The following is a 144,179-nucleotide window of genomic DNA, read 5'->3' as shown; positions in this document are numbered from 1 at the left end:
GCTGCTAAATCTTGTGTAATCCTGACTGTAGTTTCATGATACTTGAATTTCTTCTTTCTTAATTTTTGAAATATTTTCTCTTTGATCTGGGAACTCTGGAATGTGGTCATAACATTTCTGGGAGTTTTGATTTGGGGATTTCTTTCCAGCAGATAATTGATTGATTCTTTCATGTTATTTTAGCCTCTATAAGAAAAATATCAGGTCAAATTTCCTTGATAATTTCTTGTCAAATTCTTTGTTGTTTATTTATTTTCTCAGCCTTTTTAATTCACTTTGACATTTATGTTAAAGTAGGTCTCTGTTCACCTGAGGTCAGATAGTGAAGCATTGTTTCAAGTTACAGGCTTTTTTGTGTTACTGTTTTTTTGTAACTACTTCTCGGAGTCTGCACTTTTTTGGTGCTTCCAAGGTGGTGTGATGTGGGCAAAGATGTGGTTACTCTTTCCTGATCTGTGCTCAATTTTTTTACTCAGGGAGTGTCCTTGGTCTACTGTACCTGCAAGTGTGGAAATTTCTTTTCCTTGAGACTGTTACTAGGACTTCTGGTACCTTGTAACAGATCACCAATGCTCTTCTCCACCCTGGCACTGCAACCCAGAACTGCATATAAGTAAAAAAGTTGCTAATCAATGATGGTGGTATCCAGTGACAGCAAATGATAACCTGTAGTTCCTTTCTAAACTATTGTTGATCCCCTTCCTGAATCTGGACAGAGTTCCCAAAGTTGCTGTTGTTTCTGCTGCTGCTGCAGCTGCTGTCCCAGCTATTGCCACTACATGTGGGGGTTCTGGACAGGATTCCATTGTGTTGCCACAGACTTCTGCCAACCCTCTAAGTTGTCTTAGGTTGCAAATATGTCTTACTCCAATCTTCTGTTGAATCTGAAAACCAAGATTTGATTTGAGGTATTATTGTAAAATTGTTTGAAGTAGAATTTTGGGACAATTCATCTAGGTGGTTCACACTAGTCCACTATTTGGTTCCCTCCTAATTTTCTTCTTCAGATTAATTTCAACAACTCCTTCAATAACTTCAATAATTCTTAAAAATGTTCAACTGTGATGATCTTCAAGGCACTTGTCATCATGATTTCCATCCTCTGGAATTTTACCCAGATTATTGCTCTTATCTATAATGTCAGGCTCAGGATTTAATATGATGCTCTAGATGTCTTCTGTCCAGGGTAAAGTGGCAAATTGGGATGATCTGTTCCCTCTTTCTGATCATTATACCATTCTTGATGAAGCCTTAACTTGTATTAGGTTCAGAAAAAGTGATTTTTAATGTTGATTATAGTTTTTTTATTCTATATTTAAGTCTATCTCTTCTTTCTGAGGAGGACCTCAGGAATATTGGAATATTGGTTATAAAATTTTTGTTTTCTCCTTGTCTTTTTCAAGAGAAGGGAAAAGAGAGAAAAGAAAAAAAAATGATTAAGTACATATTATGTACCAGACCCTGTGCTAAGCACTTTGCAAATATCACATTTGATCCTCACAAACTTGAAAAGGGGTGCCAGTCTTATATCCTAAAGAGATCTTAAAGAAGGGAAAGGGACCCACATGTGCAAAAATGTTTATGGCAGCCCTTTTTGTAGTGGCAAGAAACTGGAAACTGAGTCAATGCCCATCAGTTGGAGAATGGCTGAATAAGTTGTGGTATATGAATGTTATGGAATATTATTGTTCTGTAAGAAATGATAAGAAAGATGGTTTCAGAGAGGCCTGGAGAGAGTTGCATGAACTGATGCTGAGTGAAATGAGCAGAACCAGGAAAGCATTGTATGTGGTAACAGTCATAATATATGATGATCAATTCTGATGAAAGATCAGGCACAATTGACTGATTGAATAATATATATGAGCAAGCTATGGACAAGATAAATAGGAAATAATCTAAAAATGGAAGGCATTAGACTTAAGAAGGGTTGGGAAAAACTTCCTGTGCATGATGAAATTTTAGTTGACATTTGAAGAAAACCAGGAAATCTAGGGAGCTAAAATGAGAAGGGATTATGGGAACCGCCAGAGAAAATTCCTGGAATTGAGAGATCGATTGTCTTGTTCATGCAACACTAAGGTATGAAGCTAAGTTTCTATGTTTTCTGATTCAGCACCACAAAAGTAACAAAGAACAGTCTAAAATATTTTTGCCAATAAAAAATTTGTCAAAATTTTTTTTGTCAAAAAAAGGTTCCCCAAACCTTTTTAATCCATCATAAAATCTCAAAATTGGAAAAGGTGACAGAATTCTAGTTCTGGAACAGAAAGAGGATCCTAAAATCATATAGTTCAACCTCCTCATTTTACAAAAGAAGAAACTGAAGTTCCATGTAGTTCATGGTATTATAGGCTCAAAGATTTTTAATTAAAAGGGACCTCAAGGGAATCTCTAATCCAACTCCTTCATTTTACATGTGTGGAATATGAGGACCACATGTTAATTAGCCAAGATCACTCAGGTAAGTATAAATGGGTAGAGTCAGGATTCACTCTCAAGTTTGCTACATTTGAATCTGATGCTCTTCCCATTGCAGTAGGCTGCTTTATGCTTTTGACCATGGCACAGTGGATAGTAATGGCAAAAAGACATCTTTCTGAATTAAATCTGGCCTCAGAAACTCACTAGCCATGTGAACCTAGGCAATTCATTTAACTTTCTTTCCTCCTCATCTGTAACATTAACTGGAGAATGAAATGACTAACCATTCTAATATCTTTGCCCCCCCCTCCAAAAAAAAAAAGAAACACTAGGATCACAAAAAGTGACAATGACTGAACAATAGCAACAACAAAGTCTGACCTCTATTTAGATAGGGATCCCTCTACAACATGACTGACAAGTGACCATCAGGTTCTGTTGCATGTCTTAAGTAATAGAAAGCTAGCTAGAAGGACTTTTCAGGATAAGCACAATGTAGGCAGAGGGAAAAGACCAATAGGGTTGGAGAGAAGGAGGGTTAAGGGATTTTTTGAGAGTAGCTATGAGACATTGTAGCCATATTATCTGCCCTGAAACTAGAGGAAATATGGTTGAGCTCCTATCTTGCTTATAATCTTTGTAATCATCATTGAATCTCACTTTCTTCATCTATAAAAGCAAGGTTCCCAAATTTGTATTGATAGTTTTCACTCTACAATTCTTTATATTAAAGGAAATTAAAGGTACCATGTCCCTCCTCTTCCCAATTTTTCTCTCTCTCTACCCCCTCTTTCTCTGTGTCTCTGCCTCTCTCTCTGTTTTTCTTCTCCTCCCTCTTTCTTTTTTTCTCTCCCTCCCTCCCTCCTTTCCTTCCTCCCTCAACCTTCTGTCTCTCTCTCTCTGTGTATTTTTCTTTCTCTCTTCACTTTCTCCCTCCTTCCCTCTCCCTATCTCTTCTTTTCCCTTTTTATGCCTCCTTGTTCCTCCCTTCCTCTCTCTTTCTATGTATGTATATATATCAATATGCAAATGAAATAATATATATATACATTCACATGCACACACACATATATTATATATACACATACACACATACATACATATTAAAACTGTCTCAGAAAACCATTGAGCCATGAAGGTTGGAAACCTATTTTTGCCTTGAAAAACTTTATTATTCATCTAGTTCTATATGCGTGTATGTGTTGCTACATACTTATATGCACACCAAGACATGGCCATATATGTGTAAATACACATGCACACATATGTATATGCATTCATTTATACATATGCTTATGCACACACAAAAAGGTGCTTACATATATCACCTCATGTGTATGTTGCATTTAACCAGACCTTTGATTACACCAATACAAGGAGGGCTCAGTGAAAGTTACTGCTTGATATAAATGTCAGCTATTTCAATGATTATTCCCCATTCCAGTTTCGGATAGCCCTAAATATGAGGAAGTTTTCCCTCACACCAAGCCTAAAATGAAGGGAGAATTTTCTATTCACTTTTCAGGATACTCACTGTGTAAGGCAGTGCCTGTGAGCATCATTTTGCTTGTTGGGAACTGTCTCCCGAGAATGTTGCATTGTTAAAGAGCCCCCAGATGTATTTGATAGCTTTCTTTTTCAATGCTGGCCCTTCATGGTTACTGAGCCTCTTCCTCTGAGACACATTTTATTTACCTGCTCCCAAGCACAAGCAGAGCCCAAGACAAATTCAGAGCAGGACTCCTCACACATCTCTCGAAAACACGATCAGAGAGGAAGGAAAGGAAATCAATGGGTGTGATTGCTCGTCTCCATCCACTGTAAAAGTGTTGGTGAGGGACATTATTCATCTCTGCTGGTGAAAATTGGATTATAAGTGTTGTTGAAGCAGAAAGGGAATTTTGAAAGCAAAATAGGCTTCCTACCTTCATGGCTGAGTGGTCTTCTGAGAGAGTTTTAATTGTGTGTGCCAGAGCTTCAGGAGAAGCCAAGCAATTGCTGGTTGGGAGTGGATGCTTTCTTTCCTTTCTTTTTCATATTTCTTTTCTTTCTGCAATGGAACATACATGTCGTTGAAAGGAGCCTTAGAGTTCATCTCTATAACAGGCGGGGAAACTGAGGACCTGAAAATTTAAATCTCTTGGGTTCATAAAATGCATAGCTATAGAGCTAGAAGCAACTCTGGAAGTAATTTGAACTATTCTTTAAAGGAAGTCAGAAATTTAAAGAGACAGAGGTGTGATGGGAAGGCATTTAAGATATTACTAACCATCTTTGCAAAAGAGAAAGAGACAGAGAGAAACAGAGAGACAAAATCTACATAAAAGTAGGCATGGATAAATAGATAGATGGAGGAATAGAGAGAGAGTTTTCCAGTTGGCAGACAGCTTGAATAGAGTAGAAAATACATAAAGTAGAGTAAGGTAGAATTAGAACAGGAAGACAGCTACCATATTGTATGAGACATTGTGGATTTTGAGTTGAAAAGATATATATAAAGCATAATATCTTGCCTTATATAAAGCAGATGGTATCTTGCAAAGATTCAGAATAGACTATTGCCACTCTCCTGCTCAGTTTCCAAATAATATACCTCTAGGAGCCTGTGTCGATACTTATAATTTGGCCTAGCTTCAGAAACTATCTAAGGGCTTCACATAGCTTAATTAATCTGGACAGCCTTGTGAGCAGAGGCAACATAGTCTGGGGTTAATTGAGACAGACAACAGGGTTTAAGGAGATGACACAGGGTGATTTAGTGCCAGTTAGTCCTAGAGTCTTCTAGTTTATGTCTACATTAGTAGATGAGTAAAATCAACCCTTTAGCTCCTGATTCATATAAATTCAGTCTGATTTCACCAGCAATTTTTGAATATTTCCTATGGAAATCAGCAGCCTCAAACTCCTTGCACATAAAAATGGTACCAAGTATTTCATCAAAGAAATTAACAATGGGAAAGGGAAAATTGATGACTTGGTGAATTGTGAAAGAAAGAATAAGTGATGGATTACCTTTGTAATCCATTACTATCCATACAATTATCATTTCAATCCAATTCAATACAAGACGCACATGTTGAGTGACTATTGGATATCTTGCATTGTACTGAAGATAAAAAGATCAAAAAAGAAAAGAAAAGAAAAGAAAAAGAAACGGTTCCAGCAATCAGGTAACTTATATTTTACTGGGGAAAATATGTACCTATGTCAACATAAATTCAATATATATAAAAACATTTAAAATAATTTCTGAGGAGGGGAGAAAGCAATCATCACTGGGAAATATCAGAAAATGCTTCATATAGGAGATAGTAGCTGAGATATATTTTGAAGGAAATTAGGACCACAATGAGGTAAATGTAACAAGGGAGGACATTCCAGGTATTGCCTGCCCAAAGTCATGGAGAAAATCCAATATAGTGTGTGGGGGAAAAGAAGTAAAGCTGTTTGGCTGCAATGTAACTTGTGTAAGGTAAGGATAATATGTGATCCAATTAGAATTTCATTATCAAGAAACATATTGCATCTCATATTGTGACCCATCTTTGTCAAATTTGTAGGAAAACACAGATAAGAATCACATAGGATAGGCCTGCATGTATATATGTGATAACTGGAGGGAATACCCACACCAATAAAATTACAGATCTAGCAAATTATGAAAGTATGGGAAATCTACTTAAGCCATTCTTTGATGTGTGGTTATTGCTTCATGGTAACCCTAAGTTACAAAGGCTATAACAACCAAGCACAAATTCTAGCATGCCCCACCAATCTGAAATCATTTCAATTAAGATACAAGAGTTTGGGTGCTAGTAGTGAGGTATATGTCTGTTGTGTAAGAACCAGCCTAAGACTGAAGTGTGTTACAGTAGAAAGATTGAAAGATTTGGTGTCTGAAGATCGCTATTTAATGACTTTAGGACTTAACTTTTCCTCATCTATAAAACAAAGGGTTTGGATTAGATAGCCTTTGATGAATCTTCCAGATGTAGCTGTATGATCTCATGACCTAAATTTTAATTTTGGTACTGTCAATAGTGCTTTTTTGTCTTTAGACAAACTTCTCTGGGATTCAGTTTTCTCATATTTAAAATGAGAGGGTTTGACTAGATGGCTTCTGTGATTCCATTTCTGGAACTATGACTTACGATGGTCTCTAAGATTCCTTCTAGTTTTAAATCTATGACACTGACTTGGACTCCAATCTTGGTTCAGGTACTTATTAGTTCTGTGGCTTTAAAAAGTCAACTCCGATGGGCCTTCGTTTCCTCATCTGAAAAGGAAGGGGTTAGATTTGATGTCCTAAAGGTTCCTTTCAGTTTTGACTTTATGATCCTGTGATTCTAAGCATAAAGGAATAACAATATGCCTATCTGGGGGCTCAGAGCAATTGTGATTAAATTCATAACTTTTCATCTAAAATAAATACCCTAATACCAAATAAGCAGGAACCATGTAGACTTTTTGGTATATTATATTTTTCCTAGGCTTAAGGTGACCTAATTATGATAGCAAGGTGTCACACTGGGGAGATGAATACAGAGTACTATGAAATAATTTTCCCAGGAGAGAGCATTAGGATAGGATAATTAGGTCAGTTCTCCACTACAAGCTTTCTCCCCTTGGGGAAGAGTGAAAAACATGGATTTAGAAAGCATAGTATCTAGGAACTTCCAATCTCATCTGATTATTCTTAATAACTACTAACTAAATTGCAAGTTCAATAGTTTCTGCCTACTAAAGAAATACAAGTATTATAATCACTACATTTTTGTGCCTTAGGGACCAAACCTCAGATGCTCTACCTCAGTTACTTATAACTTCAACAAAGTAGATAATACTCATATTATACTATATATATATTACTATACTAGATTCCATCTTCCATCACTAACCCTTTGCATAGACTGTTCACCACACTTGTTATACCCATCTTCTTAACCTCTATCTTTTAGAATTCCTTGTTGCTTTTAAAGATTAACTTGAGTATCATTTTCCTCCTGTGATAATTTGATTTCATTTTTAATTTATGTAATAAAACAAGAATTTTCATAATAGTACAATAAATAAAGGTGATTCTGTGTGGTACTACAAATCTACTATATACAACTTGCTATTCCTTTCAAACAAACATACAAATTTCTTTTTTTCCTTTCTTCTCTTCCCTACTCACTCTCCCTCCATAGAGATAGCTATCGTTAGACATAATTAGCTATCCATCTGTAAAATTTTTCTATACATTCCTCTATTAATTAATTCTTTCTTTGGATGCACATAATACCTTCCTTAATATGTTCTTTTTTTTTTTTTTATTTAATAGCCTTTTATTTACAGGATATATACATGGGTAACTTTACAGCATTAACAATTGCCAAACCTCTTGTTCCAATTTTTTCCCTTTAACCTCCTCCCTAAATGGCAGGATGACCAGTAGATTTAAATATATTAAAATATAACTTAGATACACAATAGTATACATAAAAATTTTTTTTACAAAAGAATCAGACTCTAATTATTTTTAATTAGCTTTGAAGGAAATCAAAGATGCGGTTTTCTAAATAGGTTGAATTCAATTAATGGTTTTAGTCATCTCCCAGGTTCTTTTTCTAGGTAAGCTAGTTCAGTTCATTCTGCTCCATTGAAATGATTTGGTTGATCTCGTTGCTGAGGTCCTGATCCATCAGAACTGGTCATCATCTAGTATTTTGTTGAAGTATAATGATCTCCTGGTCCTGCTCATTTCACTTCATCAGTTCATTTAAAGTCTCTCAGGCCTTTCGAAATCATCCTGTTGGTCATTTCTTACGAACGTAATATTCCATAATTTTCATAACCACAATTTATTCAGCCATTCTCCAACTGGTGGACATCCATTCATTTCCAGTTTCAACCATACAAAAGGGCTGCCACAAACATTCTTACATACAGGTCCTTTCCCTTCTTTATAATCTCTTTGGGATATAATCCCAGTAGTAACACTCTGGATCGGGTATGGTTTGATAACTTTTGAGCATGTTAAACTCTCTCCCAAAATGGTTGGATTCTTCACAACTCCACCAAGAATCAATGTCCCGTTTTCCCATCCCCTCAACAATCATCATTATTTTTCCTGTCATCTTGCCAATCCGGGGTGTGTGTAATATCTTAGGTTTTTAATTTGCATTTCTCTGATTAATAAGGTTGGGCATCTTTTCATATGACTAGAAATAGTTTCAATTTCTTCATCTGATTCTGTTCATATCCTTTACCATTTTCAATTGGAGAATGGCGATTTTTTTATAAATTAGAGTTAATTCTCTATTATTTTTAAATGAGGCCTTTATCAGAACCTTTGACTTAAAAATATTTTCCAATTTATTGCTTCCTTTAATCTTGTCTGCATTAGTTTTGTTTGTCAAAACTTTTCAGTTTGGTATAATCAAAATTTTCTATTTGTGATCAGTAATGATCTCTAGTTCTCTTTGGTCATAAAAACCTTCCCCCTTCCACGGTCTGAGGGTAAACTTCCTTGTTCCTCTAATTTATTTTAATTTCATTCTTTATCCTAGGTCTGAACCCATTTTGTTATCTTGGTTCGCGTTAAGTATGGATCAATCCTATTTTCTCCAATTTAGTTTCAATTTTCCCAGCAATTTTTATCAAACAGTAAGTTCTTATGCCAAAAGCTGGTTTTGGGTTTGTCAAAGACTAGGTTTATATTTGTTGACTGTTTTATCCTTGAACCTAATTATTCCATGATAATAATCTATTCCCAGCCAATCCAAATATTTTGGTAACTTTCTATAATAGGTTTTGATCTGGTACAGCTAACCACCATCATTTGATTTTTTTCATTAATTCCTTGAAATTCTTGACCTTTTGTTTTCCATATGAATTTTTATTTATTTTTCTAGGTCATTAAAATAGTTTTTGGGTCTGATTGGTATGGCCTAAATAAATAGATTAGTTTATAATTTCATCTTTATTATATTTTCCCCTATAAAGGCATTTAATATTTTCAATTGGTTAGATCAGACAATTTTGTGAAAAGTGGTCTGTAATTTTCTCATAAGTTTCTGATTTTCCCTTGGCAGATGGATTCCTAAATATTTTATATTATCAGTATTACTTTAAATGGAATTTCTCTTTGTAACCCTGACTGTTGGATTTTTTAGTGATATATAAGAATCTGATGACTTATTGGGGTTTATTTATAACCAGCAACTTTGCTAAAGTTGTGGATTATTTCTAATAACTTTTTTACAAATCTCTGGGGTTCTCTAAGTATACCATCTTCATCGGCAAAAGGTATAATTTGGCTTCCTCATTGCCTATTCTTATTCCCAATTCTTTCTCAGCTCTTATTCTATAGCTAGCGTTTCTAATACAAATATTAAATAGTAACGGGGATAGTGGGCATTCTTTCCTCAGATCTTATTAGGAATTTTCGTTTGTCTCCCATTACATATGATGTTACTGATGGTTTTAAATGAATTCTGTTATTTTAAGGAAAATCATTTATTCCATACTCCAATTTTTTAATAGGAATGGATTTGGATTTTAATTCTTTTCTGCATCTATTGAGATGATCATATGGTTTTTTAATTTGGTTATTAACATAATTATATTGATAGTTTTCCTAAATTGAAACCCTCATTCCTGGTATAAATCCTCTTGATCATGGATTATCTTGGAGATGATTTTCTGTATCTTTTTGCTAATATCTTTTTTTAAGTTTTGCATCAATTCATTAAGGGTTGGTCTATAATTTTCTTTCTCTTTTTCAGCCCTATGGTTTAAATTATCAGTCCACGTTCATGAAGGAATTTGGTGGATCCTTCATTCCCTTTTTATCAAATAATTTATATAGCATTGGAAAAATTGTTCTTTAAATGTTTGGTATAATTCACATTAAATCCATCTGGTCCTGGGGTTTTTTTCTTGGGGAGTTGTTTAATTGCCTTTCTATTTCTTTTCCTGAAATGGGACTATTAAACAATTTCTTCCTCCTCTATTAGTCTGGAAGTCTGTATTTTTGGAAGTCATCCATTTCTGGTTATCAAATTTATTGGTTAAAGTTGGGAAAATAACTCCTATTTTTCTCTTTTCCTCTTCATTGGTGGAAAGTTCTCCTTTTCATTTTAAGACTATAATTTTTTTCCTCCCTCCTTTTTCTAATCAATTTACCAAAGGCTTTCTATTTTATTGGCTTTTCTAGAACCAACTCTTAGTTTTATTAATTTTCAATGTTTTTTACTTTCAATATTTTAATTTCTCCTTTTAATTTTAAATTTAATTTAGTATTTGATTGGGGGTTTTTAAATTTGGTCTTTTAGTTTTTATTGCAGTTCATTAATCTTTTCTTTCTCTTTTTTTAATAACCTCTAAGGATATAAAATTCCCTCTTATTACCACTTTGGCTGCATCCCACAAATTTTGGTATGATGTCTCATCATTGTCATTATCTTAATTGAAATTATTAATTTTTCTATTTTTCTTCACCCCAATCATTCTTTAAGATGTTTTTAGTTTCAATTACTTTTTGGTCTTTTCCCCTAACTTTTTGTTGAATGTAGTTTTTTATTGCATCATGATCTGAAAGAAAGCATTTTTTTCCTTTCAATTTGAGGTCTTTTGTCCTAAATATGGTCAATTTTTGAATGGTTCCATGAACTCTGAGAAGAAAATTATTCCTTCTATCTTTAATTTTCTCCAAAGATCCAACATACCTAATTTTTAATATTCATTTTCTTTTTTCTTTCTTATTTGTTTTGTGGTTTGATTTTTAATTCTGAGGTGCAAGGTTGGATCTCCTACTATTACAGTTTTTTTTTTCTTTTGTCTAACCTCCTTTGGAGTTGGTGCCATACCATGGTGCATTTTTTTGTTTGCTTCGTTGTTTATCTCCCTTTAGCGGATGTATTTTTCCTTATCTCTTTTAATTGATCAATTTTTTAAGTAAGGATGGCTACCCTTTTTTGCTTCACCTGGTTTAATGATTTTGCTCAGCCTTTTCTTTTTTTATGCATCCCCCTGCAAATGTTTTTTTAAACAACTATTTAGGGTTCGACTTTGATCCATTCTACTGTCCCTCCTTTTGGGTTCATCCCATTTACATTTGGTTAAATTACTAAATCTTTTCCTGCCATCCTAAAACCCCAATTTATTTCTTTTCCTCCCCCAATCTTTTTCCTTTTACCCTCTTTTCTTTTCCCTTTTTCCCTCCCTCCCCCCTTTGGGGCCTTTTTTTTCTCTTTTTTCTTTTTTTTCCTTCCCTTTTAATGGGGGAGGAAGATTTTTCAAAAACTTATTTTTCTTTCCCCCTCTGGTGAATTTAAGATTAAAAGTTTCCCCTCTCTTTTGAATGTAAGTTTCCTTCCTCTTTTTTTTTCCCTTTCCCACCCCCTTTTCCCCTTTCCTTCCCTTTTTATTTTTTTTATTTTAAAGTACAATCAAATTATACATTATTCTTTTTATATCCCAACAAAATACAATTCTCAAAGTTTTTTATTTTGCATCTCTTGAGTTTATTCTTGGAATCCATTTTTGTTTGTTCTGGTTTTTCTTAGAAACAAATGGGGTTCATTTGTTTCATTAAATTCCATCTTCTTCCCTGGAAGAAAATGCTCAGCTTATGGGTAGTTTATTCTTGGCGCATCTCGTTCTTTGCCTTTCAATATTATTTGGCCCCTTCTTTCCTTTAATAAAAGGGGATCTTGGGTGAAATTTTGTGGCACCTCGGTATTTAAATGGTTTTGGCTGTTTAAAATTTTTTTCCTTAATCTTATAGTTCTGAAATTTTGCCACAATATTCCTTAGGGTTTTTATTTTAGGGTTTCTTTCAGAAGGTGTTCGATGAATTCTTTCAATGCTTTTTTTACCTTCTGATTCTATTACATCTGGGCGTTCTCTTTGATGATTTCTTGTAAAATAGTATCTAGGCTCTTTTTTTATCAATTTCAAAAGTCTAATAATCCTCAGATTATCTCTCCTGATCTATTTTCCAATCTTTGTTTTTCAAGTAGATAATTCGTGGTTTTTTCAGTTTTCATTTTTTGTTTTTGTTATATTCTTGCTGTCTCAATGAATCATTAGTTTCAATTTGTTCAGTTCTAATTTTTAAAGTTTTTTCTTCAATAGCTTTTTTACTTCTTTCTGTATATGTCCAATTAGGTTTTGAATGTATTTTTTGGTCTGTGGAATTTTTTCCATTTACTAATTTTTTTTTATAATTTTTTTCTTTTTCAATTCCGATTCTTTCTTGCAGGTTCTTTTTTTTTAATTCACCAATTTTGTTTCCCTACTTCCAAATTTTCTTTTTCAATTCATTTCAGGAAGTTATTTGCTCTCTTTAAAATTCTCTTTCCTTTCCCCATTTATCTTCTAACTCTCTTTTTGGGACTTTTAATGGTCTCTTCTAGAAGCATTATGTAAGGAGGACATCTGATGCATTTTTGCTGTTTGAGGTCTCTTCAGGTTTGCTGACCTGCTCTTTTCTGCATGAAGCTTCGATTTTCTTTTTCATCTTTTTTATTCATGTTTTAAATTTGGGTGGATCTCCTAGGCAAGGGGTTACCGCTTCCTCTCAGAATAGGGAGGATGTAAACCATTTCCCGGTCCGAGGTAGGGAGTGCTCTTTGGGAGTTTTCCTTCCCCAACAGGAGGGTGGATTGACTGGCCGGCTATCAAATTGCTTAGTGGGCTGGTGGTTATCGTTCCCCTTGGCTGAGACTAAGGGTGAAAGTGTCACCGGGCCGGGACCTCTTGTGGGACTGTGAGTTTGGATGACCACAGACAACAAACTCTGCCCAGTGTCTCTGCCTGATCTCGCCCTGGAAAACTCTATGGCCCCGAGGCTCCCCACTGGCAGATTGGGGCTCCCGGCCGTCCTCCTGCCTCAGGATTTAAACTGCCCAAAGGAAAAGCCCTGTTCTGCGTGTTGGGGCTGCGCGCTTTGCTGGATCTGCCTTCACCCTCGGTTTTGAGACTCTCCTGGGAACCTAGTTTTCTCTCCCGTCTCTGATCCCCCCGGCCCCGGAACCAACCTTTTTGGCGGACTGCAGATTTTCTTCCCCTGATTGTTCATTCTTATCTTTACAATTGTGATCAAGACTTTTTGGGCTCGATATAATATTGATAAAGAGGGTAAGAGAAGAGCTTAGAAAGTCGCGTGTGTCTTCTCCGCCATCTTGGCTCCGCCCCCCTTAATATGTTCTTTATAGTTAATTTGGATATTTGTAATAGACAAAATAACTTATTTGCTCGACATCACACTTAAAAATATTATCATTATGTAATGTTCTCTTGATTCTGCTCATTTTGCTCTTCATTATTTCATGTGAGGCTTTCCATATTTTCCTAAAATCATTGAGCACATCATTTATTATGGCACATTAGTTTCCATCACAATCATATACCACAATTTGTTCAGTTATTCCCCCAGTGATAGCCATCCCTGCAATTCCCAGTTCTTTGCCACCACAAAGAGCTTCTATATACATTTTACAATATATAGGTTCTTTTACTTTCCCCCTAATTATCTTTGGAATTAGAACAAGTAGCGGTACATCTGGGTCAAAAAGTATAGGTAGTTCAACAACTCTTTAGACATAATTACCAGTTGCTCTAATGGTTGGATCTTCTTACATTTCCAACCCTGTGAAGTAGGTATCCATGGTCACATAGTTAGAAAGTTTCTAAAACAGAAACTGAATAGCTCATTACCTTAATAACCTGAGCCCCAGGGCCCCTAAGCCATAATACTTGTCACCTGTCCTATAGCAGGCACTCAATAAAAGCTTACTGATTCATTGATACTGATAAGGAATTTCAGGGTTGGAGATTTGAAATGATTTTCCTATCATCACATGGTAATAATAATAACAATATTAATAGCTCACATTTATACAATGATCTAAATGCTTTAAAATTATTATTTATTTGATTGGCACAAAACCCCTGAGAAGTAGGTACTGTTGTTATCCTTATTTTACAGATAAAGAAATGTTAGGTGGACTAATCTAGGGTTACACAGCTAGGAATTGTCTGAAGCCAAATTTGAACTTTGAATCAAGACAAGAATCTGACTAAAAGTTTAGATTTATTTCCTTCTCACAATACTCCTAGTTACATGATCAATATGGGTAAATATCTGTATCTACCGAGAAAATAATAATGATAATAATAATGACAATAATAAGAAAATGTATATATTGCTAAATAATTTTAAAATGCTTTCAATATATTATCTCAGCTTTTCTTCTTTCAGTAACATTGTGAGGCAGGTATTATCATCTTATAAATGAAGAAACCCAAGGCTCAGAAAGATTACATAATTTGCTCAGAATTATACAACCATTTATTGTTTGAGTCAGAATTTGAATTCAGGGCTTCTCTGACTCCAGGTATGGAATTCTTCCCATGCTGACTTAAGTACTAAATAAACCCATTTCTTCATTCCCCTCCCCTTTAAGTATTAAAAATTCATTCCAAGATCCTCTTTTTCATCCTATAATTCTATTTAGAGTCTTTCAAAATGTTTATTAGAGCAGAGGTTCATTCTATCCTGTTTTCCCATCCCCATTGCCAAAGAGATGGCCTCATTCAATAACACAACATTGGAAAATCAGGAACACAGAAGCCCGAGTCCTCACGGCCAGTACTAGAGCCTCCAGCTGCAATTGTTTATTTTATTTTTTTTAAAGCATAATGACAGACTACTAATAAAAAAGAGAAAATTTCAAGAGGTTTTAATTATCATTAGGGAACAAATTTGGTGTTAACAAACATTCCCCTCTGAAGGAGGCTTTTATGCCTGCTGAAGCATAGCTTGCCATCCTTGCTTTATCATAATGCAACATGTACTGTGAGCTTAATCAGCTTCATCAGCACCCAGATTATTAATTAGTATAATAATAACTCTGCGTTTGGCTGAAAGGATTACTGAGGAGTGGCAGCAGCAGTAGCTGGCTAGGTTTTGACCTCTGGCAGCTCAGAATCAAGTCCATGGTCAGTTCATATGCCTCAGACAGGAGGATATTAACTTGAAAAGAGAAGTGAATTATCAGAGTTCTTGTGTCTTCCACTTTCTACATATGTGACTTTGAGGCAGCTACTGAATTTCCCTTTTCTCAGTTTCCTCATCTGTAAAATGAAAGATTGAAATAAATGACCATTTTGGTTTGTTCCTAAAAAAAAAAAGTAATGCATTTGGGACCACCTGAAATGGGTTTAAACGCTAATTTTCCTGTGTGTCCCTATTCTGGATTTCAGCATCCTTAGCTGGAAGATGATCAGATAGCATTTGAAGCCTTTGGAACTCACTCTTTTGTTGCAAATGCATTGGCATGGCCTAATCAGTGCCCTGATCAATAATCTCTAGTTTCTGTTACCACTGGTATCAAATGATATATTTTATCTAATTTCCATGTTTGACATTTTAAACCCTTTAAAATTAAGCTCCGACTTACATTATTTTTTAAACTTACACTTAAATATGAGTAAATGGACATTCTTGTTCCTTACTTAGGACCTTAAATCCCTCTACATAGATTTCCTGGGATTCTTTCCCTTCTTATGTGTCTCTTAGACATCTATTTTGACTTTCATATAAGACCTTTCTTGTTTCCATAACTAGTACTAACACTTAAAGTGGTATGTGAATTGTTGAGGAAAATTAAAATATTTGAATTTTTGACATGCAATAAACTGGATAATAATTTACATTAAAATTACATGTAATTTGTCTTCCTTTGGCTTGCAAGAGTTTTTTTTTTCTTTTTTTTTACATGATTTGTTATTGAATTCACAAGATTTTGAAACAAATTCATGAAACCACACATCACTTTGAATATTAAGAACTTATTTGACAAATAGTCTATTATCTCCAAGTCTAGACTTGATTATAGTCCATAAGTTTTCAAATGGGTTCAAATGGGTAAATACATTAGGTGGGTTTCCAGTCATGGAAGTAGATAGATAGATAGATAGATTGATGGATGGATAGATAGATGCTGAAAAATTTTCTCAGCCTTTTATCATGTGTGCTGTGGTTCAAAGTCATATTTCAGTATTCTATTTTCCAATTTAGATAGGTATTGCAATAGATAGATCTATATAGATATAGAAATAGATCTGTAAATACATCTATCTATATCTATCAATCATCTATCTATATATTTATATCTTGAATAATTTTCTCAACTTCTATCACGTGGGGTGTGGAGCAAAGTTATCTTGTAGTATTCCATTTTCAGTTGAGAATTGCTATAATTCTGGAAGAAGTCATCTTTCCAGAGTGATATTGTTATACTAATTATTCCTAATTAGGGCTGTAAGGTCCACATGGTTCTTACTTATATGGTTTTAGGTATTTCTTTTAGATAAAAAGTTATTAACTTAATCACAATTGCTCTGAGCCCCTAGTTAGGAAAATTTCATATATTTTAGCAAAGATTAGACCTTCTGCTTAACTTATATTTATATAACTTTTTAGTTAACTCCAGATCCTTTTATGGTTGAGAAAAATATCAGGTAATTAAAAATGTTTGAATAATAAAGTTGCTGTAATTATATAATAATGTCTGTTGATAGAAATGAGCAAGGAGAAGAATGTAAAGAAATTGTTCATCTTTCTCAGTCTTTTAGTAGATAGTTGTACTCCTGGTGTCAGCTAGGGTATTTTGTTCCCAGATAGCTATTGAACCAATGTTCCCTCTCAATATCTATCTTTTCTGCCACAGTTCAGATTGATCTCTTTTTTTTTTCCTTTTAATCATTGTTCAAGGACTATTAGTACTTGAATCATCTCTGTATGACTCTACTTCTTAGTTTCCACTTTCAACCTTTAGAAGCTTTCTTAGCTTTTCATATAGGTTCTACTCTTGATATAAAATTTTCAGGGCATTTCTGTAAATCTTATAAGATGAGTTTTATGAATTTAAGGAGGTTACATAATATTTTTCAGATTAATTGATTCAATCAAAAAAGTGCTGCTTAACAAAAATAATTATTTTTAGTGGATAAGAAAATCAAGAAAGTCCTTATAGCAATATATCAAAATATTCATCAGAATGAATGTTTTATTTAATGGAGATAAGATTTCTGGGCCCACTGCAAATTTTAACAAATCCCAACCATTTGAGGAGGGTTTGGATGTTTTATAGTCTAATGAAGATGTGCAGATGTTAAAGGTTCACCTAGATTCCCTGTGAATCTAAAAAAAAAAAATTAAAAGAATTTTGAATGTGAAAAGTCAAGTTCATTAATAAAAATTACCTTTTTTCAATCTTTATTATTGCAAAGTTTATACTGTCTTGCCCCAATATTTTTTTAAACAATAATTAGTATCCTATTTTACTGGTCTTTTCACTGTTCTAACTTTTAATATTTGTGATATATTGTAAAGAATCAGCCACAACCCATTTAGGTTCCAGGTTTCTCCAAATTATCTGTTTATAGAGTGAGTTAATTACACTGTTTTAAGCATTGCTTGTCAATTCTTTTATTTTAATCACTTTTTGTGCTTTTGATCAAGTTATTCATCCTATTTCATGGAGGGAATGTATCATCTTTGAAGCACTTGTTTTACCTAGATCAATAACAACTACAACATTTCTTATAGCCATTGAAGTGTGGTTTCTAAAAGGTACACTTTTTTGCATGTTTCCTTGGAGAAATATTCATTGTTAATACTCTAGAATTAAAAATCTGTCAAAACTCACCAATTAATCATGTGGGTATGGCACAAACTTCAGCACTCGATAGTCTGAGAAATAACTAAAAGTGAAGAAAGCTTGTCAATACATTATATCTGGTCAGAGTCAGATATTCAAAGTCAGTCTAGTCTCAGTAAAAGCACATGACCATGACCATCATATTAAAAAAAATGTTATTTCTTGTCTCAATTATCAGCCAAATATAAAGATTGTTATTGATCTTAAAGTTTTCTTTAAATTCCAGCTAAAACTTCATCTTTTATTAAAACCTCCCCAACCTTCTAATTCTATTGCCTCCCCTCTATTAATTATGCAATATTTATTGTGTCTATAACTTCCTTTTTTATTTATTATTTGCATCTTGTCTCCCTTAATAGATTGTATGCTTCTTGAGATCAGGAACTGTCCTTTGCTTTTTTTTTTTTTTTTTTTTTTTTTTTTTTTTTTTTTTTTTTTTTTTTTTTTTTTGTATTTCCAGTACTTAGCACAGTGTCTAGCATATAAGTATAGCACATAATAAATGTATGTTTGTAGATGGATATAGATACAGATTGTGCATGTTGTCATCCCTGTTATAATGTAATCTTCAAAATAAAAAAAAGAACGATTTGATTTTTTTGTTCCCAGTCCTCAATACAGTGCTTGGCAGAGAGTTGGTAATTTTGAATTTACTCATAGCTCATATTCCTATAGAACTTTAGAGGTTTATAAAACTTCTGACCCTAGCTGTGTAAATCCTTAGCAAGTAATTGGAATTCTTTTGTCCTTACTACTCTCATCTGTAAAGTAATTTGAATTAGTTGACCTCTAATATCCCTATCAGCTCTACATCTGTTTGGTTATTTTATCTTTAACCATAATTCTAAGATATTCCTATTTTCCAGATTATAAAACTAAGACTGAGCAATGAAGTAAATTACAAAATGGGATGTATCAAAGGCAGAATTTGAATCTAGATCCTCTTGACTTCAACTAATTTTCTTTCCTCTGTGTAATACTGTCTCTATGAACAATCCAGGGATATAACATTATTTGCTTGTAAGATTTATGGAAAGCAGCTGCCTCATCTTACAGTGAGCAACCCTACTTTAAAAAAAAAAAAACAAAAAAAAAAAAAACAGACAAAAAGACTAGCCAGTTACACTACCTTTTCTCAGCTCCTGATATCATGTGATCTATTGGCCATTCACCAGGTGAGAGCTAAAGGCTGTTGTTATCACAACTCATATTCATTCAGATTGCCTTCTGAGCTGGTTGAGGATGGCTCCAGGAAGGCACTAGAGAAACAGCAGTGCCAGGAAAAGGCAAGCCAAATTCTGTCAAATCATTGCTAGCAAGGAAAAGAAGATAGATTAAAAAAAAAAATGTTGGTTCCCCGGAGTTTATGGCATTCATCCAGGAATCTCTCCCGCTGATCTCCAAGGACTTACTTGTACCAGGACAGATGGCACTGAGAATCTCATTCCTCAAGTGTTAAGGATGGAAGGATGGATGTTTCCTTAGGGGAGTAAAGAAGGGAAATGAGAATATTCTACTTGCTTCACTACTGTGTGACCTAGTTAGCTGAGCTTCTGCCATTCATCAGCACACATCTATATCCCAATCATCCCCCTAGTTATAAAGGAGAAGAGTGAGATACAGATGACTAGCTATTGTTTTTAAAAATTTGAGCTTTCCTACCACAGGGATTTCACAATCTCTCAGATAGCACTTTGAGGCTAGTGGGCAAATGTTGAAGGAAGTTTGACATACACTTTCCAGCCTAAGATGCAGAGGACCATGTGACTTAGAGCCTATTCAGACCTTAGATCCCATCCAAACCAAGCCCTCACTTGACATGGGAAAAGAGAAAGAATTCTTGACTTGCTCAATACTATCCGTTTATTCAACTAGTATTTATGCCAGGGATTTTGCTGGGTTATAGAGTAAAAAGACAAACAAAAGGAGGCAATCTTTGCCCTCAAGCACCATACAAAGTATTGGGGGAAAGGAGACCAGGAAACAACATGTACAGAGATAATGATCTCTGTCAATCATTGTGCTAAGTGCTTTTTAGAAATATTATGTTATTTGATCTTTCCAACAACCCTGTGAAGTAGATGAAATTATCATTCCCATTTTTTTCAATAAGAAAACTGAGGTTAAGTGATGGGGCAATGGTTCCATAGCCAGAAAGTATCTAAGGTTAGATTTGAACTCAGGCCTCAATTTCCCCCAATTTGTTTTGTCTACAGTTTATTTGTTCATGATTGCTATTAGCTTTTCTCTCTTAATAAACTATTATGTAGCAGAGCATTTGAACCCAGAACTGCTTACTCCAAATCCAGCACTGTTTCCAACAGACAATGATTCCATTCTTACAACCTCAGAGGTTGGACTGTTTTGTTTATTTTTGTTTTACTTCATTTTGGTCTCCAGTTTCTGTATGCAGTAAGTTTTGAAGAGAGTCTTTGAAGCAGTTTACCTCCAAGAAATTGATAAGTGATTCTGTGAAAGAATCTTCCTCCCTTGTGTTAATGAGCCACCTTGGGCTTATGACTGTGTTTATCAAATGCTATATAGTAGGACTTAAAGTAGCATATGGACAAATTTTGTAGTTAGGACCTTATTCATGATGTTGAAATGGTATTTCCAAAGATTTTTATACTTTTTAAAATTAGGAATGGATCACCCTGTATAGGAATAGAGTTCAATAGTCAATAAACATTAATTAAGCATATAATTCATGCAGGTCCTGTACACTGCGGGGTGAATGTTCTCAAAGAGTTTGCAATCCAATGGAGGGAACAACACCCAAAAAGAAAATGAAAAGAGGAAGGAGGGCATGTTGGTGGAGTTGAAACCAAAGGGAGTAGCTGGTGGGAAATGAAGAATTGATTAGAAATTCTGAGGAAGGATTTGAGAGCTGTTGTAGTTGTAATTGTAGCTGAAAGTTGTTGTTGTTGTTGTTCTTTTATATTGTTTTTGTTTTTGTTCTGCCCTCTAGATGTTCAATCAGAGGGGAGAAGCCAGTGAGGTACTGAACCTGTATTAAGTACCAAAGCTGAAGCAGTTTTCATGATGAGAGTTCTTGCATGATTTCCATCTCAAAACCCATGGGTATGGGACTTTCTCCTTTATGATGGAGACAGGGGCTCTGCACAGTATGATGGATGAAGTGGAGTTGCTGAGAGGTAAGAGAGCTCTTGCCTTAGCCAAATGTTTTTGACTTCCAGCATCAAAATCCTTTGGGACTCTTCGAGGATCTAGTCACTTTCTATGCTTCTGACTGGTAGCCTTGAGAGAAGAAGGAAAAGGTTAATCCCAATTTAGGTCAATGAAGGAAAAACAAAAACAAAACAAAAAATTGATAAGATATGAAAGGAGCTGGATGTCTACCTCATATTCCTATATAGCTTAGTGGTCAAGAGATTTGGGAGACATTCTCTTTAAGTAATATTCAGGGTACTTAGTTAATCTGAATTAGTCTACGTTCAATAAGAAACTTTCTTCATTCTGTGGTTTGGTATATATCCTCCCTATATGTTCTTCCTCTGAATTTTATCTTGTTATAACGTAGATGAATGTGTTTCTTTGATATTCACTATGCGTATTCATTGTGGAATTGGTATTTTCTGGAAAAGGAATCAAAATTTGGATATAGAACTTGAAGTCATCCTTGCCCCAGAAATGACAAACTGAGTAGAAGTTAGTTTGAACATGATCATATCCTCTAGATGAACAATATTTAAAGGAGCAGATTGATATACTACTAGATTGGGGCTCCTTCTCTCTAAGGAGAATAGATGGTGGCTTCTACCCCCAACTTCCTGCCTCCCTTCTTAATAGGAAAGAAAGTTACCTTTGGAGAAGGGTGGGGTGAGAAGAGCTAGAGATGTCTGTTCTGCCTCTGTTTAAGTCATGTAATGTGAAAACTCTCATCACAGGTGGGATTCTTTACATTTTGTGTATTCCCTACAATGGTACTGCACACTAATTAGATTAATCTTTTGCCTGGGGAATGGACAGTGAAGATCTCTGGAGTTAAGAGACCTACCTAGGTTAAAATTCCACTTTGCAGTAGAGGAAAACCTGGTGAGTCACTACATGGACCTTGATTTCTCCATCTATAAAATGAGGAAATCAGACTATCTGACCTTAAAGGTTGCTTTCAACTCTAAAGCCATGGTCCTGTGCATAAGGCAGAGATGGCTGGAATAGAATCTATGTATTCTAGCAAGAATCTAGGACTTCAAAGTGATGCTTTCAATTTTGCTTATTCTAAATGAACCCTGTTGGAGTATATGCTTACTCTAGTATTTGTATAGGAGTATCTATCTTATTCTACTATTATTTATACATCAATATAAAATTAAATAGCTAAGCACTATGCAGAAATAGTTTTTTTGCCTGAGTAGAACTTGCCTAAGTTACAGTTACTTGTGTGGCTTTATTTTTCCTTGAATGGAGCAAAATAAGGCCAAGAATGGTAATAGAATCAGGTGTATTTGTCCTGTACTATTATTCTAAGAGAAAGCATGCCACTAAAGCATATTTTAGAGAAGCCATGCTAAAATCCCATCTCTGTTATTTTTGATAACTCATTGATTATTTATTAAATATCTAATATGTTCAGTGATGGAAAGAAAAAAATCTATACATTTATGCACCAATCATATAATAGCAGCAGAATGATTGGTGCATAAATGTATTTATATATATATATATATATATATATATATATAATAGCAGCAGAATGATTGGTGCATAAATGTATTTATATATATATATAATGTTATATAGATAGATAGATAGATAAAGGCAGGGATGTGAACCAGATTTTCAGAAACCGCAATCTTTTTCACTTCATATCAATGAAGCAAAAGAGTGTTATTGAAGAAGAGAATGGCTGAGACTGTGAACCCCAATTCCTACTCTTTCAGTTCTCGCAGATCTTTCTAAAGATTTTTGTAGTCAGTATGAACAGAATAAGGACATAATAAATGATTCAGACCAGGAATGGATGTTTGGAAGGATTTTCTGTTCTGTAACACTTTTACATAATCACTCAGGTCTCCTGATGCTTTTAGACTCATTATTATCTACTTGGTATTTTCCCCCTTTTCCTTTGCCTCATGTTTGAATGTTCATTTCAGAGTAGAATGAGAGTCACAGAATCTCAAAGGTTGAAACATCCTTAGAGGACTTTGAATCTTATCCATAACTCAACAGGAATTCCTTTTTTAGCCAAGTTAACAAAAGGTCATCCAGCCTATTCTGGAAAAGAACTTTTCTCCCAAGAAAAATCTATTCCCCTTTTGGCCAACTCCTAATTATTAGAAAGTTTTTATTATTTGTTTTTCTTCTCTAGTTACTCACAATCAAGCTTATCTCTTTTCAACTTCCCTCTTTTATTCTTAGTTCTTTTGTCCTTTTGGGACAAGCAAAAAAGGCTATTCTCTCTTCCATTGACCAGATCTTCAAATGCAAGCTGGGAAGGTCAATATTTCCCTTCACTAAAGATTTTCAAGTGGAAAGTGAAGAACTTCTCACTGTGGATGCTTTGGAGGACATTCTTTTGAAGTATGAGTTACATTAGAAGATGTCTGAGATCCTTTTTAAGAATGATGGATTTCTGTCCACTTCTGTGCAAAGAAAAATCAATCATTAAATATTTATTAAATCCTACTAAATACCAGGCTCAAAAAAATACAAAGACAAAAATGAATCATATCCCTGTTCTCAAGAAGCTTCCACTTTGTAGGAGAGATAAGTCAATTCAAGTATTAATGGAATAATAAATGCTTGATTTGAGAATATCCTAATCCCAATATCACTTATTTCACAAGGTTATCATGAATATCAAATGTGATAATAGATTTGAGACAGTGGCAAAAAATGGTTCTAATGTAACGAAATTATAGCAAAGAATGTCTCCAGTCCTTTGGAGTTAATCATTTAAAATTAAATTAGAAGTATAGGGAAGTTCACGTAGCTTCTAAGAGTTCTGATAATAGAAACTAACATTTAAAAGGCTATAAGTTTTCAAAGAACTCCATATGAATTATTTCATTGGATTTTCATGACAACCCTAATAGTTGCTACTACAGTATGTTTAACAGATAAAAAAAAAAAAAAACTGAGGTGCTGAGAAGTCAAATGACTTGTTGATAGCTAATTTCAAGTTCTTCTTAACTCTAAATGCAGTATGACAGCCATCATACCCAGGTAATCTGTATTAGTTCTTCATCATACTAAATTTTCTTTATTTTAAAAATCAAAGGTACTTTATAATCAACTTGTCTTATAAAATTATCTTTGAGGCATTTTTCTCGTAATTTATTCTCTGGATTTTGCTCTCATGTCTCAATTATCATCTTTCTCTACCTCTGCAAATTTTTTTTCCCAAGTAGTGAATTCTTTCAAGACTGACCATTTTAACGAAAGATCCACAACAGCCACCATTCATTCTCCAAACTTCACACCTTATTTCCATGTAGACCTTATTCTCTGTCCCTTGCCAATATTATGAAAGTCAATCTAGAGTTCTTCTAGATATTGTCTCAGCAATGTCACCTGAAAACCAATCCTGCTGGAAGTGTAAATCAAACATATTCTGGAGTCTATGTGGATAATTCAGGCATGTGGTGATAAATGTTTAATGAACTGCTCTTCAGAATGGGAGGATATATGCATGAGACACAAAGTTTAATATGCAATATTAACATTTTCTCTACCATTTTCTTAAGTCTAGAAAATCAATACAATACTAAATTCAACACTGATTTTTAGTGTTTCATTGTTGCCAATTTTTAAAAGTGTTAATACTCACACTGAAATTTCAACAATTGGCTCTCAAGAACTGGGATGCAGCACAACTCTGCATAAACATTCAAGAGATGACTCAAATTTGTAGCCTCTCCAGCTCCTGGGTTTGAACTGATCCTATGTTTGAGTAGCTTTTGAGGTCTAAAAGAATAGCAGGCTTAAAATCCCCTGGTAGATGTCTCATTATTATACATTATTCCCTTGTTGTTATGTGCTGTTTACTTAAAGTGTGTATGCTGAGTAAAAATAGCTGTTTGTAGTACTCAAGTATACATGACTGCTTCTGATTAGAATCAACTTCATTATGCAGGGGTTATGTGATTCTGACTCCCTGAAAGAAAAAAAGGAAATTATCTACAAGGCCATCAGACACTCTTAATATTAGAAGCTCTTAATATTAGAAGTCCTTGGTGGGCATTTACTCCAATGTCTTACAGAATTACTATGAAGTTTCAAAATCCATATTATTCAACTGAACTTGAACTGTCCTCAACAGAGAAATGCACCAAAAGAAGAGAATTTAAGTGGACAATAGGTAAACTAGCTGAGCAGGGGAGAATAAGATTTTTGTTCATTAGCATAAATTCAAGGTAAGATGCTGCAAAGCAGCAATTAAAATTGGGGGAAGTTCAGGTGTAATGGTATTCAGCAAAGGAAGACTGCTTATATCTGTATTTTATAAAGATATGAAATTAGCACAAACACAGGTGCACTTAAGAAAGGGATTCAACTCATAAGGGAATTCCTAAAAATAAAGACTTTTTGAATTCAAAATAAAATTGTAGAGAAATCTATAGAATTTTAGGAGGGATTGTAAATCTTTCCTTAAGCTTGAAAATGAAACACACACACACACAAACACAAATCTAGTCCAGATGAAGTCATCATAGTTTACCACTTTAGGTACCACTGAGAGCCACTTACTGGTGAATTTTATATTAATTCTGGTCTCTCACATATTTCTGACTAAAAAAAAATACTAAATAATATAGCAAGAGTTCTTAACCATTTTTGTGTCCTGGATCTCTTTGAACATCAGGTGAACATTTTAAACTCTTTCTCAAAATCATGCTTTAAAACAACAAAAGCAAAATACACAGGATTAGAGGGGAAGCCAAGTACATTAAAGACAGTTACTTATATATCCCTATACATCTATCTTTGTTTTTAAAGTCATTTTTCAGTTATGTTCAACTCTTCATGATCCCATTTGAGGTTTTCGTAACAAAAGTTTGTCATTTTCTTCACCAGCTCATTTCACAGATGAACAAACTGAGAGAAATAAGTGACTTACCCAGAGTCACACACCTAGTATATGTCTAGATCCAGATTTGAACTCAGGTCTTCATGATTCAAATTTCCTTCCTGTTGTTTTATCCACTGGACCACCTAGTTGTCCTATATATCTCTGTAGATCTGTTTATCTATCTTTTATCTCTACATGTATTTCTATCCCTACTTATTTATAAAAGGATGTGGATCTGTCTATATATCTTAATGTGTCTATTTATGTATCTATCTCTCTAGCTATTTATCAGTGATGAACTCCTGAGGTTGTAGCTGTATATTGTGATGTCTTCATCATTCTTTCTTTTTGAGGTATAGCAAATTAATATTAGCAAGTGAGCTCATTGTATTCCAGTATACCCTAGTCATATGTCCTTGACATAATGCAATCATCTCTACATGGAAACAGACCAGTGTGCTTGAATACTGCATACAGCCTTAAAAATACATAGCACATGATATGTAACTGAACAATATGTAATGTCGAGAGCGCAATACTTAACAATAAAACTTCTTCTGGGACCTTTGAGCCTGATATCTCCTAAAACCCTGAAGCCATGCTAATGCTCTGGAAATGCTACAATATGAGCTCTACCTTGAGTTGACAAAGGAGTAAGTATATTCATGGTTTGCACAGAAAGTTCAACTCTGACATCTATTGCTTGGGTCATTGGGGAACAAGAATAAAAATTTGGAAAGAATATGGATCAATCAATTATTATGCTTTGTTCCTTCAACTTCAATAATAAAACTCCCATTTCCTTCCACCCTTTCCCCTAATTCTAGCTCTCATCTCCTCTCACCTGGACAATTGCAATAGTAAGCTAATTGGTTTCCTGCCTCCCATCCATTCCCTCTCCAATTCATCCTCTCCACAGCAAAAAAATAGCTTATTCTAAAATCATAAGTCGGCCTGGGTCACTCCGCTACACAAGAAGTTTTAATAATTCCATTTTGCTTCTAGGAGAAAATGGAAACTCTTCCATTTGGCTTTTAAAGAACTTCACATCCTGGCTGCTCCCTACATTTCTAGGCTTACTGCACATTAATCACCTTCCCAATAATATATATTGAAGCCAAAATGAACTGTTGAATATTAAGTGAGAGTGACATCCCATCTCTATATCTGTACCTTTGCTCATACTCTCCCCAAAACTTGGAATGCACTCCCTCCTCACCATTGCCTTATAGAATTCCTTTGATATTTAGCTTGATAACATCAGCAACAGAAATCCTGTTCTGCTTTCCTAATTTGCTACTTCTCTTTCTCCCCCAAATATTAAATCTTCTCTATCTATTTCTATATATTTATATCTATCCAGCTAACTAGTATATATTTTGTAGGTACTTATTTACTTATCTGTGTATACCTTAAGATGAATATGCCCTTTGGAGGCAGAAATAGCTTTATCCCCATGACTAGCACAAGTACAAATTTGGCACAAGTAATTTTCTACAAGTAGTGGCTTAATTAATGCTTGCTGAATTGAACTGAATTGAATTCAGCATTCAGTAGTGAAATCTCTATAACAAAGGGTATGAAAAATTTGGTATTTTTAAAATGCATTCTAAATTATTTCTCAAAATGGTTGGACCAATTCAAAGCTACAACATTTTATCAATGTGCTTGTCTTCCCATAGTTCCTCCAGCATTAACTGTGTCTTTTTTAAAATCATCAATTTCATCATTGAAACAACTGCTCTAAATTTCCACTAGGCAGGTGACACTATTCTGCTTGTAAATCAGGCTCAGTACCACTACAGCTTATCTCTTGTAGCAAATCTAGCTCTTGTCACATCGAGGCAAACTACTGTGAATAGTAAGAAAGGCAATCTAATTAGAGGATTTGCTGAATTTGGTGGAAGCAAATGAAAATGAAAGTTAAAGTGAATACCTTCTATTTCCACCACCACCCCATCCCCAATCTGTGGGTAATGTCAGGGTTTAGACTTAAAGGATTGTCAGGCCTCAAGCATTCTCAGAAAAGCTTGTAGGTGCATTGATTTCCTGAGTTTTGATTTTGCTTTCGGTCTTTAAAATAATAAATGTTCTGTCTGGTTGATTGTATATAAGAGTTCTAATCAACATATCAATCCTACCCTACGCACTTGCTACCCTTATTACTTACTGTTTTCAAACTATTGAGCTTCTTTCATTATATAGAAGTAAACAAAAGGCTTGATTTCTTCAATTTTAACAAAAAGCCCTCAAGATATGAAAACTACAGCAGATTATAACCCACAATCTAGTACATAAACCTTAGAGACCTGCATCTGAGGTTGTGTTGTGGTCAGCTTCAACTGATTGAAGAGAACGCTTAAAATTTTTAATATGAATATTTATACTTTAGAAATCAGCAAATAATGCAGATCAGGGATTGGTTTATTGTTTTATTATCTATGTATAAGAAAGTGATAAAGAATATTATAATAATGAAGCTTAAACTTTAAAGCATATTGTACACTTTTTTGCTGGGGGAGAAATGAGCAAGTAATCAAATATTTGCCAGCACATTGATGATTACATCTATGTTCTGTCTTCAGCTTGCAGTCTTAGAGGATGGCCCGAGCCCAGAGAATTAACTAAGCTTGCCCATGGTCACATAGACACTGAGTGTCAGAAGCAGAATCTGAATCCTGGTCTTCCTGATTCCAAATTTGTAACTCAGTGCAGTAGATCTTATTGAGTTTCATCTAAATAAGCTCTTAAAAACCTTTTCACTTCATTCTCTGCTCTGAAAGCATTGAAACTTCCAAATGAACTTTCTTGACCACAGTGAAATATCCTTATTGAAAAATCCCATGAATAGAATAATTGAATAGACATAATTACAAGATACTATGAAATGGAAAATTGTAAACAGAACTGACAACATAATTTGCAGTCATTTGTGATATAGTAGCTCATTATGGGCCCAATTTCCATCCATTTTCTTCTCTCGTAGACTTTCCCTTAGAGTTTATTGTAGAGTGTTGCATAGAGAAACACTCAAAAACAGGGGTCTGTGATGGGAATTGGGCATATTATGGGTATGATGACATTCAGTACACGATTTTCATTTTGGAATTTGCTTATTACACTAGGAAATTAAGATAGAGGAATCTTGCAGTGTAAGTAGTAAGTTTGTTCATGTTGTAAATATTATTTCATAAATAATTAAACTAATCCCCAAACCCTAAACCACCCACATAGCAATATCCAAGTTCAATTAATACTTTAGGGAAAATGGCATGTTTGATTAACTAGCAGTTCTATCTTGACTCTATCAAGTGATTTTAGGCAAGATTTGGAATAAGAAAGGTATTTAGATATCATTTAGTCCAATTCATATACTCAATATCTAAACATGAATTTCTCCTGCATCATACCCAACAAATGGTTATCCAGTTTCTGTTAAAACACCTCTATTCAGAGGGAAATTACTATCTCCTAGGATAGCCATTTCTACTTTGGGAAACCTAATTGTTGGGAATTGCTTTCTTTACATAAAGACTAAACCACTTTTACAACTCTGACCCATATCACCTACTTTTGCCTTCTGAAGTAAAGCTAATAAAACCCTTTAATGCTGCTCTTTCATACATAAAATCAAGGTGGGAAATGACACTTCTGTCAACATGATAGATGAGGAGCAAGTCTGCTAATGCATTTGATAAAAAGATGAGCCTTTTATATAGAGAGAAAGCTAACTAAGGTAGCTAGCCAGGAAAGACAGAGGAGGCTGGGAGAGAAATTGAAGGGAGGGGGAAAAAGAGAGACAGAGAGACAGAGGCAGAGACAGAAAGAGAGAGAGATAGGAGGAGAAAGAAAGAGAGAGAGAGAGACAGAGAGAGAGAGAAAGAGAGAGAGGGAGAGAGACAGACAGACAGACAGACAGACAATTTGGTAGTTTCTAGAATGGAATTTTTGTTTTCTAGCTTATCAATTTACAATTATTTCTTAGTTATTCCTTTGGTGCACTTAATGTTTTGGAACTCAGAAAATCTGACTAAAAATTAAAGATGAATATGGAAAGTAAATGTCTCTCTTCTTCCCACTTCTCTGTTCCTCCCATGACTAAATAGCTTTGGCTTTGTTATCTGTTCTTTCCATCAATTAGGCTGATTGGGATTTGTAATGCCAAGCATAGATATTGCCTGTTTTAATTAGCAAAAAAGAACAGTATTAACATTTTGTTTTTGTTTCTGTGTCCAAAGCCTTCTAGCAATATAGCCATGGATTAGTATTTGACAAAAATCTCAAATTTAAAATATTAGCAGATACTTAAGTTGTGCCTTTCCATCTAAGATTACCTTCTCTTTACCCCACATTTATTTTGTATGTCTTTAGATAAAAAAAAAATTCATATATACATATATAAATGAAGCTTAGGTATTATTATTTTGATTAATATGTATCATACATATTATCTATATATTGCATTGTATACATATATGTACATGCATTATATATATACATGCACACATAGACGTATAACTCCCAAATTTGAATGTAAGCTCATTGAGGGTGGGAGAATTGTTTGTATTTTTTTCTTTCTATTCTGTGAAACCATCACAGTGTTTGACACATAGTAAATGAGTCAAAATTTGACACTAATTGCTTTATTGATTGATTAATAATTTGTGGATTTTGGCAGGGTCTGTGATTTCCTTCATAAAGGGGAATTTGGGATGCAACAACTCCCTCTACACATTTGCTGCAATGTGTAATCTTAGAGAATTTCCTAAAGATCTGGGAAATTAAATAACTTGCCCTGAGTCACAACCAGGATACAACAGAGGTGAAATTTGAACCCATATCTTTCAGCCTTGAGGTCAGCTGTACATCCATTATACCATAATACAATACAATATTTTCTGAAAGCCTAAATATTATGTGTATGTTCTGCCACCTTTATCTCCACTCTGCCATTATTACTCCTACAGAAGAATTGAGTCAAACAGCACCAAGGGCCATTTTGTTTCATTTTGTTTTCATGCATCACCACACAGGAGAAGATTCATCTTTTAGTAATCTGACTCCTTATTAAGAACTTGACTTAGTTTGACCTTTTCTTGGTAAACAGTTGTAGTCTAATACCAGTAGCATAATGAAACTCTTTGCAGAATAGTAGCATTTGCTACCACATATGCTTCATTGGCATGTTTTTAAGAATCCAAGCTCACTTCTGCACCATGTGGAAATAACAGGACTTGATGGAGGACAGGCAACAAATAAAATATTTTCTTGGAATATGGTTATAAAGGCTGTCATTAGAGAAACATGATCACAGGACAAAAGATTTAGTAAGAGTAGGGAATAGTGGATGGATAACCTGAATGTTCTACTGGGAGCTGGACAATGTCAAGGTCTAATGCCAACCCCAGACCATTGTAGAGAATGGATGAATATCCTTGGCAACACAAGACACAATTGATTAACAAGCATTTATTAAATGACTACTAAGTGCTAGATATAGGGCTATAGATATAAAAAATGAAACAATTCCTCCTTAAATTGGAAACTAATATGGCAGAAACTAGGCATTGATCCACACTTAACACTGTATACCAAGATAAGGTCAAAATGGGTTCATGACTTAGGCATAAAGAATGAAATTATTAATAAATTAGAGGAACACAGGATAGTTTACCTCTCAGACCTGTGGAAAGGGAAGGACTTTATGACCAAAGAAGAACTAGAGATCATTACTGATCACAAAATAGAAATTTTCGATTATACCAAACTGAAAAGTTTTTGTACAAACAAAACTAATGCAGACAAGATTAGAAGGGAAGCAATAAACTGGGAAAATATTTTTACAGTCAAAGGTTCTGATAAAGGCCTCATTTCCAAAATATATAGAGAATTAACTCTAATTTATACAAAATCAAGCCATTCTCCAATTGAAAAATGGTCAAAGGATATGAACAAACAATTCTCAGATGAAGAAATTGAAACTATTTCTAGTCATATGAAAAGATGCTCCAAGTCATTATTAATCAGAGAAATGCAAATAAGACAACTCTAAGATATCACTACACACCTGTCAGAGTGGCTAAGATGACAGGAAAAAATAATGATGATTGTTGGAGGGGATGCAGGAAAACTGGGACATTGATGCATTGTTGGTGGAGTTGTGAACGAATCCAACCATTCTGGAGAGTAGTTTGGAACTATGCTCAAAAAGTTATCAAACTGTGCATACCCTTTGATCCAGCAGTATTACTATCTACACAATGTCATTGGTTGTTTTTATAATTCTATTTGCATTTAAACAAATCTTTCTGGACCCCTGCTTTTCTTTTAATCACTTATTTATTTATTTATTTTGGCCTGAAGAGCCTCAGTGAATCTACCTTGTCTTCCCTTTTCCTATGGAAACACATCCATACTCTGACCCTTTAAGCCTTGCTCTTGGAAGAAATGTTAGGCAATAGAAAAAAAAATATTATAAGACTTTGAGGATAATGGGTGGAAACTATTACCAAAATCTCTCTGTTACTAACACAGAGAATCATAGAATATTAGAAATGGAAGGGACCATGACAACCTTCTGACAGGACCTGTGTGTAAACATCCTTTTATACTACAATATCATTGACATTGTAATTATCAAACTTTTGCTTATAGACTTGCAGTATAATGAAGAATTTACTAGTTCCAAAGTCAGCTTATTATCTTATGAGAAAATCCTAATTTGTAGAATGCCTTTCATGAAACCAAATTTATCTCTTTAATTTGTAATGATATTTCTCATTCTGCCACCTAAGTTCAGAAAATAAAAGCCTAATTCCTTTTTCATGTGTTGGTCTTTCAAAAGGGTTGTCATCACCATATTTCTCCTTTAAGACTTCTCATCAGGAGGAGGAGCCAATATGGCAAAGGGAAAGACTTACCAAGCTCTGTCACAAACTCCTCCAAATACCTTTAAATGATGGCCTGAATAAATTTTAGAGTGACAGAACCCACAAAAAGGCAAAAGGGAACATTTTTTCAGCCCAACTGAAATATAATTTATACAACTTATAAATGCAATATAAATACAAATATACAACCTATAAGGTGAACAGGAAAGGTTTGTTGAACCTGTATGAAAGTGGAGCATCATCTAGCACAGACTGTGCTAGTACAGACCTAGCTTCAACAAACCAGGAGTGAGCATTGGAAGTCATTGAATCAGCAACAGCAGCAAAGACTTCTGGAACATGAGCACATTGAGAGTAAGGGGACATGAACAACTGGTCAGAAGATTATAGAGCTCTTTTGCTAACACTGAGGCAGGACTCTGTTGCTTTACCAATGCTTGAATCCAGGTTTCATTGTGGGGTAGCAGTCCCAGAGAAGAAGCATTAGCATACCAAAGTTTGTAGTCACAGTGGAATGGGGGACCCTCCTCACAGTTCCAGGGCAAAAAAGAGTGCCTATGACAAGTGATAAACACCTCTCCTTAGACCCTATCCCTTGGAAGAAGTGAAAGCTAGAAATATCTCTGAAAACAGTTGCAAAAAGCCCCTGAAGCTTGGGACAATGCAGCCTACATCTCGGAAACAGAGCCCTACTTTAATAAAAGATTAAAAGCCAAGTCATAATCTGAGGAAGTGAGCAAAAAACATTAAAAAAAAATTCTGACCATAAAAAGTTACTATAGTGACAAGGAAACTCAAAACACACTGAAGAAGATAACAAAATCAAAGCTGTTACATCCAAAATCTTCAAAAAATATGAATTGCTCTCAGACCCTAAAAGAGCTCAAAAAGATTTTTTAAATCTACTAAGAAAGGTAGAGAAAAATTGAGATTAGAAATGAGAGTGATACAAGAAAATAATGAAAACAAGTCAACAACTCAGTAAAAGAGACACACAAAAATATACTGAAGAAAATAAGACCTTAAAAACAAACTAGACCAGATGTGAAGGAAATACAAAAAGCCAAATAAGGAGAATAATACCTTAAAAGCAGAATTGAAAAATAGAAAAAGAGGCACAAAAATTCACTAAAGAAGAAATAATTTCCTTAAAAAGCAGAATTGTTCAAATGGAAATGGAAGTATAAAAGCTCACTGAAGAAAATAATTCATTAAAAATTATAATTGAGCATATGGAAGCTAATGACTTTATGAGAAATCAAGATGACTAAAGTAAAGCCACCAACAAAAGAAAAAAATGAAATCTTTCATTGGAAAAGCAACTATCTGAAAATAGATGCAGGAGAGATAATTTAAAAATTATTGGACTACCTGAAAGCATAATTAAAAAGACCCTAGAAAATTCGAGAAATTATCAAGAAAATCTACTCTGATCTTCTAGAACCAGAGGATAAAATAGAAATTGGAAAAATCAACTGACAACTTATTGAAAGAGATCTGAAAATAAAAAAGTCCAAAAATATTATAGCCAACTGTCAGAACTCACAGGTGAAGGAGTAAATATTGCAAGCAACCCAAAACAATCCAAATATAATGGAGCCACAGTCACGATAACTCAAGATTTAGCAGATTCTACATTAAAGAAGCAAAGGACTTGGAATATGATATTCCAGAGGGCAAAGGACCTAGAATTACAATCAATAATCATTTACCTAGCAAAACTGAGTATAATCTTTCTCAGCAGGAAAATGAATATTCAATGAAATCGAAGACTTTCAAGCATTCTTGATGAAGAGGCTATAGCTGAATAAAACTTGGAGTTTCAAATATAAGACTCAAAAGAATCATAAAAAGGTTTTGATCAGCTATCAATGACGGCTATTTTCAGCAATAAAATGATGGAAGACATGACATGATGAAAATGCTATCCATCTCTAGAGGAAAAAATAAAAGTGATGATGTCTGAATGCAAATTGAAGCTTACTTTTTTTTAAAACTTCATTTTTCTTGAGGTTATTTTATCTATATTTTATTTTACAATATGACTTATATGGAAATGTTTTGCATGACTACACATATAAATCCTGTATTGAATTGCTTGCCTTTTCAATGAATGATTATGGGAGGGAGGAAGGGAGATAATTTGGAACTCAAAGTTTTAAAAATGAATTTTAAGATTGTCATATGGAACTTGGGAAAATAAATTAAAGACAAATATTTCTCATCATCAGCTTAAACATTTTCATTTCTTTAAACTGATTTCTGTATAGTATATACTCTAGTCTCCTCCCTTCTCTGGTCACTATTTTGGTAATTGTATTTTCTAAAGATATAATTGTCATCTATTATTCAAAAAGTTTTAAATGTTTTCGATTGTCATCTAGAGGGGAAAAAATGATGGTCCTTGTATTTGACATTTAACTTTTTTACATAATGTTCCAGATTGATTTCATGTTACTTTCCCTCACCCCTTTATTCTAGACAGACTGTTCAACCTGTTGTGTCTCACATATAACATTCTATTTGAACAGTTTGTTCCCCAAGTCTAGAATTTGCTCTTTCTTATCTCCATATTTTTGAATGCCAAAATTTATCTAATATAAATGTTACCTCCTTCAAGACATCTTTTCTGATTCTGCCAGTTTTTTGCTTCCTCTTCCAATCAATACGTATTTTGTGTATATATCTTATATTTTTATGTCCACATATTGATATTTTTACTAATAAAATATAAGTAATAAAAATAAGTAAAAAAATAAAAAATAAAATATTTTATTAGTATAAGCTTCTTAAAAGTGGAAATTCTCAATTTTGTATTTGCATCCTAAACATCTTCCATAGTGCCTGCTACATAATGAATGTCTAATAAATGTTGATTAACAGATTAACTTTTTTTTTTCCTATTTTTTCTGTGTGTATTTTTTCCCCTCTTCTCTTACTCCAATCAACTATACAAGTTCTATTGAATGTGAAGATTATTTCTTTCACTGTATTTATAAATCTAAGATCTAGAACAATGGCTCAAACACACTCAATGCTTGATAAACATTTATTAATAAATTAGTTACTTTCTATTTTGTGTGTAAGTATATTTGTACAGATATGTTATATCAAATTCTAGAAACATATATGCTATATGTGTATAAATACATATGTATATACATGTATGCATATATGTATAAATTCATATATATACACATATATGTCTGTATATTTTCTCCCAAAATGCCCTCCTTTCCCTTCTTTCATTATTATATATAAGTTCTTTGAGTGCATGATCATTTTTATTTATTGTGTTTGTATTCCCTAAATCTAGCATAGTGCTTGGGAACTTAATAGGTGCTTAATTAATTCTTGTTGAAATAAAATGTGGAATCTAGAAATGAAGAAAATATTTTACATATGATCTGGTATACATGGAATATATATGACCAAAATAGAACAGAATTATTAACTCCTTCTTTTGGACACAGCACTTCATGAAACCTAAGAGATCAGGATTTTTGTTTGCTTCCTTACTTGTGTCTTGTTTTGGTTATAAAGTCAGCTCACAATGAGCTGGCAAGTGTTCCAGTTTAGGACTGAAATGTCTTCACAAGATAATTGCTGGACTAAAAATGTAGGTTTTGGATAAAGCTTTGTGTGATATAGCATAATGAGCCTTGACTTTGATTTGGAGGAGCTGGGTTCAAATCCTATCTCTGTTATTTGCTCTCTGTGTAATTATAATATCCAAGCCACTTAATCCTGTGGATTTCAGTTCTTTTACCTACAAAATGAGGGAACTGGACTAGGTGGTCTCTGGGGTCCATTTCAGCTTTTGATGTGTGATGTAATTTTTAAGGATAATATAGAACGATGGTTGTTTAGTTCAACCTTATTTGAACTAATTCAAACAGTAAGTACCTACTATGCACAGACACTACACTAAATGCTGGGGATACAAAGAAAAGCTAAAGATGAACTTTGTTCTCAAGGAACTTATGCTCTAATAGGGAAGATAAAAAACAAATAGTTCTGGATAGAGAATACATGCATAGGAGTGTTGAAACAGAAGTTAATGTCTGAAATTTTCTTCATCGTGATTTTTGCCTCCTGCTTCTCTGGATTGCTTTAGGTCTCAGATAAATCTCACTTTCTGTAAGATTCCTTTTCTGGGCCCCTTTAAAGCTAATTCCTTCCTTCTAAGCTTATTCCCAGTTTATGCCGTCTACAGCTTGTTTCCATATAACTGTGATCATATTATCTCTTTCATTAGATGAAGATCTCCCTGAGAACAGGGACTGTTTTTTGCCTTTTTATTCTCAGCATGTTAATATAGTTCCTGGTACATAGCAGGCAAGAAAAGAAAATGTTTCTTGACTGACTCACTCATTCATTCATACAGATGGGAATTAAGGAGAATGAGTTTAAGTCACTTTTGGCTTTTTATAAATATGTCATTTCTAGAGGCCTCAATTTCTTTCTCTCTTTACATATTTTTAAAATAAAAATGCTTTTAGAAATAAATCAGAGTTCTTTGAAAGGCAGAACACAAATAGTTTTGGTTGTATAGGATGAGGTTAAAATCCTATCCTGTCACTTAATACTCATGTGACTTTGGCCAAGTTAGTGAACATTTCTGAAAGTCAGTTTCCTTATTTGTAAAATGATGGGTACCAGTAGACATCGAAGATGTTTTCCATATCTAAATCTTCTGATATTTTAAATTCAATAAAATTCATTAAAGATTTCTTAAGAGCCAGATTAATTATCATAGTATTGGGCAGTGAGATAAAAATAAAATAAAATAAAGACAACTCCTATCCTTACATTCTAATGTATTGATAAAACATGTATAAAGTTCTATAAATACAAGATAATTTGGAAAAGGAAATATAACTAAAAACTAGTCATCATTTCTACAATTCCAGAAAATAAAAGGTATGAATGTCATCGTGGTCTCCTCTTTCAATAGACTACCATTATGTTGGAAAACTAGCTATTAAACAATTTTCAATAATTGTGTTCCCAACCTAATTACTTAATTACCTCATAGACTAATTAAGGGCTTATAGAATATTGGAATAATATTTGTAGAACCTGGAAAATTGCTAAAGTGTTCTTTCCTTTTTAAAATTTCCCTAGAGCAAATTGCATGGCTGCATTGGTTTTCTCATACCTAACCTTGTATTATTTGTCCCTGGATATTTCATATGCATCCTATTAAAATTAAAGGGGAAGACTATTTATTTTTTTGTCATATATCCCAGGCCAAACACAACCTTGAATGTAGTAGACATTCAATCAACATTTTTTGAATTGTTTATTGATGAATAGACTTTGTCTCTGCTAATTTTTTAATTGATTTTTTTTGTTTGTTTGTTTTGTTTTCTTTGTACCTTCAGACCTTAATTTAGTTTATGTCACCTAGTAAGTTCTTCATGCCTGCTGGGTGATAAATGGATGAGTTTATCTTGTCTCAGACATTTACTAGCAGTGTGACTCTTTGTCTCATTTTCCTCATTTGTAAAATGAATTGAATAAGGAAGTGTCTCACTCCAATAACTTTGCCAAGAAAACCCCAAAAGCGATCATGAAGATTTGGGCACCCTTGAAAATTATTCAACAACAAAGATTCTTCATAAATACTGATTGAGGACAATTTCAATATCTAGAAAATTTTAATAAACTAGCATAAAATAAATTATACAGAATGATAAAGAAAATCTACTAGATTGAAATAGTACAAATTAACATTCATTCAGGAAATTTTGTTCAGGATTTATGAAGTGAAGTGTCTTTTACTCTTTGTTAAACCAATAGGTCCATCTTTTTCCCAGAGCTAGAATAAACTCTAACCCATATGGCTATTATTTATCTTTCTGAAGGAACTCAGGAAGAAAACATGTCCATTAGTCACCATAGGCATATAGAGCACATTTATGTTTTTGTGGCATTGTTTATTTGTTTATTTGTGTTGGAATCTTTGTGACACCATGGACCATATCACCAACACTATCTGTGTGGTTTTCTTGGCAAAGATACTGGAGTGATTTGACATTTCATTCTCCAGCTCATTTTGCAGATGAGAAAATTGAGGTAAGCAGGATTAAGTGACTTATTCAGGGTGACACATCTAGAAACTTTCAGAGGCTAGAATTGAATTCAGATTCTCTTGACTACAGCCTGGGCACTCTTTTAATGCTTTGAAAGACTCATTAATTTATTAATAACCTGTTGTTTGCTTGGGGTGGGGAAAATGTTATTGATGAATTTATGAGTCTTTAAAGCATTATAAATGAAATTTAAGAAAGGAATGACAAAGCATTGCCCACCTATCCAGAAAGAGTATGGAGCAGGATTCTTAACTTCTTTGTATATTATGGCATCCTTTGGTAGCTTGGAGAAGCCTATGGGCTCTTTGGATAGAAGGAAGGAAGAGAATGAGGGAAGAAGAGAAAAAGGAAGTGGGGACGGAGAGAGGGAAAGTGATAAGGGAGAATGCAAGGAAAGAAAGAAGGAAGGGAGGGAGGGAAGGAAGGAGCGAGGAAGACAAGAATGAATAAAAGAATGGAGAGAAGGAGGAGGAAAAGTGTAAAGGAAGAGAGGCAAGGAGAGAAGATGAGAGAAAGGAAGGAAGGAAGGAAACATGAATTTTAAAGTGTCAGGCATCATACTAAGAATTTTACAAATATTATTTGATATTATCCCCACTTTGCAATTGAGGAAACTAAGACAAACAGAGTTCAAGTGATTTACCTAGGGCCATATAAGCTAATGGATTTTATGAGTCTGGATTTGATCTCAAGTATTTCTGACTCTAGGCAGTTCTCCACCTATCTGCCATATGACTACCTATTATCTACATTGATAAAAAAAGGAAATTCTAAATTACAATTAGGTTTAAATAAAGATTCTTTTCCATCCATGTTCACAGATCCTTCAAATCTCAGACTCCAGGTTAAGAAATCCTATTGTAGATGGATTAAAGTAAGATTGTAGTAGGATGGGGGTGGTAATTAACTCTTATTCAAAATCTAAACCATATTATATTAGCCACTGTCACTGAGGAAGACTGCCAAGCAGGACAGCAGAAGAGATGCCAACTGCTCAGCCAAATGGGCAGCAGGCAGGCCCACCTGGTGCACAGAGAGCAGAAGTAGGGTTGATTCATCAAAGTCAGGACACATAAGTACATGAGGCATGAATGCCGAATGCCAATCCAGGAGAGTGAATGCTCAGGTAAGAAGAAAGACAGGAAAAACCAGCAGACTTTTCAGGCATGCCCCTAAATAGCTTATGAAATGTCTTTGACAGAAGTTTATTTAGGAAATAAGCTCAACTCCAGCTAATATGCAATGATGATGAGTAAATTTAGAGATTGTGGATCTATTTACAGTTGTGTTCCCAGATTAACAATTAACTGATTTCAGTGTGGGCTAGTAGTCTTCGTATGTCAACCTAAGTTCTAAAGTCCTACCTTCTAAAAGAAACTTTTCCTAACCATCCAGCTATCAATGAATTCCCCTTTTACCTGTAATAATTTTGTATATCAATCTATTTATCTGCTTGTCTATCATCTATCATCCATCTATTTATATACTCTTCTCTGTCTCTCTCTGTCTTTGTCTCTCTCTTTCTCTCTGTTCTCTCTCTCTCTGTGTCTGTGTCTATCTTTGTGTTTTCTCTTTCTCTCTCTCTTTTTCTGTTCTCTCTCTCTCTCTGTGTCTATCTTTGTGTTCTCTCTCTCTCTGCCTCTCTGTGTTCTCTCTCTCTCTCTCTCTCTCTCTCTCTCTCTCTCTCTCTCTCTCTCTCTGTCTCCCCTCATAGAATGCAAGATCCTTAAGGCAGGGACTTCTATTTTGAGGAGGATGAGGGCAGAGACTTTTTGTCTAGCACAATGTATATAGCAGATAATGTATATAGCAGACAGAAGGCACTTAATACTGATTGATTACTTAGGAGAGTTAGATTGATATAACCTTAAGGGCAAAAACTATTTAAATTTTTGTTTTTTATTCCAATGCCTAGAAAAGTTTCTGGCATGTGGTAGACATGTTACATAAAACAAGAAGGAAGGAATAAATGAATGGAGGGAAAGAGGGAGAAAGCAAAGCTAAAGGAAGACAGACAAGGAAAGAGGATGGGAGAAAGGAAGCAAGTAAATAAAAGAGGAAAGAAGAGAGGAAACAGGAATTTTTTAAAAGTCAGGCATTATGCTAAGCACTTTACAAATATTATTTCATATTATCACCATTTTGTGGTCAAGGAAACTAAGACAAACCGAGTTCAAGTAATTCATCTAAGGTCATATACCTAGTGGGTTGTATGAGACTGGACATGATCTCAAGTATTTCTTACTAGGCTCCACTTTCTACCTATATAGCATTTGGCTACCTCTCATTTACATTAATGGTGAAAGAAAAATCTAAATTTCCATCAAGGAAAAAAAAATACATCCACGGAACAAAAAAAAAAAAATGATAAGAACTCTTGCTTGAGAGTGGCTCAGGAGATTTTGAAGCTAAAATAGAAATTGAGGCCATGAACAAACTTTGGCACCATGATTCTTTGTACAACTTTATGACCACCTACAAGAGGGACAGTTTTTCACAGTACAGCCAAAATCATGAAGGATAGGTTAAAATTATAAAAAAAGACTTCCAATCAATCATGGAATGAGTTACCCTCTCTCCCTGTTAACCATTATGTTGATCCATTAACCATAATGCTCAAAGTTTCCAAGACACTAAAGTGTGTCAGCCAAGAAGTACTAATTAAATTTATGCCATATCTTAAGTGATGGTGATACAAAGAAAGAGAGGAAGACAAAAGTCTTTCGCTAAAAGAACTCATATTGTAATGGAGGATAAAATAAATAATATGTAGATAGATACATAGATGTATGATGGATGGATGGATAGATGGATAGATGAGAAAGCACCATATTTAAGGAGGAACAAATATGAAAAGAAAAAAATGAAGGAAGGAAGGAAGAACTGTTAAGACATTAAGTGATTATTATATGTATCACTCAGTATCTCAACACTGGGAATACAAATAAAAGAAGTAAACCAGTCCTACCCCTAAGAAATTTACAAAAGAGGCAGAGTCAAGATCGCAGAGTAAAGGCAGGAACTTGCCTAATCCCTCCACCAAACTGCTACAAATTCCTTTAAATAATGATTCTAGAAAAATTTTAGAACATTAGAACACTCAAAAAGATAGAGTAGAACATTTTCCAACTGAAGGCAATTTAGAGGCTCAACAGAAAAGGTCTGTGTTGTCAAAGTGGGAGCCCAGTGCCCAATCCCAGTTCAGGACTGGCCCCAGTTCTGGCCTGGACCCCAGCATCAGCACGGCAAAACCTCCAAATCAGCAATGTTGCTGGAGGCTTTTGGACCTCTCAGCTCAGGGATACTAGGCAGGACTCCCAAAGTCAGTGAAGAGGCAACAGAATGGGGATCTGGTGTGTAATCCCAGGGCAGCCCTGATCAGCTAATCCCCATTGCCAGCCAGCACACTAGATCTAACAGCTACAGTGGGGTGGAGATACAACTAACAACTCCAGCACAGAAAAGAGGGCCTATAGTCAAATTCCTAGAAAGATCTCTGAAAACAGTTGCACAAAACCATTGAAGCTTGGGACTGTGCATCTTCCACCCAGGAAACAAAGCCCTACTTTAACAAACCATTAAAAGTTGAATAATAGATTAAAAAAATGATCATAAAACAAATAAAAAAATTCTGACAACATTTTTTCTGAAAAAAGAATTGAAAATTATTATGATGACAAAAAGGATCAAAACACACACACAGAAAGAGAGAGAGCAAGAGAGAGAAAGGAGGGGGTCTTTGAAAATCAAGTAAGAAAGATAGAGGAAAAATTAGGGAAAGAATTGAGAGATGTACGAAAGGAAATAAAAAAAAAAACTAATGAGGAAAAGAATGCCTTAAAAAGCAATACTGGCCAATTGAGAAAGTAGGTGCAAAAGCTCACTGAGGAAAATAATTCCTTAAAAAATAGAATTGAGGAAATAGAAACTAATGACTTCATAAGAAATCAAGATACAATAAAACACCACCAAAAAATGAAAAAATATAAAAAAAAAAAAAGTGAAATCTCTCATTGGATAAACAACTGACCTAGAAAATATATCTAAGAGAGAGAATTTAAAAATTATTGGTCTACCTGAAAGTCATGATCAAAAAAAGAGCCTGGACATTATCTTTCAAGAAATTATCACAGAAAACTATTCTGATATTCCAGAATCAAAGGGTAAAATAGATATTGCAAGATTCCATCTATCACCTCCTGAAAGAAATTACAAAACAAAAACTTCCAGGAATATTATAGCCAAATTCCAGAAGTCCCAGGTTTAGGAGAAAGTATTGCAAGCATCCAGGAAAAAAAACAAAACAAAACAAACAAACAAAAAAAAAACCAAGTATAATGGAATCACAGTTGGGATAACAAAAGATTTTTCAGCTTCTACATTAAAGAACTACAGGGCTTGGAATATAATATTCTGGAGAGTCATGGAGCTAGGATTACAACCAAGAATCACTTATCCAGCAAAACTGAATATAATCTTCAGAGGAAAATGTGGTCGTTCAATGAAACAGGGTTTTCAAGCATTCATGATGAGAACACCAGAGCTGAATGGAAAATTTGATTTTCAAATACAGGACTCTGAAAAACATGAGGTAATCAGGAAAGTGAAAGATACTTAATAAGGTTTATCTGTTTAGATTTCTACATGAGAGGATGATATTGTAACTCATTAGAACATTCCCATTATTATGGCAGTTATAAGAAGTATATAAAGACAGAGGGCATGAGTGTGAATTGAATATAAAGGTATAATATCTTTTTTTAAAAAATGAAATTAAGGGGTTAGAGAGGAATGTACTGGGAGAAAGGGAAAGGGACAAGTGGAAAGATGTAAGTTATCTGCCATAAAAAAGGAGGCAAATAAAAGCTTTTACAGTGAAGAGAAAGTGGGGGAGAAGAGCATGAGTGAATGAACCTTACTCTCATCAGAACTGGCTCAGATAGGAAATATCATATATATTCACTGGGGGTATAGAAATCTATCTTACCCTGCAATAAAATAGGAGGAGAATGGGATGTGGAAGAGGGGAAGGTGATAAAAGAGGGCATATTGGAGGAGGGAATGGTCAGTAGCAAAATACTGTTGAGGAGGGACAGGCTAAAAGTAGTGAGAGAATAAATGGGGGTAAATATAATTAGCAATAGTAATTGTAAAAAAATGATGCAAGTTTCTCTGATGGAATATTATTTTTCTCTGGAAAATGATGAAGAGAATGCTCTCAGGAAAAAAAAAAAATCTGAAGGAAAGTCCTTCATGAACAAAATGAAATACTATATACAAAGTAACAGTAGTGTTCCACGATGACCAGCTGTAAATATTGTTATTCCCAGTAATATAATCATCCAAACCTGCTCTGAAGGACTTATGATGAAAAACCCTGTCCATACCCAGAGAAGGAACTGATTGAGTCTGAATATAGATAAAAATATACTCTATTACTCTATCTCTCTTTCTTTAATTTTAACTTAATTTTTCTTGAGAGTTTTATTTTCATTAGAGTGGGAGATCTATGTTTTCTTTCACAATTTGATTTTCATGGAAATGTTTTTTATAACTTCACATGTGGTTTCTTAATTGTGAGGGGGGGATAAAGGAGGGAACATAGAATTCAAAAATGTTAAAAACAAATGTAAAAAGTGTGGAAAATATTAAATAAATAAATTTTAAAAATTAAAAAAAATACATAAAAAGCAGTTGGAGGATGAAGACAGCAGAGGCATATTTTGGAAATTGTTTGGACATCTAGTTTTGAGTAAGATAAGGGCTGACCTATTAGAGTACAGGGATTCAGAAGTAGATAATATCTTGTTTGCTCCCTAATCACACTCATTAGATTCATGGGAAGTACAGAAACATCCTTAAATTTCATCTACAAAATCAACAATCAGTAATAAGTGTTCACTATGTGTCAGGCATTATGCTAAATCCTGGGGAAATAAATACAATCAAAACAAAAGATAATACCTGTCATTAAAAACAACAATAATGAAAACAAAACTTACATTCTAATGAGAATAAAAATACATAAAAAAGAATCTGGGAGTAGGAGAAGATAGGAGGGAACATGGAGGCATGATGAAGTGTCAGGAATAGAGTTTAGTGAGGAATGAAAGAGTTAACTTAGCCATTGCTATTTTCCTTAAAATGATACTTCTAGAACATACTAATCAGAGACTGAGACCATAAGGGTACCTTCTTCCCAGAGAGAAATCTTTACCACATTCATGGAATGATCTTCTAGGGTGAGAAATCTGTTGGAACATGATGGGAAAAAAGTCCAGAGACTCAGGAGCAGAGTCTGGAAAGGAATGAAGGAGTGAACCTTAGAGATGGTATTTTCTTGAAAGGCTTTCATTAATGAATTGTTAAATACTCTCCTCCCTCCTACTTCACCCACAACCTCCAATTGCACTGGATGTACAAATGTATATTTGCTGCATTGATTTTCACTTCTGACCAGGGCCTCAACTTCTTTTCTTTCTTTCTTTTTTATTATAGCTTTTTATTTACAAGATATAGGCATGGGTAATTTTTCAGCATTGACAATTGCAAAACCTTTTGTTTCAACTTTCCCCCTCCTTCCCCTCACCCTTTCCCCTAGATGGCAGGTTAACCAATACATGTTAAATATGTTAAAGTATAAATTAAATACAATATAAGCATACATGTCCAAACAGTTGTTTTACTGTACAAAAAAATCAGACTTTGAAATAGTGTTCCATTAGCCTGTGAAGGAAATCAGAAATGCAGGTGGACAAAAATAGAGGGATTGGGAATTGGGAATTGTATGTAGTGGTTCATAGTCATCTCCCAGAGTTCTTTCGCTGGGAATAGCTGGTTCAGTTCATTACTGCTCTATTAGAACTGATTTGGTTCATCTCATTTTTGAAGAGGGCCACATGCATCAGAATTCATCATCATATAGTATTGTTGTTGAATTATATAATGATCTCCTGGTCCTGCTCATTTCACTCAGCATCAGTTCATGCAAGTCACTCCAGGCCTTTCTGAAATCATCCTGTTCGGGGCCTCAATTTCTACACCATTTTGATACCACTACAGTCTATAAAAAATAAAATAAATTAAAATAAAAAGTTTCAAAAAATCAAATTTAAGTAGGTGAATCATATAACTGGCTTCTAGTTGCTGTTTCCTTATCTCTTCTTAGCACAAACACTGATTTACTTAGAGAATAACTCCTTTGGAAAGGCATTTGTAGCAATAGCCAGAAAATGAAATGGGGGGAAACTTGATCAACTCTTTTTGATTTATGAAACATGCTTAAAAGCCCAAGAAATAGAACCCATTTAAATTATTACTACTTTAATGGGTTTTAAAAAGATAGTAGTAGTCACTAGTATTTACATAATACTTTATAAATATTCTCTCATTTAAACTTTAAAACAATCCTGTGAGGCTACTGTCACAGAAATTATTATCCTCCTTTAGTAAATAAGTAAATTGAGGCTTAGCTAGTAAATAAAAGAGATAAGAGGTGAACCTACATCTTCCAATCCTAATACTGATCTACCATCTGTATATCATCTCTAAACCATAACTTTAATTGCAATAACACTGCAGAAGGAGATCATAAATTTATAAGCAATATTGCTATATAATAGGGCACAAAGCAATGCAACCAGAAGGAAGTAGAAATTCAACATGACACAAACTCCCCAAGAGTTATATTGGAATGTTAAATAGACAATAAATAAGCACGAAAAGGAAGGAATTCATCAGTGTTTCTATAGCAATTAATCTTAGTATTGATGACAGTACAATTGTCACATTTGGACTCGCCCTGTTCTCCTGACACACTGCTGAAGATCAGAAGATCAACTGGACCAAGTATGGACAGACGATATCCATCCTGGAAGTGAAAAAAAAATGAAAGCAGTGAGAGATTGATTTATATCTTATATATCTTCTATATGTGAAAGATAAAAAAAAAATGGAAAAATCACAAAGTACATAATTTAAAATAATAATTCAAAGAATTAATATAGATAGATGGTAGATAATCAGAAAAAATACTAATTATGTACTTACCATAGTCAGGAAAAGCAAGCATATACATATATGAGTGTGTATCTGTGCAATGCATGCACACATATACACACATGTGCAATATGTATGTGTTATAGCCTATATATACATGTGTATATATATAGATACGCATGTATACACAAGGTATTTATGTGACTATATGTATATGCATATTTACATATGCATGATATTGTATATCATATATACATATGTGATGACCGTGTATTTTAAAATCAGCTGGAGTCAGGAATTCAGATTAAGGGAAAATCTTCAGTCTTTATTCTCTGTGGAGGTTATTCTCGGTGAAGGGGGATGGGAGATGAAGGGCGATAGGAGGTGAAGGGGGATAGCGATAACAATGTTTACAGTTGTGACAAGAAGCCAGCCAGCTGTCTCTCCCCAACTCTCTTTCTGCCCCTCTGCCTGAATCATCATTTCCTATACAACACATCAGGACTTGCACAGAGAGTGGGCAGGGGCCATTCTTTCTCCAAGCATGTATATTAATAGAGTATGGTCCAATTACTATTTAGCCTCATGTGCTTGGGACCTCAGTGCATCAACTTGAGCTTTAGCCCATTACATACATATGCATTTGCATGTATGTAAGTGTATGTTTGTATGTACATGTATGTCTACATGCATATTTGTTTCTCAGTTGTTTTCAGATATGTATGATACCTTGTGACTCCATTTGGGGCTTTCTTGGCAAAGATACTGGAGTAGTTCACCATTTCCTTCCTCAGCTCAATTTACAAATGAGGACATTGCAGTAAGTATCTGAGGCCAGATTTAAACTCAGAAAGATGATTTTACCTGATTCCAGGTCCATCAGCTTTATCACCTAATTGATACACACACACACACATACACACACACACACACAGAAACACATAATAAACATATGTGTTATGGGTCAGAACTCTGAACTTGAAACAAGGTACTAAGTGGAATTGATAAAGCCAATGGTTAACTAGTTTAGCATAATGTTTTCTAAGTTCAGTATGATTGATTTAATCTTACAACAAATAATGGTTTCCTAGTGATATAATGATTGGTTTATACTCAGTGTGGAGCATATAAGCAGGGACTGAGAGCCACAGAAGAGAAGCTTTCAGAGGCAGAGAAGACAGGCAGGAGGTCAAGCTTTTGGAACCAAGATATTCATTTGATCTCCAGTCAGGCCACTGGTGGCAGGTTTTCCTTCTGCATTTCTCCACTGAGACCAAGGCTGGTCTGAAAGGTTCTACAGAAAGCTGCCCAGCCCCAAGAAGGAGATAATAAAGGATTTGGACTATTACACCTGCCCATTCTCATGGTGATTACTGAGCTGAAAGGAAGGCTACTTCCAGAGACCCCAAGAAAATAGAACCAAAGAACATTACACATATGGACATAATACACATGCATATATATATATATATATATATATATATATATATATATGTGAAATATTATATACATTCACTTTTTTTTTCCTTTACAAGTACAATTCCTTCCACTTCTTGGAAAAAGATGGGGGAGAAGTGGTATGTTAATGAAATGGAATCCTGTTAAGGATCCATATGGACAAAATAACAGCTCTTTTATGTTGACATAGAAATGGAAACACAATATATCTTTATGTATTTGTATCAAGAGGGAGAGGGAGAGATAGAGACAGAGACAAATACAGAGAGACACAGAAAGAGAGAATATAGAGAGAAAAGAGTTCTTAAGCTTTTCAAAGTTCTTCACTTTAGTAATGTTAATATCAGAAAATTATCTCTGCTTATTTCATAATGCATAAATATATTTAGCTCTACTCAGGCATATCTAAAACTATCCCTTTTCCTCATTTCTTTTGCCACAATATTATTCCATTACATTCATTTACCACGATATAAATCAACTATTAGCCAGTTGATGGGCATCCCCTTAATTTCTATTTTTTGCCACCACAAAAGAGCTGCTATTTTGTGCACAGAGAGCCTTTAATATATTCCATTAATTCATATACCTTTCCTTTTGCTTTTCCAGTGGACAGTAGAGAAAAAATTGTTAATTAAACATATAAAATTTAATTAAAAATAAAAAGCTAGGTGTTCTGGTGAATAGGGTATTTGATCTGCAATCAGGGAAAAATAAGTTCTAATCCTGCATAGGTACTTATTGGTTGTGTGACTTTGGGTCACTTAATTTCTGACTGCCTCAGTTTCCTTATCTGTAAAAGTAGGATAATAATAGTACCTACCTCCCATAGTTGTGAGGATAAAATTAGGTAATATGCATAAAGTTCGTTGCAAATGTTAATATACTATATAAATGACAACTAGCATCCTTATTATTATTAACAATAATTAATAACAATAAAGCCATATCTTCACAATCATAAAATTAACTGAAGAAGACAAAGAACACAGACTTTTTTTAAGTATAAAAAAGGCATTTTACTGCTCTATAGAAAATAAAGTGGCCTCTTTAAGTTTCTTCTGAAGAAAGGACTCATCTATGTGACTCACACCACCCCCTGAAAGATGCAATCCCTGAGATAACTTTGTCTGATGACCTTCTGATTATTAAGGTATAAAACAGAGAGATGCAAGTTTGGGAAAAACATTTTCCCCAGCTTTAGGCTATATCTAGAACATGGTTCAAATGGAGATTTTCCTTTTATGGTGAGTCTGCTAGATTAGAGGGAACAAACATACCACTGATCACATTGCAAACTTCAATGCTCCTAAGTTCATCTGATTCAAAGTAACATGTAACTGGGAAATATTTATCAAGATAAATAATAAAAATAGAGTGAAATATAGATAATTTAATATTTTTGAACTAAGTCAATATGCAGGGAGCCAGGGATCCTTGGGTACGGATAAGTGACCACCCATTTCTATACTCCTCTGCTTTAGAAGTTTCTGTCTTTGGATGACTTTTTGCCGATTTCATCAAGTTTGTAAATTCCATAGAATCTCCCAAATGAGACCCACAAGAATTCAAGAAATTAGTGTAGCATCCAAAAAAAGGGGGGGGGGAAGGGAACAAAGTGAATATTGAGCAGATGTTGACATAAAATTCAATAGGCAGCCCATTCTAACTACCAGCTCACATTTGTATGGCACATTAAGGTTTTATGCGTTATCTCATTTGCTTCTTTAAACAATTCTGTGACAGTTGCTACTATTATCCCATTTTATAGATAAAGAAGTTGTGCTTATAGATAAAGATATTCAATAATCTACCCAAAACCACATTGGTGGTGAGTATCTGAAGAGAAATCTGAATTCATGTTTCAGTGATTCCAAGTTTGGACCCCTAATAGTATACAGGTCTCTAAAAGACATTGAAAATGGACAATAGTCTGAGCCCAGAATTGAACAGGAAGAAGGAGGACAGAGTGGGTTATATTTGGGAAATTCCACAAAACTGCCAATGATGTGATAAAACAAAAATCAACCACCTAATTTAGCACTAGTATACTCCTAGGGTTGGTTGTTCTATGACAATCAGTCATGGACCATCTATTATCATAAAAACCAAAACTGTGGTTGACCCTAAGGCAATGAAAGTAATCCTGTTCCCCATAAATAGCCCATCACAAACAATGATTTGTATATAAACCCTTGAACTTACATTATCATTATAACCTCTTTTTACCACATCACTTAAAGAGTTGGGCTTACAGGGAAGCATAGAAACTGACACCTTAACTGTGCCTTTTGGATTCTTTTGCAACCTCAGTAGTGCCTGGTACATAATAATTGCTTAATAAATTCTGATTTGTTTGTATCTTAAGAAGTTTTATTGGCCATATCTATCCCAGAATTAGAAATCTGGAGTATATATTTCATCCCATAAGGCTTCACTCCATCTTTTCCCTTTTTCTTGGACCTGACTAGTTCCATAGGTCCTGCCCTAGTGACCTAGTCTTCTGATTAGTGAGAATTATTTGTATCTAGTTTCACCCAGATTCCTGTCCTTGTTACTCTGGCCATGTTCATACTATATGGGATGGCTCATAACCCTGACATACTTTCTATCTTCAATACAAGACACAAGAATAAAATAAACTCTTCCATTCCTCAAAAAAGATGTTATCAGGGCAGATAGATGTCAGAGTAAATATAATACTGCCTCTCGAATCAGGAGAACCTGAGTTCAAATCTAGCCTCAGATGCTTGACACTTAACTGTTTGATCCTGGGTACATTACTTAACCCCTATTGCCTCACCAAAAATATGCCTATCAATCATCCTGTGGCTTTATTCACCATGGCTTTGACTTCCTCAAACCTAATCACTCCTTTTTGAGTAACATTTTCCTATATCTATTATTTCCTCCTGTTGCAAAACATTCTTTTGCAGAGATATGAGGATATGTATAGTAGGAGGAGGGAGAGATGTTATGTGATAGGCATATTGTATATAATATCAGATGTGTTTCTATATATTGATCAAATTTGTTCATTTTTAAAGCTATTTTAATAGATTGTACACTCATTACAAATCTGAGAGTTCCTTTATAGTCTAGAATAACTGAATGGTATAGTAGATAGAGTACTTGGAGTAAGAAATAATTGAATTCTAACTTTGTCGCAGACACTTACTAGTTGTGTGACCCTGGCTAAATTACTTCCCTGTGTATCAGCTTCCTCATCTGCAAAAATGGATAAGTAGAGCACCTGCATTTCATGGTTATTATGAAGATTAACCAAGATATTATATATGCAATTTATTTTGTGGGGTTCAGCTTTACGGGCATGCCATGTCAAAGATCTTACTGATCTTTGTCAGTAATGCTGGCTCCTGGGAGACTTGGGAGTGAAGCAAACTTAACAGCTAATGGAATGTGAGCTTTTTCCTTTTTCTAGCAAGCTGCTTAACAGAATTTAATAAATGATTGATGAATTAAATTTTAATCTCATCTGGGGAGTGATAGATACTACAATGGTCATTACCATCCATATTCTTTTCTCCTTGACAGACTGGAATGATTGGTAGGGGCTACTGAAGACAGTTTTAGGATAAATGACTCTCCATGTTATATTTAATTATGAACTGTTTTTATGCACTAAACAGTCAAGAAACCACACTTTGTGGAGGTGGAAAACTTAGATTCAAATCCTAGTTATGTCTCTGTATCAATGTGACTTTGGAGGGATAATTTACCCTCTCTGGGCCTCAGTTTCAACTGTTAAATGAGGGACATGGATAATAAAATGGTGCCTGAGGTTCCTACTATTTTAAAATTTGCTTTTATTATCCTATAAACCAAACATAAAGAAATCTAGATTCTAGTTCTAACTGTTCATAAAAAGCTATGTATTCTTGATCAAGTAGCTTCACCTTTTCTATCTCTCAGCTTTCAAATCTCAGATGCAGAATAACACTTTATTAGTTCAAGAGGATCTTGAAAAGGTTAAATGCTAGCACTGTTATTTACTAGTCATGAGTCACTAGCTAAATTTGTCCCTCTGTACACATAGACCAAGTTCCTCAGATAGACAACTAGATGGTGCAATGGACATACTGCAAGGTCTAAAGTAAGGAAAACTTATCTTGCCGAGTTCAAATCTGGCTTTAGACGCTTAGTAGTTGTGTAGCTTTAGGCAAGCCATTTAGCCCAGTTTGGCTTAGCTTGTTATCATTCAGTTATTTTAGTCATGTCCAACTCTTCATGACCCTATAATCCATACTGTACATGAGATTTTCTTAGCAAAGATACTGGAGTGGTTTGTCATTTCTTTCTCCGGTGAGATAAGGCAATCAGAGGTTATGACTTGCTGAGCCTCATACAGCTAGTAAGTGAGGCCATATTTTAAACTCAGGTCTTTCTAACTCCTGGCCCAGTGCTCTATTAACTGAGGCATCTTCTTCCTCCTTTACCTCAATTTCTCATAAATAAAATGTACTGGAGAAAAAAATAGCAAATAAATCCAGTAGTTTTCTTGGCCAAGAAAATCCAGAAAAGAGTTACAAAGAGTTGGACATGACTAAAATGATTGAATGACAACAAGGTTCTGTGACAAATGAAGGAGTTGGGCTGGAAATTAGGGTTTCATAAGCTGTTGTTCATCAACTTTGTGTCTTTTTAAAATATAATTTTAGTGACTATTCCAGTAAAAATAAATTCCTTTGCCATCTTCTGTTTCATTTTATTTTATACATTTAGAAATATGTGTCTGATAATTGTCTTAGACTTTTGGGACATCCTTCAATACCCTGAGAAAAAGCCCACAGGCTTTAACAGACCACCCAAGGAGTTTGTGAAACTAAAAGGGTTCAGAAACTCTGAACTAAATAACTTTAAAAGACTCTCTTATCTCTAAATTCTGAGAAATGTGAAATGAGCTAAAAGATATAGAATGTTTTTGATAGCAAAAAGATGATATTCTTTTTTATAATATTGAAATCAAGTATAAACTCCAAGGATAACTTCTAGTCCTACAAAAGACTTGAAGGTATTAAAAAGACTTCAGAGCTAAGTTAGGGCTGGATCCCTGTTCCACTTCTCCCTCTTTTGCAAATGGAAATCATTCCATTTCTTTTGTCTCACTTGATGTGTTTGAATTATTTTCTCGGGAGGCTTTAGCAATATCAAGACTCAGTAATATTCCTATTTTAACACCGCTAAGGAGTCTCAATACTATGGTAGAATGGAGTCCACAAAGCTCAGTCTTGTTATTGTGACTCCTATGTCAGTAAACTTAATTATGGACAAGTTTCCTTTGTCCCCTGTGTTTTCTTTAAGCTGTATGCCTGTTAACATCAAGTTATCTCTGTTGCAATGGCCAGTAGTGAATAGAAATCAAATATTTGTTTACTACTTTTTGGTTTGTTCACAATGATTCTTACATACAAATAACTCAAGGGGAGTGCTGGCTTTAGGAGTAAGCCTCAGAAAATACTATTTCAGAACTCTGGACAGCAACAACTTTTCCTTTCATTGGAAAGCAAAATGAAACAAAATAAAACAAAAACTGAACATGCACCTGGTAAAGTTTAATACATAATAATTCTTAACAGAAGCTTAATGATTAATTGTTTGATTGATTAAAGTAAAAGGAAGAACTATATGGCTGCCTAACCCAGGCTAATAGAGAATATGAATTTGATTTTCTTCTTGAAAGAATAGAATATATGTTAACATAGAAAGAACATGGAATTTGCAGTTATAGAACTTGAGTTTGAATTCTAGCTCCTATAATTGCTTCCTGGATGACATGGGACAAATCATTTGAGCCTCTCAATTTCCTTATCTATAAAAATCAAAGGATTGGATCAGGTGATCTCTCAGATCTCTTCTTCTCTGGCCTATTACCTGAATCTGAGACATTTACAAAAGGCGTATAAAATTGCACTGACCTAAAGAATTCTGTTAAAGTAGCTAATTAATCATATCTTTTCCATGTATTGGACAAAAGAAAAAAAGTCCCTTTAAAGTGTGTATAGTGTGACAAGAAAGAAATCCTTGAGGAGATAAATTAATCTACCTTGAACAGTATGGTTCAGGCAAAAAGAAAGCTGTATTAAAATGTCATCATTAGTAAAGATGATGTTTCTCAGTCCTGCACAAAATATTTCTACAAATGTCATAGTCCAGGCTAAATTTTATCTTCTCTCTAGCCTATGTATTGCTTTTTTTTTTTTTAAATGAACATCTATGTTTTGACTTTTACCTATTTTGATGTTCCACCACATTATTGATTTTTAAAGGAGGGGTAGAGGATAGAATATTAAATCATTCCTTTAAAAACTCCATTTTTGTTCCTGATATTGCTAAAGAGAGAAAAATTGCTCCATATTCAAAATCAGACACCTAAATGATATTTGTCTCTGTTCCAAAGCACCCAAGTTCATAGGTGATTTTTGTGAGTCCTTGGAGAGAAAAAGAAAGGTTTTCTTTATTTCATGTTCTTTTAATTGAATCACAGAATCCTTAAAATACAGGCTTAGGAGGAACTTCAGAAGCAATCTGTTCTAATCTAATTCAGTTCCTCAATTATTTATTAATTACCAACAATGTACCAGGCACTGAGCTACATCTAGGGATACAAAGTCAAAAGGAAAAAAAAATAATTCTGCAATCAAGAAGTTTATACTCCATTATCATTCGACAAACATTTATTAAGTAACTAGTACGTACTATATACTGTGGTGGGAATAATAAACAAAGATGAAACTTTCACAGGGCTTTTATTCTGTTCGGGATGAAGAGCATGTTCTTAAGGAAATGAATATAAATTATAAATGAAGTAAGCATTGGAGGGGGCTCCATAGGGCACAGAGCACTGGGCCTGGAGTTAGGAAGAGTGATCTTCCTGAATTCAAATCTGGCTTCAGACATTTCCTGTGTGATCTTGGTCAAGTCAATTCACTCTGTTTGCCTCCATTTCCTCATTTGTAAAATGAGCTGGAGAAGGAAATGACAAACTATTCCTATATTTTCGCTGAGAAAACTCCAAATGGGATAAAAAAAGGAGTTTTTGAACCTGGACACAACTAGAAAAGATTGAACAAAGTAATGAATAATAAATAAGGGAGATGTGACCTATAGTTGAGGGAATAAAGAAAGGCCTCAACTAAAAAATAGCAACTGAGATGAATCAAATTCAACCATTGCTTGAATAAGAAATTTAATATACTTACTAGGTGGCTACCCTGCCTCTGCTTGCATACCACTAGTGATGACAGATCCATGCCTGCTACTACCTGTTCCTTTCATACTTGGATTACTCACTTCTCGGACATTTATACAAATATGGAATAAAATAGTCTCTGAAAGTTATTCCTTGCTCTGAATGTTGAGCCCAAGCAGATCAAACCCACTTGTAGTAGACAGTCTTTCAGATACTTAGATATAGTGAATGTATCAAAATCTGAAGCTTTTCTTTTCCAGATTCAACGTCTCCAATCCTTCAGTCAGATTTTCTGATTTTATTCCAGTCCTCTGAAATGTCAGGGACACCAAGGATAAAGGAACCTTCAACCTATCTTGTCCTGATTTTATAAATAACTCTTTGTAGACTAAATTACAAAATTCTGAACAAGATAGTATTGACATTCTGGCCCTTGTGACCAAAGGGAAATGTTATAAAAGCAAATGTCCAAAAACTCACCAAAATAAGATTTTGTACACATGGGTGATCCTAGCCTTATCTATTATTAGACATTGGATAGGGGAAGGGGAAGGTAAAAAGAGTGTGGAATAATAAAGTTGATGTGAATAGTTTGTCCTAAATTACTAATCACCTTTCAAATAATCATTGTGTCAGGAAAAATGATTTTAAAGATTTATGCTCCTAAAACTTTATATATATATATATATATATATATATATATATATATATGTATATATATATATATATATATATATATATACACACACACACACACACACACACACACATATATATCTATACACACACACACACATATATATATATATGTATATATATATATATATATATCAGTTACTTTGATTAATTCAACCAAGCTGAGGATATATTTTCTGCCTTTCATAAAGAATTTTTTTCACAGGAGAAAATAGCCTAGAGAATCCATAAAACATGGCCAGAAGAAATGGTTTATTGGAATGGTGTGTTTTTTGGTTCTACCCGAGTTGTCCTGAATGACTTTGATAAGGAATTAAGTGAATTGATTTCCCATTTGGAGCTGGAAGCTTTTTCTTCCAGATTTCCACTATGCATCTGAATGGCTGATTCCCCAAAACCTCCCTCCTGTCCACTTAATACAAGTCATCTGAAAGAGATGGATATATATATATATATATATATATATATGAGAGAGAGAGAGATATTTTACAGTTATATAGATATAAATATGTTGAGAGAGAAAAAGAATGAAAAGAAGGAATGAAGGAATGGAGGAATAAATTACTTAATTAGGGTCATCCAGATAGATTCTTTCAAAGGCTGAACTTAAATCCACACAGTCTTGATGGTGCAGTCACCTCTCTAAGTCATAATGCTTTATCTCTCCTCATTTTATAGATGAGGAGAGATATGTTCCCTTTATTGGAAAAGGCCTTGGTCTGGAACCTGCTTTTTAAAAAAAGTCTTTCATCCTAATAAAAAGTAGAGGAGAAAGGGGAATAGAAAGGCTGGGAGGGAAGGAGAAGGGGAGGCAAAGGGAAGAAAGATGACAAGAACAGGGAAGAGAAGTGAAAGGCAAGTAAGGAAAGGAAAAAGGAAGGGAGGGGGAATGATAGAGAAGGGAAGGGGAAAAAAGACAAAACAAGAAAAGACAAGGAAAACAGGAAAGGAATTTGAATGGTTCAGCTACATCATATGAGATGACTTTAATAGCTTTACTTCCAGGACTTTGTACACTTCAGAAAATGGGGACAACAATCCCCACAGGGGACATCACAGGGTTGTTACTGAGGAAAAATCTTTGAATGTCATTCTTATGGAAACAAAAGATTCTCTCTCTCTCTCTCTCTCTCTCTCTCTCTCTCTCTCTCTCTCTCTCTCTTCCTCTGTCTCTCTCTTTCTCTCCATCTTTCTCTTTATTTTTTTCCTTTCTTCCTTCCTTTCTTTTCCCCTTCTTTTTTTTCCTATAAAGTGAAGAGTCATGTGCTTCTTTAACCTTTGGTTCCCACTTTTCTTCATACTTTTTCTTCTGCTGCCTTTATAACCTTCACAACTTTCCAAAACAATGCTGACATTTGGTTTCCAACAAATATAGAATGAAATCTTAGATTAAAAACATGGTTTTCTCCCATCTTGGAAACTTGCCACATACCCAAAAAGGAGAAAAACTCACCAAAGGAAACACCCTTTCTGCTGGCGGGTTTTCCTAAAAACTCACCAAAGGAACCACCCTTTCTGCTGGCAGGTTTTCCTAGGAACTATTTTTAAATATATTTCCAATGTTTGTGGATTTAAGTTTGATAACACCATTCTCTGACCTTTACTAAAAACAAGGATTTTTCCCTACAAAAAATTAACATTTTTTTCCCAAATAGCTTTGCCATCTTTAAAAATAATTCTTTTTAATTTGCTGAAGAAGTTTTAAATATATGACCTTTATCAAGTGTTTTTTTTTTATAATTTTCTTTCCACATTTATTTCAGTTGAAAGATTCCCTTGGGAAGTGAAAAATGGACTGTGAGACAAATTTTCAGATATGAATTGGTAGCTTCTTATCAAATCTCCTTTCAAAATAATCAGTTGATGATGTCGGCAAACCTGACCCAGAATGTACACAGAATTATGTACCAAGAATTGGAAGAGACCTTAGAGTCAATCTAGCCAAATAGTCTAATTTTATAAATGAGAAAATAGAGGCCAAAGAAGTGATAGGACATAGAAATAGAAAGTGGCTGAGACTCCATTCAATCGCAGAAATATGGAATTTGAAATATGAACTCATTAGTCATCTAGTTCAAATAATGTGAGAAAGGAATTCCCCAGTAACATACTCAATAAGCCCAATATCCTCATTTAATGGAAGGTCCACAGAGTTATAAGCATTTTTCACTTAGAAACAGAAAGTCCCTGAGAAGTTAATTAATTCAAACACCTCATTTTATAGATGAGGGAAATACATCCAGAAAAGAGTAAATTATTTTCTTTATTGACTCCAACTTGAGGAATATTTCCACTCTTCTACATCTTTCCTTGCTCATCATCACCATTGTACCAAACCTACATAATCTAGGACCCCATGATATACATTTTTTAATAAAGTTACTTTCAAGGTCTCTTTAAAACTTTTGAAATGATTTTATGACAATAGAGACACTAGTACAGGATTGCCCAGCATGGTGTGCCCTCATCAGAGAAGGTGCTGTGCTCTATAAGCAAAGCAGAATTGAATTAGTTCAGAAGAAATGCAAGATGTGTAAAATGAGAGCCTAGCCCAAATGTTCATAGGGACTATTTTTGTCTGGTCTATGGCAGAGCATTACAAGTTTTATTAGTCTGATCAGCCATACTTAGATACAGTGTAATTCAGCTATAACATAGTAATGTCATTTTGGTATTCTTTGAGAAACAAGGACAACAACCCAACATAACCTCACCTATTTTTATAGGTCACTTAGAAACTGTATCATATAGAGATATTCATATATATATATTTTTATATATATATATATATATACACATATAACTATTATGTATAGTTACTATTGAATAATAATAAAGTAATATAATTTTATATTGCTATATAATTATCATAAGCATATCATCTATAACCTGTATGTAGAAAGAGAATATATTAAAATATGTTACATTAATATTTAGATAAACAATTACTCCATCAAAAAAAAAAAAAAAAACTTGTTAAAACCAATAAAGATAGCATGCTACCAAATAAAGCACTTCCTTTCCTCTATGCCATCCTGGCCATCCTCTACCAGTTTAGATCATCCCAGGAATAGTACTGCTTTTATTTTTTTCTTTTTGTTATTTGTTTTTTTTTTTTTATTTTAATAGCTTTTTACTTACAAGTCATATGCATGGGTAATTTTACAGCATTGACAATTGATAAACCTTTTGTTCCAATTTTTCCCCTCCTTTCCTCGCCCCCTCCCCTAGACAGCAGGATGACCAATACATGTTAAATATATTATAGTATAAATTAAATACAAAATAAGTATACATGTCCAAATCATTATTTTGCTGTACAAAAAGAATCAGGCTCCAAACTATTGTACAGTTAGCCTGTGAAGGAAATCAAAAATTTTGCTTTTATTTTAAAGAAAGAATCTAAAGATATTGGTTTATCCAAAACTTTAGCCTTATGGTGCCTTATGGAGTACATCCATGGGGTTGAGTATCTCATAGTCATTGTTTTATTCTACTGGGATTTCCCCACTATGACTGACTTTGAGGGAACACTGTAGTGTTTTTGTCCTGGGCAACCAATTCATGAGTTTGCCTCATAAGTAATTAAACTGACTTTATAGCCCTCTTAAACCTCTAGACTTATTTCAGAAATCTGCTATTTAACCAAGCCTACCTCATCTGGTACTTCTGAAGGTTATTATTCTTTTATGTCTAAGCATAAGCTTATATTTTTTTCAGTTGTATTTTATATTCTTTGATTCAATGCAATGTTATAGACTACCAAGGTCTCTTTTGGTTTTGACTTGTCTGTCCAGTGTATTACTTATCCCGTTCAATTTTTGTCACCTCCATATTTGATGAGCCTACCATATATTTTTATTTAAGCACAAGGCCAGACACAGATCCTAGAAGTGCTCCACTGGTGATCTCTTGAGCTGATAATGTTGAACCATTCATTAATAGTTACACTTTAATTACACACCAATAATGACTATTTAATTATCATCTATTCAACATTTCCATATCTCAATAAAAATAATATTATATAATTTTATAAAAAAGTTCCTAAAGTCTAAGTAAACTATGTCTACAATATTTTCTTTCCCTACTAGTTTAATAACTGACAAAAATGAATTTTATCTGGTATGACTTATTTTTGGTGAGTCTAAGCGGTTCTTTTTAAGGACCATTTTCCTTTTTCGAACATTGGCAATCATTTCTTAAACAATCCATTACAGAATTTTCCCAGAGAACATAGATAAGATCAGGGACTATTATTTTTCATTGTCTATTATGTTTCGACCTTTTTCTGAAAATTGGAACATTTCTTTAATTTGTTTAATATCTTTTGTTTAACACATATTGCACAGGCCCATAATATTCTATAACATTCATGTGCTACTGGTTTTTTTATCCATTCCTAGTTAATGGATAGCTACTTTGTTTCCACTTCTGTGCTAGGCCGAAAAGAACAAAAATTATTACATATTTTTTTTGTTTTTACAGGATCTTAATTTTTGTCAATGACTTGCTTGGGTAATATGCAGAGGCTTATTGGTAAATGTTTAACAACCAGCTTTCCTCTCCCAAGACAATTTAAAGTACATTACTAAAATTTTCTCCATCATGTTCTTAGGCATATGTAGGTAATCAACAAAACAAGAAATCCACTTCTAATTTGTAATGTTTGCCAATTTCTGGGATATATATGTTAACTGTGAAAATTTACCAATTGATTGTCTCAGTCAGTCTCTGCTCTGTGGACACATACTTGGATATATGCCACGTAACAATTGCCATCATTATAGCTACTATTCTCAGTTTTATCAGCTGTAAAATGGGATGTTTGGACTAGATGCACTCTTATGCTCTTTAATACTCAGTTCAAGTGTTACTTTGTATTTCAGGACTATCCTCTAGCTGTGAAATATAAAAACAGCTAGGTGGGACAGTGGATATAGAGTTCCAGGGTTGGAGTGAGGAAGATTTCAGTTCAAATCTGTCCTCAGAAAATTAGAAGCTGTGAAACCCTAAGCAAATTACTATTTACCTCAGTTTCCTCACCTGTAAAAATGAGCATAAAAGTAGCATCTCTCTCTCAGAGTTATTGTGAGATTCAAATGAAATATTTGTAAAAACACTTAGCACAATTTCAGGCACATAGTTGGTGTTCAATTATTTCAGTTATGTCTGAATCTTCATGATCCCATTTGTAGTTTTCTTGGCAAAGATACTGGAATGGCTTGCCAAATCCTCCAGCTCATTTGACAGATGAAGAAACTGAGGCAAGCAGGGTTAAGTGACTTGCCCAGGATCATTCAGCTAGTAAATGTCAGAATCTGGATTTAAACTGGGGGTCAGTTTACTGGACTCCCAGTCTGGTGCTTTTTTTTACTGAGCCACCTAACTACCTTGTTGCACATAATAGGTTGAATATAAATGGCAGCTATTATTATCTTTATTGATGCATGTTCTCTAAATCTCACAACTGTTTCATATTTATTTTGAATGTTTTTAATTTGTTTTTCATTGTAAATGTTAATTCCTCTAGGAAACACAAGCTCATCAAGATCAGGGGCTATTTATTTTTGACTTCACATCGCTAATGCCTAATATACTACCTGATACGTAGTAGGCACTTAATAAAATCTTGTTAAATTAAATTGAATCTGTACTTTCTATAAATTACCTGCATACCAGAATATAAATAATGGAGATGGCCTTTATTGTTATACAATTTGAGAGTTTACAAAGCACTTTTGTGTCCATTATCATACTCTCTTCCATGCTGCTTTCTGACTTTTTTCTGATTAGTCGCCAACCCTGAGCTCTCATCTCTCCTCCTTTTTTGTTTTTCTGAGTAAACTTCTAATGCTTTCATACAGATTTGCAGTATCAGAGAAAAGTCTCTCTTATAGAGAATTATAATTACAATTTACTATTTTCTTATTCAGTAAATCTTATCTAAGTCCCAGAAGCAGCAGAGAGTTTTCAGTAGAATACAACAAAAGGTGCTTTGAAAACTAGAGTATCTCATTTAAAAATATATACAGAAACTAAGGGGCTGGGAAAGTGAGGGGAAAGAAGGATATATATTTCATCACTGAAATAGCTTCTGTTAGACAAAGATGCTTCAAATTTTATTAAGTTTTCAAATATAGCCTGGAATTCAGCCTTGATATATTTTTTGAATTATAGGGAAGTTATAGGTCTCTCATTTTCTAAACAGTTCCAGTAGACACTGGGGTGATGTATACTTTTTGTGCACTATAATTAGTGGGGATATAAACTGTAATTACAGTTTCATTTTGTTCTTTCTTCCTTGGGAACAAGCATTCTTCCATTTCTTCTTCTGGTTTTAATATTCTTAGTGAAAATCCATGAAGAATTTAAAAACATATACAATCATGATAGGGCCACCCAGGGACACTTGGGTTTGCGTTATCTGCCTCTCTCATAACCATGGATCTGGATCATATGCAAAGAATCATAAAATCATAGAATTTCTATATCAGAAAGAGCCATCTAATTTAATGCATACTCCCAACCCAAAGCTCTTTATAATAAGCCTGCCAAATGGATATTGAGTCTTTGCTTAAAGATCTTCGGTAAGGGATAACCCCAAATAGCCAAAGCTACTCATCCCATTTTGGTGGGAGATCTCTAGTCATTAAGATTTTATTTTTCCTCATACCCCACCTAAAAACTTATCCCCAATTTCCACTATTTCCCCCCTAACTGTTGGTATCTACCAAAGAAATCTAATTTTTTTTAATATATGAGTCCTTTGAATACATAAAGCTCTCACATTTGGTCCCATTCTTCTCCTTAGTCATTTGGGACAGAGAACTTGAAATAACATTCCATGATGCAAAAAATTAGGTTCAGACTAGCATCTTGCCTCATTTAGCATAATGAACTAAAAAGGACAAATAACCAGAATAAAAAAAGGCCATACCATTTTAAAAGAGAGAAAGAGACAGGCAGACACAGACACAGACACACACACACACACACACACACACACACACACACAGAGACTGAAAGACAGAGAAACAGAGAGACAGAGAGAGAATAGATCAGAACCATTGCCAAGCACCACTAGGAACTCTTTCCTAACTAAATAATAGAAGGCATGTCTTTGTAACCCTCGTGCCTAGCATATAATAGATGTTTAATTAATACATGTTAATTGGCTTATTGTTTGTCTATAACTTTTTGCGAAATCTCTATAATAGGGGCAGCTAGGTGGTACAGTGGATAGAGTACCAGCCCTGAAATCAGAATGACCTGAAGTCAAATCTTCTCTCAAATACTTAACACTTCCTAGCTGTGTGACCCTGGATATGTCACTTAACCCCAATTTCCTCAGCAAAAAAAACAAAAACAAACAAACAAACAAGAACTCTGTAATAGAGCTTTGTGCATGTTCAGAACAACTGATATGGAGGCATTAATCTGCTTTTGTGAAAAGTTATTGTGTTTCCCAATCACCTGGGTAGGAAGAACCTCTTTTCATAGGTTATATAGCCAAAATAGATTACATCTTTAAAATTACCAGACTGGGATACTCTCTCTTTTGCCTACTACATTCAAAGATGAAGATCTTGTTAATCATCATTGCAACAATTCATTCACCTGAATATGAAAAGGTCTACTTTTCCCCATCCCATTTTAATTCTGTGGCCCTGAGAATTAGGTTTGAGGTGTTGGTATATTTCATTTGATGGTTTCAGTTCTAGAACACAGATTGTAGAGCCCCTGAGTTAGGAAATCAAGCCATAGTGACCCAGCAGTTTTTTGTCAAATAATGAATTCTTATCCCAAAAGTTAGGATCTTTAGGTTTGTCAAACACTAGATTGCTATAGCTGACTATTTTGTCTAGTGAACCTAACCTATTCCACTGATCAGCTAATCTATTTCTTAGCCAATACCAAATATTGGCTGGTATTTTTTGGTGACTGTTGCTTTATAATATAGTTTTAGATCAGGTACAGCTAGGCCACCTTCATTTGATTTTTTTTTTCATTAATTCCCTTGAGATTCTCAACCTTTTGTTCTTCCATATGAATTTTGTTGTTATTTTTTCTAGATCATTAAAATATTTTCTTGGGAGTCTGATTGGTATAGCACTAAATAAATAGACTAGTTTAGGGAGTATTGTCATCTTTATTATATTCTCTCGGCCTATCCAAGAGCACTTAATATTTTTCCAATTATTTAAATCTGACTTTATTTGTGTGAAAAGTTTTTTTGTAATTTTGCTCATATAATTCCTGAGTTTCCTTTGGTAGATAGATTCCCAAATAGTTTATGCTATTGACAGTTATTTTGAATGGAATTTCTCTTTGTATCTCTTGCTGTTGGATTTTGTTGGTGATGTATAAAAATGCTGAGGATTTATGTGGATTTATTTTGTATCCTGCAACTTTGCTAAAGTTATGAATTATTTCTAATAGCTTTTTAGTAGAATCTCTGGGATGAACTGGTTTTTGTTTTACTTTTTCTTTATTCTTTGTTATAATGGACAGATCTTTGGCAGGAGAAGGGGAACAAGTATATGAAAGAATTGTATACACATATATACACATGTACATGTGTTTATAGAAAGTCCCAAGACATTTGAAGGTTCTACACTTCATCTCTCCTGTTTAAAAAAGCTAGATGTGATGTTAGCCATCTCAGGGTTACTGTAGATACCATTCTTACCTCCCCTTCTCTCACTAGCTGCACCCCATAGAGGGTGCAATGATGGCTCCATGTTGAGAATTCATATGCCAGGATTAGGTATGTCAATTTAATTGCCCATCAGAAAGAATTACTGAAGCATTGCTGTCTGGCATATGGCACTAGAAAGTTAAATCAAGTTTGGAGAAAAAAGATTGATTTAAGGTCTATAGATGTTGTTCTTTCACTCAGAACACTGACTACACTATTTTAGTTTCTGAATGATAGGCATGAAGCTATGTTTTTCATTGTTAATGATTTTTGTTGAAACTTGCAAGATGTTATAGTAGACTAGCGTATCATTGTTTCAGATTTTTATTATCCAAATCCTTTATCTGTATAACCTATGATAAAGTAATTCCCAGGATCTAGACTCAGATGGACTGTTTCATCTTGGGGGAGGGAGACTATCCAAAAAGATATAGATAGATAGATGATATATAGATAATAAAAACATATACATATATAATATATATCACATATATACACATATATAGCACACATAAGCGTATACACAATGTAGAGGGCTAAACAACACAAATGCAATAATACCTTGATATTCTAGTGAAACCCCTTTCTCCCCTTGGTCTTATCTAGCCCCTCACATATGTATAAAGGTATCAAATCATTTTGACTCTCTCAGAAAAAACAACAACAACAACACATTTTATGACTACTTAGATAGGCAATCATCTTCATGTCAGAAATGTATCATTTACATACCTGGAAAAAATGAGGACAGCAATGTGTTCTGCAATTTCATATTGTGCTATTCTTGTTCATTTGTTTCAGTCATGTTCAATTCTTCATGACTCCATTTGGAGTTTTCTTAGTAATTTTTTTTTTTCTTTCTCCAATTCCATTTTTTCCCAGTTCATTTGGCAGAGAGGAAACTGAGACAAACAAGGTAAATTGATTTGCCCAGGGTCACACAGCTAGTAAGTGTCTGAGGCCATTTCTGAACTCAGAAAGATGACTCAGTCTTTTTGATTCCAGGTCTGGTGCACTGTGTACTTACTATGCAAACCATCTGTCCATTGTGTCATTAGTTCTATACTTACCCTTCATTTGGGAGAATCACATGAACAATCTTCTCTCCCCCTTAAGAAGTGCAAGAGTTAGTCACAGAGAGCAAATGACAGAGTAGTCACATCTGGGAAGATGGCAGAGTAGGTCAGCAAATTTAAAGCTCTTCAGATTTCCAAACAGAATAGGGCAAACATAGATTGCTGAAAAATCAAGAAGACTTGATGCAGAACGGGGTCTTTCTGGTATAATCCAAGAAGTTCCCAGGTCAGGGACTAACCAATGTGAAGTGCAAATACCTCCAGGCTAGCTCCACATAAAAATCTACTGGTACCCCTGGGACTAGTTAGATTTGGCTGGAACTTCACCAAGAACCACAGAAACTCTCACATCCTGAACTGTCTATGGAGTTGGGGATCTGAATCCGGGAAGACTGAGGGAACTTCAGCTGATTAGGAATGACTGCCCTAGTTGTGCTGCAGAAACATAATCCTGGGGAAGAAGGAACCAGCACACCAGGAGTGCAGAAGCAAAGGGACAGGGATGCTGCTGGCTGTGGACACTTGCAGAAAGGTGGAGATTTTGATTTGAGTACCAGGTCAGAGGGGAGAGCTGAAGTGAAGTTAAAGGCACCATTCCCCCACCCCGTAATTAGAGGGATTTACACTAATACTTCTCTTTTAAAAAATGAAGCAAAATAGAAAGAACTTATTCATAAAAATTTATTATGGAAACAAAGAAGACCAATTTAATGTCCTAATAAGCCACGTTAAATGGCTCTTTGCCCAGAGAAAATTTATAGAAGAACTCAGAAAAGAATTTTAAAATTGAATGAGATACATTGAGGAAAAACAAAACAACAACAACAACAAAAAAAATTAACCAACTAGAAAATGAGATAGAGTTTTGAAAATGAAAATAAGTTTTTGAAAATTTGAAGTGAGCAAGGGGAAGCTAATCAAGCTGTAAGAGAATAAGAAATAACAAAAGAAAACATAAAGAATGAAAAAGTAGAATGTGAAACATCTTAGAAGGAAAAAAAAAACAGATTTGTAGAATAGATTAAGAGAAAATATGAAAATAATTGGACTACCTGAAAACTGTGACTTGAAAAAAAAAAACCTTGATGCAATAATATAAGACATAATCCAAGAAAATTGTCCTGGAACAATAGAACATATGGGGACAGTAGAAATAGGAAAAAAAAATCCACTGATTATCACCTCAAAGAGATCCTTTGTAGAAAATACATAGCAATATAGTATTGTCAAATTTTGAAGCCCCCAGATGAAAGTGAAAATCTTTTAAGAAACAAGAAAAGAACTATTCAAATATTTTGGAGCTACAATGAGAATTGTACAGGACTTATCAGCATCCACAATAAAAGGCCACAGGTCCTGGAATCATTTATACTAGCAACCAAACTAACTATGCCTGTGGCCAAAAATATCATATCCAGAAAAATTATCTATAATATTGAATGGAAAAAATGGATATTCAAGGAAATTATAGATTTTTCAGGACTTTCAACCAAACCAAAATTCAACAGAAAATTTAACATATAAGAGCCAATATCAGAGATCAATTCTGAGGAATTTAACGAACAAATTGTTTTATGTTTTTTACAAGAAATGTATACCAGTGGATCACTGTATATATAGTGAGAGTCCTATACAGAAGACCCTCTGCCAGAGAATTTTAATTTAATAATGATAATAATAATAGCAAATGCTAGTATTTTATAAGGCTTACAGTATCAGGTACTGTGCTAAGTAGTTTGCAAATAGAATCTCTTTGGACCCACACTAAAAAAAAAAAAAAAAAAAAAAAAAAAAAGTAAAATTGTGGATGAAAAAAAAAAGGCAAGAGAAAATCTCTGTTCTCTGGGGGAGCTCAGAATATAATGGGAAAGACATGCAACTGACTACTTTTTCCAAATAAAATTGGAAAAAGTCATTAGAAGTAAGAGAACTGTAAAACTTCCTGTAGAAGGTGGGATTTTAGCTGCAACATGGAAGCTGGGGAAGTAAAGAAGCAGAGTTGAAGAAGGAGAATATTTGAGGCACCGGAGAACATTTGAGGCATGTGGACTATAATGTCTGGGCTAGCTCTCTGGAGGGCCTCAGGATCAGTCAGAATTAGGGTCAATCAAAGTCCTTGGTCGTTAGGGGGAGAAGTGAAGGAAGTAGGCAAGTTGCTATGTAGCTTGCCAAAGATGAATCCTGGACTCTGGAGACTGGAGCCTGAAGTCCTTGCCCTTCAGCAGCACCTCTGACTCTCTCCTTCAGCCCTCCAATCCTTGCCTATGATTACCTCACCACCACACATTCAGCAAGCACCAATTATAAAGAGTGCCATCACATCACCATCTCATCTAAATATATGTGTATAGAACCATTATGTCACATGAAATAGGTAATTAGCTTTAAGTGCTCTGCTGTCTGACTCAAGTACACCTTTTCAGAGTTTCAACCCTCTACAGAGAACAGTCAGAGAAAATGCCCAGAACCAAAACATGGAGTGTTTTATTCATGGAACAGCCGGAAGGACAATGTCATTGGACCAAAAAATATGTGTTGGGAAGTAAATTGTAAGAAGATTGGGAAAATGGAGGAAACGGGTAGATTATGAAAAGATATGAAGAACAAACATAACATTTTAAAATTAAATTCTGGGGGTGATAGGGAGTCACTGGAGTTTATTATGAGGGAGTGTGAGTGTGTGTGTGTGTATGTGTGTGTGTGTGTGTATACATGCATGTGTAGTATAACCTGGTCACAGAAAGATAGGAAGATAGAAAATCAGCTTTTGGTAATAATCCAGATGTGAAGTGATGAGGACTGCAGGAGAGTGGGGACAGACTCAGAAGAGAAAAGATTTATTCAATTCAAATTATTCAATTATTTTTTATTTGCTGATTAGTTCAATAGTTTTCTTACTTTCAATTTTATTAATCTCTTATTTTAAGAATTTCAAATTTGGTATTCAATTGGGGTTTTTAATTCATTTTTTTCCTAAACTTTTTTAGTTGTATGCCTAATTCATTGATATTCTCTTTATCTATTTTATGCAAGTAAGCATCTAAAGATATAAAACTTCCCCTAAAACTGCTTTGGCTGCATCCCATAAATTTTGATATATTGTCTCATTATTGTCATTCTCTTGGATATAATTAATTATCAATTGGTATTAAAAAATGTCTATGATTTGTTGTTTCTATCACTCATTCTTTAGGACTAGATTATTTAGTTTCCAATTAATTTTTGGTCCATTTTTCCCTTTCCCTTTATTATATATATTTTTTGCATCATGATCTAAAAATGATGCACTTACTATTTCTGCCTTTCTACATTTGATTTTGAAGTTTTTATGCCCTAATGCATGGTCATGTGCCTCTGAGGAAAAAGTATATTCCTTTCTGGACCCATTCACTTTTATTCAAAGGTGTACAAATCTAACTTTTCTAAAATTCTCTTTACCTCCTTAACTTCTTTCTTATTTATTGTGTGGTTCAATTTATCCAGTTCTCACAGAGCAAGGTTGAGATCCTCCACTAACTGCTGTCCAATTCTCTCAACTCTCAACTTCTCTAGGAATTTGGATGCTATACCACTTGGTGCACACATGTTTACTATTGAATGTTGATGCAAAAATCTTAAATAAAATATTAGTAAAAATTACAGCAAGTTATCTAAAGGATAATACACAATGACCAAGTAGGATTTATGCCAGGAATGCAGGACTGGTTCAATATTAGGAAAACTATTGGCATAATTGACCATATCAATAACCAAATTAACAAAAAACATTTGATTTTCTTAATTAATGCAGAAAGAGCATTTAACAAAATCCAACAAACATTCCTACTAACTTGAGAGTTAGGACTAGAGAACATAGGAATAAATGGAATTTTCCTTAAAATGATCAGCAACATCTACTTAAAACCGTCAGCAAGCATCATATGTTATGGGAATAAACTAGAACTATGCCCATTAAGATCGGGGTGGAACAAGGTTACCCACTATCACCATTACTATTCAATATTATATTAAAAATGTTAACTTTAGCAATGAGAAGAAAAAATAAGGAATTAGAATATATAATAAAGAGACCAAATTATAGCTCTTTGCAGATGATATGATGGTATATTTAAGAGAATATTAGAGAATCTAGTTGATTCTAAAAACTTTAGCAAAGTTGCAGAATATAAAATAAATCCTCATAAAACTTTAGCATTTCTATGTCAATAAAGTCCAGCAGAAAGAGATACAAATAAAAATTCTATTAAAGATAACAATAGATAATATAAAATATTTTGGAATCTACCGTCCAAGACAAGGTCAGGAACTATATGAACATAATTACAAAACATTTTCCACACAAATAATCAGATCTAAACAATTGAAAGAATATCAAGTGTTCATGGGTAAGCTAAGCTAATATAATAAAAATGATAACCCCTTTTAATTAATCTACTTATTCTGAGCCATAACAATCATACTCCCAAGAAATTATTTTACAGGGCAAAAAATAATGATGACAAAGTTCATCTGGAAGAACAGAAGATCAAGAATTTCAGAGGAAAGAATGAAAAAAAAAATGCAATTGAAGGTGACCTAGCTATAACAGACATAAAACTATATTATAATGCAGCAGTCATCAAAACCATTGGGTACTGGTGAAGAAATAGAGTGGTTTTTCCAATTGATAAATGGTCAAAGGATATGAACAGATAATTTTTAGATGAAGAAATTAAAACTATATGGAGTGACATGAAAAAGTGCTCCAAATCACTATTGATCAGAGAAATGCAAATTAAGACAACTTTGAGATAACACTACATACTTGTCAGATTGGTTAAGATGATAGGAAAAGATAACGACAATTGTTGGAGGGGATGTAGGAAAAAATGGGGACACTGATGCATTGTTGGTGGAACTGTGAACAGAGCCAATCATTCTGGAGAACGGTTTGGAACTATGCTCAAAAAGTATGCATATCCTTTGATCCAGCAGTGTTTCTACTGGGATTATAACCCAAAGAAATCATAAAGGAGGGAAAGGGACCCATATGTGCAAAAATGTTTGTGGCAGCCTTTTTTGTAGTGCCAAGAAGCTGGAAACTGAGTAGATGCCCATTAATTGAAGAATGGTTGAATAAATTATGGTGTATGAATGCTATGGAATACTATTGTTCTGTAAGAAACAACCAGCAGGATGATTTCAGAGGTTTGGAGAGACCTACATGAATTGATGCTAAGTGAAATGAGCAGAAACAGGAGACCATTATTCACAGCACTAACAAGACTATATGATGATCAATTCTGATGGATGTGGCCCTCTTCAACAATGAGAGTATTCAAACCAGTTCCACTTGGTCAGTGATGGAGAGAGCCATCTACACAGAGAGAGAGAACTATGGGAACAGAGTGTGGAAAACAACATAGCATATTCACTCTCTCTTTTATTATTTGCTTGCATTTTGTTTTCTTTCTCAGTTTTTCTTTTCCTTCCTTCTTGATCTGATTTTTCTTGTGCAGCAAGATAGTTGTATAAATATGTATACATATGTTGGATTTTACATGTATTTCAACATATTCATCATGTATTTATTGAACTACCTGCCAGCTGGGAGAGTGGGTAGGGGGAAGGAAGGGAAAGGAGGGAAAAATTTAGAACAAAAGGCTTTGCAAGGGTCAATGTTGGGAAAATTACTCATGCATATGCTCTGTAAATTAATTAATTAAGTAATTAAACAAAGATAAAATTTCACTGACTTCCCCTGGCCAAAAAAAAAAAAAAAAAAAAAAAAGAAAGAAAGAAAGAAAGAAAAGAAAAGAAATAGTGGTCAATCAGTGGAATAGGTTAGGTTCACACGACATAATAGTCAATGATTATAGTAATCTAGTGTTTAATAAACCCAAAAACCCCAGCTTTTGGGATAAGAATTCATTATTTGACAAAACTTGTTGGGAAAATTGGAAATTAATATGGCAGAAATTAGGCACTGACCCACATCGAATACCCTATACCAACATAAGGTCAAAATGGGCTCATGATTTAGACATAAAAAGATATGAATACCAGAAACAAATGTGAAGAACAAAGATAGTCTACTTCTGAGATCTGTGGCAAAGGAAGGAATTTGTGGCCAAATGGATAATTCTGATTATATTAAGTTAACAAGTTTTTGTACAAATAAAACTAATGGGTAATGTTCTCTGTTTTGGTATTTTTGCCATCTCTGGGAGCAGCCTTCCTTTTAGTTCAGTAATCACCATAAGTACAGCCAGATGTTAAAGACCAAATCCTTGGCTCTGAGACCTTGAGCTCCTGATGCCAGTCCTTTATGTTCTCTGCCTCTGCCAGCTTCTTGAGGTCTTCCTGAATGTGTCTTGGTTTCTGTGAGGGAGACAGGAGGACCATCACCACAGTCTCTGTCTTCCAGTTCTGATTCTGGCTGAGTTTGTCCAAGCTTATATGCTCTCATCATAAGTGTGAATCTTGTGGAATTATATTAAGTACTAAGTACATGTACTGAACTAAGGAACTGTTAAGCACCATGCTAAACAACCATTGTCTCTCAATTCCACTGACTTAGCACCTTGTTTCAAGTTCTGGCCCATAACATTAATGCAGACAAGATTAGAAGGGAAGCATTACAGTGGGGAAAAAATTTACCTTCAAGGGTTCTGATGAAGGCCTCATTTCTAAAATATATAGAGAACTGATTCAAATTTATAAGAATACAAGACATCCTCCAATTGATAAGTGGTGAAATGATATGAACAGACAATTTTCAGAGGAAGAAATTAAAGCCATTTCTAGATTTATTTTAAAAATGCTCTAAATCACTATTGATTGGCTAAGATGACAGAAAAAGACAATGATAAATGTTGGAGAGGATGTGGTAAAACCAGAACACTAATACACTGTTGGTGGATTTATGAAGTAATTCAACCACTCTGGAGAGTAATTGGAACTATGCCCAAATATACTATCAAACTATTTTGATCCAGCAGAGTTTCTCTACTGGGCCATATGCCAAAGAGATCATAAATGAGAGAAAGGGACCCACATGTGCACAAATGTTTATAACATCCCTTTTTGTGGTGGCAAGGAACTGGAAACTGAGTGGATATCCATCAGTTGGAGAATGACTGATGAAGTTGTAGTATATGCGTATCATGGAATGTTATTGTTCTATTAAAAATGATCAACAGAATGATTTCAGAAAAGCCTGGAGAAACTTACATGAATTGATGCGAAGTGAAATGAGTAGAACCAAGACAACATTGTATACAGCAACAACAAAATCATGTGATGATTAATTCTGAGGGACTTGGCTTTTTTCAAACAAAGAGGTGATGTAGGCCACTTCCAATGGACTTGTGATGGACAGAGCCATCTGCACGCAGAGAGCAAGCTGTGGTAATTGAGTGTATATCATAACATACTATTTTCACTTTTTTATTTTATTCACATTTCTTTTTCATTTCTTTTCCTTTTTGATCTGATTTTTCTTGTACAGAATGATAATTGTGCAAATATGCATAGACAAATTGCACATATTCAACACATAGAATTACTTGACATCTGGGGAAGTGGGTAGAAGGAAAAAAGAGAAAATAAAATTTGGAACACAAAGTTTTACAAGGATGAATGTTGAAAACTATATATGCATATAGATTTTGATTAAATGAATTTTGAAAATAAAAAGCTTTTAGAATAAAATTTTTTAAAAATACTTTTTATCCTGATCCTCACCTAGAGAATGAAATAGACATAAGTGACACTGAAAGGAATGCAAAAGAAAATTTATTACAATTCTTTTAGTTTGGAATTTTTTTTAAAAAAATTGTTTTTATTAGTTTGATTTTTTTAGTCATTCCACATTCCTGTGCAAATGTAACCTAAAGATATTTGAAATGTTCAAAAATAATAAAGGGTAGATATTAGATAATCAGCAATTTTTTTCTTCAATGATCTATAGTACTTTGGTGGGAAAGACAATATAGATGCAAATAGAAATCGTTTTTTAAAGATTTATTTGCCAATCACTCTCCCTTTGGTCAATAGGAAAAGAGAATGGGGAGTGGGATGGGGAGGAGTGGAGAAGATTCAGCAAACTATTGATACAGTGAGAAGCAACCTTATTTTTTCTTGATTACTATCAGAGAATAACTAGTGTAGAGCAAACAAGGTATTAACAACTAAGAGTGAGGACTGGGCAGTCCATTTCATCTCCAGTTGACAGACTTCCTCTTCACAATGAGCTTTGCAGTCCCTCTGCCAGCCTGTCTCTGGCTTCATTATTACCTTTCAGAATACACTCCATTGAGAACCCCCTTTTCAGGGTCTACCCCATTCCTCATTGCACTGATGGTCAGGTGTTATTCCTCATCCCCAAATTTGATTTTACACTAAGTGAAAGCATTTCTAGTTATTGTTCTGAACTGAATTACACACACACACACACACACACACAAATACACACACACACACACAAATACACACACACACACACACACACCCCTCTTAATGAGTATTGAGCCTTTTACTCTTTTCCTGATTTAGTTCTTAGGTCTCTTTGGAGACAAGGTTAACTCTACATGCAAATTGCATGGATAGAAAAAGGCTTCAAGGTCATAGGTAAAGAAAATGAGACAAATTGCCAACAAGACTGGCCTTGACAACCCAGGACAAGCAGGGTGTTGCAGGTGCTGAGTGCTCCATCCATCACATTTGGAAGATATAGCTGGGACAGAGACAGCCAAAGTCACAAAGTCCATAAACTCTAATCTGTTAACAGAATGATGTCAACTTGGGGCCAAAAGGACCTGAATTCTTCCTCCTGCCCTATATTTAAGGAGAGGTAGGAGGAGAAAGAGGTCTGGCTTGAGAGGGTGCACTTGGGAAAAATAAGAAAATATCCAAAGGGCAGTCAGAGATTTTTGATTATTGGTGTTCCCCTCTCAAACACACACAAATGTGCATGTGCATTTATTCTTACACACACACACACACACAGAGAGAGAGAGAGAGAGAGAGAGAGAGAGAAATGGAAAATATATCCAGACAAATTTGAGGAATCTGATCATTTGATAATATAAATTTCATACAACTTCTGCCCTATGTAAAGTAACCAGAACAGAAAGCCACTTTTTTTCTTTTCTCTCTTCCAGTTACAGCCTTCCTTCCATTTGATATTATCTATGGCTTCGAGAAGGAGGTTTTATTGACCACCTAACATCTAAAAGGAAAGACTCTGAACATTAACAGAGTGGTGTTGGAGAAAAGTACTGAGGAAATTTCCTTTTAGGATGAGACATACGGATATGTAGTACTAAAAGATATATGACATAGATATATGTGTGCATAAATACATATATATACACACACAAAATAGATATTTGTTTATTATTAATTGATTTTTTGTTTATTTAATCAATCAGGAAACATTTATGAAGTGCCCACTATGTGTCAGGCATAAAGGTAAGTGCTAAAAATGCAAAAAGGGGCAAAAGATAGTCCCTGTCCTTAACAAGGCCATAATCTAACAGAGGAAATAACATGCAAACATATATTAATAGATGCATATAGACACATCTTATCTCACATCCAAAGCAATCTATATACAAGATAAATGGGAAATATTAACATAAGGAAATACATGACTGAAAGGAATTGGAAAAGTCTTCCTGTGAAGATGGTGTTTTAAAAAGGACTTAAAGGAAACCGAGGATATAAGTAGGTAGAGTGGAAGATTAAGAGAATTCCAGGGTGAGGGACAATGGAATAATATGTCTGGTACAGAAAGATGGAGTATCTTTTTTTGTGTGTGTGGTGTAACAACCAAGAGGTCAATATCACTGGATTGGAGAGTCTGTGGTAGAGAAATAAAACTTGGAAAAGGAAGGGTTAGCGGGATGGAGGTGGAGTAGAGTATGAAAGGCTTTGAATGCCAAGTAGAACATAATAGGAAATAGGAAACCATTGGAATTAATTAAGCAGTAGGATGACTTGGTCAGGCATATGCTTTATAATTTTTCCTTTTTGGAAGGATTGAAAAATTGTGTTTAAAAAGAAAAAGAAAATAATATTTCAGAGGTCAGTCTATGTGTATAGAACATGGCACATAAATCAGACGCCAGTAGTTTTGCTAAATTGCTTCTCCATCACACACTTTTACAGTTCTCTTACAAGGAATAAAACAAAGAAATGTCAAAGTTGCTGTGGAAAATCAGATAGAATTCTAGACTTGAAATCAGAAAAAATTAAGTTCACAGCCTACCTCAGGAATTCATTGATAGATTATTCAATGTCTCTGAATCTCAATTCAGGAATTGGGCTGGATAATTTCTAAGGTCTTTCCTTGTTCCAAATTGATGATCTTATGAATAACTCTCTGGGGAAGAGAATGGAGAGATATAATAGCTAATATTATATACTAATTGTATCTGTAGAAGCTAAATTATAGGGTCATTGTGGAGATTAAATCATATTCATGCATATGTGTGTATGCACACACATATACAATGCAAATTTTAAAGTGCTACATAAATGTAAATTATTATTATTATAATTAGTCATAGGAGGAGGAGTAATAGAAGTAGTAGCAGTATTTTAACTAGTACACTGTTGTTACTGAAAACTAAGTAGTACAATAATATGTATTGGATTTGAAATTAAAAACATCTGAATTAAAATCCTTCCTCAAACATTTACTAGCTGTTAGACCCAACACAACCCATTTAATCTCTCTTAACCTTAGTTTTCTCATTCAAAAAATGGGGATGATAATCATCCCTACCTTTGCAAACCTCCCAATTCATTGTTAATAATAACAATCATTATTATTATCAATAATTAAAATTACAGATGATCATATGATAAATTTATACTATAATAATGATAACTGCATGTGTTATTATATTTATATTTAGCATAGTATATTTAACATGCTATTATACTTCTTAGTAATAATTTTCATTTTTGTGGTTATCTTGTTATCTTAGGTGATAGAATTCTTACAAGGTGTTACGTCACTAGAGTTGATAGAAACAATGCTTATATAATTGGTTCATACATTAGAGCTCATACCTTTAAGAGAGTTCACACATTGGAGTTCACAAGGCGAGAGATATCTAAGTTTACACCTCCCACAATCCCACTCTCTCAGAGGAGGAGTCAACCTTTGGCTTCACACCTTTAAGAGATCATATATAAGATGATTTCAGTCTCAACGAGAGTCAGTTGGAGATACTGAGAGTCAGGAGTCAGTCAATTGAGGGGATTGAGAAGCCAGGAGTCAGAGTTGAGCTAGAGGCAGAAGCTGGCAGAGGCAAAAGACTAGCAAGGAGAGCTCTCAGAACCAAAGAAAGCTAACTGGGCTATTTCGGAAAAGACAATAAAGAACTACTTTAACAGCTGGCTGCATTTGAAGTGATTATTGATCTGAACTGAAACTAAGGCTGCCTCCAGAAGTTCCCCAAGGAACCTGCTCCCAGAGAATGATCATATTTTAGAAAAGAAGAGAACACTACACTTAGGCAGTCATCTCACTTCTCTTTATCCTTTCCATAAGGGGCTTTGAAATGTAACCTCAAAAGTCCCTTCCCATTTCTAAATCCTATAATATTCCTAAAAAGGAAATTCAAGATATGAAATCATATGCACAGACAGAAAAAGATGACTTTTTAAAATATGAAATAAGTAATGGGTTACCTTATTTTATATTTCTGCTTCTTGATTCTCTTACAGCATTTACACCTGGCCACACTGTTCCCTTGGGAGCTGAAATGTCATTTCCCAAGTTCTCAGGAGAATTGTGGTCATAGAAATAGTGATGAGGGCAATTTCAGGAGACTACCCTTCAACTTGGCAAATATCTCTTGAGCATCAGTTAATGTGCTTAGATAAGAGCTAGGTATTAAGAGAAACACAAAGTTGAGGAAGACATTGTCCCTGCCCTCAGGAGCCCTTCAATCAAGTGTATTTCCTTCTTTTTGTTCAGTCTTTACTTCACTGATAGCAATCCATCATTTATTCAAATGAGACAGCACTTAGCAGTACCTAAAACATAGTAGTTGCCTAATAAATGCTTTTTCCTTCCATTCCTTCCTAGATTTTAAATATCTATATATCCAAAAATGTACTAAGTTTTGAGGATGCAAAGAATCTTTTCTCAAAAGACTGAATACAGAATTTTTGCTGGATGCTTATTCTATGTGGGTGTTTTTCACAAATATGAATGTAAACACTGCTCTTGACTTTAGTAACAATGAAACCCAATGAATCACTCTGATGGTAATTAAACTCAAGTTGGGCTTTATTTAAGGGCACAGTAGTAGAACTGGATACAGGATCCAGGTGCTTATACACATTCAATTCTATTTTCATCTCTACCTCATGCATTTGTCAAGGTTTACAGAATTCCAAAGTCTCAGAGAGGGAAAGGATCTCAGAAGCCTTGTAGGCTTCATCACACTGGCTAGAGGGAATTCAGATTGGAGTAGAGATAGATAAGTCAATCAGTCAAAAAACACTGACTGTATTAGACATTGTGCTAAGCACTAGAGATACAAAGAAATGCAAATGGATTCCCCATCTCAAGAAGCTTTAATCCTTGGGGGATTAATGAGGGAGACTAAATAAACAAATATACACAAGATATTGATATGAGAAATTGATGAGGAGTAAAGTGAGAATAGTAAGAGATATTAAAGGCTTTCAAACTTTGACAGTCTTTTAGACCTGGTTTAAGTGCCTTTCTCTCTATTTTACTTTCCATCTACATTATATGTTGTATCTTTAATATATCTATATATTTATATGTTGTCTCCCCCACTGGAATCTAATCTCCTTGAAGTCAAGGATTGATTTTGATTTTTTTCTTCTTATATCCGTTACTCAGCACAGTGCCTGGCACATGGAACATAATCAATATTTATTAAATTGACCTATTGATTATATGACCCTCCTTTCCTCTGCAACTATTAGTATTTCCTTCCCCAAACCCCAACAAAATAATTTTGATTTTCTTCTCTCTGACTTTCATTGCAACCCAAGTTCCTGCCATTCATTCCAAAGGTTTCAGTGGCATTCCAAGTTCAAAATTGTTGACCTACCTCCCTATTTCTATTTTTAGGACACAAATATATTGATATTTCACCACATCTGCCTTTTCTCTTTATACATATTATCTCCAAAGCTAAAGATCTCAATCCACCCATGACCCTCATCCCATATGTTTCTTGATCAAGTTCTTCCATAAATTATTCATAGCAGATCTATCTAACATCATGGAGACCTTTCTGTATGGCTTTTGAACATTTCATGCATAATAATATTGAACTCAAATGTCTATCTTTTCAAACCCTCACTTATGTAATGTGCATCTTTCTTTCTTTACCTCTTCCTCTCCCTTCCTCCCTCCCTTCTTCCTTCCCTTTTCTCTTCCTACCTTCCTCCCTTCATTTTTCTTTCCTTCCTTCCTTCTTTCTTTCTTTTCTTCCACATTACAATTGCATCAATATTCACTAAGAAGTAACAGGATTTATCTTAAAGATTGATGATGGGCTAAGGTTAATTGACCAGAAATCAGCCCCAAAACATTAGAACTTTCCTGTTCTTCATCCCTTCTCTTGGGTTCTAATTGCATGGAATAGAATTTATTCTGCCCTGTTTGGGCACCCCTGTTTGGGGTGTTTTTTTAGATAGAATTTCTCTCCAAATCATGTTACTGGCCTTTGTTTTTGGCTTAATAAGTTTAATGCACATTCATGTCAATAACTCACTTCTCCTGAAATGTAATCAATGAGGTTAATTAGATCTCCATACTTTCTCTGATTTGGCAAATGTTGCTAAACACTCATCAGAACTTTCAAGCCTTCACTGGCTCTGGCCAATCAGTAGATGTTAGGAAAAGAAAAACATGTTTCAAGAGGGTTTAGCTATAGTTGTCTGTATGCATCTGGAATAGGTTTCTGAACTGACAACATGAGAAGCAGCTAATTAGAGAGTGAAAGCAGGAGTTTATAGGGAGGAAATCTTTCTGGCAAGGAGAATAATCCTTAACAATCTGTGAGAATAAAAAGCAAGAAAACTTGGTGTCATGGATCTCAAGGCAGAAAAAAATTTTGTTTTCAAATACTAACAGATCCAGATCCTTGTTAAGTCATTTAATTTCCATGGATCTCAGCTTCCTTATCTATAAAATTAAGGGGTTGAAATGGACAACCTCCAAGATTCTTTCCAGCTCAAGATTTTTGAAGCACATCTTGTATTTATATTGAACTTTTAGCCTTTGTTACATGTAGGACATTGAATTTGTCAACTCCAAAGAGAATTTCTAGTTCTAAATCTATGGTCCTCTTTCCCCCCTTCAAATTAAACAAACAAAAAAATTATCTTGAAGACTAAAAGCTATGCTGTCTATGGCTATTTCACATAACAGGAAACAGCTTTACTAGTTTAATAAGTCCAGAATCAGGGTAGTATGTTGGAAAGAGTTTTGAATTTGGAGTCATTGTGATATCGAGGAAAGAAAACATGACTTGTTGTCTGGATTAAAATCATGGCTCTAATGCTTACTATTTGTATCATCTTGGATAAATCACTTGAGTCAAAGTTTCTTTCTTGGTAAAATGAGAGTATTGAACTAAATATTTCTTAAGGTGTCTTTGAGCTTCAAATCTAAGATGTATATGGGCACTACTTTAGTAGAGGCATACAAGCTGTTACACTGGCATACATCATTTTATCATGCTATAATAGAGAAAAATCCTTGTTCTTTTCAGCTAGGTTGCTTTGTGCTTAGGGCATTGGATTTAGAATAAGGAAAACTCAAGTTCAACTATTCTCTTAGCTATTTACTAGCTATGGGATAGTGAGAAAGCCACTTTACTTGTCTCTATCAATTTCCATATCTGCAAAACAGAGATAATAATAGCCTCTACTTTGCAGGGCTGTTGTAAAAATAAAAGAAGATAATAGTTGTAAAACACTGAGCATTTTAAGGTAATGTGCAAATGCTGTTATTGTCATCAACAATTAGCAAAAACATAATAAACAAATAAATAAATAAGGATTCTGGATTAGAAGTTAGAATGATATGATTTTAAATTTTGTATCTGTCACTTAATATCTGTGTAATCTTGGATAACCTTGTACAAGTTAAATTATTTCTCCGAATCTGGTGATGATAGCATTTACATAGTTCTTAAAAACAGAGCAATAGTTTGCACATGTTATTTCATTTGTCTCTCACAATATCCCTTCTAGAAAGTGGCTATTATTTATCCTTATATAATAAATGAAAAAATTTGAGCTTGTTCAGGATCATTAGTTGCCAATTGTCTGAATCAAGATCAGAGTTCAAGACCTTCTGATTCCAAGTCTAACACTCAATTCACTGTATCACTTAGCTCTAAAATAAAGGGATTTAATTATTTGGCCTATAGAATTCTTTCCTCTAGTAAATCAATGATCCTATGATCCTTGTCTGTAAAATGGGGATAATGATATTTTTCATACCTCCAAGAAATCTGAAACTCAAAGAAGAAGATGTGTCTAGAGCACTTTGTAAATGTTAAAGCTCTATAAATTATTATCATATACATTATCAAGCTATCAACAAGCATTTACTAAGTGCTAACATTATGCCAGACTTTGTGTTCAGGTATATGAAAAAATATTTTCTCAAGCAATATGTTAATGTTGATAAGACCCAAACCCAGTTGACAAACTAGCAGAAGTCAGAAAAGGTGAGAGCAGTGATTATATTCTACACTCTAACATTTTGAGAGTACAGAAAGCATTCAAATACTTTGTCTGAGATTTCTCTGATATCCCAGATTAATACAGCACTCAACACCTCAAGAAAGAAAGAGTATGATCCCATAACATTTTTTAGAAATGTGCTGTAAAACCCTCCTTAACATTAAGCCCAACATTTGAAAGAATTGGCAAAAAAAAAAAAAAAAAATGCTATCTAGAAAGCTATTATTGTGGGAAGGATGCTTAAGATAACAATTCAGAATAAGATAATGACTAAAACATTAAAAGAAATCACAGAATAAAATATAGTTTAGTTCTAATTTCAACTGGAATTTATTGAATAAATGAAGCAAAAGTTATTGGATAAAAATAATTTGAAATTAGTTTGTCAATGAACTGAGAAGACTAGAGGAAATTTTAGAAAATGGAAGAGAAATGAGAGGAAACAGAATGAACACATTTCTACAAAAGATACTAAACTTTCCACAACCAAAAAATTCCCCGAAAATGATAATAGACCAAATAGAAATCAATGACTTCATAACATAACAAGATATATTAAAACAAAGTAAAAAAACTGAGGGAAAGAATGGAAGAAAATGTAAGAGATCTTATGGTAAAAACAACTGACCTAGAAAACAGATCAAGGATCTAAAAATGAATTAGAATTCATTACTAAAAGAAGAGCCTACAAATCATATTACCAAATATCTCCAAAGAGAACCTCCTAAATCTCTTTCAAACAGAGGATAGAGTAGAAAGGGAAAGGATCCATTGGTCCCCTCCTACAAGAAACTCCCCAAATGAAAATTCCCAGGAATATCATGTCCAAAATCCAAAATTTCTAAATTAAAAAAAAAATCATGAACAGGGACAGGTAGGTAGTGCAGTAGATAGAGCACCAGCCCTGAAGTCAGGAGGACCTGAGTTCAAATTTGGCCTCAAACACTTAACATTCCCTGGCTGTGTGACCCTGGGCAACTCTTTTGGACTAACAACTCTTTTTTTCAGGGGAAAGAAGTGAAGTTGAGGGGATGCCCATCAATTGGGGTATGGCTAAATAAATTGTGGTGCATGATTGTCCTGGAATATTGTTATTCTATGGGACATGATGAGCAGAATGCTCTTAATAAAAACACACTTGAAAAGTCCTCCATGAACTCAAACCAAGTGAAATATAGTGTATACAAAGTAATGGCAATGTTCTGGGATGACCAGTTGTAAATGACTTTGCTATATTCACAGCAGTAAGTACAGTGATCCACAACTACTCTGAAGCATTTACGGTAAAAAAATTCTTTCCATATCCAGAGAAGAAACTGATTGTGTCTGAATACAGATTGAATCATACTCTTTCTTTTTTGAACTTTATTTTTCTTGAATTGTTTGAGGAGGTGGAAGACCTATGTTTTCTTTCATAACGTAATTTAAATGTAAATGTTTTTGCATAATGTCATGTGATTTATCAATGGACGCTAGAGGTAGAGTTAAGAAAGAGAATCTGAAACTGAAAAGTTTAAAAATATAAAAATTGTTTTAAATATAACTGGGCAAAATGTTAAATAAATAAATAATATTTTTAAAAAGAATATAAATAGCAAAAACAGCATACTAACACAGAAGAAAAAAAATGGACTTAATGAAATAGGGGATGTTCAATCACTCCTAATGAAAAGACCAGAGCTATATAAAAACTTTGATGTTCAAATATAGGAATTAAGATAAAAAGAAAGACTAAAAAGGCAAATGTGAATCAACTGCTAAATTCAAATAAAGAAAGATAATAAATGTGTCTTTTTTAAACTCTATTATCATAAAGGATAAGAAAGGTAATCTAATTAAATAGGGGACCTCATGGTAATTTGGTTAGGTTTTGATAATCTTAAAGAAAGAACTTAAACTACTTTATATATTAAATGCCATTCCAATTTTCAAAAATTGAACAAGTTTTCTGAATTGGAAAAAAATAACAAAATTCATTTGAGAGAGCAAAAAGTCGAGACTATCTCAATAACTTATAAAAAAAAAAAAAAAAGGAAGTAGTTTATCTGTACCAGATCTTAAATTATATTACAAGGGAGCATTTGACAAAATTTTCTGATACTGTCTAAGAAATTGAAAGGTAGAACACTGGAAAAGAATAGACATACAATTGACAGTACCAAATAAATATAGTAACCTTGCATGTAACAAGGGTCAAAACTTAAGTTTTTTGGGAAAGAAATTAATTATTTGGTAAACATTGGGAAAGCTAGAAAGCAATATGGCAAAAATGGGACTAGTCTAATATCATATACCATTTAACAACATAAGATCAAAATGGACATATGACCTAAAAGAGACATTAAAAGAAAATTTGAAAAATATGGAACGTATTTTTTCAGACGTATGGACAGGCAAACAATTTATGAATATAAACAAGAGATAGCAAGCAAACTGAGGTGCCAAAAGGATAATTTCAATTATATTAATTTAAAAAGGGTTTGCATAAATAAAACAAATATAGCCAAGATTTTTTAAAAAGAAGAAAATTGGGAGGGGGGAATTCATAGACAATTTCCCAGGAAAAGATATCATACATTAAATATATAAAGAACTCTATAAAATTTATAAGAATATGAGTCATTCTTCAATTGATAAATCAGGATACAAACAGAGAGTTTTTAGATAAAGAAATCAAAACAATTTATAGTCATATAAAAGTGTTCTAAGTCATTATTGATTAGCGAAAAGCAAATTAAAACAATCTTGAGACATTCTTTCATATTTATCAGATTGGCTAAAATTATTGAAGGGCAAAGTGACAAATTTTAGAGGAGTTGTGGAAAAATTAGGATACTAATTGATTGTTAGCAGAAGTATGAACTGATCTCTTTTGAGAACAATCTGGAATTATGTTCAATGCTTAGTAAACTGCTTCTATCTCTTTACTCAGCAATATCCTGTGTAGATGTTTCCAAAGATAATTAAGGGAAAAGAGAAACAACCTATATTGTAAAAAATATTTATAACACCTCTCTTTGTAGTGACTAAGAATTGGAAATTAAAAGAGTGCCTGTCAATTGTGGAATGAGTGAATAAATTGTAATGTATGATTGTGATTAAATATTATTGTGCTATAAGAAGTGATGAATTTAGGGGAAAAAAATACTTGCATGAAATAAGGAAGAATGAAATGAGCAGAACCAAGAGAAGCTTGTATATAGAAACAGCAGTTGGTTTTAAGAACAACTTTGAGCAAATAAATAATTTGTCTATTATAATTTCCCAAATTAACTACAAAGGACCTATGAAGGAAGATGCTATCTGTATAGAGAGAAAGAACTGATAAAGAGAAGTGCATATAGAATTGATACTAACATTTATATTCCTATCTATCTATCTATCTATCTACCTATTTATAATATACATATTTGTATCTTATATTTGCTGACTCTAGGGCAGGAAAAGGAGGGAATGAAAAAGAAAAAAAAAAGAAATACACTTGATAACTTTATTATGTAGTTAAATAGAATAAAAGTTGGACATAATAGTTTGAAGCTTCCTATAAACCATCTTTTTTACTATACAATGTTGGGATCTTTACAAATTGTTAAGCCATTAGAGTTGATAGAGACAATAATTATCTAATTTGGCATGGTTCAGTGATTGATTTGATCTTGGAAGGAGATGTTTTGGGCAGGAACTTGAAACAAGGTACTAAGTACAACTGATAGAAATGAGGCTTGTGTTCACCTTTAGGAGCTCATAAGTATCTAAGTACTCAATGGAGTTCACACGTTTGGGAGATTTCAGGGATTAGTATGAGATATCCGAATTCACACCTCCCTTAGGGCCAGAGAGCACTCTGGGAGATAACCCAGAATCTCTCTCTCTCCAGAAGGAGGAGTTAACCTTTGGGAGATTATATATATATATATATACACACAGGAAGCTCTTAGAGCTTGATAGAGTTACTTGGGAACATTCCCAGGGGTCGGAGAGGAGTACTCTGGGAGGAAGCCTACAAGCCCTCTCTTGAAGGCAAGAAAGATTCACTGCATCTTCTACCTTGGTGCTGGCTGGAGTCAGAAGGACAAACCTTTGGATTTGGAGACATTTGGGCAGAGCTCTTAGAACCAAGCAGAGAGATAGGCCTCTGAGCTAACCGGGATATATTGAAAGACACAATAAAAGATCTGAACTTTTATCACCTGGCTGTGTTTTGGAAAAAGAACACCACATACAATGTTATGAAAATTCTTGTTTTTTTTCCATAAATTAAAAATAAAGCATATAAAGATTTTTTTAAAGAGAATAATGGATTGAACAAAAAAAGAGAAAAAATAGAAATAGAGCTAGAGAACATACTAAGAAAAAAAGAAGATTGGGGGAAATCATCTCTCTCACATGATCAGGGAGTAAAGTAATTAACTATACAAAGATGTATGTGTTAATTACCCTGCACTCTGAAGTGATAAAATAGAAAAATGTATGCATTCACACACACACACACACACACACAGAAACACAGAAACTCACACACATACATACCAATTCACACTTATTACATTAGATATAGATATACATTTTACTTAATAAGGAACAGCCAGGAAAGGAGTGAAAGGGGAAGGAGTAATTAAACGGAAGGTAGATTAAAGGGCAGATTAATCTTTAACAAAATAAACTCTAATAAGGATTTACAAAAAATGCTATTTTTTATTGGTTTATAAGAATGAGAATCTGAAGGAATATTCAACAATTGGGGAATGGCTGAACAAGTTATAATATATAAATATAATAGAATGCTATTTTTTTGTAAGAAGTTATAAATGCAATGGTTTCTGAGAAACCTGAGAAGATATATATGAATTGATGCAGGGTAAAATCAGAAGTGGGATTTGAATTGTTGCTTGTTGTGTTCCATATCCAATGTTGGACTTTGAGTTAGTAATACCTGTGAATCCTTATAACACTTGTTAGCTATGTGATTCCAGGAAAGTCGGTTAACCTGTATGTGCCTCAATCAGCTTTTTAGATAAGATATAGGTGGGTAACATATTTGTGTTGATCTAAAGAATCCCCTGTAATACAAATTCCCATGCTGCAAAAATAAGAACTTTTTCACGTGTATGTATGTTCTCCACATTCATTATGGGTTTTTTGTTGTTGTTTTGCTTTTTTTTTTTTTTTTTTTAAGTTTTGTCCTTGAATGGGGCAACTCTTCGCTAACCAGAAAGTTTTGTGGACTCTTATTTGCTGCTCGTATTGGATAACTAGAATTTTAATGCATTTGGATGGGGAGAGGAATCCTAGTCACAAAGACTAAAAATAGATAACAATGTGAGAAAATAGAGAGGAAGAATGAAATCCACTGAGACCTTGTAGATTGGCCTTTGCACTGGTCTGGCTTCTTATTTTCATTAATGAGCTAGAAGAGAACACAATAAAGAAGCAACGAATAAAGGCAAATGAGCAGGTGAGGGATATGCTAATTAGAAACTAAATTATGCTCATGGATCAAAATGTTAGGAAATGGAGGCAATGGTGGGAAAATGAAATGAACCATTTGTTTTTGTGTGATTCTCCACCCACTTGTTCTGCCTACAGTCTTAATGAATGATGGATATAAAAATGGACTAGAAGACACTGCAGGGGTTTGGATACCAATTAGGTAGCTTTTTGGCAATGTGCCGGAGTGCTAAGAAAATGGCTTCTCTCTCCATGCTATAGCTAGAACAAGGTCTTCTCTGTGATTCTCAACTTGATAACAAAATATTTTCAAGATTTCATACCAGGTTTCTGTAGTTTATGTGTCCATATATAATTTATTATATGTAAATTTTATTATGTATTATATTATATATATATATTATAAATGTAAATTTTATTATAATTTCTTTTATGTGTATACACACATGCATATGTATTTGTGAGTATACATATATAAATACATGTTTATGTGTGAGATGTTTTTATATTTACATATCTGTGATATGAATTTATGTATGTGTATGTTTTATACACTAACTTACATTTACTTCCTTCTTTTCTTTTTCTTTTTTTTTTTAATTCAAGGAAATCATTTTGAGAACTAATTAGAGGCTGGACTTGAGTACAGGGAAAATTGAGGCAAGAGTTATAAGTGATCCTTGCATTAAGCTCCAAGACGGCAATGAATCTCCTGGAAGAAGCATATAACCATTTAAAGGAGTTTGGCCTGATCATCCACATAGAGAAGTTGAAGCCAGAGCCTCTGTTCCAAATTTCAGCATATATCTGAATGGGAAAATGGATTGTATAGACTTTGTCCACTTGTATATTTATTTGTCACTAAAAAGATCAAAAATGAACTGGGCCCAGAGTAGGAAAAGGGGAATGGACTGGATTGCTCTTGGGTGATTGCCAATGACTTTTACTGACTTCTCATTGTTAAAATAGCAAATATTTGAGTTTTCAATCTCAATATTTTACTGGTGTTGCTGTGTAACAGGGAGGTCTGGAAGACCATTGCCCCATGAAGATTAGTTCTTCACAGAAAAAAGGAACATCACAGAAAGAGAATATGGGTGGGTCATGTGATAAGAGTGAATAAAGGCAGAAAGTTAAAAAGAGTGTTTCCCTGGGATTTTTAGCTAGCAAAGGTGGGGATAGCCTTCATTATATTGGATGGTCCCTGTGGAACATTAGACAAGCTGCAGACAAGACTATCCCTGGATGAATTGTGATCTTAATCTCCTGAACCAATGAGATCACAGATTGGTCTGGGTATTTAAGAGGTATTTCTTGCTAGAGTATTGATGAGAGTTTTAGATAGAAAATAGTATTTGAAGAGAGCTCTGAAAATAGTAGAGGCAGAAGTGAAGAAGGAAGGAATTCTAGGTATAGAAAATGGCCATCTCAGAAGCAAAGGCTAATGGAATAAATCTTTGAAAAGCAGAAACAAGACCAAAGTGATTAGTATTGTGGTAAGCTGGAAAGAGCTCTGATTAGTGATTAAGATGCTTTTTCTCAATATGACTTTGGGTCAATCTTTCCAATCTTTAAGCCTTGGTAAAATGGTGTAGTTGTATATTAGATTCAATGGCTTCTGGGTTTCTTCCAGCTTTGTACCTATGAATCTTTTTAGTCCCCAATTTCTTCATCTATAAACTGTAAAGATTGGAGAAAATGTCTCTAATGTTTCTTCTAGTTATAAATATGTAAATGATCATGCTAGTTTTGCTTGAATATCTCCACATAAAGTTCAAATAGTTGAAACTCAGAGAGTTAAGATGAAATATGTAAAAATCACATAGGTTATAAGTAGCACTCAACATTTGAACATAAATTCTCCTACTTGGAGATATCATTTTTAAAATGGAGATATGAGGTGAATTGGCCTAGGTCCCACAGCTAATAATTAGCAAAGTCGGGATTTGAACCCAAGATCTCTGACTGAGCTGAGGAATAGTTTCTAGTTTGACCCATATTGCCTCATTGCATGATACTCTGTGGATAAGTACTATAGGAAAATCCCAAATGACCTGGTCATGTTCTCCTCCCTGATATACTAAAGCCAGACATAGTTAAAACATTAGAAAATTGCTCAGAAGGTGCCCTCCCAAAGGACAGATAAGGGGGCAGGGTGGCTAAAGAGTTTTCTCTCACTCTATTGTGTATCATTTCATGGAAACACAGCCCAATTTGTCAGATGTCAGGTAGATTAATTTGTCAGACCTAAAAACATTTGCCTTATAGCATCTAAATAATTGAATGCTGGAACAGCTCAGTATATTGCTTAAAAGTTAAAATACCAGGTTTTACATCATTCTTAGCCACAGGCACATTTTTAAATAGCTTAAGAAAAGCCACACGAACAAACCTACCAAACAATAAATAGTATGTCTTGTCCAGTGCTTGCACACAATCCGCGAAGCGTGCCAACTCCTGGAAAAAAATGTATTTAGTCAGAATAACATGAACACTGGCCAGCAAAGATGAATCATTATTTAATGGACCTTGAAATTACTTCAATTTGTAAACCACAATAAGGAGCAGGAAGCTTCACCAGTCAGGCACCTCACAGGGTACATTTCACCTTGAATGGGGAAAATTCTCAGGGGCTAACTGTCCATGCATTTCCCCCCTGCACCTGATACAACAGAAATTGAAAATAGTGAAACTTCTTGTGTCAGGATAAGAATGATAAATATATACTTGGTTCCTTGCAATAAAGTACTTCGGTATTATTGTGATTATATTTTTATTATTATTATTAGTTTATTACAACTACTATTATCTGATTATTATGACTTATTATCATCATCATCATGGCATCTAAAAGGGAGTCTACAGGTAGGAGGGATAGACACTAGATCTTAAGTCAGAGCACCATATGTGAATTCACACTCTCCAATTTGTTTGCTCTGTGACCCCAGGCAAGTAATTTAAAGTATTTGGGTCTCAGTTATCACATCTGTAAAATTAATCAATCCATCAATCAATAAGTATTCATTAAATGCTTACTAAGATCCAAGCTCTCAATGAACATACTTTTTTGGAATATTTTTTTTCCAATTATATATAAAAACAATTTTTATCATTAAAAATTGAGCTTCATATTCTCTTTTTCCTTCTTCCCCTTCTTCCTTCTCTGAGAAGGCAAGTGATTTAATATAGGTTATATATCTACAGTCATGCAAACCATATTTCTATATTAGTCATGTAAAAGAAAACACAAACTAAAATCATAATGAAATAAATTAAGAAAGTGAAAAATAGTATGTTTTCATCTATATTTAGACTCCATCAATTCTTTTTCTGGAAGTAGATAGCATTTTTCATTATGTGTCCTTTGAAAATATCCTAGATCTTTGCTGAGTGTAGTAAAGTCATTCACATTGATCATTGGACAATATTACTGTTTATATATATAGATAGATAGATAGATTATATATATATATATATATATATATATATATATATATATATATAATTATTCTCCTGGTCTGCTCGCTTAATTCTGTAAATTCTGTAAATGTTCATGTAAATCTTTTCAGGTCTTTCTGAAAATATCCTGCTCATCACTCATTCATTCATTTACCTATTTATCTGTTTGATTTTTGCTAAGGCAGTTGAGGATAAGTGACTTGCACAGGATCAAACAGTCAGGGAATGTTAAGTGTCTGTGGTCAGATTTGAACTCAGGTCCTCCTGATTTCAGGGCTGATGCTCTATCCACTACACTAGCTGTTTGTCCCTCATTATTTCTTAAAAGGACAGGAATATTCCATCAGAATCATATGAAACAACTTGTTCAGCCATTCCCCAATCTATGAGCATCTCTTCTATTTCCAATTAATGATACTTTAGTTAATTTAGTCTATATACATTTCAGAAAAGTTGACCTGCTAACTGCTCCTCATCTTCTCTCTCCATGCCTTTGCAATTCAAGGCACAATTCAGGGGTGATCTCCTTATTAATTATTTTTCTTATTCTTTCTCCCAGTCTATCCCCCATAATTAGTTCTTCCTTCCCATTTAGGACCTCACTGCTCTCCTGGGGTTATCATTATCTCCAGAAACTCATCTTCCCCTAAGGTCACAGCAACTTAGAAACTCACACCTCTTTAGTATCTGCTGCTCTTGGAATCCCATACTCTCTTTGATTAAAGAGGATAGAAAATGGATAGAGAGAGCTCTTCTTAAACTGCATATTTAAGAAAGAAGTCTAGGACATCTCTCTCATCATTTACCAATTTGTTTCAGGATTCCATTCATCCTCATGAATGGGGATTCCCTCCCCCTTCCTTGCTATATATTATCTTCTCTCATTAGAATATAATCTCTTTAAGGGCAGTAACTGTGTTTTGTTTTTTTCTTTTTATCGTTCTTTGCATGTCTATCCTTTAGTACATTGCCTGGCACATAGTGGGTTTTCAATAAATGATTATTGACTGACTGATACAATTTTAAAAAATTTACCTAAACAGCTATTCATTACTCTCAACACGTTGTAGTTTCCTTGAAAAAAAAAATGAGTTTTTTTTTAAATCTTTGAAGCACAATTTCATAGTAAGTCCTTATTAAAGGGCTATTGAATAATATTATATTAGATGATTTTTGAGATGCCTTCCCAGATCTAGAACTATGTTCTTATTATCTTATGAACTGAGGTGGTGCATTGTGGGATGCTTAACTAGGTTTTTAAATATTTATAAAAGTAGAACAAGTATTTCTTTAAAATTTGGGATTATAGAATTCAGGATCTTAAGATTTAGCAGGTTCCTCAGAGGTTATAGTAATCAACTGTATATGTAGTACAGAAATCCCCTTTCCAACATAAATGACTTATAACAATATTTTCAAAGACCCTGAAAAAGGATGTCTCTCCTTTTTGTTTTCCCTTAACTAAGAGTTTAACTACTCAGATCTTCATGTTTGTTGTCTGCCTTCAGGAAAAACACAGAATGCCTGGCAATCTACACAAAGAAAAATTTGGATTAGCAACAAGAAAAAATCATCAATCTCATCAGTCTTCTGGCCTCACAGAAATGTCAGTACCTTACTTGTATTAAGCTTCATTTATCCCCTGTGAAAACAGAACAAAGGCATGAAGAAAAACACACACACACACACACACACAAGTAGACATTCTTTGAGACCAAAGCAGGAATGAGAATTTTCATAATCTTCCACTGGGTACAACTGATGAGGATGGGAAAAGATTTTGGCTCCTGTTCCTGAGCTCTCAGCCTAGTCGTCTCCCATTTCCATCCCTATCATTCATCTTTAACAAGCAGCATTAGACTGAGGTCTATTTTTTCCAGACTATTTTGTCTATGATTTTCCAGCCTTCCACATTTCACATGTAAAGATTGTAGGGTCATAGAAAACAGAGTCTACTATCAGAAAAGATGTCATAGTCTATCCAGAGTTCAACTTTTCCCATCTTATGGATGTGAAATTGAGGCCCAGATAAGTAAAATGACTTGGCTAAAATCAGTCAGGCCAAAAGTATAAATCCGTTGTTTCCTATGAGATGGACTCTGTGCTAAGTGCAAGAAATACAAAGAGAAGGCAAGAAGAGTACCTCAAGAACCTTACATTCTAATGAGGGAAATAACATGTCATTTGCTAGGTACATACAAAATATGTTCAGAGTTAATGGAAGTATTATGAAAAGGGAAAGCACTCAGGGTTGGGGGGAGGACATCATAGGAAAGGCCATCCTGGAGAAGGTGACATTTAAGCCGAGTCAAGGGCTAAGCTGAGTCATGGGCATGGAACTGGAAGATGGAGAGTCATGTTCAAGGAATAATAAATAGGTCAGTTAGCTGAATTGTAAACTAATTAGAAGGTAATGAAGTACAAGAAGACTGGAAAAGTGATGGATTTCAAGTTGTGAAGGTTTATAGAAGATGAAAAGAATTATATTTGAATGTACAGATAAGAGAGAACCATTCTCTGATAGTTGAATGAGGAATGGATTAGTGAGGGGAGAAATTTGAGGTAACAACATCAATTAGACTAAGAGTTGACATTTACATAACCCTTATGGTTTTTAAAATTACAAAATTTACAAATATTAATTCATTTTATCCTTATAAAAACCTTGAGATGTAGATTATTCTTATCTCCATTTTACAGATAAGGAAACCAAGGTAGTCAGAAGTACGGTTATATAGCTAGCAAATATCTAAGGCTGGTTTTGACTCAAGTCTTTTTGAGTCCAAATTCAACAAGCTATCTTTTTTCTTTTATAAATTTAATAATAATAATAAAAGTTTTATAATAATATAATAATAGTTCTTCACTTTTCAAAATATATGCAAAGGTAAATTTTCAATAGTCACTCTTGCAAAACCCTGCACTCCAAATTCTTTTCCTATCCTCCTAATTTTCCTCGCTCCCCCAGACAGCAAGCAATCCATAGGCTAAATATGTGCAACTTCTCCAAACATACCTTCCCATTCACCACACTGCACAAGATAAACCAGACCAAAAGGGGAAAAAAATAAGAAAAAACACAAACAAGCAAACAACAACAAAAACAAGAAAAATGTGAATACATCATATTGTGATCTACATTCAATTCCCATAAATCTCTTGCTTTATGTAACTGGCTCCCTCCACCACAAGTCCATTGGTATTGGCCCAAATCACCTTACTTCAACAAGTTATCTATTACATACCTAATTAGAAGACAATTGCAGTAGTGTTTGTCACATAGTGGATAATTCCATTAGGGGTAAACTTTGAACCCTGTTGTTCTGCCTCCTAAACTAGTTTGTTTTCTAACATAATCTAGCACTTCTATGAGTATTATGATAAAAGGGTATCACCAGATAAAACTCATGGCTTGGGAAAAGAAGGACTGCTTGCATAAGGGCAAAGAATACAATAGATAGCTTGGTCATACATTTAGTAAGTGGTTAAGGCAGGATTTTTAACTCAGGAAGATAAGGACTCCAGGTTTGGCTACTCTATCCTCTATACTACCTAGTTGGGCAGCTAGGTTCTCAGAATCATTGTGGGTCATTGGTGCTTTACTTCAGAGTGCTGAATCTAGAGGGAATTTTCAGCACTTATAGACTACAAAAATGGAAAATGCATGGAATTTAGCATCCAGGTATAAAAAGCTACCAGGTATAAAAAAAGGGTAGGGCTATACTCCCCTCCTCCCTCTTCCCACCCAAATGTATATTTGTCAGCTTGCCCCAGGCATGTTTTATGATGCTGCCATGGACACACAAAAAGTATTATTCCAGCAAGAAACTTTATGGTAGATTTGTGGAAGGGTAAGGATGAGAGTCCCCTAGGATCTGAGACCATGAAAGGGTTGTGATCTATGTCACTGGTAATAATGCCTTTATTGATAAAAATCACAGAGCCATTGGAATATTAGAATGCCCTCATCGATGTTCCAGGATCTGCCTGGTTGCTTTTGTTCCTCAGCCCTCTTTATTTCTTCCCAGGCAGTTGCAGAAACACAGCCTGACTTGCTAGCATACCACTAACTCCCACACCCCCACTCCTGTCTAGCCCTGTTATGTTTAGTGGCATCTGGTCTGATTGCCTTTTTTTCTGGAGATTACCTGCTTTTTGGGTGATGCATCTTCATCTATCAGTCTCAGTCTCCTGATCTCTCCATGCTGTCCATTTTCTTATTTGCAGACAGCTGTCACTGAAGAATTTCATCTCTAGAGGCTTAATCCTTCACAAACATAGAAGTGGAGAAAGTGGAGTGGGTTGTAGAGTTGTAGTGGGAAAAATCAGAGGTAGCTTCCCCCTCCCCCAATATAATATTTTCTCAGTATATACCAGGGCCGATATAGTAGAATATAAACATGTTTGAACATATCTTCATTTTACAGATAAGGAAACTAAGGTAGACAGAAGTACAAGTTATATAGTTCGTAAATATGTAAAGCTGGTTTTGTGCTCAAGTCTTTGTGATGCCCAATTCAACAAGCTATCTCTTTTCTCTTTCTTTTTAAAATTTTATTTTTATAAATAATATTTTTATAATACTAGTTCTTCATTTACAAATATCTGCTACCTGGATAAAGTGTGAGATACATCTTCAGTTAAAAGTGTGGGGTGTTTGAGAGGAATGACGGAGTTTTAATAGCAGGAGTAGGAGAGAGATCCCAAGATATCTGTGTTGGGAGAACATAATAAAAGTACTAATACTACTACCACCACCACCACCACCACCACCACCACCACTACCATTACTACTACTACTACTACTATACCACTAATGCCATCACTATTACTACTACTATCACCACTATCACTACTACTATTACCACTTTCATCACCAGTTAGAGGTTTGGAAGGTCAGAGGTGATGTTCATGAGCATTATATTCATAAAAATTGTTTGTGCCCCTAACATTCTCATTCTTTTTGTTGTTGTTCATTTGCATTTTGTTTTCTACTTCATTTCATTTTCTTTTTTGATCTAATTTTTCTTGTGCAGCAACAAGATAAGTGTATATATATATATATATATATATATACATATATATTTATATATATCGAATTTAATATATATTTTAACATGTATATCTGGGGAGTTGGGAGAAAGGAGGGGAAAATTTGGAACACAAGGCTATGCAAGGGTCAGTGTTGGAAGATTATTCATGCATATGTTTTAAAAATAAAAAGCTTTAATTTAAAAAAAAAAAAGTAGCTCATGCAAGGGAGAGATGATAAAAAATGAATTTGTGATAAATTGCAAGTATTCCAAATACTCAGCACAGGACCTGACATATGGTTGTGCTTAATATATGTTTATTGGTTTGAATTGGGTTGGTAGTCCCCTTTACCTAGAATATAGAGTATATGAAAAAGAGTAACATTCAGAAATCCTAAAAAGGTAGATAAGAACTAGATTGTAAAGGGCTTCCCATGCCAAATGGATGGGCTTATCTTTTGTCTTAGAGACAGTAAAGAGATGCTGAAGTTTCTTGAAGGAATATTAGTTTGAAAGCTAATGGAAGATGGATTAGAAAGAAGAGAGCATAGAGGCAGAGAGACCAATAAGGACACTGTTGCAAGAGTTTTACAAAAGGTAAGAAGACCATAAACTAGGGTATTTGAGGTATAAGTAGAAAGATAATATTATGGAGAGAGAATAAATGAAACTGGTTAACCACCTCACCTAGCCCACTCCATTTCACCCTGCCAAATGCCACTCATTCCCATTGAAATTGTATTGATTTGTATCTCTAGATATATAGGTGGATACCAGATATGGACTCTGGAAAATCTGAGTTCAGATTCTGCTTCATATTAGCAGATTTTAACTGGATTTGTGATCCTAGATAAGTCATATATATTATTAGCATCATATTTTTCATGTGTAAAATGGATCTAATGATAATGATAATAATAATTTCTATCTTAGAGATGTGATTTGAGAATAAAATATAGGTATAGATAACTATAGATGTACCCATGTATATAGTATGTGTGTAAGCATATATCAACATAAATGTATGTGTGTGTTTACATATACAAATATATTAATATAGTATAAATGTGCAAACTATAGATATATATATTTAATGTATCATACATACATATTACATCTATTACATTTATCATATATCCATAGATAAATATGCATGCATATAAGTATATAATTGTATAACTTTAAAACACCTTATAAAAGTTAGTGATTACTGTTGGTAGAGTTGTGAACTGATCCAAACATCTGGAGAGCGATTTAGAACTATGTCCAAAGGGCTATTAAACTGTGTATACCATTTAACACAGCAATAATGCTACTAAGTCTTTATCCCAAAGAGATTTTTAAAATAATTTTTAAAATCTAGGTGTACAAAAATATTTATACCAGATTTTTTTGTGATGACAAAGAGCTGGAAATTGAAGGCAAGCTCATCAAATGGGAAATGACTAAACAAGTTATTGCATATGATTGCAATGAAGTATTATTGCATTATAAGAAATGATTAGCAGGATGACTTCAGAAAAATTCTGGAAAGAGTTACATGAACTTATGTGAAGTAAAATGAACAGAATCAGAACCAGCGACAGCAATATTGTATAATAATCAGCTGTGAATTGCTTATCTATTCTCAGCAATACAATGATCCAAACAATCCCAAAGGATTTATGACAAAAAAATGCTATCCTGAATGTAGATTGAAGTATTGCTTTCTTCTCTTCCTCCTTGATATACATTTTCTTTTGCAACACAGATGATATGGAAATTTTTGCCTGACTATGCAATTATAATTTGTATTAAATTGCTACCTTCTTAGGAATAATAAGGTAGGAGAGAAGGCAAAAATTTGGAAATCAAAAACTTTAAAAAGAATGTTAATTTTTAAATGTAATTGAGAAAAAATTACAACAAAAAGGAATGTCAAAAAAGACAGGAAAAAGTTAGCTATTTTATTTCTACTGTTTTGTTTTGTTTTTTGTTTTTTTTTTTTTATTTATTTATCTGTATAAATAGTATCATTTGTTTTTACTTATCTGTGTGCTTCAGAAGCAAATATGATGTCATGGGTAGAAAGCTGGCTTTGGAGTAAGGAAAGCCTATGTTTAAGTATTAATATATATACTCACTGTGTAACCCTGGGCAAATCACATAACAGCTCAGTATCTTTATACAAGTCTGTAAAGATAGAAATCTCAGAGCAGATGTTAATCTGTATGGAAGAGGGAATTCTGACAAAAGTGAATTTTTTCTATCAATAAAATCATAGGATTGAAAAAAAAAAAAGGTTACAAGTTGTACCTCCCCAGTAGAATGTGTAAACACTTGGTTCACAATGGATTTTGGATTTATGATCTAAAAGAGAATGTTTAAAGTCCCCAAGTTGATAATTCTGCCTTGAATTTATTGTTGTGAAAAATAGATTCAATGATGCCCCCAGTTGAAGAACTAAAACTCCCTAACAAAAAAATGAAGAATTTGGGATTCCAGCCCTGATCTAGGAAAGGCTATTTACTCTTGCATGATTCCTACAGCTATCCTAATTCATAATGCTACTAACTGAGGGACACAAAGGTATATGAAGCACAGGATCAACCACAGATGCTGATGATAAATAAGATTAAATCAGTAAGAAGCGGTCTTTAAATGTAAAGTAAGAAAAGAAGGTATCCCCCTTTACCAAGGACTGTGTTCTAAGCACTCTTCCACGTATCTGGAGAAAACCCTGTCAACTTCCTCTCCTATATTCTCATCTCTCTCTCTTGAGAGTGATTTCCAACTACCACTGCAGGAGAAAAGTTTCGCTCTCTAATTAATCTGTTTTCTTTTTTCCCATGCTAGAAAGAAATAAATTTTTTTGGCTCTTTGGGAATTTAGGGCTCCTTTTAAAGCAGCCATCTCAAGCTTTATCAGAAGGGCTATTACAATTGTAAGTTCTTTGGGGGCAGGACCTGTTTCAGTTTTGTCTTTGTATCCTTAGCACCTCACAAGTTCCTGGAATAGAGCAGATACTTGATTAATTCTTCTTGTTCAAAATGTATTGAATAAGTCATGAGAAAAGTTGAAGCAAAGTGCTTTAGGAACAGTTCAGAAGAAGAAAAGATTGATTCTCTCTAGATGATGAACAAAGTCATTATGGAAATGATGGGAGTTGAACTTAGCCTTGGTCCATATTTCTGTAGGGGGAAATGGGTAGTGGAGGGGGTTTTAGACAGAATGAACAAATATCATAAGTATAGGAACAAAAAAGAACAGGGCAAGTTTGAGTTCTTATAAAGATAGGATAATGTCTCTAGTCCACTGCTTCTTGGGGTGTTATACATCCCTCCAAAATGATTACCTTTGTCAGTGAGACTGACTGTGGACATCTGTTTCTTTTCTTTAGGATATGAAAGGAGTCTAATGCTATTTCAGAAGTGATAGCGATCAGACAGATGTAGTGAAAGTCAGACTTGCTGACTTGTTCAACTCATATCGATTCTCTTTTTTGTGGGCAGACAACCCATCTGTGTTGTGATACTTGGCCAAGGAACTGTGAATCTTTTCTTATTTAAACAAGTTATCTTACTTCAACAAGTGAATCTTATCAGTTTTCACTGAATGATTTGGAGCCGCAGGAATGCTCTCTTGTAGACTCACTCCATATCCAAGCTCCCATCTTTTTCAAAATAAAAAGAAATGAAATGAAAAAGGAAAGAAAAGGGAAAAAAAGAAAAGAAAAAATCTAAACCAATTAAAAACTGTTCAAATTGTTCCATAGATGTCTCTGATAAACTCTACTTTTGGTCTCCAGTGTTCATCTTTAAACAATCTACAAACATCATGTCAATGTCTTCAAACTAAGTGTTTAAATAGAAAGAGGAAAATAGAGGAACTATGTTCAATGTTATAAATTAGAAAATAGACTAGATAAAAGTGCAAAATAAAGATTTGTCTTAGATAGCTTAGACATCTTGAATGGCAGTCTTTTTACTCTGCATTCACATTATAACTCTTAAAGTATTACTGAAATAAAAGACCATCTTTGATTCTAAAATTATGTTCATAGAAAAGCAACATGGCATGATATAGTAGAGTAATGATCTTGTAGTTGGTAAGATCTGTTTTGACACGTACAAAGAAATGACTTTTGCTGATTCTTTATCCAGTTCACACCTACTAACCATGGGTATCCACTAAGGCTCTTTCCTATGTCTTCTCTTTTATCCATATACTCACTGGTTTAGTTTTCTCATCAATTCCTATGATTTTAGTTTCATTGTTCTAGAACCAAGATATATTATTTAATCCTAGCTTCTCTCCTGGACTCATCAACAAAAGCCTTTTGGACATTTCAGTCTGTTTGAGGCATAGAATTCTTAACATCAACATGTCTGAAACAGAACTCATTGTTTCCCTAAACTTTCTCCTTGCCTCAGCTTCTCAGATATAATATGGAGGTACCCTCTACCTAGTCACTCAGGTTCATAAACCTGATGTCATTCTTTTTTTTTAATAGCTTTTTATTTACAAGATATATGCATGGGTAATTTTTCAACATTGATAATTGTAAAACCTTTTGTTCCCATTTCCCCCCTCCTTCCTCCCACCCCCTCCCCGAGATGGTGGGTTGACTAATACATGTAAAATATGTTAAAATATAAGTTAAATACAATATATATGTATACATGTCCACACAGTTATTTTGCTGTACAAAAAGAATCGGACTTTGAAATAGTGTACAATTAATCTGTGAAAGAGATCAAAAATGCAAGTGGACAAAAACAGAGGGATTGGCAATTCTACATAGTGGTTCATAGTCATCTCCCAGAGTTCTTTCACTGGGCGTAGCTGGTTCAGTTCATTACTGCTCTATTGGAACTGATTTGGTTCATGACATTGTTGAAGAGGGCTATATCCATCAGAATTGATCATCATATGGTATTGTTGTTGAAATATATAATGATCTCCTGGTCCTGCTCATTTCACTCAGCATCAGTTCCTACAAGTCTATCCAAGTCTTTCTGAAATGACCACTGGTCATTTCGTACAAAAGAATAATATTCCATAATATTCATATACCACAATTTATTCAGCCATTCTCCAAGTTATGGGCATGCACTCTGCTTACCTGGTGACATTTTTGATTCACCTTCTACCCCCATATACCTAATAAGTTGTCAAAGCTTATTTTTAAACTTACACTATCTCCTGCCCATATTTCTTTCATTTTATTCACCCATGCTAAAACCCTAGTTCAGGTCCACATCACTGCTAGCATGGACTATTGCAATAGTCTTTATTTTTTTCCCTTTCCCTTCTTTTTAACTTATTATTTTTAGATGAACAAGTGTCTATATTGTCTCCATATCATATATTCCTCTACTGGGAGAAAAAAAAAGACAAAGTAAACTCATGTAAAAATACACATGCTAATAGAAAACAAATCTTTATATTATCCATGTCATACATTCATATATATGTATGTGCATATATCTTTATATCAGATTCCTCCCTATCTGTAGTCCCTAAAGATAATTTCCTTTTTCTTCCTCACAAAAACAAGCAAAGACAGTAGGCTAGAGTTTGAGAAATTACATATATCACCAATGGGGACAAAAACTTACTATTTGACAAAAATCATGAGGAAAAATGGAAAGTAATCTGAAAGAATCTGGCTCCCAGATACATCTATGATTATATATAAGGTCCTTTGTTTGGCATTTAATGTTCTTCATAACTTGGTTCCATTCTATTTTTCCAGATTTCTTACACTTTACTCTCCTCTCTACTCTTTCTCCTTTTATGATATCTACTCCTCTACTTTTTCTATGATCTCAATAATATTGATCTACTTTGCTATTACTCACTTATTTCCTGGTTTTTGTTCTTCCTCATGACTGGAATGTTCTCATCAATTTCTGGCAGATAGAATCTGTAGCATCCTTAAGACATAACTTCATTGTCATCTCTATTGCTGGTCTCCTAAGGTGCTTAGATTTGCTCTAATCTTTCCATACCACCTCTCTTCTGTTTCTTTCTTTTTTTTTTTTTCTTTTCCACTAGAATATAAGTTCTTGGATGGCAAAAGCTCTTTATTTTCATTGCTAGTAATCATCAATAGGTCTGGCTATTACATTGGACAAGTCACTTAACATTCCTCAGCTAAAAGATCTCCAGTTCATGGAATGATTTTTTTTTTGGTTGAGCCCAGCTTTTTAAATTGTGGGTCATGATCCTTATATGGGGTCTTGTAACTGAAGGTGGGGGATCACAAAATTATGATTTATTATCAATAAATGTTTGGTTTCTATATATATCTGGGGTCATGCAAAAATTTCTTGGGCAAAAAAGAGTCATGATTGAAAAAAATTAAGAAGCCCTACTGTAGAGGACCTATGGGAGGAATTGAATAACATACCAAATCAAATAAGATGAGATGTGATTTGAACCATGGAATTATCCATATCAATGAGATTATAATTCTATTGAAGCATCAGAATAAAATGGTAATGACCTAATTGACAACAATTAATTAATCAAGAATAATTTTCCCTGAAAAATGAATGTTATTAGGAATAAAGTTTATTTTTAATGTCCTTAAATACCTTTCCTTTCCCCATCTTTCACTTGGGTCTCTACAACTCTTTTCATTATTAGTACCTTCTCAGCATTAGGATTAAAACAAGATAATATTCTTGGTTCTATAAAATCTAACTCTGAGCAGAAATTACCTGACAAAACCTATTCAAATGAAGATATTTGTGAAAACCTGGACTACATAGCCCAGAAAATAAGGCCAATGTTGATATGAATCATGTGCCAGGAACTGATATTTTTTCCTGGTTCATTATGAGCTTGGCAACTTTCAACAATGCTGAATTTGAGTATGACCTTTCTTTGGCTCATTTCTCATGTGTGTGTGTGTGTGTGTGTGTGTGTGTGTGTACATAGAAGCTTGCTTATGCAAAAGAGTCTACCAGGTGTTGAAAGACTCGGAAACTGCTGAGGGGAATAGCAAATGTGCAATGATTGATGGTTATGAGTTTATGAAGCAGAGTTAATACAATTCTAGATTTGATATTATGGAAAATCTAGATTTAAATACCTATGTATGTGTCCCTAGATTACTCATTTCACCTCATGATCAAGATGAATTTCTTCATCAGGAAAAAGAGCATATCAGTAACCGTAATATCTATACAACTATATAAATATAAACAAATAAGAAAAGACAGAAAAAAGGAAGGAAGGAAGGAGTAGAAAGTAAATTGAGAGTTAGTGTGGCACAATTAATAAATCTCATCCTTGGAATCACGATGTCCTAGATTCAGGTACATATTTTGCCTTTGAAAGTAACAACTTGTTTAATTAAAAAAACAGAATTGTCATCCTAATCTATTATTAATATATTCTGATCTTGCTTCACTTCTAATCCTCACTGATTTGAATTAGTGAGATTTCATTAATGCATACACACACATACACATGTGTGTATAAATACTATAAATACATATATGTATCTATTTGTATAAAACATTAAATACATAAAACATAATATAAACACATGTAACATATACTTATTATATGACATATCCTTATGTGAATGCATTATATGTATATATTAATATGTATAATATGTATATATTAGGGACACAGCTTTATTTTTCTCTGATGCTTACTCTAAAAAGTGGTAAACTCACCAACGAATCCATTATCATTCATTCTTATTCAATTATTCCTTTATCTGGCAAATATATTTATTAAGCCATCTATTGTGACCAGGGCATTGTGTTAGCAGCCTAATATACAAAGATAGATTTAATACAGATGCTACTCTCAAGAAACCCACAATATAATGAGAAAAAGGTATAATGTCTGGGCTAGCTTTCTGGAGGATCTCTAGAAGGGCCTTGGTCTTTAGGTGAGAAGTGATGAAGGCAGGAGAGCCACCACAAGGCTGGTCAAAGATGGAATCTGGAATCTGGAGTCTGAGCCTAAACAGTCTTCTCTGTATCTGTGGTTGAGAGACTCTTCTGTGTCTGAGACTCTCCCTTAAATACCTCAGTATGATTACATCACTACAGCACACTGAACATGCCATTAGCAGAGCTATTACATCATTAGATCACAGTAAGTATATGTATAGAGAACCATTATCTCACACTGAGTAGGTGCTTAACTATAAGCACCCTGCTGTACTTGATTCAAGTACACCTTTTCAGAGTTCCAGCCCTCTACAAAAAGGCATATATACAAATAAGGTAGAATAACATAAAAACTTGCCAAAGATAAGATAGAGTTGGGAGAGCATATGAAGGACAACTCTATCTCATTTTTAATAGTGGTCCCTCATTTTTGCAGCATATACTTTACTCACCTTTACCTGTTAGAATTCCTGCCCTCCTTCAAAGCTCAACTCACATATTCCCTATTATCCAAGGCCGTTCCTGATTCCTTTAGAAAATGTGTACTGTTCTAAGTCTAGTTACTTGGTTCAAATAGACTGCTGGAAGTGCAAATTGATTTTTTTCTACTAACCAGAACCCATAAATGTGGGAACTGTTATTTTATAGAAATGTAGTAATTTCCATAAAGGTTCTCTAATGCAGAATTATGGTAGAAAGGAAACTTTATTTTCTCAAAGGCTTGAGGAATAGAAGCTCTAAAATATAATACAGATCCCAAAGGACTTAGAGAGTAGACCTAATGACAAACTGTATAATCTCTGAGGACAAAAAGTTCTTCACTGGGATGACAATAATGATGTGATCTTCAATGTTAGATGTGGTTAGCAGAGGAATTGATCGCTGTTGCAGTCAGGGAGAAGACTCTGATAGAAATCAGTTATAAGATTAGCTCCATGGTTCCACTCTCTGGGGGAAGGGAGAGGGTTATCTAGCCTGAAATCCAAATGATGTCAAACTCCTGAGATCTACTGTCTTTAGAGGTCTCAAGCAGTCTCACCTTGCCATGCCCTGTCAGAAATTCCAGTCATGTCCCTACGATTAAATTTTCCCTATAAAATCTACTTATGGGCCACCCCATTGCTGAGGTTCAGCAAGAGACCCCAAAAGGTTGGTTTTAGCAGACTGTGTCCTGAAGTGTTTCAAAAGAATTTGTGGACTTGAACCCATCTCTGACTCAAGGGACAAAATTTATTGTAATAGTAAGACCAATTTAAGCAGGCTAAGTTTCAAAAGAATTTAGCAAAGAACCAGGAGCAAGGAGACAAATTTATCCAGTTCTTCATGCCACTAATACGCTAATTTTATGGCCTAGAGGTAGAACTGAGGAGGTCTCAGGAATTTAATTATCACTGACCAGACGATTACATGATAGTAATGTTTGTAGGACTATCTAAGCCAGTATATCTGACTATCTATAACATTACTGACAATCTATATAACATTTCTATATTATATAACATTACTATACTATCTATAACCAGTAATGTTTGTAGGACTAAGGCCAGAAAACTTTAGAGACATTGACAGGTAGATTGTTAGAACAGAAGCACTCTAAGGTCAGGGGATCTTAAAATTATTGCTGTAGTTTCCCTAGAATCTGTACCGTCTTTTGAAGCAGTCCACCAATGCACTCTGTCTCATGGTATGTTTCTTTTTACCCCCTTTCCAGTGCCACATGATATTTCTCCTAACTCCACTATGCTTCCTAGTCCCACTTCTCCTCCTTGTAGCTAGCTAACTCTTTTAAGGTGCTATGTCCTTTTCAGGAACTTGTCCTTCATATGCTCTCCCAACTCTATCTTATATTTACCATTCCTGTTATCTATTGTATCCCTTCCTTTTGTCTATAACCTCTTTTCTAAATAAATCTATGTTTTTGACAAAAAGAGTGGCCATTGTGAATTCTGCACATGACTGAATCCCAGTTTTTGGTGCTTACCATCATCTGGTGTCTACCTCCCATACATAATTTTGGTCCTTGAACCACATCATTTTGAGCCACACTCCACATCATTATCCACATCAACAAAGGTGAAGGGTTATCTAGGCAAGAAAGGTTTTCATCTGTTACTGCTAGAGAGCAGTGGCAATCTGCCTTGGAGAAAGAAAGCAGTCACAAAGAGATTAATGAATGCCTGAAGTATTAGAATAAGTGGCATTTGACAATGTTGATGAAAGCTTTGCATAACTGAAGTTTTTACTTCTCTCTTTTATTCTCTTCCCCTCCTTTGCCTTCCCCTATCTTTTTCCTTCACTTCTATTCTTTTCCCTCCCCTTCCTTCTCCTTCTGGAGTCCCTTCCTCCATTCCTTTATTTTCTCCTTCCTTTCTTTTTTCCTTCCTTTCTAAGGCACATGAACTACTTTACCTCTAGTTGTTTAAGATGACATTAAATACAGGTTTTGTTTCTGTTTTTGTTTTGGGTTTTTTTTTTGGTGAGGATGGGGGGCTGGTAGAGAGGATAGACTTGTTCTATGGCTTTTTGCAGGAGGTCATATCTTAAGTCATGCAATTAACTGAAGCAAGGCTGTTGTAAAGGGGATGCTAGTCCAGGTAAAGCCTCTGAGGTACCTTCCTACTCTGAAGTAGCAGGATTCTGTGAATCTCATTAATCTTGTTTAAAGTTCTTGGTAAGGCCAACTCATTTCCATGGGAAGCTAATAGGTTTTTTGGTTATAATAGCAGATTCCTTAATTATTAAGATTCCATAATTAATACAATAGAGAGGAAGAAGCTAAGAGTTTCACATTTTTATCCTTTCAATCAATTCCTTTTTGCCCTTAGGACATTCCCATTTTTTAAAAAACCTCTTAAGGATGTGAATCCTGCACACACAACATTGTCCAAGAAATGTACCCCCCTTTTTTTTTAATCAGGAAGGCCAAGGGCAAACCCAACAAGAGTCAAGTGGACTCAAAGGAAGATGGGGCAAACTTCCATTCAGCAAACGTTCCAGACATATAATGAGTAAGCTCCATTTTCTATAGTGATGACTTGAATTTCCAAACAGAATTTTGTCTTTCAGATTCTTTTAATTCTCTTTTCTTCTACCCTCTTCTCCTTTCCATTTCTCTTCTTTCTATTTCATCCCAGCCTATCCCAGATGACCCTGGCTTAATCTATCCAGCTCAAAGCAATGCAGTACAATGAAATCCAATTCAATTGACTTTTATTGAGTGACAATCTTCAAAGCTGTGTACTAAGTGTTAGGGATGGTAAAAAGTGTGAAAAAGTTCCTGATTTCAAAACTTCTCAGTCTACTTTGAGTCAGGGAGCCATGGTAGGAAGATGCAATGATGTAATCAGAGGTAGGGAATTAGACTGTAACCTTTGTAGTCCCCAATAGGGAATGAGGGAAAAGACTGAACTATGTCCAAATAAGGTGAATGCCAGAAGATATAATTAGAGGTATAGATTCATGCTCACATGGGAGGGAGGTAAAGGAGGGAAGGAGGAGAAAAGAGGGGTAGGGATAGAGTTGGGATGGAGAGAGGAAGATAGAAAGTGAGAAGGATGAGGAAAGAGGGAGGTGGGGAAGGAGAGGTGGTGATGTTAAGTGCTATGGATAGACTATAACCTCTGTAGCATTCAGTAAATGGGTAATCAGGGGAGGGATTTGAGTTTTAGATGACAGGGCATAAAAAGACATGTTTATTGATTACAAGTCTACTTATTCTATAGGACACTCAGTGCTGTAATTGTGTATTGAAATGGACTTTTAACTTCACCCCTCCCTAGCAAATGGAACCAGGTGAAAAATTCTCAAAAAGTCTATGAGATGGAATAGGTCAGACCCTAGGCCTAAATTTCAGGAAGTCACAAAATTCCTATTCTAAAAGGGTTGTAGGGCAGAAAGGGTCAGACCTGGGTCTATTTGGGTAAGAGGGTCTAGCACCCTATTCTACACATTAGTTCAAAGGAATTATTTCTCAGGATACCTGGTTTTGGAGGCAGGAGGACTTAAGTTTATTTTTATTTTTTTAATTAAAGATTTTTATTTTCAAATTATATGCATGGATATGTTTCAACATTTACCCTTAAAACATTTTTACAGTTAAAGTTTCTAATAAAGACCTCATTTTCAAAATATATACAGAATTGATTCTAATTTACAAGAAATGAAGCCATTCTTCAATTAATAAAAGGCCAAAGGATATGAACAATTTTCAGATGATGAAATTGAAACTATTTCTGGGGGGCGGAGCCAAGATGGCGGAGAAGACACACGCGACTTTCTAAGCTCTTCTCTTACCCTCTTTATCAATATTATATCGAGCCTCAAAAATAGCCGCTGCTACAATTTAAAGAAGGAAAGAACAACTCACCGGCCGGAAAATTGCAGTCCCAAAAAGGTTGTTCGGGGCCAGGGGAGATCGGCCGGTGGGAAAATGGAAGGAGTCTCAAACCGGGGTGAAGGCCAGATCTCCAAGCCCACCCCAACCCGCAGGGGGCTTTTCCTTGGGGAGTTTGACCTGCACAGGAGGCGAGCCGGTTGCCCCACCTGCCGGGGGAGCTCGGCGGGCCCAAAGGCTTTTGGGGCCTTGCATCAGGCGAGACACTGGGCAGGTTTGTCCGTCTGCAGTCACTGCTAAACCACAGTCCCCAAGAGGCTCCGGCCTGGGGCCCCTTTTAAACCGCCCAGGGCAGGGTCCCTCAGCCCTTTAAGCAGTTTGATAGCTCAGCCTGTGCTGAACCCTTCCCGGGGAAGGGAAAACCTCACCAAAAATCCCATACCTCAAGCCAAATCGGTTTTCCTTTCCTGCTCTGCAGAGGCTTCCCCTTTGCCTAGGAGACCACCCTAAAGGCTTTAAAAATAAAAAAAGATGAAAAGAACAATCGACAGTTTTCGAAAAAAACGGTCACAAACCTGAAGAGACCCAAACAGCAAAATGCATCAGATGTCCTCCTTTACATAATCTCATGAAGGCCATTAAAAATCTCAAAAAGAGGTTGAAGATAAATGGGAAAGGAAAGGAAGCCCCCGAAGCAACAACTTCCCAAATACGTTGGAAAAATAAAAATTTACAAAGTAGGTTTGTGAATTGGAAAAAGAAAAGAACTCGAAAGTAGGATCCGTGAATTGGAAAAAAAAGAACAAAGAAAGGGATCTGGAATTGGAAAAAGAAAATAACACTAAAAAAAAAATTAAAGTAAATGGAAAAAAATTCCACAAAAAACAATACATTCAAAAACTCAATTGGACATAACAAGAAAAAGTAAAAAAAAGCTTTGAAAAAATAATTTTTAAAAATTAGAACTGAACAAATTGAAACAAGATTCATTAACGCAAAATCCATCAAGCAAAAAAAAAAAATGACAAACTGGAAAAACCAGAATTATCTATTAAAAACGAAGATTGGAAAAAGATCTAGGAGAGATAATCTGAGGATTATTGGTTTTCCGCTATGATGAAAAAAAGACCTACATACTATTTTAAAAAGAAATCTCAAAGAGAACTGCCCAGATGTAATAGAATCAGAAGGTAAAAATAGGCTTGAAAAATTCATAAACACCTTCTGAAAGAAACCCTAAAATAAAAACCCCAAAATAGGTTTCAGAACTATCAGATTAAGGAAAAATTTTGCGCCAAAAAAAAACCATTTAAATAGAGGTGCCAAATAAGGATCCCCGATCTGGCTGCCTCTACAAAAGGAAAGAAGGGCCGGAATAGATATTCCAAAGGCACAAGAACAGAATGCACCAAGAATAAATTCCCTTTTGAGCATTTTCTTCAGGGGAAGAAGATTGAATTTAATGAAACAAATGAATTCCATTTGTTTCTGAAGAAAACCAGAACGAAACAAAAATTTATCTCCGAATAGAACTCGAGATGCGAAAAGGTAAAAATAACCTTGAGAATTGATTTCTTTGTGGATATACAAAAAGAATAATTATAATTTGATTGTACTGATATAACATAAAAAAGGGTAGATTGGAAAAGGGATGATGGCACAATAAGGTGGGAAGGAGGGATAAAAAGGGAAACCACTTCCCCACAAAAGGGTAAAAAACTTATCATATTTGGGGAATTTGGGGGGAGGAACATTGGTGAATTTACCTCATCAGGTTGCTCAAAAAAAAAATAATTGACATTTGTTTTAAGAAAATTCTCTCGCCTCATTAAAAACGGGGAAAGGAAAAGAAAAGGGGAAGGAAGTGGGAAAAGACCAAAGGGGGAGGGAGGGTTAAAAGAGGTAAGTATCGTGATACAAGAGGGTATAAGTTTAAAAGGGGGAAAAGGGTTGGGGAGGCAAGAATAAGTAAAAGCCAATCTGGGTTATTAGGATGGAAAATACAATTTTAATTCAACCAAAATGTAAATGGGATAACTCCCCATAAAGAGGAGGCAGATAGCAGACTGGATCAAAAGTCAGAACCCCACAATTGTTGTTTACAAAAACACATTTAAAAGGGGGATGCATATAATAAAAGTAAAAGGTGGACAAAATCTATTATGCTTCAGGTGAAGTCAAAAGGGGGTACTCCTTACTCAGATCAAGCAAAGAAAATTGATCTAATTAAAAGAGAAAGGGGAAACTTTCCGCCCTTTCTAAAAAGGAGCAATATCAATATTCATTAACACCAAAGTGGTAGCACTCAACTTCCTAAAGGAGAAGTTAAGAGAGTTGCAAAGAAAAAAGACAACAAAACTGTAATAGTGGAGATCTCAACCTTGCACTCTCAAAAGACAAATCAAACCACAAAACAAAAAGAAAAAATTAAAGAAAAAGAATATTAGAAAAATTAGGATTTGGATCTTTGGAGAAAATTAATGGAGATAGAAGGGAAAATACTTTCTTCTCAGCACATGGAACCCTTTAAAAATTGACCATATATTAGGAATAAGACCCAAAAATTAAATAAGAAAGCAGAAATAGAAATGCTTTCCAATCATGATGCAATAAAAACCACTTAACAAAAAGTTGGGAAATAGACCAAAAGTAATTGGAAACTAAAACAATCTCATCTTAAAAATGATTGGGTGAACGGAAATTATAGATACAATTCATAATTTCACTCAAGATAATACAATGAGGACATCATACCAAAAATTTGTGGGATGCAACCAAAGGGAAAGGGAATTTTAATCCAGAGGCTTACTTGAATAAAACAGAAAGAAAAGATTAATGAATTGGGTTTAAAAAAACTAAAAAGACAAAATTAAAACCCCCAATCAAATACTAAATTGGAAATTCTAAAATTAAAAGGAGAAATTAAAATATTGAAATAAAAAACATTGAACTAATTAATAAAACTAAAGTTGGTTCTAGAAAAAGCCAATAAAAAGAAAGCCTTTGGAAAATCTGATTAGAAAAGGAGGAGGAAAATGAAATTAGTAGTCTTAAAATGAAAGGGGCTTTCCCCTGAAGGGAAATTGAAATAATAAGGGTTATTTTGTCAACTTTATGAAAAATTTGAAACAAGGAAATGGAGATACCTCCAAAATACAGACTTCCCAGACAAAGGAAGTAAATTGCTTGAATGTCCCATTTCAGGAAAAGAAATAGAACAGGCAATTAAACAACTCCCAAGAAAAACCCCCAGGACCAGATGGTTTACATGTTTTCAAACATTTAAAGAACAATTGGCCCCAAATTATATAAATTTGTAAAATAGGGGTGAAGGTCCCCAAATTCCTTCTATGCAAGACATGGTACTGATACCCCAAACCAGGTAGGCGAAAACAGAGAAAGAAAATTAAGCCAATCTCCCTAATAATATTGATTAAAACAAATAAGATATTAGCAAAAGACTGAAAATCATCTCCAAGAAATTACATATGATCAAGGTTTATACCAGGAATGCAGGGCTTTCAATAGGAAAACTATCAATATAATTGGCCATGTTAAAACCAAATTAACAAAACCTATGATCATCTCAATAGATGCAGAAAAAGCATTTAGAAAATCCAACATCCATTCCTATTAAAAACATTGAGAGTATGGGAATAAATGGACTTTTCCTTAAAATAATCAACATCTATTTAAACCATCAGTAAGCATCATATGTTGGAACAAATCAACCATTCCCAATAAGATCTGGTGAAACAAGGTTCCCACTATCACCGTTATATTTAATATTGTTTAGAAACGCTACAAACAATAAGGCGGAAAAGAGATTAAAGGAATAAGAATAGGAATAGGAAAGCCAAATTATCACCTTTCCGATGACATGATAGGGCCAAAACCCCAAATTCCTAAAAGTTATTAGAAATAACCACAACTTTACAAAAATTGCTTTATAAAATAAACCCCATAAGTCATCAATTCTTTATATACTAACAAACCAACAGTCGAGTTACAAAGAAATTCCATTTAAAAGTAACACAAAAAAAAGGAATCCCAAGGGGAAAATCAGAAACTTTATGAGCAAAAATTACAACCCACACAAATTAAGTCGTCAAAATTGAAAATATTAAATTGCTCTTGGATAGGGGGAGCAAATATAATAAAGTGACAAATATTCCCTAAACCAAATTTATTTACCACACCAACCAGACCCCAAAAAAACTATTTTTAATGCCTAGAAAAATAACAAAAAGTTCATAAGGAAAAAAAAAGGTCAAAATTTCCAAGGAATTATTAAAAAAATCAAATGATGGTGGCTTAGCGCCAGACTAAAATTATTAAAATAGAACATTACCAAAACTATTTGGTAATTGGAAAATTAGGATAGTGGATAATTAGGTTCAAGGGGAAAAACATCAAAAAAATAGAACCTATTTTAAAAAAAAACCCAATTTTGGGGGAAAGAATTACTTTTGATAAAATTGCTGGGAAAAAAACTTTAATAGGGAAATGGCATTGACCAATCCAAGGATACCAAATGGTCAAAATGGGGTATGACCGGGAAAAAAAATGAAATTTTTAAAATTGGGGAACTGGGGATTAGTTTTTCAGACCTTTGGAAGGGGAACTAGCCAAAAGCAAAGAACTGAACATTACGATCAAAAAAGAAAAAGATTATACAAATGAAAGTTTTTGTACAAAACAAAACAATGAGCAAGTTGGGAAAGCAATAAAGTGGGAAAATATTTTACTGGTTCTGTAAAGGCCCATTTTCAAAAATTTAAGAGAATTAACCCTAATTTATAAAAAACCCAAATTTCCAATTAAAAATTCAAAAACAACAATTCAGATGAAGAAATTGAAAGATTTCTTCAGAAAGGAATCCCAATCATTTTAATGGGGAAGCAAATTAAGAAACTTAGATATTTAAAACCTTTTGTTAATCTAAATTATTTTAATTAAAACAATTTTTTGGTTTTTCCAACCTTTTAAATTTAATACAAAATAAAATTTTTCCAGGTTCCTGAATTCCCTTTTTTTGGCAAAAATTGTTTGGGTCCATGTTAAATCTTAAATTGTGGTATTAAATTTAATATTTTTTTAAAAAAAATTTTAAAAAATTTTCTAAATGGGGGGTCAAAATTCCCAAAACCATTTGAGGGGAAGGGTTTTTTGGGGGGGTTTAAAAAAGAAGGGGTGAAAAAAATTTTGGAAAACCCAAGAAGAATTTTTGGCAATTGTTTTAATTGTTTTTTTAAAAAAAGGGAGTTACATTTGTTTGTTTTTTATATTTAAATCCCACCAAAATTTAAAAAATATTTAAAAAAAAAAAAAAAAAAAACTATTTCTCCATTAAATGTTAAACCGCAAAAAAAATTTAAGACAACTCTGAGATACCACTACACCTGTCGATTATAAGATGACAAGAAAAGATAAATGAATTTGGAGGATTGGGAAAACTGGAACACTTGGGCATTGTTGGTGGAGTTTGTACAGATCCAAGCTTCTGAACAATTGGAATATCTCAAAATTATCAAACCGGCATTCCTTTGATCCAGAAATGTTATTACTGGGTTTGTATCCCAAACAGATATTAAAGAGGAAAGGGACCTGTATGTCAAAATGGGCCTTTTCATAGTGGCTAGAAACTAAATTGAATGAATTATCAATTAGAGAATGGCCAGTAAATTAGAATGTTATGGAATATTATTGTTCTTAAGAAATATCCAGGTAAAAGAAATAATAAATTTAAAGTTGTGGTTATAAAATAAACCCCAAAGTTCCATTCTTATATATCACAACAAAATCCAACAGTCAAGTTACAAAAAATTCATTTACAGTAAACTGATAATATAAAATATTTAGGAATCTTCGAAGGGAAAACAGAAACTTTATGAGCAAAAATTACAGACCACTTTTCAAAAAATTAAGTCTGATCTAAACCAATTGGGAAAAATATTAAATGCTCTTGGTAGGGGAGCAAAATAATAAAGATGACAAATTCCTAAACAATTTTTTTTTGGCATACCAATCAGACCCCAAAAATTTTTAAACCAGAAAAATAACAACAAAGTTCATAAAAAAAATAAGAATTTCAAGGAATTAATGAAAAAAAAAATCAAATGATGGTGGCTAGCTTCAGATCTAAAATTATATTATAACGATTACCAAAACTTTTGGGTTGGCTAAAGAATAGATTAGTTGATGTGGAATAAGGTTCAAATAAAACAGTCAACAAAATAGCAAATTTTTGACAAACCCAAAGATCCCAGCTTTTGGGATAAGAACTTTGTTTGATAAAATTGTGGAAAATTAAACAATATGGCGAAACTAGGCTGATCCATTTCGAAACACCAAGATAAGGTCAAAATGGGTTCATGACCTAGGCATAAAGAATGAAATCATTAATAAATTAGAGGAACATAATAGTTTCATCTCAGACCTGTGGAAGGGAAGGTCTTTATGACCAAAGCAGAACTAGAGATCATTACTGATCACTAAAAGAAAATTTTGATTATACCAAACTGAAAAAGTTTTGTCAAACAAAACAATGCAACAAGATTAGGGGAAGCAATAAACTAGGAAAATATTTTTACAAAAGGTTCGATAAGGCCTCATTTCAAAATATGGAAATTAACTCTAATTTATAAAAATAAGCCATTCTCCAATTGAAAAATGGTCCGGAATGAACGAAATTTCAGATGAAGAAATTGAAAGTATTTCTAGTCATAGGTTAAGTCATTATTAATCAGAAATCAAATTAAGACAACTCTAAAGATCCACTACACACCTTCAGATTTAAGATGACAGGAAAAAAGATGATTGTTGGAGGAGGGAAAATGGGACATTGATTCATTGTTGGTGGAGTTGTGAACAATCCAACCATTTTGGAGAGTAGTTTGGAACTATGCCAAAAGTTATCAAACGGCATACCCTTTGATCCAAAGTGTTACTACTGGGATTATATCCCAACGAGATATAAAGAAGGGAAAAGGGACCATGTGCACGAATGTTTGTCCGTTTTGTAGTGGTAGAAACTGGAAACTGAATGGATGTCCATCAGTTGGAGAATGGTGAATAAATTGTGGTATATGTTATGGAATATTACTGTTCTTGAAATGACCAAAGGAGATTTCAGAAGGCCTGGAGAACTTACACGAACCGAGGGGAAATGAGCAGGACCAGGAGATCATTATATCCAACAACAATACTAGATGATGACCGTTCGTGGATCAGGCCATCCTCAGAACAAGATCAACCAAATCATTTCTAATGGACGTAATAACTGAACCATATACCCGAAAAAGAACTCTGGGAGATGACTAAAAACCATTACATTGAATTCCCAATCCCTAATTTATAACCATTTTTGATTTCCCCAAAACTAATTGTACAATAACAAGCTGATTCTTTTGACACAAAATAATTTTTCATGTATACTTTTATGTATCAAGTTATATTTTAATATATTTATCTACTGGTCTCCTGCCATTTAGGGGAGGGGGGGGGGTAAGAGGTGAAAATGGAACAAGGGTTTGGCAATTGTTAATGCTGTAAAGTTACCCATGTATATATCCTGTAAATAAAAGGCTATTAAATTAAAAAAATAAATAAATAAATAAAGAATTTTTTTTCACTAAAAAAAAAAAAAAAAAAATGATCAGCAGGATGAATACAGAGAGGCTTGAAGAGACTTACACAAACTGATGCTAAGTGAAATTAGCAGAACCAGGAGATTATACACTTCAACAATAATACTATATGAGGATCAATTGTGATGTAAGTGGCTATCTTTGGCAATGAGAGGATCTAATTCAGTTCAATTGATATGGAACAGGAACCAAACCCATGAAAGTCACTGGAAAATTGGGTGGACCACAAATTTGTTTGTACTCTTTCGTTTGTTTGCTTGCATTTTTGTTTTTCTTCCCAGGTTATTTTTATCTTTCTAAATCTGATTTTTCTTATGCAACAAGAGAACTTTATAAACATGTACACATAAATGTTGTATTTATATATACTTTAACCTGGCTAACATGTATGGGACTACTTGTCATCTAGGGGAGGGGGGTGGAGGGAAGGAGGAGAAAAGCTGAAACAGAAGTGTTTGCAAGAGTAAATATTGAAGAATTTCCCATGCATGTTTTGTCAATAAAAAGCTATAATAATAATAATAATAAATTAAACTCACCCTTACAAAACCCTGTGTTCTAATTTTTCCCTGCCTTTCCCATCCAACATATGTTAATCATGTGCAATTGTTCTATACATATTTCCACAAATATACTGCATAAGCAAAATCAGTTCAAAAAGAAAATAAATGAGGAAAAAAAAAACAAAACTCAAGCAAACAACAACAGAAAGAGTGAAAATGCTATGTTGTGATCCATATCAGTTCCCACAGACCTGGGTGCAGGTGGCTTTCTTCATCACAAGACCAATGGAACTGTCCTCAATGACCTCACTTGTTGAAAAGAGCCATACCCATCAGAATTGATAATCTTGCTATTACCATATATATGATCTCCTGATTCTGCTCATTTCACTTAGCATCAGTTTATATAAGTATCTTCAGGCCTCTCTGACATCATCCTGCTGATCAATTCTTATAGAACAATAATATTCCATAATAATCATATGCCATAACTTATTCAGCATTCTCCAACTGATAGGCATATGCTCAGTTTCCAGTTTCTTGTCACTATTAGAAGGGCTGCCACAAACATTTTTGAACATCTAGGCTCTTTTCCCTCCTTTATGATTTCTTTAGGATACAAGCCCAGTAGAAACATTGCTGGATCAAAGGGTATGCACAGTTTGATGACTCTTTGAGCATAGTTACAAATTGCTCTCCAGAATGGTTGGATCTGTGTACAATTCCACCAACAATGTATCAGTGTCCCAGTCTCCCCACATCTCCTCCAACATTTGTCATTATCTTTTCCTTTTATCTTAGTCAATTGAGAGGTATGTAATGGTATCTCAGAGTTGTCTTAATCTGCATTTCTCTGATCAATACTGATTTAGAGCACCTTTTCACATCATTAAAAATAGTTTTAATTTCTTCATCTGAAAATTGCCTGTTCAAATCCTTTCACCATTTATCAATTGGGAGAATGATTTGAATTCTTATAAATTTGAGTCAATTCCCAATATATTTTAGAAAAGAAGCCTTCTTCAAAACCCTTGAATATAAATTTTATTCCCAGTTTGCTGCTTCTTATCTTGTCTGCATTAATTTTGTTTGTAAAGAAAAAAAAGCTTTTTAATCTTATATAATCAAAATTATCCATTTTGCATTCAATAATGTACTTGAGTTCTTCTTTGGCCACAAATTCCTTTCTTCTCCACAGATCTGGGAGGTAAACTATTCTTTATTCTTCTCTTTTGCCTATACTATCATTTTTTTATGTCTAAATCATTTCTATCTTATCTTGCTATAGAATGCTGGTATGAGTCAATGCCTAGTTTCTGCTATACTAATTTCCAATATTCCCAGCAATTTTTGTCAACAATTAAGTTTTTATCCCAAATGCTGGGGTCTTTGGGTTTGTCAAACACTAGATTACTATTATCATTGACTATTTTGTCCTGTGATCTTAACCTATTCCACTGATTGCCTGTAGTGTGGAGATCCCCCAAGTTGGGGTGTCAAAATGTGCTATGCTTTCTAGAGCCTCCATACTGGGGCAACAAACTATACCATCCCAATTAGCTCTCTGGAGGATCTGGGAACTAGTCCAAGTCCTTGGTCTTAGTGAAGAAGTGATAAGACAGGGAATCATATGGATGATCAAACTTGGAGTCCATTTATTTCAAGTTCTCTCATCCCCTAAATACCTTAGTACAATTATATCACTGTAGCACACTGAGCATGGGCCAACTATAAGCACCCTGCTATGAATAGGTAAATGTGTCTTTTATCCTAAGTATCTTTATTTCAAGTAGAACACAGTTTGTCATGCCCTCCTCCCTCTCCTTGACTTCTCAGGAAGGGTGAGACAACCCAAGGGGAAATAAGAGCAGAACCAGACATTGTCAGCAGGTTCCCTCTGGACGGAAAGGTTTTATACGTCACTGAGAGTTCACTGTCTGTGGCTCTCTTCAATAAAGTACTCTATTTCTTAGCCAGTACCAAATGATTTTTATGACCTCTTCTTTATAATATAGTTTTAGGTGTGATATAGTTAGACCACCTTCATTTGCATTTTTCCATTAATTCCCTTGAAATGCTTGACCTTTTATTCTTCTAGTTGAATTGTGTTATTTCTTTCTACCTCTGTGAAGTAATTTCTTGGGAATTTGATTAGTATGGCACTGAATAAGTAGATTAATTTAGGTGGTATTGTCATTTTTATTATATTCACTTGGCCTACCCATGAGCACTTGATATTTTTCCAAGACATTAGATCTGACTTTATTTGTGTAGAAAGTGTTTTGTAATAGTGTTCATATAGTTCCTGACTTTGCCTTGGCAGGTAGACTCCCAAATATTTTTATTTTAAATGGAATTTCTCTTTGTATATCTTGCTGCTGGACTTTGCTGGTAATATATAAAAATTCTGATGACTGATGTGAGTTTTTATTTCATATCTTCAACTTTACTAATATTATGAATTGTTTCTAATAGTTTTTTTTTAATTCATTCTCTAGGATTCTCTAAACATACCATCATTTTATCTGAAAAGAGTGATACTTTAGTTTCCTCATTACTCACTCTAATTCCTTTAATTTCTTTTAAATTCTCTTATTGCCAAAGCTAATATTTCTAATACAATATTGAATAGTAATGGTGATAGTGGGCAACCTTGTTTCATCCCTGATCTTATTGGGAATGGTTCTAGTTTACCCAATTACATTTGATGCTTCCTGATGGCTTTAAATAGATGCCATTGATCAGATTATTTAGTTTCCAATTAATTTTTGTTCTATTTTTTTCCTGAGCCTTTATTACATGTGATTCTTATTGCATCATGAACTTTAAAAATGCATTTACTATTTCTGTCTTTCTGCATTTAATTTTGAGGTTTTATGCTCTAATATATGTTCAATTTTTGTGTAGGTTCCATGTGCAACCAAGAAAAAAGCACACCCCTTTCTGTCTCCATTCAATTTTCTCCAAAGATTTATCATACCTAACTTTTTCAAAATTCTATTTACTTCCTTAACTTCTTTCTTATTTATTTTGTCATTTGATTTGTATAGTTCTGAGAGAGCAAAAAGGAGACCCCCAACTAGAACAGTTTTGCTGTCTATTTCTTCTTGCAGATCTCTTAACTTCTCCTCTAGGAATCTGGATCCTATACCACTTGGTGCATATATGTTTCATATTGATATTACTTCCTTATCTATGGTACCCTTTAGTAAAATATGATTTCCTTCCTATCTCTTTTAATAAGATCTATTTTTGCTTTTGTTTGATCTGAGATTTTGGAATATCAAATTCCAGGCCCTTCAATCCTTTAAGTTGGTAGCTGCTAGATCCTGGGTAAATAATTGTGGCTCCTAGATATTTGGATTGTTTGTTTCTGGATGCTTGCAATATTTTCTCCTTGATCTGATAATTCTGGTATTTAGCTATGATATTCTTTGCAGTTTTTATTTTGGGGTCTCTTTCAGGATGGTGAATTCTTTCAATGGCTATTTTACCCTGTGGTTCTAGGACATTAGGGAGTTTTCTTTGATGATTTTTGAAAGCTAATGTCTAGGCTCTTTTATTTCATCATGATTTTCAGAATGTACAATAATTCTTAGATTTTCTCTCTTAGGTTAGTTGTTTTTTCAATGAGGTAGTTTGCATTTTCTTTTCTTCTTTTTCTTTTCTTTCCTTTTTTCTTTTTGGTTTTGTTAAACTGATTCTTGGTGTCTTATTAAATCATTCATTTCCATTTGTTTAATTCTAATTTTTAGTGAATTATTTTCTTCAATTAGCTTTTTATCTCCTTTTACATTTGGCCAATTGAATTTTTAAATGAGTTGTTTTATCCAATAGATTTCTTTTTTTTTCCATTTCACAAATTCTTTTCTTTCAAATTACTGTTTTCTTTTTCATTTTGACAAATCTAATTTGTAAGGAGTAATATGCTTCTTCCATTTCACTAAATCTATTGTGTAAGGAGTTTTCCTCAGATAATATCTGTGTTTCCTTTTCCAAACTCTCCTGTAAAGCTGTCATTTTCTTTCCTCATTTTTCTTTTAGCTCTCTTTTAAAATTCTTTTTGAATTCTTCCAAGAGAGCCTTGTGAGATGGGAACCAATTCATATCCCCCTTTGGAACTTCATCTAGAGATGATTTCCCTTCAGTGTCCTCAGGGTTTGAGGTCTGTTCTTCTTTCTCCATAAATATTATCTATGGTCAAAGTTCTTTTTTGCTCATTTTTAAAAGTTGAGTTCTGCTCTTAATGCAAAGAGGAGATTGTCCTAAGCTTTCTCTACAGGCAACCGTGGCTGTCCTTGGTTGGTGCTGCTGGGTTCTTTCCAGTGCTGGGTGGGTGTGATCATGTCCTGTTTTATTCTGGGATTCAGAGATACACTATTTGCCTTTTGTATTTGTGTTGAATGTCTCACAGCTAATCTGCTGATCCACTGGTTTCTGAATCAGGGTAGTAGCCAACATTGCTGTATTTTGGCTAAGAGCCTCCCTGTTGATTCCCCAGCTTGCAGATGACAGACCACCCTGAGTTCCTGAATTGCTCTTGTATCTGGTTGCTTCTTCCATGCCCGATTCAAAGAGACTTTTTCTGAAGTCCTTCCAAAATACTTTCTGCTGTAAAGTTTGTTATATTCCAAATACTTGTCAGTTCTGTCATTCCAAAACCACTTCAGAAGCTTGATTTGGTGTTGATCTGAGGGACACTGAGGAAGAGCTCAGTTAAAGACTTGTCTACTCTCTGCTATCTTGACTCCACCCCTCTCCTAACTCCTCTTGATACTAATGCCTTCTTTTTTAAAATTATTTCCTATTTATCCTGTATATAGATTGCTTTGCATATTTGTTTGCATGTTGTCATCCCATTAGATTGTAAGCTCTTTGAGGGTAAGGCTTTTCTTTCAATTCTTTTTGTATTTCCAGGATTTAGCACAGTATTTGGTACATATATTGATTGACTGATAATCAATTTGCCCATGGCTACCCATCTAGTCCAAATCAGAAAAGAGATTCCTATACTAGGAAATATGTTTATTTGATTTTTCTGAACAGCATTATTTCAAAACCCAGTACCCAACTCTTCAGGACTGAGATCTAGTCATTTGTTTTGGCTGTAATGACTTTATTCAAACAAACTTACCCTTGTATGCACACCCATCTTTCCTTGTAGCTGAAACTGAAATGATACCTCACCAATGCTGGACATTTCAAATCAGACATTTTATCAGTATTTGAAGAATAACATATCTGGACTTTGGCCTCATTTTCTCTATCTGTGAACTCGGAAGAGTATATTTGATGTGATCTTCTCTATATACATATTATGATCAGGGACTGGTTATAAATCCCAACTCTGAGACATTTAGAACTACAGCCATACTTGGTGTTGCCAAGATTTAATATTTTCATTTGCTCAGTTGAGACATGTGCTTCATCTCTGCAATATTCTGCTCCATATCTGCCAGAACACTGTGTACTTTACTAAAAGCCACCAAAGAGAGACTCTGTGATACATTTTGATGACATCTTAGCTCTTGGAGGTATGTGTAGAGGCTGACTGCTGATTGTTGATTGGCTGGGAAGAACTTGCTTCAGTAGTCATTTGCCTTGAATAACCAATACCAAATAGTTTTAGTTTAAGTCCTCTTTATGGATCTCACAGCCAGAAATATCAGCATGTGTGGTTTTATTGTTTATTTTGTTGTTGGGGAGCAGGGATGTAGAGGGAAGGAAGGACTTTAAACTCTTTTTTGTTTGTTTGTTTTTAATAATTATCACTGGGAAGTTCAAGCCAGTAACTTGTATTGCAATTAGTATTCAAGTTGAAAGAAACAACACAGAAGAATGTTGGTTCCATTATTATTATTATTTTAATAAGTATCACTGGGAAGTTTAGGACAATAACTTGGACCCCAATTGAGATTTAAAGAATATAGCCGGTTCCAAAAGATCTGACTTAGGTTTTGTTATTGACTATTTCACCGAATTATAAGGATTGTAGTCTCCTATAAAATCTAAGCTGTGTTCACAACATACTATGGTCTAAAGAGTTCATGAGAGTTGGTGTTTGATCTTCTTTACTCTGTAGTGGTAAGGTGCTAGAATACCCACTGACAGAGAGCAACTCTTGAGGTCAGTCCTCAAGCTCCACTTCAGACACAAAGTATTTGTGTGTGAACCTAGACATTCACAGGACCTCTCAATGCTCTGGTCAGCTCCTGAATTTTGTAAGTAATGGAGAAGGTGTTAACCTGTTTTAGTGGAGGGTGTTTCCTCACCAGATAGCTCTCCATCTCTTTCCTGTCCTCATTTTCCTTCTTCTTGTTTTCCTCTTTCTTCTACTTATTTTCTTCCACTTCCCTTTCTTCCTCCTCCTGCTCCTTCTCTTTTTCTTCCTCTTGCTTCTCTTTATCCTCCTTTTCCTTCAGTTCTTCCTTCTTCTCCTTCTCCTTCTCCTCTTCCTTATTTTTATCTTCTTTTTTCTCTCTTCCCTTATCTCTCTGTCTCTCTCTGTCTCTCTCTCTTTGTGTCTCTGTCTCTGTCTCTGTCTCTGTCTCTCTCTCTCTCTCTCTCTGTCTCTCTCCACACAAACACACACACACAGAGAAAGAGAGAGAGAGAGAGAGAGAGATAAATTTACAGGTCCATTTCCCATACTTCCTTTATTTAAGAATGAATAAAAATCTGGGAAAACACCAGATTTTAGAGGCAGAGGTCTTGGATTCAAAACATTTGAACAAATCATTTAAGCTCTCTGGAGATCATTTTTCAGATTTATAAAAAGAGAGTTGAAATTTATGGCCTATAATATCCCTTTCTGCTCCAAGTCTTTGACTATAAGATCTTTATTTATTTTTTATCCAGAATTGTGATTTCATCAGTATAGGAACCTTCTTGTCTGTAAAATCTCTTCAGATGTTGCATATTAAATACTAGAATATAACTTCAATTCTTGGAGATTGCCTGGGGGCACTTTGAGATTAAGGGGTTTGCCAGTGCCACACTATGATTCATCTGGGTCATATTAGATAGCAAATAAATCCAATTATTATTGACTCAAGCTATCTCCTATCCGCTGTATAACATTGTCCCTCCTTTAACCTAGGTGAAAAAAGATAGAGAGGGAAAAATATTTTGTTTCCCCCCTTCTTAATTCTTAATAATGAAAGCTATTTATGACTTTCTTGTCATAAAATCCAAATCCTTGTTTTGTTTTTTGGGGGTTTTATTTTTTTGCAAATTTCTGAAAGAAATATATCTAGAATTTTTTTCAAAAAATGCCAGGCACCTCTATTTTCAGGTGGCATTGGAGAAGACAAGTGGTTAAATCTTGCTCTTAGATGACACATAGATTCATCTTCTTAAAGAAAGATCAAAAAGTAGTAGGTGCCTAGGTGTGTATGTAGGGGATGGGGAAAAGATGAGAAATATATAGAACCCAGATTATGGAGATAGACTATTCAATACTTTCTCAGAAAACATGCCCATATCATGAAAGTTGGTTCAGAGCTTTTTCTTTCACACAAAGAAAGTTCAGGGAGGATTCTGGGAAGAGGGTGGAGTAAATTGGTAAATTTCAATCTCTTCATATTTCCCCCACAAATAGAGGAAATTTGCACCTCAGGGAGAACATAGACGGGTGAAAAATCTGGAAGACTTGGAGAACAACAGGAATCCTCCTGAGGCAACCCAAGAAGATTTGAAGAAAGATCCTTAGCTGGGTATTAACTCATGTGAAGTGCAAACATGTCTGGGTGAGCTCTCCAGAAACACCAAGTGGAGAGCCTTGAAGTAGGCTGAGTGTGACTTTAGTCTCAGCAGGAACCACAGAAACTATCACTTCTAGGAGAGCTTGTTGGAATCTGAGGTCTGGGATGAGTGACTCTTGCTGATTAGAAAAACCAGGCCCAGATGTGCTGATGAGTACAAGCAGGCAGACAGTGCTACTGTTGATTGTGGACATGTGATGGGGAATGGAGATTTTGGTTTACGGTTCCAGTTCAGAGGATAGAGCTGAAATGATGGTATCGGCACCATTTTTTTTTTTTCTTTTTTTTTTCCTTTTTCCTTTTTTTTTTTTTATTTAATAGCCTTTTATTTACATGATATATACATGGGTAATTTTACAGCATTAACAATTGCCAAACCTCTTGTTCCAATTTTTCATCTCTTACCCCCCACCCCCTCCCCTAGATGGCAGGATGACCAGTAGATGTTAAATATATTAAAATATAAATTAGATACACAATAAGTATACCCGACCAAAACGTTGTTTTGCTGTAGAAAAAGAATCAGACTCTGAAATATTGTACAATTAGCTTGTGAATGAAATCAAAAATGCAGGTGTGCATAAATATAGGGATTGGGAATTCAATGTAATGGTTTTTAGTCATCTCCCAGAGTTCTTTTTCTGGGTATAGCTAGTTCAGTTCATTACTGCTCCATTAGAAAAGATTTGGTGGATCTCGTTGCTGAGGATGGCCTGATCCATCAGAACTGGTCATCATATAGTATTGTTGTTGAAGTATATAATGATCTCCTGGTCCTGCTCATTTCACTCAGCATCAGTTCGTGTAAGTCTCTCCAGGCCTTTCTGAAATTATCCTGTTGGTCATTTCTTACAGAACAGTAATATTCCATAATTTTCATATACCACAATTTATTCAACCATTGTCCAACTGATGGACATCCATTCAGTTTCCAGTTTTTAGCCACTACAAAAAGGGCTGCCACAAACATTCGTGCACATACAGGTCCCTTTCCCTTCTTTATAATCTCTTTGGGATATAATCCCAGTAGTAACACTGCTGGATCAAAGGGTATGCACAGTTTGATAACTTTTTGAGCATAGTTCCAAACTACTCTCCAAAATGGTTGGATTCCTTCACAACTCCACCAACAATGCATCAATGTCCCAGTTTTCCCACATCCCCTCCAACAATCATCATTATTTTTTCCTGTCATCTTAGCCAATCTGACAGGTGTGTAATGGTATCTTAGAGTTGTCTTAATTTGCATTTCTCTGATTAATAATGACTTGGAGCATCTTTTCATATGACTAGAAATACTTTCAATTTCTTCATCTGAGAATTGTCTGTTCATATCCTTTGACCATTTTTCAATTGGAGAATGGCTTGATTTTTTATAAATTAGAGTTAATTCTCTATATTTTGGAAATGAGGCCTTTATCAGAACCTTTGACTGTAAAAATATTTTCCCACTTTATTGCTTCCCTTCTAATCTTGTCTGCATTAGTTTTGTTTGTACAAAAACTTTTCAGTTTGTATAATCAGAAATTTTCTATTTTGTGATCAGTAATGATCTCTAGTTCTGCTTTGGTCATAAAGACCTTCCCCTTCCACAGGTCTGAGAGGTAAACTATCCTATGTTCCTCTAATTTATTAATAATTTCATTCTTTATGCCTAGGTCATGACCCCATTTTGACCTTATCTTGGTATACGGCGTTAAGTATGGATCAATGCCTAGTTTCTGCCATATTAGTTTCCAATTTTCCCAGCAATTTTTATCAAACAGTAAGTTCTTATCCCAAAAGCTGGGATCTTTGGGTTTGTCAAAGACTAGGTTGCTATATTTGTTGACTGTTTTATCCCTTGAACCTAATCTATTCCACTGATCAACTGATCTATTCCTTAGCCAATACCAAATAGTTTTGGTAACTGCTGCTCTATAATATAATTTTAGATCTGGTACAGCTAAGCCACCTTCATTTGATTTTTTTTCATTAATTCCCTTGAAATTCTTGACCTTTTGTTTTTCCATATGAACTTTGTTGTTATTTTTTCTAGGTCATTAAAATAGTTTTTGGGAGTCTGATTGGTATAGCGCTAAATAAATAGATTAGTTTAGGTAATATTGTCATCTTTATTATATTTGCTCGCCCTATCCAAGAGCATTTAATATTTTCCAATTGGTTAGATCAGACTTAATTTGTGTGAAAAGTGGTCTGTAATTTTGCTCATAAAGTTTCTGATTTTCCCTTGGCAGATAGATTCCTAAATATTTTATATTATCAGTAGTTACTTTAAATGGAATTTCTCTTTGTAACTCTGACTGTTGGATTTTGTTAGTGATATATAAGAATGCTGATGACTTATGTGGGTTTATTTTATAACCAGCAACTTTGCTAAAGTTGTGGATTATTTCTAATAACTTTTTAGCAGAATCTCTGGGGTTCTCTAAGTATACCATCATGTCATCGGCAAAGAGTGATAATTTGGCTTCCTCATTGCCTATTCTTATTCCTTTCATCTCTTTCTCAGCTCTTATTGCTATAGCTAGCATTTCTAATACAATATTAAATAGTAACGGTGATAGTGGGCAACCTTGTTTCACTCCAGATCTTATTGGGAATGGTTGCAGTTTGTCTCCATTACATATGATGCTTACTGATGGTTTTAAATAGATGCTGCTGATTATTTTAAGGAAAAGTCCATTTATTCCTATACTCTCAAGTGTTTTTAATAGGAATGGATGTTGGATTTTATCAAATGCTTTTTCTGCATCTATTGAGATGATCATATGGTTTTGTTAATTTGGTTATTAACATGGCCAATTATATTGATAGTTTTCCTAATATTGAACCAGCCCTGCATTCCTGGTATAAATCCTACTTGATCATAGTGTATTATCTTGGAGATGATTTTCTGTAGTCTTTTTGCTAATATCTTATTTAAGATTTTAGCATCAATATTCATTAGGGAGATTGGTCTATAATTTTCTTTCTCTGTTTTCAGCCTACCTGGTTTAGGTATCAGTACCATGTCTGTGTCATAGAAGGAATTTGGTAGGACTCCTTCATTCCCTATTTTATCAAATAATTTATATAGCATTGGGGCCAATTGTTCTTTAAATGTTTGGTAAAATTCACATGTAAATCCATCTGCTCCTGGGGATTTTTTCTTAGGGAGTTGTTTAATTGCCTATTCTATTTCTTTTTCTGAAATGGGACTATTCAAGCAATTTACTTCCTCCTCTGTTAGTCTGGGAAGTCTGTATTTTTGGAGGTAGTCATCCATTTCACTTAGGTTATCAAATTTATTGGCATAAAGTTGAGCAAAATAACTCCTTATTATTTCTCTAATTTCCTCTTCATTGGTGGAAAGTTCTCCCTTTTCATTTTTAAGACTACTAATTTCATTTTCCTCCCTCCTTTTTCTAATCAGATTTACCAAAGGCTTATCTATTTTATTGGCTTTTTCATAGAACCAACTCTTAGTTTTATTAATTAGTTCAATAGTTTTTTTACTTTCAATATTTTAATTTCTCCTTTTAATTTTAGAATTTCCAATTTAGTATTTGATTGGGGGTTTTTAATTTGGTCTTTTTTTAGTTTTTTTAGTTGCAAGCCCAATTCATTAATCTTTTCTTTCTCTGTTTTATTCAAGTAAGCCTCTAAGGATATAAAATTCCCTCTTATTACCGCTTTGGCTGCATCCCACAAATTTTGGTATGATGTCTCATCATTGTCATTATCTTGAGTGAAATTATTAATTGTATCTATAATTTGCTGCTTCACCCAATCATTCTTTAAGATGAGATTGTTTAGTTTCCAATTACTTTTTGGTCTATTTCCCCCTAACTTTTTGTTGAATGTAGTTTTTATTGCATCATGATCTGAAAAGAAAGCATTTACTATTTCTGCTTTCTTGCATTTAATTTTGAGGTCTTTATGTCCTAATATATGGTCAATTTTTGAATAGGTTCCATGAACTGCTGAGAAGAAAGTATATTCCCTTCTATCTCCATTCAATTTTCTCCAAAGATCCAACATACCTAATTTTTCTAATATTCTATTTACTTCTTTAATTTCTTTCTTATTTGTTTTGTGGTTTGATTTGTCTAATTCTGAGAGTGCAAGGTTGAGATCTCCTACTATTACAGTTTTGTTGTCTATTTCTTCTTGCAACTCTCTTAACTTCTCCTTTAGGAAGTTGGATGCCATACCACTTGGTGCATATATGTTTAATATTGATATTGCTTCGTTGTTTATGCTACCCTTTAGCAGGATGTAGTTTCCTTCCTTATCTCTTTTAATTAGATCAATTTTTACTTTTGCTTGATCTGAGATAAGGATGGCTTACCCCTGCTTTTTTGACTTCACCTGAAGCATAATAGATTTTGCTCCAGCCTTTTACCTTTACTCTATATGTATCCCCCTGCTTTAAATGTGTTTCTTGTAAACAACATATTGTAGGGTTCTGACTTTTGATCCAGTCTGCTATCTGCCTCCTCTTTATGGGGGAGTTCATCCCATTCACATTTACGGTTAGAATTACTAAATCTGTATTTCCTGCCATCCTAATAACCCCAGATTGTGCTTTACTTATTCTTGCCTCCCCCAACCCTCTTTCCCCCTTTTAAACTTATGTACCCCTCTTGTATCACGATACTTATCCTCTTTATAATCCCTCCCTCCCCCCCTTTGAGTCTTTCCCCCTTCCTTCCCTTATTACTCTTTTTCTTTTCCCTTTTCCTCTCCCCCGTTTTTAATGAGGCGAGAGAGAATTTTCTCTAAAACAAATGTCAATTATTTTTTCTTTGAGCCAACTCTGATGAGAGTAAGATTCACACAATGTTCCTCCCCCTCTCTAAATTCCCTCAGATATGATAAGTTTCCTTAGCCTCTTTGTGGGATGTGGTTTCCCTCTTTTTATCCCTCCTTCCCACCTTATTCTGCCATCATCCCTTTTCCATATCTACTTCCCTTTTTTATGTTATATCAGTACAATCAAATTATACATGTATTCTTTTTGTATATCCACAACAGAAATACAATTCTCAAGAGTTATTTTTACCTTTTCTGCATCTCTTGAGTTCTATGCTTGGAGATCAAATTTTTTTTAGTTCTGGTTTTTTCTTCAGAAACAAATGGAATTCATTTGTTTCATTAAATGTCCATCTTCTTCCCTGGAAGAAAATGCTCAGCTTAGCTGGGTAGTTTATTCTTGGTTGCATCTCAAGTTCTTGTGCCTTTCGGAATATCATATTCCAGGCCCTTCTTTCCTTTAATGTAGAGGCAGCCAGATCTTGGGTGATCCTTATTGTGGCACCTCGGTATTTAAATGGTTTTTTTTTGGCTGCTTGTAAAATTTTTTCCTTAATCTGATAGTTCTGAAATTTTGCCACAATATTCCTTGGGGTTTTTATTTTAGGGTTTCTTTCAGAAGGTGTTCGATGAATTCTTTCAATGCCTATTTTACCTTCTGATTCTATTACATCTGGGCAGTTCTCTTTGATGATTTCTTGTAAAATAGTATCTAGGCTCTTTTTTTCATCATAGTTTTCGGAAAGTCCAATAATCCTCAGATTATCTCTCCTAGATCTATTTTCCAAGTCTGTCGTTTTTGCAAGTAGATAATTCATGGTTTTTTCCAGTTTGTCATTTTTTTGTTTTTGCTTGACTGATTCTTGCTGTCTCAATGAATCATTAGTTTCTATTTGTTCAGTTCTAATTTTTAAAGAATTATTTTCTTCATTAGCTTTTTTTACTTCTTTCTGTATATGTCCAATTGAGTTTTTGAATGTATTGTTTTGGTCTGTGGAATTTTTTTCCATTTCACTAATTTTTTTTTTTAGTGAATTATTTTCTTTTTCCAATTCACAGATCCTACTTTCTTGCGTGTTCTTTGTCTTTTCCAATTCACGGATCCTACTTTCTTGCGAGTTCTTTGTCTTTTCCAATTCACAAATCCTACTTTCTAGTGAATTCTTTATTTTTTCCAATTCACAATTCTTACTTTCCTGAGATTTTTTTATTTTTTCCAATTCACCAATTTTGTTTCCCTGCACTTCCTGGGAATTTTTTAACTTTTCCAATTCGTATTTCAGGAAGTTGTTGCTCTCTTGTAAGGCTTCTCTTTCCTTTCCCCATTTATCTTCTAACTCTCTTTTGAGACTTTTAATGGTCTCTTCTATGAGAGCATCATGTAAAGGAGGACAGTCTGATGCATTTTTGCTGTTTGAGGTCTCTTCAGGTTTGCTGACCTGCTCTTTTTCTGCATAGAAGCTGTCGATCGTTCTTTTCATCTTTTTATTCATGTTTTAAAGCCTTTAGGGTAGGTCTCCTAGGCAAGGGGGTTACCAGCTTCCTCTGCAGAGCAGGGAAAGATGTAAACCGATTTCCGGCTCCGAGGTATGGGAGTGCTCTGAGTGAGAGTTTTCCCTTCCCCCAACAGGAAGTGGATTCAGCACTGGCCGAGCTATCAAACTGCTTAGTAGGGCTGAGTGGGTTAGCGATTGCCCTCGGCTAGAGACTAAGGGGTGAAAGTGTCACTGCCCCAGGCCGGAGCCTCTTGTGGGACTGTGAGTATTAGCAGCTGACCGCAGACCACAGACTGCAGACAGCAGACCGCAGACCACAGACCGCCCGGAACTCTGCCCCAGTGTCTCTGCCCAATGCAAATCGGCCCTGGAAAAGCTCTATGGCCCCAAGCCGAGCTCCCCACTGCGCAGATTGGAGGCTAACCCGGGCTGCGTCCTCCTGCCGTGCAGGATCACAACTGCCCCAAGGAAAAGCCCCGTACTGCGGGTTGGGGCTGCGAGCTTGTGCTGAGATCTGTGCCTTCACCCTCGGTTTGAGACTCTCCTCGGAACCTAATTTCTCTCCCCGTCTGCGCCGATCTCCCCCCTGGCCCCGGAACCAACCTTTTTTGGCGAGACTGCAGATTTTCTTCGGCCGGTGAGTTGTTCTACTTCTTATCTTTACGAATTGTAGCAGTCAAGACTATTTTTGAGGCTCGATATAATATTGATAAAGAGGGTAAGAGAAGAGCTTAGAAAGTCGCGTGTGTCTTCTCCGCCATCTTGGCTCCGCCCCTCTGGTATTGGCACCATTACCCCCACCTCATGATTAGAGGGGATTACACTAATACCTCTAATTAGAAAAAAAAAAAATGAACTGTCAAAGAAAAAGGAACCTGACCATAGAAATTTACTACGAGAACAGGGAAGACCTGGGATTCATCTTTAGAGGAGGACACTGGAGGGAAAAAAAACAAAAAAAACAAAAACTCCTACTCCAAAGAGTAATATGAAATAGCTCCCTGCCCAGAGAGAATTTATAGAAGAACTCAAAAAAAAAAAAAACTTAAAAATCAAATGAGAGACCTTGAGGGAAAACCAAAAAAAAAAAAAAAAAAAAATCAACTTTCCTACATTATGAAAAATAAGTTAACCAGTTAGAAAAGGTGATGGAGTCTCAAAAGTGAAAATAACTCTGAAAATTAGAATTGGGCAAGAAAAAGTCCGTGAAGCTTGGTGTCTTATAAGAGACCAAGAAATAACAGAAGAGATTATAAGGAATGAAAAAAAAAAAAAAAAGAACAGAATGTGAAACATCTTATAAGAAAAATGACAGATCTAGAGAATAGATCAAAAAGAGAAAATATAAGAATATTTGGACTTCCTGAAAGTTGTGACCAAAAAAATAACCGTGACAATAATGCAAAAAATAATTCAAGATAATTATCCTAAAGTGATCAAGCATGAGAACAAAGTAGAAATAGTAAAAATCCACTGACCATCACCTCATTGAGATTCTTTGTGGAAAACACATAAGAATATTATTCTCAAATTTCAAAACCTCCAGAACAAAGAAAAAAATTTTGCAAGAAACAAGAAAAAAGCAATCCAAACATGCTGGAGCTACAATTAGAATTTTACAGGATGTATCAGCAGCCACATTAAAAGACCACAGGTCTTTTAATCATATTTACCAACAATCAAAAGAACCAGGCTTGCACCCAAAAATATCATATCCAGCAAAATTATCCATAATATTGAGTGACAAAAAATGCACATTCAAGGAACATGCAAATTTTCATGATTTTTTTATTAATGAAACCCAAACTTAATAGAAAATTTAACATATGAGATAATATCAAAGATCAATTTCAAGGAATTCAACATGGACAAATTGTTTATTTTTTTTACAAAGGATATGTATAGTATATGTTTTGACATCAACAATAGGGTAGCTCAAAAAAAAAAGATTGGGGCATAGTCATATTATAAAAATAATAATTATGTTATACAAAGTCCAGAGGCAGAATAAACATAGAGGCATTAGAAGGGGAAGGAGGGTTCCTACTTCTGAAGACCTACTCACATTGGGAATGGGTTAAATAGGCAACCTACATATATTTCATGAAGGATATAGCAACCTCCAAAATTTATAAAGAAAATAATAATAATGGTGAATATTATATTTGTTATTATAAATAATAATGAATATACAATATAATAATTAATTGAACTTTAAATGTGATTGGATAATGCTTAACAAAGTAAATAAAAAATACAATACAACATAAAAAAAGAGCTGGTACAATTTCAGGATTAGTGGGAAGAAAAGCAGGAATGTCCAAAAATGTCTGGAATATAAAAATAAATAAAACGTAGATATTTTAACTTCATATAAAGACCTAAAAAGGAATAGAGCAGTAAGCAGAGCACAAAATTTAGAATCAGACAGCACCTGGCACATTATAGGCATTTAACAAATTCTTCTTACTTGATTGGTAGGAGTTAAAGTGAATCTCTAATACTTGACCTTGGAAAACTCACTGAGCCACAGTTTTCTCATCTACACAATGAAAGGATTTGACTGGATAATTTTTACAATCCATCTCTAACCTTTAACCTTCTTTAAAGTTATTATCCTATGATATTTGGTTGAGGAGAAGAGACCCTTTTTCTGACATTGGCATGAGAAAATTTCTCATCAGGACATCAGTTCTGTTTTCCAGCATTTTTTTTAGCAAATTATTCTTGAAACCAGAAGCAAATTGCCTCCAGGCAGAAGAGGACCATCAGACAGACTACTTGATTGTTCTACATTCCCTTCCTATCCATCCTTTTACCCCCTAGGATACTAAGGGTCTATTTTTAAGAGAGACAGTAAATGTAGAATAATGGTGTTTTTTACCCCCTTTGACTTTTCCCTGGGGAGGCTATATATTGTTCTGTATTTTCAAGACTGAGGTTTGGTGATAGTGCTTCTTGAAAGTAAACTCTATATGAGGCTCAAGATGTCAGCTCTGAGCCAACAGTCAGGACAATAAGTGTCTCCTAAAAAATCTGTGGCAGAGGCAGCTAAACAATTGTGCTTAGGTGTGCAATTTTTAGGTCAAATAAGTCTTATGTCAAGAATTTTTCAGGCACAGTGCAACTTAGCTTGGCTCTAAACATCTTAGTTAATAAAGTTTTCTATTTTTCTTAAATAGGTAAGTCTGGGATTATCTAAATAAATAAGTTATCTCTTATTTTGATTTCCTATCCCAGCTAGCACATTGAGAATAGCTCCTATGTTTCCCTATCATCTAGGAGGAATACTGAGGGAGAAGAGGAAGCAGCATTGTCTACACAGAGCAAAACCATGAAAAGAGTAAGCTACATGAAAGACCTGAGGGAAGAGAGAAAATACTGAGGATGGTGCAGTTAATTGTCCTACTGTCCTCTGCCCTGCTCAGACTGTCTTAGCAATGTTGTGTTCAGTTCTAGGCACATCACTTCAGGAAGGACATTGGTAAGCTGGAGAGACTTAAAAGACAGCAAACAAAATGATGAATGGCCTCCAATCCATGCCATTTAAAGATAAATTGAATGGACTGGAGATGTTTTGTCCACAGAAGAGAATACTTAGGGGAGTACATTATAGTGTTCAAGTATGTGATAGGTTTTTATGTTTGTAGAGAATAGATTTGCTCTAGTTAGTCCCTAAAGGCAGAAACAGAAATGTTGAACAAAATTTTCAAAGAGGAAAATTTAAGCTATTAGGCAAAACAAAACAAAAAATGTTCCTAATCATGGGAACTATACAAAAGTGAAAGGGGTGTTTCAGAAGAGAGTGGGTAGGCTTCCTGTCCTTTCCAGCAGAGGCTAAATCTAGCAAGCAAAGCCTAGATGAGCCCTTGTTGGGCATTCTTAATAAGACATAATTTGGACTTGATGGTTGCTGGAGTTTTTTCTAGTACCTGGAATTCTCTGATTCTGTAAAATGCCCCTGGACAGATTAGTAAGGGCTCAAAACCCTGTTCCTTTCACCTCTCCCTAAGGAACAGGAACACACAACTAGTGCTAGCTGCCCTGCAGACACCAGAATTAATGCTTGATTTCTCTCCAGGGAAATTCCATCCCTGCCCACAAGCTTATTCAAGAGGCTATAGATGTTCATTAAGTATGCATACATGGTTGCTAGGACACGCTTAGATATGCCAAGGTGTGAAGATGGTTGGGAATTGTTTTTATAAACCTTGTTTTAAACCTTTCTATACATCTCTGACATACATGAAGTTGTGGCTGTATGTACCTCTGTGTGTGTGTGTGTGTGTGTGTGTGTGCGAGTGTGTGTATGTGGGGTGTGTGTGTGTTTCCTGATAAAAAGGATAAAAATAAAAAAAAGGCTAGTTTGACAATTTCATTAGTTTAGGAGACTTTCCAGTGAAAAGACTTCTCATAATACTGCAGGCTGGCAGCTCTTCTACAACTTAAAATCTCAGTTGCCTAGAAGATGATGTTAAATGATTTACTTAGAATCACACAGTTATGTGTCAAAGGTGGACCTGAAACCCAGATATACCTAGTTTGTAGACCAATTCTTTATCTACACAAAATAAAATTTAACTACATTGTATGAACATAAACACATGCATGGCTCTATCTCTAATTCATCCTCTGCTCAGCTGTCAGATTGATCTTCCTTAAACATTTCTGATCACATTACCCTCTCTTCAATCAATTCTAATTATTCCAATGGCTCCCTATTTCCTCCAAGATAAAATGTAAAATCATCTATGTGTCTTTTAAAATCCTTCATTCTTATCTTCTGAGTTATCTTGCATCTTCTTTTACTTCGTGTACTCTGAGATCCAGTTATACTGGCTTCCTAACTCTTCCTCACTCAAGTCACTTTACCTCTGACTCTGCAATTTCATTGGTTGTCTTTTATCTGAATTTCCCTCCTTCTTCATTGTAGTATGGGCTAGCTCCCTGGAGGGCTTCAGGGTCAGCTAGAATCTGGAGGACTTAAAGTCCTTGGTCTTTAGGGGGAGAAGTAAAGGAGGCAACCAAGCAAAATCCTGGATCCTGGAGTCTAGAGTCACCAGCCTCTCTCCTCCTCATCCTGCTGCCAAGTCGTTCTGGCCTTTCTCCCTCCACCCTCCAGTCCCTGTCTTTGATTAACTTAACACCAAACATTCAGCAAGCACCAACAGTGAGAAGGGCCATTATCCAAATATATGCTAATAGATTCATTGTCTAACAGCAAATAGGTAATTAGCATCAAGTACTCAGTTGTCTGATTCAAGCATACCTTTTTGGAGTTTCAGCCCTCTACACTTCATCTCTGTCTCTTGCCTTCCCTGGCTTCCTTCCAGTATCAGATAAAGGCTTACATTGTGTAGGAAACCTTTCCCAGTCCTTGAAAACATGGCTATGATATATCTCAGGCACTTTGCTAACTGCTGTGAGGATATAAAGAAAGGCAAAACAAAAGTGTATGTTTGCCAAAAGCTCATTCTAGGGGGAAAGACAACATAGGAACAACTATGTACAGACAATCTATAGATAGCATAAATGGGAGATAATCATGTGAGAAAAAAATGGTTATTGTCTTACTATATGAATAATACATTTTGTATAGGGATCCAAAGAACTTTTTATTTGATCCACTTCCCCTCATTTAAAACTCAGCCTGTAAAGGAGATTTCTGATTTTGTCCCCAAAATTCACTTCACCCAAACTATCTTACCTAGGTGGAATTTTCACCCCATTGATGTTCATTTTTTATTGACTGGGTGGAGATGGAATCAGAATGATCTCAGATTACTGATAAAATCAAAGACACATTCCCCAGCCCTTCATTAGAAAAAGCCTAAGCTATTAATTCTAATAATCATTTATTGCAGCCCCCCAAAAGAGATGCAACAAAGTATGGATCAGTCATCAGCTTCTTGAGCTAATTTTGGCCTAACAATTGACACGAAGAAAATACCGATCCTCTATCACCCAGCACAGGATCATCCATATGAGGAACCATCAGTTACAAGCAAATGGAGAAGTTTTGACTGCTATTGGATAAGTTCATTTACCATGGCAGTATACTTTCCAGGGATGTCCACATTGATAATGAGATTGACACACATTTCCAGAACCAGCTCAGAGTTTGGGAAGTTCTAAAGGAAAGTGTGGGAGAGGAAAGTATTAGATTATCTACCAAACTGAAGACCTACAAAGCTGTTGTGCTGCCCCTATTGTATATGACTGTGAAGCTTGGACAGTATACCAGCACCATGCCAAGTAATTTAATTGCTTTCATTCAAATTGTCTTTGGAAAATTCTGAAGATCACCTAGTGGGATAAGGGACCCCACACTGATGTCATTTCTCACACTAAACTGCCAAGCATACAAACTCTATTGAAAAGAGTGCTACTCCATTGAGCTGGACACAGTGCTAAAAGTATGTTTGCAAAATAGACTATTATGAAGAACTCACACAGATCAAGTGCTCACAAGGTCAGAAAAAGTGATACAAGGACACTGTAAAGGTCTTTCTTAAGAACTTTAGAATTGATTGTATAACATGGAAGACATTTGCACAGGATGGTTCAGCATAGCATGCTCATATCAGAAAAAGCATTATGCCCTATGAGCAAAAGCAGAACTGAAATTAGCTCAGAAGAATTCATTCTCTCCTCAACTGTGACTCATGGGATCTTGAAATTCTGTGTAACCACAGATTAGTTGTCATCTCCTACAAGAGGCTTTTCCTTCTACTTCCAGTCAATGAACCTCCAATGTTCATAGGTACTGTTTGTATCCAACCTGGGAAAGAGCATTTTGAGCTCAGTCTGATCAGTCAAATTCAATCACATTAACTTGACTCTAACATAGTGATGTCATTTTGGTTCTCTTCAAGAACAAAAAACAACAATTAACTAGTCATTTAATGTTAATTAGTAAGACTTGATTTTCACTCTCAGTAACCACCTCCTTTTCTAAATCTATTTGAACATTCAATATGCTCCAGAGGGAAGTCTTTTGGTTGCAGAGAGGAATCATTGACCTCAATTTCTTGATTATCTGCTAGCCATAATTAATAAATTGATTATTAATTACCCAAAACTCTGTCTCTTAGACATTTATATTCATCATACAAGAGAGGGAAGGTCATTAAGTAGGACTGGGGAAAGCTTCTTACAGAAATTAGATCTTTAGCTGAGACTTTGAAGAAAACCAGGAGGCAGAGATAAGAAGGGAAAGAAATTGATGGATAGTGGGGGAGAGACAGACAGACAGACACACACACACACACACACACACACAGAGACATATACATATTTAATAAGTCCCTATTTCTCTCTCAGGGTAGCATTGCTGACAAACCATGAAGACCTTGAATCAAGCCCTGCCTATACCACATATTGGATGTGAGTCTCTGGGCAGATCTTTGAACTCTCAGTACTCCAGGCAATTTTCTAAGCTCATCAGCTGCCAGATGCAGTTGAAATGATTGGAACTGGTAAAGGGAGTTACCTTTTAAGATTCTCTAGAACACATGCAATCTTTAGACTTATTCTCCCTTAAAAAAAAAATAAATAAATAATAAATAAAAATAAAAATATCTGGTAAATTGTTCCAAGATTCACAAACTCATGGAATCTTAGGAAGGTCATTTAAGGTCTTTGGGTCTCAATTTTCTCATCTATAAAACTAGACCTCAAAAGTTGTTTTTTTTGTTTTTCTGTTTTGTTTTGTTTTTGTTTTCTATTAAAAAGTTCTATAATTCTAAGAAGCATATTAAAGTGTTATCTGGAATAGGAAGAATTATGTCATGGAAGACATGAAAACTCCTTGGGAGGTCATGGAGAAAAGTAGCTCAGATTGGGTAACCATGATCGAATTGGGATCTGCAATGTTGGAGAAAACTCCTGAATTTATTATCTCATAGCTTCACTGAGTCAAATAATTTGAATCCTTTTTTCCTCAAAGAGAGTATGTAATATTCTCAACTCAGGGCACAGGAGTTCCTTGACAACCCAATTCCCATGTACACTTCTAGTAATTTCATATTATTTTCTTTTGTTCTCTTTCTCTTCCAGTCAAACAACAGGCCTGCAAGCTCTTTTCTTTGCTGCCAGCTTTTCTTTTACCTTTGTATAGATAGTAATCCATACCTGGAGTGCACTCTTTTCTCAGATATGGCTCATGAGATCTTAAGATTCCTTTTAACCACAGATTAGTTGTCATTTCCTACAAGAGACTTATCCCTCTTTCTCCACACAATGATGCTTTCTCCCTTTATTTCTGCTTAGCTACCATCTTGATATAGATTTTGAAGTCTACAAAGCACTTGACACGTGTATTATCTCACTTGAACTTCACAGCAACCTGGTGAAATAGATGCTATTATTATCCACATTTTATAGATGACAAAACTGATTCTGAGGGAATAATTAAAATGTCCAGATTCTCAAATCTATTAAATAAATGAGATCAGACCCTGAATCCATATTTCCAAAGAGATTATGGCATTTATGTTGTGTGTTTTTAATAGCATTTTAAGATTTGCAAAACTATTTGCAGATATCTCAATTGTTCCTCACAAGCCCATAAGGAAGGAGCTATTATTAATCCCCCTTTACAGCTGAAGAAATTAAGGCAGACAGAAGTTAAGTGACTTATCTAGAAACTTTCTGAGGTCATCTTTGAACTCAAGTTCTCCTGACTTCAAGTCCAATGAGATTTATCCACTGTACCGCCCATATGTCTTCCATAACTAGAATATTGTCTTTCCTTGCCTCTGTTTTTAGGTGGCTAGATGAGTGGATAGCTCATTGGACCTGGAATTAGGAGAACTTGAATTCAAAGCTGGCTTCACACACTTAACTCTGATCTTAGGCAAATCATTTAACCTCTATCTTGCCGCAGTTTCCTCAACTATAAAAATGTTAATTATAGCACCTTCCTAATAGGGAGGCTGTGACAATAGATTGAAATAATATTTGCAAATCATTTAACTAATCTTAAAATGCTATATAAAAACCAGGTACCATGATGATAATGAAGACCTGGATTCAGAGCCTTCTTTACTTAATAGATTTATGAACCTGGACATTCCAATGATCAATTTCAGACACCTACCAGCCATGTGAGCCTAGATAAATTACTAAACTTCAACAGCCTCAGTTTCATCATCTGTGAAAAAGCACAAAATCATTGTGGAGATGAGATAATAGCCTCAATGATATAACACATAAAGCATTTTCCAAACCTGAAAATGCTACAGAAATTCTAGTTATTCTTGTTGTTATTGTTGTAGTTATAGTTGTTATTCCTGGCTCTACATGAAGCTGTCTCTTCAGTGAGTCACCTTGCTACTTCTAATGGGGGTGTGGTCCATTTTAGCCCTGTAGCCTTTACAAAGCAACAATTTGTGGAGAGAGCTACAATTTGACCAAATCTGTCTTAACATAATAACAATCATAACTGCCACATGAATAGTACTTCCAAGTCTACAAAACACTTTACTTACATTATCTCATTTAAGCCTCCCCATAAGCCTATGAGGAAGTCAGCACAGGTATTATTATCTTCATTTTATAGATGAGCATTCCAATCTAAGTTTTCTAGACTGGCAGCTCCAATGCCCTGCTTACTCCATCACCAGAAATTCCAAAATATGTCTCTCATTTGTTTCACAAGATATTGAAATGATGAACAGAGACTAAGAACTTGCAGTGTTTTCTTGGCATGTCTCTTGCCTGTGCACGTATGTGTGTGTGTGTGTGTGTGTGTGTGTGTGTATTTATTTTACTTAAACCCCATAGCACTGCCCTGCAGGCTTTTTATAGCTTTGGGAAAAAAGAAATAATAATAAATGAGCTACAGATATATACCAAGTTCTTTCCCCCTCTGCTTTCATTCTAAAATATGAGAAGGCTTAGGTATAAAAATGGCTGTGAAGTCTTTTATTATTCCTATTAATTTGAAAAGAAGCTTGCATAATCCACTTTGATTATGTGTAAATCATATCTGCCACTGCCGAGTTGTGCATTGTCTGGAAAGGAGAAAATTGGAGCCTGCACTCTAATAGCATGTTAACAACTACGTAGCCAGTTGTGGCACAAAGAGCTTTTTTACTGGATTAATTGAAAGTATCATTGTATGACCTAGAAGACCTCAGCTAATGACTTCCAACAAGCACTTCTCACAATTAATGGTGACTAATGAAAACTAAATAGTATAATAAATCCCATCTCCGACATTTTGATAGGGAAAGTCACCAGGCTTAGCCTTCCTTATTTCCATGCTCAGAATCAGTAGTGCCTGGAGTTTAGGAAGAATATCAACAACTCCACTGATCCAGAGGTGATATAGCATTAGATGATCTGAGTTGTGGGAGGGATCTCAGATAGCCTCTAATTCTACTAATAGTGGAACCAGAATTTGCTCCATGACAACCTCAACTGATCATTATTCCGTCTGGAATTAAGGATTTCCAGTGAAAGGGAATCCACTCTCCTACAAGACAATCCATTCCACTTTTGGGTGATGCTAATTACAAAGAATTTCCATCCCTCCCAATTTGTCCCATGTGTCAAAGCAGAACATACTTAATCCTCTTTTTCATGAGAGCACTTCAAGGATATCAATGAAAAGAGAACAGTCAGACTACACAGTGGATGGAGTGCTGTATTGGGAAACAGGAGGATTTGGATTAAATTGTAATCTAAAATGCCAGCTGTGTAATTTTGGGAAAATCACTTTTGTCTCAGTTTTTTTTTTTCCTTTGCAAAATAGATGATAATAATATCACTTATCTTGTAGGAATGTTATCAGGATAAAATGAGATATTACTTAAAAACCTTAAAATATTAATAAATGCTTATCACCATCATTTTCACTGATCCTGGACATACAAGACCTGGGTTCAAATCCCATCTCTGATATTTACTGAAAATGATCTTGGAAAAAATACAAATTTTCTAGGTCTCATCTGTGGAATGAAAAAGTTGTACCCAATAGTTGTGAGGTCCTTTTTAGGTTCACATCAGCAAGTCTGTGAACAGGATTATGGTCTCTAGAGCTGACCAGCACCACAGCAACTAATGAATACTGTCTATATTTTAACAAAATTTCCTCTTCCATTTTTCTGAGTCACCTCACTATTTCTTGAGGACCTCCAGGAAACATGAACCTATAAACTCCTGAGGAAACCTAATTCATTTTTTTAGAGAGCACTAATTATTAAACTCTCTTATTTTCTCTGTCTCTCTTGCCTCTCTGTCACTGTCTATGTGTGTGTCTGTCTCTCTGTCTCTTTCTCTCTCTGTGTGTCTTTGTCTGCCTGTCTTTCTCTCTCACACACATACACTTTCTCTCCTTTATCAAGACCCAATCTGTCACTTTGCAACACCTACCCATTAACTATTCTTAGTTGGAACTTCTTGGGACAAACAAAATAAATATAATCTTCTTTTCTCATAACAGATCTCAAATAAGATCATATATCTAAAGCTAGAAGAAAAATTAGAGACATATATATTTTACAGATGAGAAAACTGAGATTCAGAGAAATGAACAGACTTTTGATATCCACTCTCTTGAAAGTATTTCCTGATTGTATAACTGAAATGGTGATCAGGATTACAGATTTGGTATCACCAGATCAGAGAAAGAATCATAAGTTTATAGCTTAGAAGTTGAATTAAATGCTATCTACTCTTTGATTTTATACATGAAAACATGAAAATTCAGATAGATCAAGTGATCTGGCCAGTGTCACATGGTTAGTGACAGGGATGGAATTTGAACCCCAATTTTCCAGATTCCTATTCTGATAATCTAGTCATTTCACTCATTCACTTTGCTTCTAAATAATATTTATCAACCAGCCTTCCTAGACCTAGAATGTTTTTCTTGATGCAGCCCAAAGAGTGCTCAACTATACAAAATGCTTTCAAGTAGGCAAAGAATTTTACACATATTATTTCATTTGATCCTTACAAGATACCTGTAAGATGATATGGTTATTATGCTTTGTTTTTTACTAGAATCATCCAGGGCACTAAATATACCTTCCAACTTTGTGTTATTTGTAGATTTGAAAAATATACTATTATACCTTTGTACAAATTATTAATAGTTTAACAAAACAAAACTAATGTCAAATTAATAGGAAATTTTACTACAGCCCTTACTCCAAAGCAATATTGATCAATCCATCAGTACTCTTGGGATATAATCAATTCCAAATCAACTGAATGGAATTATTGTCCAGCCCAAAGGTATCAAGTACACTGCTCACGGGCTGCATTGCTGCCCACACCATGTTGAATGATCCAGAACCAGATAAAAATGTAATTGGAAAATGCTTAATCAAATAAATAAAAATATAATAAAGCATAGATAATGCTGACATATGGTTTTTTTTAAGTTGACATATGCCAGAAGGGAATCATTAATCTAGCTCATTTCTCTTTGTCCACAAGATTAATATGAGAGAATTCATCAAATTCCTTGCAGAAATCCAACTATATTCTTCCTCTTAGCATTTTTCTACTATTGAATAATGTATGTGGCCTGCCTTAAGGTGTTTGTAATTTAATAAAATAGCCTAACAAGAAAAATAGTGTATTAGCATGGGATAAGAAAGAGACTGAAAAGTTGGGTTAAGGGCAAATCAGTGATAGTCCTGAAAGTCATATTGAGGAAGTAAGACTTAATTTAGTATTTAATATAATAGGGATTCATCAAAGATTCTTGAGGAGTGGAGTGACATGATCAAATCTAGCCTTTAGGTTTAGGATAAAAATATAGAATAATAGCCTACAAATGTAGTGATTCCATATGGTATAATGAAAATAACAGTTTGGATTTAGATATTCTACTTCAGATAAATAATACCAGTATGACCTTACAAAAGGCCCTTCACTTTTTTTCCAAACTGCAAAAAGTTATGTATTGGACAAGATCTTTTCTGATCTACCATAAGACTTTAGATCCATGAGCTAGGACTTTGATATTTATTAAATATATTGTTCTTTTTGACACTCATAAGATAGGCACTGTGATCACCATTATACAGATGGGGAAACTGACAGTATTAGAGGAAGAATTTGGACCTCAGGTTCTCCAGACTCATCACTTTTTAATCTTCTACACTTCTGCCTGTTCCAAAGGAAAGTATGACAGACAGAACACTGGAATCAAAGTCCTTCTATTCTTTTCTCTCATCTTTCCCTATGAACCTCAAAGGAACCCCAAAGAGCTCTGTGCACTGACTTTATCAGAGCCAATGAGGTTTAACCGTGACTCTATTTTTGCTGATTGAAAACTTCTCCTATTACCCTGCTATATCAACTTGAATACGCATTGGTAAATATCAGAGCACAAAGATTCGAAATCTTTGTTTCTCACTCACCCCAAGTACACCCACATCTCCATCCTGAAATACTGAGAAGGTTCATCAGATGACAGATTACTCCCTATGGAGATGTGTCAATGTGTGTTTCCTCAAGGCTGTATTTACTCCCTTAACTTGTTAGGTTGAAAATCTGAATGTAATTGACCATATAGAATGTCTTGCTGAGAATCTTTCTGTTGAGCAAGTAGCTGTGGAAGTATTTTATGGAATAATTGCAAACATCTACTTAGATCAACCATTACTGGACACTCTTTTGGCTCAGTGTTATTATTCTGCATTGAACAAAAGGGAAAATAAACAAAACAAATAAGGTAGAAAAGGGGAAAAAAAAAACCTAAGTAATGCCCATCCACGTGAACATAAAACATG

Source organism: Sarcophilus harrisii, chromosome 1, assembly GCF_902635505.1.
Source record: "Sarcophilus harrisii chromosome 1, mSarHar1.11, whole genome shotgun sequence".
Lineage (NCBI taxonomy): Eukaryota > Metazoa > Chordata > Mammalia > Dasyuromorphia > Dasyuridae > Sarcophilus > Sarcophilus harrisii.
Note: the sequence above shows the minus strand (reverse complement) of the source record.